The following is a 130,328-nucleotide window of genomic DNA, read 5'->3' on the forward strand; positions in this document are numbered from 1 at the left end:
CCAACAGCAGGGATTTTTCCCTCTGTGGTAACGTCACTGGAAATGTTGACACAACACCAGGCTTCTCCCGAAAATACTCTTCTAATTCCAGGATTCCAGTCTGGCCTTCCTCACCCCACATCACACTCAGCGGTGCTATTGAGATGTCGTCACAGCTAAAGCTCGGTGTTGTACGCTGGTCTGCAGGTTTGTGTCTGCAGCTGAATGGAAACAGGACTGTAGTAATTCACTGGCACAGAGAACAAGGATGTTGGCCATGCTTTAAAGAGTGGCTTAAAAATACATTGGTTTTTCTGTCCTCCGGAGTGTATGTGGGTCACGAGGGAACAGTGAAGAAGGGGAATTTATTTTTCCTAAAGGCTCACTTTGCAGGGCACTAAGAGCTGCATGGAGCTGCTGGAGTTGAACGACAAACAGAAACAGGGTTTACTTTCGCAATACGTTTCTGAGAAGTGCTGCTTTTAAACTTGGCTTTGGGCAGAATGATTTTCTCATCAGGGATTAGTGTAGGGCATAAAATCTTTCACTTAACACAGTCGGTGGCGTCGTTCCACTTGTGCTCAAATCCACGTACTGTGTGGCAGTCGAAGTTGACCTTAACAGTGGCTTTAGCTTTGGTGGATTCCAGCTTTAACCAAGAAGATTTCCACAAACAAAATCTCCATTTCAAATAGGCCTAAATGTCAGCTTTTTTTCACACATTTCACACATATGCACTCAATTATACACACTTTATGTAACCTTACCCTGTGCTGCATATGTCTGGAGGTGATACAAAGGGAGCTGAAGCTCTCTGATTTGGCATCACGTCTTTATTGCACAGCTCTGCATAGCCATGATGGATGACATGGGGATACTGTCAAACGTCATCCCGCTAAGTGCCAACAGTCGCACCTACTCACACACATGCAAACACACACCGTCCTTCACTACTTTTTTTTCTTTCTTTTTTTTTTTTATTAATAAGTGTCTTTGGATCTGCGCCTGGCTCTGGGACAAGCTTTCACAACCTTGAGAGTTCATTTACTTATGTATAAAGATGCTCTGCACACAAATTCATTATGCACACTTAACACAGGAGAATCTAGCATGACTGCAGTTTAGTTAAATTTGCAGAGAGAATTTGCTGGATTACCATGAAATTTTGTGCAGAGATTTGTTGTAAACAGAGGATGAATGCTTCTGGCTTTGTGATTCCCTGGGTTTTCCTCAAGTGGTCCAGATATTCCGTCCCCTCCTCACAGTTAATTGAAATTACTGTGGTGATTTGTTTGTTTTCTAGCTCCCTCTCTAGTGGCCCAGCCAAGAAAGACGGAGTTACTGGTAAACATTATAAAATGGATTACACCAAATATGTCACATAATCAGAATTACATGCTATTATTCATGACATATAAAGAAAAATTTCAGGCATCAACTTCTCCTGGTTTCTTGTCTTTGAATTTGGAGAAGGCTAAAAACATTTTGCAGGGGAAAAGTAGCTTGAAATTGATCAGTTTGCTGACAGATGCATCAGCGAGAAAGGCCTAGAGCATCTATTTCTGCCTCTTAGCCCAGGGGCTGGTTCGATGGACTGTCAGGTGGCATGTGAATGGTGCTTTGAGATGGCATTGAGAGCTGAGAGAGTCCTCAGCAGTGTATCCTTCAACACAAAGAGACAGCTCTTGTGTGGTGAAGCCTGGTGTTGTTATTGCACGGCTCAGGAACGCAGGAGTGCATCCCTGACCTTGAATTCATCTAGTGGAGCTGATTGCTCATACAGAGTAATGAAATCTGACTCACACTATTACCATTCAGCCACTGACAACACGTATGTCGTACTGTACGACATGGGGGAGAGCTGACATCACACTTCTGTTGGCTGTGCTTTACTGGGCAGACATAAATTACAGGATTGTTTCATTGCAGGTAGTAAAATCTGGTGAATGCTTAATTTGTTTATCAAACAGCACCGGGGTGAGCCATCATAGCAGAGATGGTTCCCCTCCTGGTGCCTGTAAAGTATCTCTGTGGAACATCATTTCTGTACACCAGAGAGAGGCCATCTCGTTAACACGTTAAATAAACCAGTCAAGTCATGTGGCCGGAGAACGTCCTGTTGCCGGAGCAGGGAATGTGTGTGTGTATACTGTGTGTGTGTATACTGTGTGTGTGTATACTGTGTGTGTGTGTGTGTGTGTGTGTGTGTGTGTGTGTGTGTGTGTGTGTGTAGGGCGGTGGTGGTGGTGGGGAGTCTTGGCGTTTCCACGGAAACAGCCTCAGTTATGTAACATCATATGGTGTGGTGTAAACAAAGCATCCAGCAATGTGTACACCCCACCTTGTTATTATCAGTGCTGTGGAGAATATATAGAAACAGACATTTTGCTCCAACAAATGCACAGCTGGTAAATTTAAACCTGCAGTCTGCTTTGTTGCAATATGATAAAAGAGAAACCCTGGAATGAGGTAAAAGTTTCACTGGATGCAGTGGACATCATGGCCGTCCACAGCCGTGCACGGGACCTGTAATTAAAAATAGAGTTTTTTAGGAAGTTTGTTAGGAAGGTAAGCAGCTGTTTGTGCTGTGATGATGTTAATGTGTGTATAAGGTAATGCTTTTCTCCACCGGACAGGCTGGGTGCCAAGACCCTTGTAGACTATTTCTATGTGGAGTTTATGGCCAGTTCCTTCTATATTTGCAGCAATAGGAAGCATATGAGGAAAAAAAGGGATGAAAGGACACCACCCTATAAATACTTCAGCAACATCAATCCTCATCCAAATGTCTGTGTGTGCCAAGAGAAATAGGACACTCAGGCATTCCCTCATGAATACTCTCTTTCTTTAGGAAGTTGTGTTTAGTAAATATCTATTTATGATGCAAAGATAGAAGGAAAAGCACAAGAACCCCTGCAAACACCGGTTACAAAAGGACAGCAGTCAATTCCCTTTACATAAGAGACTATTGTTAAGAAGGGCAGTTCTGTTGGGCAGCTGTGCTTATTTTCTGTAACCACTCCAGGATATTAATAGCCCCCGCTGCCATTCACTAACATGGCTGTGGGAGCAGTTGAGGAAGTCCCCTTCTTTTAATATCACCGAACTGTGATTATACAACTGCACGGACAAAAGGTTTAACTGACACAGCAGGGTCTTGGGAACGTCGGGGGATCATAACTGTGGTTTTCTGTGGGAAGAAAACCCTCAAGAGTGACAGGAGTCTGACAGAAAGGCAGAATATTTGATCCTTCATGGCTCTTCAAGTTGATATTCAAGCTTTTACAAATAATGTGGATCCTAAAACTACTCTAGTTGAGTTTTACAATCTATAGGCCCACAGCTGTGCTTATCCTGAAACCTTCGACTGAGCAGCAGCAGAGAGATCCCATGTCGTACAACACACAGGGCGATATTTATTACCCACTGCAGGTACAATAAACATTATTAGATAAATTCATTAACGTGACTAACACTGATGTGGCATCTTAGTCAAACACTACTATGAAGCTGGCCAGACTTTTATTACACCACATTTTCATAGTCTTGTGTATGTAGTGAAATCTTCTAGTGAAACACAACCCTGCACATGGTGTGTGGATGAAACTGAAGTGGATTAGGATCAGGCAGAAAGCAGGAAGTTTTTTCCCAGCAGCCAAGAAATCCTGTAATTTACTAGTTTCAGGTGTGATCATTTGTCTTTACCAGCACATACAGTGGAGTTTCATCAGTGCAGCAGTGGGTGTTAATTTGGTAACTGCATGTAATTTACCAAAAGGTGAATTATTAGGACGGGAGAGCAGCAAGTTAAGAACAGAGCCCCGAAGTCCACATCATCTCTCCCTCTCCTTAAAAATCTCATTACTCTAAATCTAAAAAATGTCCACGGCAATACAACATTTCTGACCAACCTTAAAGACACAAGTGACTCCAGCCACAAAAAATAAAAATTGGATTTTGGCTAACATGGTGGCAGCTGAGCGCTTAATTAATAAACAGTTGCTCTACTCTGGCATTGCATTACCTCAACCCAGACAAGCTGTCTTCTCAGGGAAAATGTGGTTATATAAAAACGGTTTTCACATCTCTCTCTCTCTCTCTCTCACACACACACACACACACACACACACACACACACACACACACACACACACACTTGCCTTTTTCATCCTGCACTGAAAACCAAAAACATCTCAGTGTGGGTGTACACACAATGAATGCAAATGTCTGAGAGAACAGTTGTCATGTCAGATGATTTTAATTAGAAAAAAGCATGTGTAGTGTTTGAGAGAGAGTAACTGAACGCCCTTTGTTCACTCAGTCATTGACGAGCCTCATTCAGACGGACAGAAAAGCTGCATCGATGTTCAGACGTTTGGCTGTGAAAAGACAACACCTCGTTCCTATTCTTGCAGAAAAAATATTCCACTATTCAAATGTGCCATTTTAAGTTGTTGCAGTTGAAACAGGTGAGTCATAAAGCTCGACTGAGCCAGGAGTCCCACTCTGCAGTCTGCAGGAAGCCTGTGATATGAGGGTGGGTGGCTGTCACACAATCACTTATTAATAGGTAAATTTGCCTCAACTGCAGCAAAGTTTCTCTCGGTGACAGTGTGTTCTCTGAGTTTTTGCAGCTTTTTGCAGCTGAAATGAAAAATTAGAAACCGTTCATGGTCATCTGCTACAAAAGAGATTTTTTTTTTTTTTAATGGAGAATGTGTGCCAATAGCGTTTTCATCATGTCGTTCGTGCTCTGCTAACACATTTCTCTTAAAAGAACTGGTTGCCAGGAAAACATGTTTGATTTGTTCACAGTTTTCTGACAACGTGGCAAAAAAAAATAGCATGACCTTTTTCGTTTGGTAATGTGTCATAGTGGGACCAACTCGCACACAATGGCAGTGGATTAGAAATAATCACACCTTGTCAGCAGTTTCTTCTGCTGCCAATGATGTGATGATTTCTGCAATATAAAAATCCAATTGAATATAATCAAATAAGATAGAAAATAATAACGAACCGGCTTCATTTTGTGATACGAGGTGGCTTTGTCAGATATTTATTGAAGGAAAGTAGTAACAGAAAGTTCTCTCTATGCTAAACGGCTTGTTAGAGATAATAAGATACAGCTTCTGTGGAAAGTGTGCGTTAAAGCTGGGGAAGCACAAATAAAAAATGTGTGTGAATGCAAAAAGGTCATTCGAAACCAAACTTAACCCACTCGACTCTGCGTTGGGCCTAACCTGCAGAACTGTATGATTTCTTAGCTGATGAAAAGACAGAACGTAGGAGGAATGGAGCCAATTCTCATATATTGTTAATGTCAGTCTTGCAAACGTGAGTGTAGTGGAGGGAACAGTGGAACAAGGTGATGCACAAAGACTCATAAAGCAGGAAAAAAATGTTTTTATGTGCAGTTTTGACTTTTTTGTGTATTTTTAGCATTTCAGTGAACTTTGAGGCATTAATGTCATAAAATCAGACAACCATGAGAGACTAGAAAGACAGAGAGGAAGGAAACAAAATTAAGTAGTCCAGTGATTAGATTATTTCCATACGGGTTTTATATTGATATCCTACATCGCTAACTGGCTAATACCAAGTTTTTACGACATTGCTACTGGGACTTCTGGGAATCTAATCCATATGAGTTTTGCAACTAAAGCGTGATCCCACTGACGTGGAGTTCAGTTGTCTTTTATTACAGAATACAGTTGTCTCTTTTTGTTTTATTCCCAGAGTATAAATAATCCAGAAATAATGTCGTCGAACCTAAAATGCTTCGTGCAGTAACTCGAGTGCACTGAGAAAAGAAAGTTAACATCTGCTGAGATTTATTATAAAACTGTACCATTAATAATCACTGCATGTGTTTATTGGGGGATTCAGGGAAGAGGCCTGTGTGAGATTGATGCTGCAAACAATTGTGTTTTGAGAAAATGGTCAAGAGGTGATTCGTGGCTGATGTTAATGTCGTTGCTTTGGAAACGTGTCCTGCTGTTTTTGCCTGAGAGAGGCCGGGCTGGTGCTTCTTTGACTGACGGCTGAGCTGGCAGGAACAGGGAAACACAATGTAAACAAACTTTCTTTGCTAACTGCGGCTCCTCGTGCCAAAGACGGATCCTGTAGGGATCCTGAAGGAGCTGTTAACACTGCCTAGCTTCAAAACGCACGGCCGTTACGCTTGGAGATCAGTTTTTAAGTTGCTCACAGAAACCGGATGCCTGCTTCATTTCAGTTTTGGTTTTAGTCTCATCCTATCAGATACAAAGGTAACAGCTCCTGCTTTATGCTAATGAGGCTTGAAATTAAATGTTTGATTGGATGTGTGCAAATGGTTTCACTCATATCACGACTGCTAGGAAATAATATATAGATTCAAAAAGAAGCATTTTAGTCTTTATTTATTATTTCACATTAATTGTGAATGTGTGAAGTAAGAAAATATTTTTTAAATTAACATAAATTACCCTGAGCTACGACCTTAAATTATTAATGCATCCATCCATTTTCTGCTGCCAGGTTATGCTTATTGATCAATAGATAATATTAGTAATTATTTGTATATATTGCATTGAAGTACAAATGTGATATTTGTCAATAAATTCTTGCCATTTGTAAATAATTCTAGGTCTTATATTCTCCACTGGTTTCCCCTGATATGTCCATGTATATATTAACAGTTTGTATTAGAAATGTCTATAATATAAATCTACAGGACATACGTTGTTTATTATTCCGTTATTAGAGGAATCCCTGCTCATTCATCCTGAGGTTTCTCTCATTTTTTTCTAAATTCAGTTTTTTGTCTGACGGTCTTTAGTTGTACCCTGGACACTCAGCAGAAACCCTGGAACTGTACAATCATGGACATGTTTTTTGGGACGACAGAGGGAGTCGTGTGTATTAGTCATGTGGGATGTTTTGCACCAGGGGGCCGTGGTTTTGTTTCACGGCCAGAAAGACCCGTTGTTGCGTCCCTGGCCCGGGTCTGTGCAAGGGAAAGCCCGGTCGGTAGTGCCGAAGGGGCACAACGTGACCTGACGACAAGGAACCTCCGGGAAAACCGTCAATCCTAAACTATGTGCAGGAGAGAGGGTCCGGCAGGGGGGAGCACGACAAACGAGCCGACCTGCGGCGCCTCACTGCTGCTTAAGAAACGAGTCTTCCTGCGGGTCTACGGCGGGAGGAGGTGCAGGAGGAGCAGCAGGAGCAGCAGGAGCAGCAGGAGTAGCAGCTTATCAAATACGGATCAACATAAGGGTGAAATGTTGGCTCCGGGGGTCGGAGTCATCGGGTCTGCGGTGGTATCGACGCGGCCGTCGGGAGCCCCCCGCTGCTCGCAGAGGACGCCCCATGGCTGGGAGGCGGAGACGGGACCCCCGCTGACGTCAGTGGGCCTGTCTGTTTCCTGCAATAGAAAGTGAGAGAGAAGGTGAAGGAGAAAACACAGAGCTGTCCCCCTCCTCCTTACACCAAAGGTGTTACAGCCCGACAGTAGCTGAACCCGCACCTGTGAGTATGAACACCGTCACATCGAGAGCGCTCGGTTTGTTTTCCAGCTGGAGCCGCTGCCGGGGCGGCTTTCTGTCACTGTGAAATAGGTCGCCCTCGGTAGCTGCAGCCTGAGAGAGTCGGACATGCTTTTTTTTTTTTTTTTAATCGCTGCACACGGTGTGTTAGCCTGCCCTGAACTTTGACGGGTCTCTAAGGTGTAGCGGCTGAGCTGGTGGCTTTTTGGCGCAGTGTTTGCGGTGAGGACTTCTGCTGCACCGCGCTCCGAGGACGCAACTTGAGCTCGGCTCTCCTGAGCAGCTCTTTGTTGCTCTCCTGCACTGTAGGTAAGCCCCGAGCTGTGTGTGTCTGTATGTGTGTGTGTGTTCGTGTGTCCACCCTCACAGTTCATGTGGTCTTAAATGTGCATGTGTGGAGGCTGAAGGTCTGGACACGGCGGGTTTTGTCGGCCAAGAGAGAAGCGTCCCGGTCGAGCGCAGTTGCAGAGACAGCGAGGGGTTTTCCCTGGCTCCTCCCTCACTTACAGGGCGTTCACGTGTTGCAACAGGCACAAAAATACGCTATTCCCACACATTGTTTTTGCTGACTTCATTACATGGAGTCAAATCCCAGATATCACGTCCGGTCTGCGGTGCTTATCCCAAGTGCACCCGATGAACCTGCCCCCCCCCCCCGAGCAGTGAGGAGAAAAATCAGCTCTCTAATATTAAAGTCTTATTAATCATGCCACACATCGGACCCCGTGCGTGACTGTGCGTGCGCTGCACCGCTGCTGCTCTGCTTTTACGTAATGTGATCCTCAGGTGTGAATGGAAATCATTAGTCACCTGCACCAAGTGCGCTCCAGCCTGAGCGGGTTTAGGACATAGCGTTACAGCGCAGAATCACCGGGATGTGTGTTTTTTTCCCCCCTCGTGTCAGTATCAGGGTGTTTCCTCAAGTATCTGTGCACACGCACACGCACGCAGACCAGCTAGACATGCTGGCAGACCGACTGACAAACACGCCGGAGAAAATGTGCACGTCCGTGTCCTCCGCGTCGTCCGCAACGTCGAACCTGTGCTGAACCCAAACTGCAGCAGGGAGGGAGCCAGGTGAGGAGCAATTCGTCTTTCTGTCGTGTGACTTCAAGCCGACCTGGATGTGTTTTGGTGCGACCTGCTGCAGGCGCCGTGCACAGTCTATACCGAAATCCACGAGATGAGGTGATGTCATTGCTGTAGCGCCACATGTACCAACTGTATGGAGAAAAACCATCATCCAGTTGTAGTAAGTGTTATGTAATGTTGGAGAGGGGAAACAAAGGCTGAATCCTGAAGCAGTGCTGCACACTGCAATGTGCATTGCTCCAGGAGGGGTAGAGGTGTGATGGGGCATGGTGGAGATGATGCAAGGGCAAGAAAGCTTCAAAATACAATCAGATTAGGTGTTTGTTTGATTTTCCATCTATGCCAAAGTGAGATTTTTCTCCTGTTGGCACATGTCAGGCAGCTCACAAGAGCATTTGTTGAACTGTGGGTTTGACATGTAACATTTGCCTTCAACACCCACCGTTTTGCCTCACGCTGTTTCTACAAAACCAGAATTTGCATGAAGCCGACGTGAAGCTTTTGGTCTTTCATTTTAAATAAGAGCATCAGAGTACAAACAGTTCCCCGGGGTGAAGGTAGTCTGCCGTCTCAGCCATGGCTCCCTCTTCATGCTGTCACTTTCTGCAGTGATCTAACTTCAACAGGGAGATTTGTCTGATAGTAACCTCTGTTTGGCCGCCCAGCAGCCTCGAGCGTTCATCACCGGTGCACCCAGGACCTTATTGTTCACATCGTTCGTCATCTGCGCTGACATTCGTCAAAGTGAAGAGCAAGCACTCCGAACCAGCCGCTGACATATCAATCAGAGGTTTCCCATAAACAACAGCCGATTCTCCAGCTCTCTGCCTTTTGTTTGAGATCAGAGTGGCAGATAGCAGCTGCTGCAGAGGTTATATTGATTTGGGGAGACCACGTTCACACCTCCTCCCACTTACAGGAGGCCAAAGCCTGAGTTGCACTGCACATTATTACAGAGCAGCACAGAAAGGGCAGGCCTGAAATGAAAAGTCCGGCCAGGGGCACCTGTGTGAGGGATAAACTCAATCAGCGGCTCTGTGCTGGGCTCAGAGACAGCTGCAGAGGAGACTACGTGATGCAAGGCCGACTTAGAGCTTTATTGATCTGCAGAGTTTGTGCTGATTCTCACTTCACGTGTGTTTTTTTTTTTTGTTTTTGTTTTTTTCCCCCTGTACATGTACCAAGACTGTGGCCCAGGAACCAGCTCAGTTCAAGGTCAAGTGTTTAGAAACCACTTTCCCCAAGATGCCGCAGTGAACTGAGGTGGAAAGATGCCGCGCACCAAACAGAACAACCCGAAAAATTTGAAAGGTGAGTCTGAACTTTTTCTGAAGCGCTGGGTGCTTCTTGTCAGCTGGTTGACTTGTTGATTTTGGATGCAAGTGGGATTTCGTCTCTTCTGACCTCAAAGCAATTCGGTGGCCACATGTTGTTGGCTTCAGATTGTTGCTGGCTGAGAAGGAGCTTTGGTGCGTCTGTCTCTGTCGTAGCGGTTGGTGATCTTGCTGTAATGACAATAAGGTGAAAACTGGAAAAAACTTGCCAGCGATTCGGCCATTTTGGTCTGTCTCGGTGCACCTTCTCTGACTGGTTGTGATTTCAGACTTGAAGTGGTGGTAAAAGAAGTTTGTTTTGTTGTTGTCAACCTCTTCCATGCCCTGTCATTGTGCTTTGTTATAACCCTGCAGCTGTTGCAGTAGTTGAACAAATGAATATATAAATATCTTATGTAACTTCAGTGTAGTGTGGATGTTTTGCCACAACCTTTTAAAAGATGGGTCGTACCGTACGAGCTGAAATGTGAAGTTTCTCCTGCTCTGAGCAGGTGTAAATGATTTATTATGGGCTGTTGTCATAGAAGATAGAAGAGATATCGACTGCAGGAGCCCACAGCCTGTGACGCTTCACATTCATCGGGACTTATCCGATGGTATACACTTGCTTTTGTGCTGGAAAGTTAACGTTACTCAGATTAGACAAAAGCAGCCGTGTGATTTGTTTGTGCTGCCTTCACTTTAGAAGAGGTCACGAGGCTTTGGTTTGAAGAGTTCACACCCAGCCAGTCTGACAATGGACACTCTTTCTTTTAGGGTGTCTTTTGTAAATTAACATACAACAGAAGCTGCGGCTGCTTGGCTGTCATGTGCTAACACAGCGTCTCACAACTAAATGCAGATGTGAATTTCAAACATTGGGCGTTTGTTATTGTTAGTCTGTTTTCTTACTGATGTTCATGTCAGATGCAGTGGATCTTTAACAATCCCTCTGCAGCTGCAGGCACTTGAATATGAACAGAAACAGCAGAACGCAGTTTAAGTGCATATTGATTATAATAGGGCTGACAGACCATATTGAAGTTACAGCATCTTTTCATGCCAACACAGAACACCAACTGGCTTGAAGGATTTTGTGTTATGTTGAGAATTGACAGATTTACGTGTCAACAGACGTTTGCAGTTCACAGATCTCTGAATTTGCAGCGTTACATGCTGGGTGTGAAAATGTGCATCACTGCCATTCCCCAGCAGTCGATCCACACAGCAGATTTCCTCATGTCTGTGAGCAGCGAGCCAGAGTCCCTCTGTTTATTTATCATATAAACACTTCCTGTGTGCTGCTTTTTTTTAAATTTCCATTGAGCTTACTTGGCCAAACAGCATAAATAATTAAGCTTTAGAACGGTACGTTGCATCGCCCAACAGAGGACGGTAGAAACGGCAGCCAAATCATACTTGTTTATATTTTTAATGGTGACTGTTCCCTTGTTCCTCATGGCTCAGACAGTGGCGCTGCAGCTGCTGCAGTGCTTTGGGACTTTTAATTTGAGGGTGAAAGACTTGGATTTGTTAAGAGTGTAAGTGGCAATAATTTGATTGGGATGTACATCCTTATTTCAATGTCTCAAGCTTTCACTTCCACATTACTTCAGTGGTAAATGCATGTATTTATAGTTATGTATCACTTTATAGTTTGGGATTTTCTTTATAGCTGTTTTGTCTGTTTACGTATGTGCATATTTTGGGTATGTTTGAGCGTTGTGGTTTTGTTTTGTCACTGTATACTTGTTTGATATCCATCTGTAGTCATGTTGCATCTCTTTGTTTGTTTGGCTCTGGTCCTATCATGTTAAGACCTGACTCTGACCTCCCCTTGGCCTTGGAAATGTACATTCTGGTCCTATTGTTTTCTTTATTTTCTCTCTTGTCTTTGTGTCTTTATCCAAAGACAGTGCACTGTTTTAAATCAAGCAGCAAATGTCATTTAAAGGCAGCAAGAGCCTCATTACTCCTGAAAACACAGCAAAGTGTGTTAGAGGTGTTAACTTGAACTTGATAGAACTTGCCCATCACCGGATCTGATGAATTTTCTCAGTATTAGACAGTTGTAGGGGGTACCCAGCTCACTTCCTCATCATTGTAAATTGTTGAGACATCTGTCTGGCTTCTTCTTGTGCCTGTTACCCAGTTCATCACCAGTTCATCTGTCCTCCCGGCATGCACTGAAGGCGTTTCCTTCATCGGGCAGGAAATGCTAATTGCACGGCACGCTATCACATGTTTAAACTGTGAAGAGTGTCTTTTCCTGGAAACTCAAAGAAACTTGTTCATACTGCCCTAGAGCCTTTACATGGTGCTTCAAAACCCTCAGCTTAAAGCTATATAGGGTTTTAAGTCTTGTCTTTGCTTAATAACTTAAGCAGCAATTAATCTGAGTACAGATGTAAAGGTGGCATTTAATCTAGTCTTGTGAGTTTTGGCTGGTTGATGAGAAGCTTCTTCTCTTTTGTCTTTTGTGCCTCAGAGGCTTGGCAGCAATCTGAGTCTAGTATAAACAAAACGGTTTTCTTCTTGATCATCTAAAATCTGACTTGGCACACTTGGTCTTGTCAGGGGACACAAAGAATAACTTGCTTTACTGACGACATCTCGACCCGGCTGCACTGCTGACGTCTATCAGGTGAATCTAAGTTCTTGCTGCTTAACGTGAAAGAGGAAGCAGAGCATGTAGGAAAGTATGAGCACAAGGCTTCTGCCTTATTGCAGAACAAAGATTGATCTTCACTTGTTCATCAGTTTACATACAACAGCTATGCAGTTAATCTCCTGAACAACCTGATCGTTTTCACATTGGCTGTTAATTCTCTATAGTAAAAATAATAATAATAAACTCTAGTTAGTGGGGGTCTTTCACTGGGCAGGAATGTCTACTGGTTCCCAAACAACTTTATTTTCCTCATTGATTTACAGATTATTAGTTTTTTAATTAATCCATTGGTCTGTGAAATGTCTATAACAACCTTGGTGTGGAAACTGGCCATCTCCAAATGTTTTTGTTCAACCCAAAGTCCAAAACCCAAAAATCTTAAATTTGCATAAATCCTGACTATTTAGCAGTGTTTTACCATTTTAGCTTGAAAAATGACTGAATTTATTATTATTCCATTTTCAAAATAGTTTCAGATTATGTTAACTGGGTTAGTTGATTAATCAGTGTTTCAGCTCCTAATGAAACTCGTAGTCTCATTTTAAGACCTGGACCATGTTAAATGAAGTTGACAGTATTTGAAAAATGTGGTTTCAGTCAGATTATCTAAAATCACATTTCAATAAAAACAAATCTTAACTGATGTTCAGTAAATGACGTAGACCTGAGGAATTTGCAGGATGATGAAGTGATCCCGTGCTTTCATCAGTGTGATCCGGCTCTAATGAAAAATACTTGCAGAAATACCTCAGATTGTACATGCGGTGAAGCTAAACTGGTGACTCACTGTGTAACGACAAAAAATGAACAGATCAAAACAAATGGCAGAGAGGAAGGAACAAGGAGACTATTTAATCTTTGTGTATTCTTGGCTGTATTTTCATTGGAATCATAATAAACCATCACATACTCTAAACAGTAACAGAGGAAATGGCTGCTGTTTTAAGCTGCATCATTTACTTTCAGATCCTTTTTTTTTTTTTTTTTTGTTTCTCTCCTGACACTTAAGGAAAGAAAACCTCCCTCTTAGGTGCCCAATGAATCATTTACCCTCGAGGGACAGTTGTGAGTTAGTTATAAAACTTGACAGCTCAACACACAGTGGCCAACAGGATGAAGTGCAAAAAAAAAAAACCCCAACAAATTTCTGCGAACATTTTATAAACTATAAAACTAAACTATAAATGCTGTTTTTGCAAGAAGCTCTGTATATTTTGTGTCCCTGCTACAAGCTTGTTGGTATACACTTAAAGTGCTCCTGTGTGTGTAATGTGTGGAATGAACCTATGACGCAGTTTGTCAGTAACAAAGCAGGAAGTCAGGAACTCCTGCCCCCCTCTCTGAGTCTTTGTTTACTTTTCTCAAACAGCTGGTCTCCAAGCAGCTCTGGAGGGCTACATGGTGGTTTCCCCTTCAGACAGACACTCAGTCCGAGGACGTCAGCAGAAATAACGCTCGCTGCTGCCAGGCAAACTGGGAAATAATGAGATGATCAAATGTGCACTCCGAACAGTATAGTTCAGAATTGATTTTCTATATGGTGCATGTTTCTTAGTGGTTAAAGTGACACTAACTTTGTGTTGCAGTCAGGGCCCTGAGCAATCAAACTCACCGACTTACTGAGTGTATATTACACCTGTGCAAGCCCACAGAGCATTACACTGACTGCTGGTCTGTGGTTCACCTCTCCTGAAAACATTTTGCACATTAATCCAAAGAAGAAATTACAGTTCCAACTGCACAAGCTCACAAGAAACAAGGTTGTGGATGGAATAGAGTAAATTATATACAAAGCTCAATAGATGATTATATTGAAGATAAACAGAATAAACCAACACAGATAAATGCATCCTTCTATTTATCACGCGTACATTTTGCTGGTTTTCATTTTATTTCCATTGAGATGCAAAAGGATGAAAGAAAAGTGCGAAGTCATGCACTAAAAGTTCAACTTTCCTGCCATCAGAGAGGCTGTGCTGCTAACACCGAGTGACTGAAGGGTAAGAGATTTGTATATTTTTGGCTTTGATACACCTGCAGCTAGGAAACGGTACATTAGGTCAAATCCACATCACTTAGTCATTTCTGAGTAGAATAAAGTGTAGCTGGACAACTTGTATAAAAGCCCACATGATGTTAATAAAAGATGATAAATAAGACTATTGTCATGAGATTTTTATTTGACTGTTTGTGCCCGTCAGGCTGCTCTCAGTAAACCGTCTAATGGAAGAAGTGGAACATGTTTGGAGTTCATTTGTGGCAACTTGAACTGAAAGCACACAATTTAAAAAGATTTGTGTTTATAGGTTCATGCTGCATTTCAGGACGACAACAACCAAGACATCAGGGACTGTTTGTACCGTTTTGTGTGAAACTGATTTTTAATGACTTTACAAAAATGTGTAACACATTTTCACTTTGCCATTATGGGTCATTGAGTGTAGATTGATGGGCACATTGATGTTCACTTAAAATCTACAGCGCAGTAACTTTGTTTGAATGCTTGTCTTTCCACTGTACATACTTAAACTGTGATTTACATCCGGTACATTATACAACTTGAACTGATTGAGACACTGAAAGATGCCAGTTTAAATACAGCCATAGATTGTGTGTAAAGTCAGTAAAGCCATTTTAACTTTACTAAGCCCATTTACTGCACATACTGAACATAAATCACATGTCACTTTTCTGAATTATAGGTGACATCTACATGCAGACAGTAGTGTGGACCAACCTCAGCGTGGGCACTGGTATTACGTGGTTCAGCCTGGGTGGTCTGGTTCCCTAGATCCGGTGAGGAGGAGCAGCCACAGATGTGGAGGGAGGTCAGGAATATTATCTTTGTCATAGTGATGAACCAAGACCTGCTGCATCTTCACCACAGTCAGTTTGTCACATAGTCACAGGCGCAGGCAGGTGTGAAAGCAAAAGGCTGGAAAAAGTGAACGGTATCAGCATTTCTACATTGTCTACAGATAAAGTGTGACACACCAGAATGATTTGGCCTGACGGAGTTTATATTTTGTATTTCAGCTTAAATCTCTTTGTAAGTTTGCAGCTCGTCTGGTGAAGGAGCTCATGTTTAGATTTTAGATCAATTGATGGATTTTCTTATGACCTATTGTACAAATAAACAGATTTGTTTATCTCTCAATCACTGTTGCTGCAGATTAGAAATTTCTAAATATTTTTCTTTTCTAAAGACCAGACAGACTTTATTAATCCCCTGCAGGAAAATTAAGCATCTTGGCAGCAAAAGTGCAAGAACAGATGTTTAGATAATACAGTTTGACTGTTTTTCAGAAAGACACAAGTCACCACAGACTTATTCAGACATTTCTATACCATTTGTAAGTTGTAATGGTCAACATGTAGACGACCTGAGCTACTGTCTGTAATTAATAAGTAACTGTAAATAATAAGACGGTACGTTGATATTTTACTTTACGAAAGTAAATCAGAAAACATGTACTAAATATTAGCTAAACCAACATAAACAGTAGCTACAAAGTGAATAAAGATAAGGAGTTTGCAATGAAAATGTTAAATTAATGCAAATACAATTGTTGACAGTAGTGGAGCCTTGGCAGACTCCCTGAGGGCTTTCCATGTTTATAAAGGTAATTCAGTTTGTGTCTTCACTTCCCCATTTTCATAAGTGTTTGTTTAATAAAGTCATTTTGGTTTATATTTGTGTGGCTTTTTATTGCAGCTAACATGAGAAACTTCAGGATCTTAAATAAATAGATAAAGGATTTGTTTTTGCTGTGGAGCATAGTAGGATCAAAAATCTTGTATTTACATGACATTTTCAAATGCTGCAGTGAAGTTAGTATGTTCATGTCTGGTTTAAATACCAGCGTCATGGTTGGTAGGTTGTGTGGCCTAGTTAGCTACAGTGGAAAACTGTGACCTGGAGTTAAAAGCCACTGGTTTAGAAATGAGTACAGTTTATTAACCTTCCTGACAATGTGCTCTGAGCTGCTCTCACTCTCTCCCTCCGTGCATTTAGAGTCCCATCCTTTTCCTTTCTCCTGCTTCTGTAAGTGGCTTCACCCAGACGACGACGCCTTCACGGGCTACGTGGTGTTTGTCATCGTCTGTGCGGCGTTTGGTTTTTCTTTCCCTTTGCTCAAGCGCCCCTGAAAATGCCCAGACTTGTTAGCAGCACCAGTGTTTAGAGAACAGACTCTGCATTCCTCTTGTCTTATAAAGGGCTCCTTGCACCAAAGCCCAATAGGTCTGGTCCCCTGTGTGAGCAGAGAGCATGCTGTGTGATAAATGAACAACTGCAGTGAAAGGAGGTACATTTAACAAGGTGGAAAATGTTTACCCTATAAAGCAGATATAAGGAGACAAAGGCGGCGTTTCCCATCCTTCACTGCCCTGAAACGGATGTTTATGTGCAGAAATAAAGTTTATTTATTTTATTACATTACCTTGATGGCACATTAATCTTTGTAAGGCTGATTCGTAAGGATGGTGGAGTTACTGTGTTGACAGCAGGTGCAAAACAGTTTTTAGGAGCTAAGACTTGAAGAGCTCAGCTCATGCTTTTCACTGCCTTAGTAATTTGCAACAAACTGACAACAGTTTCCTGTTAATGATCAACTGTGTCTCTGACCTCAGCGCTGACCGTGGTTAAATACAACACAATCAACTACACCAGTAACTTGCACTAATCAGACTTACACACTAAACAAAGCAAAGACACAACACTGGACACAGTTGTTTGTTTCTTTAAAACTGCAGCAGCAGTCAGGTTTTCTGGCCTTGGCTGACCTTGTTTTGAGGAGAACTGAGTTTCATTTACTGCTCAGAAGTGCCTCATAATGAAGGTCAGAGAGGCTGGTGATGCCTCTTGTGTCGGCTCTTTGCTCTGGCTCTTTGCTTCATGTCCGACGTGCTCTTGAAATCTTTAGTCCCACTGGTGGTGATGATCTCCTCTAACACGCCTGTGCTTCAGCCGTCATTTACCCTGAACAATAATTAATTTTAAAAAGTCAAAGACACACTAACATTGTTGTGTGGGGTGTATACTGTTGTTTTTGTGTACTTTTGTAATTACCAAAAAGATAAAACTGTAAGTTTTGTTGGTATTTTTCTTTTTTTCCATGCCACTGTGCTTCCTATTTCAGTATGTTATGCAGAGAATACCAGAATGTGTTCGTCACTACACTATTGACACCCTGCCCTGTTTGTTCTGTACATTGTGGTGTGTTCCAGTTTGAGTCAGTGACAGGACAGTTTCTGTAAGTTTCCACAGCCCTTTTTATTTTGCCAACAGTAACAGCCATGAAGAGAAGCAGCTAAATCCAGAGAGACCTCTTCCTTTAGGTGATGTGTGATGCATACTGCACAGAGAGTGCAGCAGCTGCTCAGCCACAGTTTAAAGAGAAGTAACATTGAGTCAGACCAGGGCTAATGTTAATAAGTCAGGCTAACAGAAATACGGGTGTGATCAATATGGGCACCTATGAAGCCAGATTTTTTTTTTTTTTTTAGTAGACATTGGCTTCTAACGCTGACCACGTCATAACAACACTTATCTATACATGATAAGGATTTTCTACCTAAATTAGTACATAAAAATAAGCATAATGCATAGTGTTAATCATGAGTTGATATCTCATAGTCTCCGTTCCACCAGCTCCTGTAACTCTGAATGTCTAATTCAGTATTTCTTTCATTGGTTTTTCTGAAAACATGAAGCGTGTTCCTGGGGCTCACTTTTCATGCTCCAAGACAAATGTGCATTCAGTCAGCAGCTGCAGCAGGAAAATGAAAGCTTTTTTGATTTTTAGTTCAGAACGGCAGTATGAGTACTTATATTGTCAAAACTTGGTTTTATTTGTGAAGCTCACCTGTTCTCTGAAAGGTTTGAGCTGCAACATCTGTATAAAACCTCCAGGTGTTTACTCCTCACTGACACATCTGGGCAAATCATGACCCCTTAACAAACTCAATGCAGTTTCCCCATTGTGGGACAAATAAAGGTTTTTATAAAGGTTCTTATCTTAAACTCAAGCTATGACATTTACCTAAGACTTATGGGAAATGGTGTTCAGTAAAAATCACCAAAAGCTGAATTAATAATTCACAATAACAATATTTGATCGTTTAGCAAAAAATGTATGTAGAACAGACATACAGCTGAGAAAGGCTGCTTTGGATTTTTACTTATTAGTATAGTTACATGCATAAATTATATGCGTTTACTGCAGTGTCATTTTAGTTTTTATTTCCTTACACAAAACTGGAATATAAATTGAGACAATGAACATTTTCTACTGTAATTTGGACTGTTGAAAAAAACCTTTAGCTTATGTAAAAGCCTGAGCGCTGCAGAGAAAGAGTTAACATCCTGGCCACAGTGAATGGATTTTTACATGTTGTGTCATGCTTAGGCAGCCAAACCAGTGTTTCCGTATGGTCCCTTCAAATTACAGTGTGTGAATGCAGCAGGATTCACACAAAGGGAACTTCTCTCCCTCAGGCACAAATAAACGGGGTTTTAGCAACAGTAACTACAACAGACAGGCTGAAACCAGTTCAGGGATGTCTGTTTAACTTGGTGCTAACCTCAGAGAGGCTTTCACTTTGGCAGAGCTGGCACAAGGAGGGACCATGGAGGGAGGAATTTTTATGGCCATATTTTGTGTGAATGAAATAGAATATGGTGGGAAAAACGAAGGCTCAATTTGCCATCCTGAAATGTGGGTTAATATGTATTCCTTATTTTTGTCAGAGGAATAAAAGCATATACTTTTCTGGTTTTAATGGCAGCCTCATCTGCTCAGAGTTCACTGTGCAGAATCAATTTTTGGTGATGGAAAATGTGATTATCAGAGACCAGGCACTTTTGCCCTTGTTCCATTTTCCATGAACTGTAATTATGAGGTGTATCTCACAAATGGCGATGTTTTTAATCACCTCAGGCCTTTGCTAAGTGGAAGGTGATCGCTCCCTGACTAATCAGCCTTCAGGGTAACAATGTCATGGCGGTGAAGGGGGGACCTCCCCAACACCTGGTAACATCTGGAATCCAATTTGTAATTTGGTGTATTTGTCAGGACTCCATGTGGCCATGTAATTGTTAATGGTAACGTAATTATTATTTTATTTTTACATCCATGCTCTTAAGGGCTTATCCCGGTGTGTTCAATTGGTGTTGATGTATGAAGTGTTGAGAAATTTCACTCACCTAGGAAATATAATTAAACAGTACACAAGCTTGAGATTAAAGCTGCAATGCACAAATGGAAGTTGTTTGAAACTGTAGCTGCAACTATTACAATAATTTTGAACCATTAATTTATCAAGTTTTGGATTCATCAGCTGGTCACACTATCCACAAAGAAAGATCTTTGTGTTTTAGTACTGTACAGTTCTGTGGTTGCAGCTTGGTTTGCTCTCTTTCTCATCTTAAACCATTTGCTACGTGCAGACTCTGTCTGAATGTCTGTCAAATTCCTGCCTGTTTATCAGACGTTGGTGACTAATACCAGAGCTAACACCACCCGCCTGCATGTGCAGAAAAGGTCTTGCATGTGTGTTTCAACTGTTTATTCAGTCAGTTGTGCACCTTCTTGTCTTTGCTGCAAGCTTTGCTTTGTGGAGGCAGCAATGTGTTTCCAAGTGGGACACAATGTTCTAGTAATGATCAAGTCATCATTCATTAACAGCCTGACAAAACCTTTTTTATCGTTGCTCGGACAGCCACAGCTGAGGCAGATGTGTGTTTGTGTCTTTCACTGAAAGCCCAACACCCACTCTGCCATTTACGTATGAACCCCTGAAGACAGACGACCTGACTGTTTCCAGCCTTGTGTGTGTGTGTCTTGGGCTTTATCTCGGGTCAGTAACAAGGACTGCTGCCCAATCAGTCAAATTATTGGACTTAAACTTTTCAAACTGAAGCATTAGTGAAGGGCTCAGACAGGCCGAGCTAAATTGGAGCTAACGAATGGTGACCTTCTTGCACCTTTTCCCTCCACAGGTGAGCTTTTGCGGCCTGCAGAGCCACTTCCTGGAAACTTTGTTGAGGAGCATTGATGTTGGCAACTCAGGAAGGTTAGCGTTGGCGTCTGAGCGGGAATGATGAGAGGGGAAAAACAGGGTGGGGGCCGGCAGGATTTGCCTCTGCTCACGTCAGCACAGAGACTCAAAACAGTGGAAGAAATTCTCCCTGCAGTGGAGACACAAGCCCGATGTCACATTATTTGGAGACGTGCTCATGACACATTGAGGGGGTGAAGAGCTCCTCTGCACACTGAGTATTTATGTCACCTGCAGAGAAATGCCCCAACAAAACCTTCCTCTGTTTCATGGAGGCTGCTGACTCCCTGGGGGGGCTTTTTTATGATTGTGGGGAAAATGTGACATGAGTTAAGCTGCTAAAGTTGGAGGTAAAAAAAAAAAAAAAAAAAAAAAAAGCTTTGGAAAAACTGCTTAAATTAAAAAAAGAAGCTGACGTCTGCTAGCCGGAAACCCTTAAATGGGTGGATGCGTGGGGGCGCTTTTTTGTGTGTGTGTAAGTATGTGTGCAGCTGTGTGTGTGTTTGTGTGTGTATGCAGAGCTGGCATTGCTTAATGGTTTGCACAAGCAAAGCCCAATGCTGGGGTTGCCAGGGAAACAGAGCAGCATGAGTCTCGGTCTGCAGGTGCTGTTCCTTGTGTCCTACTGCTGGAACCTCCTACGAATGTGGAGGGAGGCGAGAGCGGGGTAACAACTCGAAGGAGGGTGGAAAAGCATCCTGGGGAAAAACACTCAGGGAGAACTGGAAAAAATGGAGTAAATAGCAGGGGAGGTTAGAGTTATTTTGTCTAATGTTAGACAGAAGTGGGTAAATGCAGGCAGACTTACAGCACGGTAGAGACGTGTACCTCTGTGTGCAGTTTGACATGTTGGTCACACACTGGATACTTTACTGTAAAAGTCCCAGCAGCTGGTTAACTAGGTCAGATTCACACAAATTAATTTTTTTAAGATTGTACAAAATGTTCTGTGTCATAAGGTTTATGCTGCAGTGTGTCATGGAGCAGAAAATATCTTAAAGATAAGCCTGATGTAGCTGCCTAATAAAAATGACTCATGACAGAGAAGTCTTTGTCCAGCCACGGTCTCAGTGTGCACTTGGAATCACACTCCCAATGACAATCCCAGGTCTATTTCTTCATCCTCCATCCAAACTGAAAAGAGGATTTCCCTGACACTGGACCTGAGACAGCTACTGTCGTCTGTGAATGAGACCTGGCTGTGCACGTTCAGAAAACACCCAGTTACACTACAGGGTAAAGTCGAGAAAGACTCGGCTTTATGCAAATATCATCTGCTGCAGTGTGAGAGACACCCAGGCAGGACTCTTATGCACAAATAATCTGTTTAATAAAGAGCCAACATTAGGTTGTTGAAGAGACTTTTCCCTCTTAAGTTAAAATGAAAAGTCCTTTAATCTGTAATTAATTTTCAAAGTTATTGTTTGTCATTTTTAAGAGGAAATAGTGTGAAGATTTGCTGCTTGAACAGAATATCTTGGAGTTTTGGGTTGAACAAAAACATTTCACAAGTTTTGTCGGGAAGTTTTGTTTGTTTTATTTTTTTATATATATATATTATTATTATTTTTCATACTGACATACTGTAGACTAAATTTATTATTCAAACCTAAAAATAACAGGCAAATTGATAACTATTGATGAGTCAATAAGATGATGCAGAAAACATGAGAATATGCTGTTTGGGATGTTTTCGACCTGCTGGAATAGTTTTTGTCTGAAACAGAGGTCCTCTGCAGCCTCGCAGCAGGCGACTAGCTGAAATCGCCCCGATGCTGTGAGGAATAAAAGCTTTAGAGGGAAAAAGAAGAAATAGCTTTAAGGAGAGGAGAGGCAACATTACTGTTGATTCAGCCCAGAGGATCTGGCACAGAGCGGGGCTGTGAGGTTCGATGGAGAAACGGGACGAGGTGGCTGCGTAGCTGATTGTGTGACTGTCAGTTTAGATCTGGTGGGGAAATCCAGTTTCCCCTTCTATCCAATGAGTGACAAGCCCGGAGGTACACTCAGACATAGCTGGTTGAAAAACACACTCCACTGTGATTTCCCCTCTCATCATCATCTTTTTTTCCAGTCAGCGTTCGTCTGGCTCGGACAGGCTGCGTTCACATCATGCATTGATTCATGAGGTGGTTTGGAGCCCTGCAGACTCTCATCTCCCTCCTATACATTTATGAACACATCTACACTGCTGTTTCTATTATTGGGAGCAGTTTGCTGCAGCTTCATAGCTCATACAGAATTAATTCAATGTCACTGTCTTAATTCTGCGCACGGCATTAGACGTGCACACATCATTTTAGTGTTTTCATCAGTGATTACACATGATGGTGAATTCATGATGAATTATGTTTTTATGCAGCCTCCAGGAGGCCTTGTCCTCGACTCAGAGCGACAGGTCCTTTACTGCTGCACGCACCAGATGTTGAAGTGGAGGAATGGCTGGTGGGCAGATGGGTGAGATAGCAGAGGTTGTCTGTGGTTTTCTTAAGGTCAGGCCGTGGGCTGTATTTATCAACACTGACACTCGCTGCTCCTGCGTGGGACGTGTGCCATCATCACCGCTCCATGTCAGCCAATCAGAGTGCAGCTGTGTGGTTGGGCTTCTTGAAAGTCACATGCATCAGGCAGTGACTAACTACAAGGCCTCATGGGAACTGAGGCTGTTGCTTTGCTTATGGTGACAGACGGACCCTCACGACATGTTAGAACCCCGTCAGAGGACATGTTAGTTTGCTGTCCCTGAAATCTCCACAGAACAGTTCTCTGCTCATTACGCATTATCCCAAACCCTTCGCCTCATGGTCACAGTGATCAGTGGAGAAGGCCGTGCATTTAATAGCAGAACAAGCAGCACAAGCAATTTGAAATGATTTGAGAAAATTGCAGCGTGTCTTTTCTGCTGTTTGTCTTGATACAGCACTGCTGGTACAATAGTTAGTGTTTTGATTGAAGGTGCTCAGCTCATATGGTGATAGTGCTGATACTAAAACATCACCCTGCTTCTAAGCATGTTATGTGAATATAAGGTTAGCTCTGACATCCTGCCTCCAGTCTCTGTGCTAAGCCAGGCCAACCACGTCCTGACTTCAGCGGCGTCATTTTAAGCAAAACTTTTTCAGTAACAGCCACAAAACCTGAACATCAGTTTGCAACATGTGTGAAAACGAGTAAAGCAGCAAATCCTCACATTTACCCAGTTGAACTTTAACTGCTGAGAAATGACGATTGGCAGAGTAGCTGTTGATTTCTGTTGTCCTGTCGGATTGATTGATTAGCTGAGTAACACTGACAAAGATCAACATGTTTCCTCTCATTTAACAAATCCAGCCAAATATGAAATGTCTTAACACAAAATCATGAACTATCTCAGGAAGCAATAAGTAAACAAGCTTGATTTTCTGATGTTCTGCTCGTTTTTGTTCTTGTTTTTGCTGCAACCGTGATCTGAACCTCCTCTTCTTTATTGTTATATTTTACATACATTTATAGTCTGAGGGAAACACACATTCAGGCTTCAGTCAGCAGAAAGCAGGATGCTGAATAACAGAACTGAAAGAAATATAAATCCAGGTTGTGGGTGTTTTACAGGAATCTGGATCCTGTACATGTCAGCACACACTCTGTACCATCTCTGGCCTGGCCTCCTATCTCACTGCCTGTTCATTCATAAACTCTTCTCTTTGTTTTCATAGTTTCCTCTCTGCTTTTGTAGGCTATATGCCATCAGCAGGAAATATGTTGTTTCATCTGTGCGGTTTGTGTTTGTAAGGTATTGACCGAGCGAAGAGGAGGAGTGGGAGGAAGTGAGTGTTGTATGGCCTGAAGTGTCTGTCAGCATCAGGCGAGGGGGGAGTTCGTACTTGGCTCCCCATTGGATTCCAGCAGGTCGATGGTGAAAGATTGAAAGCCTCCAAACTGTGTGAGAGTCATGAGGAAGGTTGAGCAAGGTCAGGTCAGGTCAGTGCTTTAAATACAGACATGCAGGACAGTAATGTACATACACACACACATGCAAACATACAGGGTCGGGAGGTTGACGACCATTCTCGGCTCTGCAAGAACGTAACCCAGCAGTGGTCAACGCTGAGAACCTACCATTTAACAAGGCCACATTGATTTAATCAATAAGATTATCAGGGACTGGGATATTTTTAGATCAGGGATGTAATTAAGGATTATCTTTATCAGTTAAATCTGTCAAAAGCCCCAAATCCTAAATATATTCAATTTGCATTAATATGTAGCAGGAAGTCCTTGCGTACAGTATGAGAAGCTGGCACCTGAGAATGCTTTTGCTTGAGAAATAAAATGATTTATTATCATTAACTATAAATAGACTGATTGCTCTATTATTCACAACAGGACGGAGTAGAGAAGTGATTGTTGGCTGCTGGGTTTCCAAAGCTGCTGTGTCTCAGAAACCAGGTTGTGTGTGAATGAGGGAAATTTGTGAAGTACTTTGCTGTTTAGTAAAGCGCTGTGTAAATATAGTCCATTTACCATCATACTTTATATTTTGGCTGGTATCATAAAACCGGTGATTACTTTTATTCTATGTAGTATTAAAAAGCACTTAAAGGTTTTAAAGATAACTTGGCAAAACTCTGTTTTATGACGGGGAAACTCGTGCTTCACTCTGCAGGGTCAGGCAGTCACATCAAGCCCCCATCAAGTGATTGCGTCAACCCACTATCAGCTCAGTTGACCGTAGAATCATTTCTTTTCTCCAAATGGAAAACTGCTCACCTGTGTTTCTGCAGGCACAGCCAAAGATAAATGCCACTGAAAAAGGCTCCATGAGAGGGTGAAAAGGAAAATGAAAAGGGGCTAAAGCAGCAGTGGAGAGTGAAGCTGGGGATGGCAGAGGGCCAGAAGGTGTGAAAGAGCGTAAAAGAGGGGGAGAATGGTGAGGTTAAGAGAGTTATGGGGACAAATGTAAGGCGAGTTAATGGGGAGGCTGTGAAAATATGTGTGAGGAGGAGGAGGAGGAGGAGGAGAAAGGGGTGCCTGCCTGCTGGCAAAGCTTCATTCTCTTGCATAACAACTCTTCCTTTAGCTGCTGTTGCCATGGGGAGAGATGTTGGGAGGAGGGGGTCTCCGAGCTCCTGATTCCTCTCGGGTGGGAGAGACTCTGGGGAACTCTGAGCTGTGACGATTCCCGACTTCCCTCCTCTAACAGCACAACGCTCTCTAAGGAAAATTGGAGATGAGGTGTATTTTTAGACCTCAGGATGATTTCAGAGGCTGCTGGCCTAAGACAAAGTTTAAAATAAACATGTAGAAACTGCTGCCATGTGAAAACTGTGCAGGAGAGTCAGAAGGTGTTTGTGGGAACCTGCAGGGCGTCGATGTGTGACTCAGCCTCTGGTTCAGGTGTGCCTTGTAAAATGAAATCCAGGCATTGTTTGTAACCACAATTTTATTTTCCCATGTGCCTGGCATGACTAACAGTGAGTCTCCGCAGGCGTTTCTGCGTCGCTGAGAGTGGGGAGAGCATCCTCACCTGTGGTGCTGAAAGGAAAGTCCAAAATCTTCTTTTTTTTGAATTGTGAATTAGCACAAAATGTTTCTACTGCAAGTTTCAGTAACAATCAGGGGGAAATACATGTTTGTTGTTTTCTTTAGGACAGAAATCAGTTTATTCACTTTTATATTTACTTCTAAAATTAAATGTTGAATTGATAAAGGCATATTTGAATCCAAAATGCTCAGTCTGAGCTCATCAGACCATTTTAAGTAGTTTGCCTAATGGTCCATTGCAGCCTTACAGGCTAGAGAGTGAGTGTGGAAATACATTGGGGTCTTCATAATATCAGCAAAGATGAGACTGTTTGTCAACGTTATAAAAAGCAGCAGCAGCATTACTTCGTCACACTGAGGGTAGCCACTTCCTGACTCCAGCTCTATATATAACTTGAGACGTCAATCTTCTTTTCTTGCTTTCAAAAAAAAAAAAGTTAAGTGCATGTTTAAGGCAGAAATGCCAAACACCTGGTGGTTACAGCTTCTCAGACATGAAGATTTGAATAGTCTGGACTGATCCATAAAACCACGTCTGGTGATTTTTATAGACTTCTATTTGTATTTATTAAACAAACATATAAGGTGTAATTTAATGAGCTTTAGATGCTGGTAGGTGGGAACTTTTCAGTCCTTGTGCTAAGCTAATTAGCATTTGGGTGTAACATCATGTTCAACTATCCCATCAAATCCTTTGCTAAAATTATTATTGCAGTGTCTCTGGTTAGTCCAAGATTCAGTTTGTGGTGTTTTAGGGCAGAAACAGACAGATTATTCTGATTATTGATGAAACTGTCATGTTTTCCATTAATCAGTTTGATTGATTGATCGATCAAGGTGATATTTTTAATTTTCTTACTTTCTTAAAACAGCAAAAACCAACAAACCTTCACATTTAAGAAGCAGGAACGTTTGGCATTTATCCTGAATTGGCTTAAATGATTAATCATTTAGCTGAATTGTTATTTATGTAAGGTCAGTTCTTTATTCATTTAAATGTGATTGTCTGTTCAGCTCTGATTTATTTTGTTTGTTGGATTGAAAACAGACTTTCCAACTGTATAAAAACGAATTTTCAGTCGATGTCAATGTCCCAGTGATTTTCATGAGAGCAGATTCTGAATCACCTGCTCCTGTAAATAAACGTGGTTTGTCGTCGTAGTCAGAGGTGGAGCTGCGTTCAGGTCCAGGTTGAGGCTGTACATCACATCTTCTCTCTCTGACTTTTATCTTCATGGCTTCTTCTCTCAGCGTCTTCATTAGTCCTGGCTGCTCGCCCTGCACAGATAGGATCAATGCACAGAATGAGCAGTATTTATAGCTTCTGCAGGGCTGTGGGAGGTTTATACCACAAGTAGGTTAGCAGCTAATCTGATGTTGGTGTGTACGTGAGTGCGTATGTGGAAATGAAAGACCTGTGTTGTTTTCTGAGCCTCCATCCTGCTTTGTTTTGTTTTTTTATAGAGAGAGAGGGAGAGAGAGAGAGGGAGCGCTGCTGCTCAGCTCAGGGAAGTCAGCGCTCAAGCAGGCAGGGAGGGCTTTCCCTGATTTAGAGTAAGGATTTAAAAAAAAAAAAAAGGAGGATGAAAGGAGGAGAAGAGAGGAAGAGGAGGGGGGAGAAGTAACACGAATGCAGGGAGGAGAAAGAAGCGTGGTTGCTACACTGACAGTGGAGAAACCAGGGAGAAGTGAAAGCACAGAGACAGAGCTGTGTGTTGAGGACAGACGGCAGTCAGACGCTCAGCTTTCCGCTCTGCAGCAGCATTTCACTTTCCTGCTTTTTTGTCTTATTTAATTTTTTTGGGAGACAGGCAGAGGCACAGGAATACCAGCAGTTATGGGTTGGGAAAGTGTCTGTCTAGGTCGGGAATGTCAGGTGTTTCCCCGTAAGCGTTTCTGAGCCCACGAGGGAAAAACCAGCAGCCAGCGACTCTGAGAAAGTGTCGACTTTCTCTGGCTCACCTCTCCCTCCTGACAGGTATTGTGCAGCGCTGCGAGAGCTCGTCTTTGTGCTGATCCGTTTGTGTTTTGACTGCAGGCTTTTGTTTCGATGTGAGCTCAGTTTCAGTGTCTTTCTCCTTCTCGTTTTCTTTCTCTTATCTTACATTAGATCATATCAGTCCTCTACATTTTGCTAAAGTTTTATCCTGCGTCTTTTTGTCTGTGATTTCATTTTTACATTTCTTTACTAGTTTTCATCACAGCAACTAACATTTATTGACTTTATCAATTAACCTGCCAATTTTTTCCCTCCTGAACAGTCAGAAAATAAAACAAAAATCCTTAGTTATCACAACCTCGTAGAGCCCAAGGTGACGTCTTATTGCTTTTGTGTATCAGACCAATAGTCCAACAGATATTCAAGGCAGGTTTCACATTTCAACAAGTGCTGTTTGGAAGAAAGAGGAAGGTATTAGATATAAAGGAAACACGCTGACAGAATTACAGACAGCTTGAAATGTATTGATTTTATATTCATGTTTGCCATTAAGGCAAGTAGAAGCAAAACATCTTCACATTTGAAAAGCTGCAACCTGCAACGAAATGTGTTCAGTGTCTTTGCTTGAAGCATGACTTAAATCATTGATTTAGTGAAGAAACTGATCAGATGTGCACAAGTTTCTAAAGAGTTTTTCATCATTAAATGTAATGTTTTATCGCACATCGGCCGACATTCATCATCTTTTCTACATGCGTTTCCTCTGGTTAACAAATATGCTGGTCAAGACTTTAACAGCTGTGGTGCTCGTCAGCGCCGTCGTGTTCGCCCTCGTCGTCCAGGCAGCAGCAGCTGATGGACAGGATAAGCCTATGTGCTGCAGCCAGGGATGAGCTGGAGGTGTTATGCAACAGTTCAGTCCAGAGATAGAGCAGAGCTGAACTTAGACACTTCTTCCACACACCATGAGATCATCAGGCTCACTTAGCTCCCCTGCCTCTCCCCCGCTGGGTGGCTTCATGTAAGAATAGTTGCAGCCATTATAGCGGAGAAACATTGAGGTCAGTCGTAAGTGCTGCTACATTCAGTCCTAACTAAGAATTATTTGCAGCATCGGTTGGTTAATTGGTTTCCTTTATATTTTCTGCTTAAATTTCCTTTAAATGCATGATCTTATTAGCTGTCCTGGAAACTTCCACCTCAGCTGTGAGCTCACTTAATCCCTGATGTTGCAGCATTTCCTGTTCTTCACATTTACTCACTGTTTCCATCTGTGTTTTACGTACATTTACAATTTGCAGATTTGTAGATATGCAGACATTAAAAGAAGAATGTTAACACGCAGTGGAAACAGGCCTTGCAAATAAATCTTAACATTCATGAAACGTGACTCGAACGTCACTGAAGCTCCGGCTGCGCTGAAGAACGTGAAAACATCAGGTCTGAGACTCACAATTAAATCAAGAAAGTGACATTTTTCACATGATTTTCCGTTGTTTGATTGGTGCTCTTTAAATGATGTCGTATTCTGCTGCTACTTCTTCTGCAGTGCCTTTATAGCTTCTTACTGGACAATTAGCGCCACCAAGTGTTTAACACTTTATTTGTGTGAAGAGTAGTGGATGGAAATGTGCAACAAGAAGCAGTTGATTGTGCAAAATGATCAAAATGTGATTGTCTGTGGAGAAGCGGTGGAGAGGTGAAATGATCAGTTGATTGACTAAATTAAATCTGTCTTGATAATCACTCGTTTAAAAACCGACAGTTCCAGACTCTCAAATGTGAAAATTTGCTGCTTTTGTTTATTTCACATGAAAGTAAATTGAGTATCTTGATGTCGACTTGAGCGTCTGAAGGTTCTCTGTGTGTTTTTGATGTTTAATTGGCCGAAGAGTCAAAATCGTTAGCTGCAGTCCAAAATCACATCTGAGCACAACACACCGGTGCCAGTGTGTTTTGGTTTCATAAGGCACAGACATGAGGGTGGTTACTGTGTCCATGTACTGTTTTTAAACCGATGGAGGAGTGAGGAGTGGGCAGCAGAGAACTGGAGGCAGGGAAAGAGACAGGGAGGGATAAAATGGGAAAACGGGGGGTGTAAAAGAGGGTGGTGATGATGGAAAGAGGCAGAAAAGAGGGAGGAGAAGGGAAAACAAGGTGGGGAAATTGAGGATTGAGAAAATGGCAGAAGGGGGGAGGAGAAGGAAAACAAAACGAGAGTGAGGGAACACCGTGTCTCTCACGCTTAGTGTGGTTATGCAACGTTACCTCCTGCTTACTGCTGATGGCACAGAGTAACAGCAGCGAATAGCGTGGTAGTGGGTGGCAACAACAGCACCACAGAGGAAGAAGCAGCGGTAGTGAACCAGAACCAAATCAAAGGCCCAAAGATGCTTTTACCTCTGCAGGGTGGTTTACCTTCAATCATGTCATTTGATGAAAATTGCAATATTCAGTACTTATAGTATACAACCTTATGAGAATGCAATATTCTGGCTAATAGCTCACAAGCTTAATTTCTGACACAGGTGCAAACGCTTAACTAGTCGACATAAACAGGGCTGTCTCTTGTCGCCACTGTTGAGACTCTTCCCTCTGTGTTTACATGTCAGCCCAGTCATGTATATGCGAGTGTGTATGTGCTAAATGAGCTATAAAAGCAGATGGTTGTCTGGCAGCATCCACACAGAGAGAAACCGGAGAGAAGCTTGGAGCAGCTGCAGGAAACCCTGTGGGAGTCTGCAGAGCCGGCCACCGGTCTCTCTCCAGGCGAGCCGACGGCTCACTGACAACACACTGTATGGCAGAAACACACTGCTCTGTAGGAGAACAAAAAAAAAACTGTATTAATGTGGTTTCATCACTGTGAAAACTTCATCCATAATGAATCTTGATGACTTTTATTGAAAGCAGAGGGGACATCTTTGCACTAAATGGTTCATGCGGAAGTGGTTTCACACTGCGTTTCCCAGAGGGCTCTTGTCCATCAAACAGTGCTGTGATGCTTCCTTCTCTGATTTTTCCACTTCTAAGTTTGTTCATTGCTCATGTCGAGCAAGTTCTTCTTCAGTTATTGTAAAAAGAAAGCGGCTCTTTTGCGGCAAAGTATTTTTGTGAATGTATTCTGTAAAGATTAAAGAAAAGATGCAACTGAGCTGCATTATGGGAAATGCAGGATCTTGCTTTCTACGAGGCTGCAGCAATGTTTCATGACAAGAGTCCAGAGGAGTGTGAGATTAACGGTTGAGCTCAGACGTACTCGCTGATGTTCTCATGGATGGTGTTACTGTTGTTTTAACTTCAATAATATTAGTGGGGTAGACAGAATAATACGAACACCTGTCGTTCTTCTTTACTGTGTAATATTAACAGCACAAACTACAGCCTCTAAAATGATCACACAGATATAAAAGGAAATATTTGTCATTTTAATGCAAAAAATGAGCTGAACAATCCCAGATCCCATCAGTCAATCAACAGATTCAGCCTGAAATGGAAGCTCGCTTCATTTTGGACCCAAGAGAAGAAAACACATTTGTTTAAATTAAAGCATGACAGGTTTCATGCCTTTAACATGGCTTTATGTTTGCAAGTACAACACTTTGAGCGATTACAACAGCTCTCGTTAACGTCTCAGCTCCTCCTCTGAGAACGAGCAGTGGGAGGCGGCGGGCAGAGGAGAGATCAGTCTTGTTTTGTAAAGGAGACGAAAGGAGGGAAGGAGGACGAGAATATGTTAGAGGCAGCAAAGAATCAGGAGCTGAGCTTGAGCCGGATCCGACTGCTGTTTATGATTGACCTTGCATACCTTTAGATCCTTATTTCCTGCAAAGGCTCAGTGCCTGTTACACTCAGCTCAGCTCCAGATCTAATTAAGAGTTGTCTCTCTTCCTTGAAGGCTCGGCCATGATATTAGCCTTTCTCCCATAGAAAGGACACCACTGTGATTAGATTCTGAGAAACCACAGCAACATCTGTCAACTGGATGAAACTTACTGGCCAGAATTGCGTTAGGTGTGTCGTATTGGGCCCTGAGCTGCGTCAAAGCCTCGGAGTTATAAACTGGTCTCTGATGGTAAATGGTCATGATATAACATCAGTGGTCTGGCATTAGCAGTGCAGGAAGGCATGTTGAGATCCTTTACTTGAGTACAAGTATGAACACAATGTTAAAAGTACACCATTATTACTAAAAGTCCTGATGTCTTAATTATTGCCAGCAAAATGAAGTATGGAGTTATCTGTTGTTTTCTGAACAGATCACTTTAGTGAAGTGAAAAGTGCAGTATTTGAGTTGGAGTATGAAGTAGCATAAAGTGGAAATAGTTTAATAGTAAATGAACAGTTTCCATGTGCTGTTTGAAACTGTAGCTGGAAAGTTGCGCAAAAATCATCTGCATATCTTTTTGAACGTGCCTGCGTACATTAGACCTTTCAGATGAACCTGACTGATCACGTTGTTACCCCAAGGTGTTTCTGAACAGAGGAAAATATGTCTTAACTGCTGTTAATCAGTCTCCCTGCCTGGCTTTGGATCGCTTTCAGTTTGGTATTCAGAGTATGAGGGGTCAGCGTGGGCGGCTGGTTGTATGCAACGCAGACACTCGATTCATGACTATTTTCAAGCTGAAGGACTGTGAAGGCGTGTGTGTGTGTGTGTGTGTGTGTGTGTGTGTGTGTGTGTAATTCTGTTTATGTTTGTAGACATCTTTACCTAACGGGCACACAGAGGACAGGTATTAGGACAGGGATTACTTCATTCAGGCTGGTGTTGCATTATCCACAGCTCAGGTGTCATTAACTCTGGTGTTTCCCTCATTGCTTCGCTCACTTTCTGTACACACTCTGACCTGGGGCAGTGTTTGCAGAGTGATCCCTCTTTAAGTCATTTTTAAGAACAGCATAGATTCAGCACTAAGCTGTCTAAGTGAATCACTGCTTATTTTTGCTTTCAACCAGCCAACAGCAACTTTATGCTGTTGCTTTGGCCGGCCTAATTACAGTGTGAGATGTTGATCCTGAAGTTTTTGCCTCTGAAGTATTTATCTTCTGAGCCGCGGCAATGACACTGCAAAAAGAGCTCGGTCACGCTGTTTGCAGTTCCTGCTTGGGTAAATATTTGTCTGATATTTCTCAACCTTTTTTTGCGGCTAAACTGTAAAACCCTCAGAGTTCCAGTAATGACTAATGCAAAAATAAAGCACAGGGAGCTTCCTATTTCTCGTCACTCACAGATGCTTTGTCGTGCTAACACCCAGTTTGTGACGTTTCTGTAGCACAGCGTGCTGAGCCTTCGTCGGCCGTCAGCCCGTCTGCCCTGAGCAGGGTGAATCCTGTCCTGTAACTATCGATCCTGGTCCTCTCTAAAGCTCCCATGGAGTCCAGACACCGTGACCTGCGGCTTTATCTCGGCCCGTCAGTGTCACCATCACTCTGTCAGTCACCGTTTACCAGGTGGCTCTGCTTCAGCCCAGAGCTACAATTTAGTATTGACTTTAAAAGCTCTCACAACAAACTGTAGTTTTCACAGCCACTTCCACACTCTTGGTTTTTCACCCACACACAACCTCGGATGTCTCTTCTTTTTTTAGGCTGAAAAACAATACTGCTGCTCGAGGCACAACAAGGGAGCATTTCCATTCATTACATTAAAACAAATCAAATTCAGGTTCACTTGAACTTTTTTATACAAAGGAGATGCAACAAAAAAAAGTAAAAAATTGAATGGGTTGTGTTTATTGTTACTTCTCTGGAATGATGCATGTGCAGAGCTGAAGCCTATAAATATTCAATATTCAGCTTATTGAGGCTGCAACTATGTTTTGTTTTTTATTAATCAGTTAATCTGATTTTCTCATTAATAATGTTTTTGTTTAAGTGATAAAATGTCAAAAGTAATTAAAATAAATTTTCAGACTAAAACAAATTAAAGATTCAAGTATTTGACGTTTTAAAATATGTCTGCAGGGTCATCTGAAGGATACTGAAAGCAAACGCACAACTGCTAACATGCAGTCTCATTATTGAAAAGGAACTGAAAAAGTAGCTGTGGGCTGAGGGCTGGAGGTTTTAAAAAAAAAAACAAAAACAGTGTGCTCTGGTAAACACCTCTGAGTCGTCCTCACGCGGTGAGTGAACTGTTGGGCAACCGGCATCTGGCAGTGCCAATAAATTCCTCCCCCTCTGACACAAACAGAACGAGGGAGGATCCCCTGGAGGGTGCCCGAGCCGGTTGAAGTGACGTCACCCGGCCTGCTCTGTTTGAGCAGGCCCTCCCCTCGTCCTCCTCCTTCCTCTCCTCCCCTTGTTCTCTCTTGCGAGGCCTTACAGGAATTCCCCTCCTCGTCACATTATTCTGAGGAAACCGCTGGCTACGCCCCGTGCCTGCAGAGCCACAGCTGATAGGGTAGAAACGCAGACTTGTGACTGCTTGTGTTGACACAGGAGTGTGTGCGTGCACTTGTTGTTCTTTCTCGAGTTGCCTTTTGTTCCTGAACAAAAGGAGTCGCTGAGTGTTTGTTCCATGAAACATCAGCAGAGTCCTGGGTAAGAAGTGAATATTTTGTCCTGTAGACTGTTGTGAAACACCTACCAACAAGCACACAGCGAGCTGCTGCAGGAGTCGCTGTCTTAAAGTGACTGTTTGCCCTGAGCTGAGTGGGACTCGGAGGCCAGGGTTCAGCTCCAGTTTTGTCATTTTTGTGTCTGTCAATATCAACATCTCTGCTTTCGTCAGTGACACAAAGCAGGAAGCAGTCAGTCCGCTGTCACTCATCTGTGGGCAGTCGAGCCTGAGGGATCCTCACTGTGCTGCTGTTCTTACAGGCTGGTGCAGCACAGCTTTCAGTTTTAGTCTGACCGCGGGACACCAGGTGGCTCTATAGGGAACACACTGATGTGTAAGTCCTGAGTTTAATTTGCAGTCAAGTTTGATTTGTTAATTATTACTCAGAAGCTTAGACTCTGACCTTCTTATATAAATATATCTCCAATGTGCTTAATCTCTGTGCATAGAGCCTGTAAACCTGAGCAAAGTATTCAGGGCTGCAACCAACAGTTATTTTCATTATCTGTTATTCTGCCAAGTGTTGATTTAATTATGAAAAAAGCATCTTAGCTTAGCATAAGGACTGAAAACAGAGGGAAACAGCTAGTCTGGCTGTCTAAAGCTCACTAATTTAGTAAAGTTATATCCTGTTTGTTCAGTATGTTAAAATGTAACAATTCAATTTCTGCTCCCAAACAAAAGTTACTGTGATATGTAATTTTCCTATTTTCATAGAATCTAAATGTTGTTTTATTCTGCACCTTTAGTTTTGTTTAGTTTCTATCTTCCATGTTCATCTTCTTGTTTCATTGTCGAAGTGATCAGTGTTCTGCACAGCTGACGTCAATATTAATTATTAATAGAGCAGCCCAGTCACAATAAACAAATGCCTACGATGTACTGTATATATTCTGTCACTTTACTCTGGGTGACTCAACTATTACCATGATTATTAAATATATTCAAGTTGTGTGAGTGTGTGAGTTGGATGTGACACTCCAGCCTATCTCTACTTTGCTGACAGACATGTTTGCAAAGATGTGTTTTCACACTGAAACGAGTGAAACGTGCTTCCTGTCCCATGGGGCTCATTGAGGCGTCGTCTGACGAGCGTCAGCGTCTGAGTTAACCTTCGTTTCACAGCCTTCATGACCTTGTGATGCTGAGTGGTTGGAACTTTCTTAGCTCCAGTTTTTGTTTTTTTGTTTGTTTGTTTTTTTGTTTTTTTTAGGAAGACGTAGGCGTCTGTGTGTACGGCTGAAGGCTGGCTGCTGAATTTCAGTGACTGTTTTACATCTGATCTGTAACAGACTCAAAACACTGAAATCAACAGTGAAAAGTTAGAGCAGTTTACAGAAACGTTTAGCCAAAAATAACTTGTGTGACAGTGTGGGACCATTTTGTTTACGGCTGAGCCCAACATATTTATACAGGTCATATTTACTGGGATTTACATGTGGTTTTGCCTGTGATCACTCATAATAGGTTTCATATCGTTTGCATGACTTTTAGTTGTGACCTGTTCTATCTGTTGAACAGAAGGCCTGAAGCCATGAGTTGATTAACTGAAAAAAGGAGTCGAAATTCATTAATAATGAAAAGAATCATTAGCTGCTGATTATATTTCTGTGATTTATTTTACTACATCATGAAACAGGCTTCACACCTTCTATGATTTTCAGCTGTGAGGGACAGAAATCATCATTTACTGCTTTTCTGTTGTCGTCTTTGGGTGTTTGACTCCTTCTGGTCTGATTTGGTGCAGGCAGATTTTTTTTTTTTTTGTAATTTTTTTTTTTCTTTTCTTCAGGGTGAGGTTAAATATTTGTGTGGACTGAAAAAGATGGAAGGGGTATTATTCACATTCACCTTCATCTCTGCCTGCACCATTAAGCCCCCTACACACACACACCCTTTTCTACCCACCTAGTTGATTTCTCGTTATATCAATTTTTCACAAGAGTGCCCACGCAGTCCCAATAATCTGTGGCCTCCAGTCTGCAGCTTCTTCCACCTACAGTTTCCTGCGGGGGCAGCAGTACTGTACAGATACCAAACCACTGTCTGTGTGTGTGTGTGTGTGTGTGTGTGTGTGTGTGTGTGTGTGTGTGTGTGTGTGTGTGTGTGTGTGTGTGTGTGTGTGTGTGTGTGTGTGTGTGTGTGTGTGTGTGTGTGTGTGTGTGCGCGCGCGCGTGCGCGCACGTGTGCGTGCAGCTGGCAGTGTGATCAATATTTAATTTGTTGACTGGGTGTTTGCAGTATTGTCACAAATTATTGGGATAATTATTATTGTTATAGAAAATGAGACCAGTGACTCGGGTGAAGGCTCAGAACGACATTGTTTATCGTGTGTGTGTGTGTGTGTGTGTGTGTGTGTGTGTGTGTCCATTCAGAGCGGTACATTATTAAAAGGCTTCTGCCTGAAGCTCGACTTAACGCTGAATTCACACCTGTCCTGGCTCTGTCATTTCCATTCACTGCGCTGTTTCACGACAGACATAAACAGTTTCCCCGAGACTTTCCCAGCACAGGGTGAACAGCTCGACTGCCCTCCATCCGTCCACATCCCTCTCTCCACCTGCTTGCCCCCAGTCATGGGGTGTTTTGCAGTCAGCAGCTGATTCCCAAGCTGCAGAGTGTTTTTAAAAACACCAAACCCTCCCTGCTTTCAATGTCTGTCTGTCCACAGCTCAGACTCTTAACTGTTTGATTCTAGTGCAGACGCTGTACGAAACCTGAAGTATTTCTCAAGATCAAATCTAAACTCCCATGTAAATCTAATACACTGTGTGTGTGTGTGTGTGTGTGTGTGTGTGTGTGTGTGTGTGTGTGTGTGAGTGAGTGAGGATTGTAATCCAATCCCAGAATTTCTGCTATAAACTCAAATCTGAAAAAAATACTTATTCGATTAATTGGCTGACAGAAAATGAATAATTCATTATTCTATTAAATTACTAATTATATTATTAATTAAAATTTAATAATCAATGAATTCTTTTTAGGTTGTCTTTTAAGACCGTACACCAAACGCTTAGTTTAAATTGGATTTTTTGCTGTTTCACTAATGTCATTAAACAATGAAAGAATCATGAGATTTATCTATAATGAACAGTTTAAGTTGCAGGACTTTTTTAAAGGATTTTTAAATGTTACAGCAGATGCACTAAAGTTCATCCTGAATAAAACTATAACCTGACATTGGATTAGTACTTTAGAATATAACTCCTTTGTTTTTGCTTGTTCTTTGTCTATTAAATATTGAAAAGTCCATCACAAGTTTCCAGAATCCAAGTGATGCTCCAGACAATGGTCCAAATCCGTGATTCAGTTTGCATTGATATAAAACAGCAAACTTTTTTTCCTTTTATAAAAGATGAGTAATTATCAGAATTGTTGACCCTACTTTCTACTATGAACATATTTCAACCTTCAGCTCCATAACTACGTCTGTCTCCACCCTCTCTCTGTCTCCATCACTCATCGCCCCGTCACTCCTTTTGTCTCACTTAGGTTAGATAGATTAGATAGATGCTGCAGCTCTTAGTCAAGCTAGTGTGTGTGTGTGTGTGTGTGTGTTAATCTGGCTGATAATGATAGACTGCACTGTAACGGGATATGTGAAGGAGGATCCCTCTGTTCTACATCATCATCCATGATCCCTGAGGGGAGCACAGTGCATTTCCTGTAGCCCTGTTTTGTTAGTCCTTCAGTCCCACCTCTGCTTCTGACGGGCTCATCGCCCTCAAGACGACTGGGAGTCTCTTTGTTTGGGCGTGTCTGTCAGATAAAAAATGTGTCAGATGCTGACAGATACTCTTCTGGCTGCTTATTGCTTAGGTCAGCTGTTGAGGGTTGCAAAAACATAGCGTCTCCTCCACAGGCCACAGGAAGAAGGCTGAGATAAAATCAGAAGACTTCCTTTAAAGGTGAAAGAGAATTTTGCAAAGCTCATGTCTTGCAGCTGCTGTTCTGTTATTACAGGAGGCGATCCTTGTTTAATAATAGCATTATACTCATATGAAGCCTAATTGCCATTTTCAGTGAGTCATTTGGCTCTTCACTGTCACCGAACAAAAATATTGTCGCTGCTACATCTGTTATATAAAACTGTAATTACATGAAAGGATAAACTGGGTGTTTATCAAAGTTAACACAGCTCAGGATTCAGCTGTTTTCTTTCCTACAGCTGTGCAACTGGTAAGCTCTGGGTCCTGACAGTCCTTTAGGTCTGATTACAGTTAGCTAATAACCTAGTCAAGTAATCAGTCAATCAAAAACAAAACCAGCCCATCCCATGTTCCCACTTCCTGATGTGCTGCTGTTGTTGCTTACTTTGTCTAAGCAATAGTTTAACCCCCATGAACACAGAATTTGGCAACTTAAAGACAAATCCTCACATTTCAGAGGCAGGAACGATCAGATTTTTCATATTTTTGCATAATGTGATGAGTCTTAGCAAAAAGTTTTGCAGGACATGTTTCTGTCAATCAGCTGATAATAAGCAGTAAGTTTCAGCTCCACTCCTCATTTTATTTCTTCATTTTATTTCTTCTTTTTGAGTTAAAAATGTCCGTGCTTGTGTTTGTAACTAAAAAACAATTCCTGTATCTAATCAAAGTTCCACATGTTGTTTTACCCAGAACATTTAGCTATTATATAAGACAAACTAAAGCAGGACGTCATCACATTTCAGAGGCTGGAGCAGCACGTTTCTCACATTCTTGCTTAAAAATGATTTAATAGTTTGCAGAATAGTTTTGTTGATTTGTTGGTTTAATTTTTCATCTGCATGTACTGTCTGTCTGTTGAGTTGGAAAATGTTATTGTTAGACTGTTTTAAGAATGCATAAGCCAGTGTGAGGGTGTGTTTGATGTTGGTGTGTGTTTGCACACAGCCGGGTGGGTACAGCAGGCTGGTGGAGGTGCTCGAGTTATATAATCTCCATCTCCCTCCTGCACAGTGACAGTGAACAAGGGGGCAGCTGCCGCCTCACATCATCTTCAGTCTGCGGAGGCTTCTCTCCTCCATTCTCCTGTGTCCTTCGTCTCCTCTCGCTTCGCTGTGCAGTCCACATCCAGCTGGCAGTTCACTCCTTGTTCAGTCACCAGTCGTCAGCCTGCTGTCCAAACATCTAAACCAGTCCACCTTGCTAAGTCGTCCTTTCGCTGTCTGTAGGTCCCCAAGATCTGTCAGCGCTGACTGCGTCCTCAGGAAAACGACCAACAAAGTCGTTTGTCCTACTTCATTAAATATGGTGTGATAAAGTGACTCGCTGGCCACTTACTACAGCTTTTGCATCATCATCATCATCATCATCACCATCACCATCATCACCATCACTGCTTGGTGGATGCAAGTCTGCCCACACACTGTGGTCCTCTGGCATTGTTCAGGCATGTTGTGGGTACTCTGGCATAGTGTCACGCATACTGATGACACTACAGCTCTCACAGATGCTGTTTTTGTAAAACAAGTCGGCCCCAGCCCTCCCAAACACATATCTTTCATGCTCAAAGGAAATGCTGAAGCCAAGCCATCGGGGGCCATCTGAAGCACATGAACGCTGTGCATATGGCTGCCATGAAAAGCTGCCACTATGCTGTGGATGGCCACCATTTGGCTTGGTGAGGCCCAGCAGGGCAGGCTGTTGAGCAAAATATGAATGTGTAACAAGCTGGCAGCAAGGGAAGGAGGGGGTGTGGAGCCTGGTGCTTGTTTGTCAGCCAGCAGGCAGAGGGGACTTTCAGCATGAATCCAGTGCCAGGAAGATGCAGTTGTGCTGCTACTAGGTGTGGGCTGATGTTGCTACTTTGCTGTACTGTAATATTGTTATTGATTAACAGGCAGAGGGTGGTTCCAAACAGAAGTTTGGTTTATTAGGTTCATTTTCCAGCAGCGAGTTGGTGCCGCACCTCATTGGCAATGTGTTTGGATCTGCAGCTGTTAATGGCCACATCTTCATTAATGATTATCTGTCAGACACCTTAATGAAGCTTGGATGGACTCTTCCCCTCTTCCCTCCTTTAAGTAGCCCCCTGTCAATAGCTGATGGGTTCACATGCTTCCTGTGAGGTGACGTTATTTTGGCCCTTGGGGCACAAGTAATCACATTTCACACTCACCCTAGACTGCAGAGAGAGGAGTGGGCTGGAAGATGCTATGTGGTGGTGGTGGGGCAAATTATGGATTCATGGTTGTCATGACAGCGACCAGCAAGGAGGCTGACTCCCTCGCCCACAAATTCCCGCCTAATTGACATGCATGCACCCACTCTGGCCCCTCCTATTCATGTTCCTTGTGTATCCTTAGCATCGATCAGAGATCGCAAGTCGGCCACCTTGAGTCAGTAGTTTTTTTTTTTTTTTGTTTGTTTTTTTTTTGTTTTTTTTTTAGGGACATGACATTTTTCTAACAGCATGGAAGACATAATGCTGCTAGTACGACATGTTTAAGTTGCATTAGCAGAGCGTATTGATCCATACTTCACTAAATTAGTAATGCTAGTCAGATGCTTTATCTGCTTTTTACTTAAGAAGCTCAGTGTGTTTTTTACAACCTTGGTAATTTTTGTGTCATTTATTAGTTGGAAGGAGTTTTACCTCTGACAGACACAATTAGTTTGACTGGTCTGCAGTTTGCATGGCAAAGCCTTCTTAAGTAGGAGTTTAGACATCCAACAAATAATGTTTTCTTTCTGTTTTGTTTATGACTGCACTTGTAAACAGTTTAGTTATAACCAGGGCCAGAGCTGTTTTCTCTCCTGCTCTCTAATTTAATGGTCATGTTCCACAGTCTGCTCTGGTTTTCATCAATGGCAAAACCCAACATTTGTGTACATTCCTTCTATTGTTCTCCTGTGGTCACAGGACAATTATACAGATTTTAGATGGTATGTTGAATGTCCCAAAGCCCCATAATGAAATATGTAGAACTCGCCCAGACCACATCAGCCAGCCACAAAGAAGGAAATATGAACGAGCCTGTAATCATTCCCTGCTGTCTTAATAACTCTGGATGGAATATTTTTTGTCCTTTTTGAGGGAAACACCACCTTATCCCTTTCCACTAATTTGGGTTGGTTTTCCTGTTCTTTTCCATGTTGTGGCGCTTGACTTCATGGGTGTCGTGCATCGGGGGTCTTGTTTGTGGCTTGTTATGTAAAAAATGCAATCTGATCTATAACAGCTTTCTTTCTGGTCCCCTACCATTCACAACCACTAATAAGATAAAGGCAGTAATCATTTATGCCTCGGTTTGCCAGTGTGGTTTAATATAAGACATATGTACAGTATCAAGCTGTGCAAACAGTGAAGCATATGCTGGTGAAAATCTACCTCTAAATCTTCCAACCACTAAAATAAGCATTTATTATCTCAAATGGGTTTGCAGTCACAGCCGTTGACTTGAGGAAACAGCCGTGACTGAGGGAACGTTCAGCATCGTCTCTGTTTGGACAGATACCATGATAGTGTTGTTGTCAGCCTACCTGATTTTTTTCTTTAACGTGGTTATTGATATGCAAATAGGCCAGAGACAAAAACACACACCTCTCTCTTCCCTTTCTGTCAGACCCCAATATAAACACACTGCCCTCTCCTCATGTGCCTCAGTTGCTGTGTTTCCTCTGGCAGGGTGCCTCTGTTTTGCTCCACGGCAGCACAGGGGTGGGGTGCATTATGTAATCTGTGGCGTGTGCCTAGTATAAAGAGATGGAGAAGGGCGTGAATGTAGTACCACATGATGACATAATCTACTGACTTCTTCTGTGGCCTGCTTGTGTCCTCTGTGCTTAATGTAGGCATGTTACATGTGCAGTTAGAGATCTAAAAATGCTCATTATTTTATTTTAGTTATTTAACTTAGTGGTTTTGGGAAAGAAGCAGATTGGTTTAAACTTATTACTGTATTTTCACAGTAAATACATCTTTTTAATATAATCTCCTAAGAAGTAATTTGGTACTAATTTTAGGTAAAAGAGTGATCAGCTTTAAATGCTAAACTACCACAAACCTGAGGTGAACAGAACATGGAAATGTGAACTATGTCTACAAAAGGTTTCATTCAGTTTAATCCATCTAGCTAAAATAACAGCCTCAGAGCTTTGTTTTTACAGTAATTAGGACCAAACTACATGTTCCTTCCCAGAAAATGTTCAATAAGTGATTAGGAAATAGCAACCCTGTAACATAAAGCGTTATGAAACTGTCTTGTGGTGAGCACAGCCAGAACATTTCACATGATAGATGTGGATGAGAACAAAAAGTTGATGGATGGTGGACCAGACCCTCAAGCTAATAGGAAAAACAAGCTATGGTTTAAACTGTAAATATTATTTGCCTACTATGATTTTCATCCAGATTGTTGTATTATTGATTTATATAAACCTGCTGATTAAAGTTTAAGGTTACATTTTAAGCTAACAAATACATTCACAGTCACCTCTCCAGGGCTCATTAAAAATAATGAGTCCTGGAGAGGTGGAGTTTCCATCCAGCAGCCTGTGGTTGTGACCCTGCAGTAGCAGGAAGACAGAAGGTTTGCCTCTATTTCACTGTGTATAACCCATTCATGCCATGGTGAGCCAGTGTATATAATTAATATTGATTATAGTAGCACAGTCAGCACGGTTTCACCTCCCACACATCCATATGGTAGTTACAGAAACAAGGTCTTCACCTGCTGGATTGTAGGTGATGACTGTCATGTAAAGAAGCCCTGAGTTGTCTTCATTTGTTTAAATAGCATTTGATTATACAGATTGACTGGTAGGATAGAGATCAGTGTGTGATAATGAAAATGAACTTTTTCATTTCTGCATTTGCTGTGCGTGTACAGTTGTGTTTGGGTGTATGTGCTTGTAGAGTCGTGTTTGGGTGTATGCACACAAGCTTGCCCCTTCTGATTACAGGAGTTTCCATAATGGAAGAATATCTGTTTCTGATTTCTCATCAGTTACATTCTGTTCTGCCTGCACTGTGGAGCGTGTGTATGTGCATCTGTGTGGCGCTGGTCTTCATGCTGACCGTGGTTTCTTTTCCTGTGTTACAGATAAAATTGAAGAGGCACAGAAAGAGCTTAAAGACCCTAAAGGCCCACAGAAAGGTAAGAGATCTTTTGAATTTAATCTGTGAAGGTACATTTATTTTTAAAGAGGAAATTTAAGGAATCCTTTCACTTTCATTGTCTAGAAGAACGTTTTCCTATTCACCACCTGGTAACACAAAAATGAAGGCTTTAACTTGAAATTGGTTAATTGGTAATTAGTTAAAGAAATATTATCAAAATGTTCCCTTACTTAGCGGTAAATCCATTATAGATTTATTTATGTCTTTTAAGGAACACAATATTTACATGCAAGTGGAATTCATAAAAATATTTGGTTAAAAGTTATTACTCTAGCTGCTGTGCAACATCTGGATTTTTGCAACAGCCATTATACTTAAAGTTTCTAATTCAATCAAGCTATTTTCAGTGTAAATGTTTTAGTTGGTTTTTATGTTCCTGGGTGAATATTTAACAATATCATGGTTAGAATAGATGCTAAAATTTGGAGACAAATTAGAATGATCCAAAATACTTTGCAACACTTTCCTCGCTTTAATTACAGTATTAAACAACATACAGTAATCTGTGCATACAGAGAAATCTCTATAATACAATATTACATACACAAAGATTCTTTAATTTACTTATTTTCTTTTGTTAAGTGAGCTGTTATGTAAGTACGTTGAAATAGAAAAGCCAGTTTGGTCGAGTACAGGGCAGCGTCATGGTATTTGTTTAAGCTGTTCCTGAGCATTACTCAGCTGAGCTCAGGACAGCAACATTGTCCTTTTAAAAAAAACAACAAAAAAAACATGCAAGCTTTGATTGAATCATCTACTGTAAATGAGATTGGGTGGAGATGCTAAACATAGTCTAAGAATACCTGTCTAAGTTCCCTTCTCAAAGTACAGCAGGTTCTGATGTCCCTGCCTACAGTCAAAGGTGAAGCTCCTTTAAAAAGAAGTTAATTCAGTTGACACAGCAGCTATTTTATATTAAAAAGCCCCATGTTCATACAGACAAAGTCCCAGATTTGAAAATGTGTAATCATTTAAAGGGGTGGTAATGAGGTTCATAAAAAGGTGCTGATTGGATGAATATTCTTTTTATCCCAAGAAAAAAATGATTTTACAAACAGTACAGCTGAAAATAGATACTGACAAATGCTGGTACTTTTTATGATAGAAACTAGTGGGGAAGTAGCAGAGTCTCTTTTACAGACTTGTCCCAGAAGATATGGAAAAACAAATCTGTTTTAAATGTCTTTTGCCTGCAGTTCATGCGAATTTGTTTACTTGTGACACAACTTTTAGAACAGACTATTTTAGAATAAAAAGGCTTATTTAGGAGCATGTTATATTTTTGTGCTGCTTGAAAGACTAGTTGTTTGTGTGAAGAATGGCTTATTCTTATGTAAAGACAAGGTGTTCTTCAATCCAATTGTGCCAGAGGCTTTGAGGGAACCCTGACCTCATCCTGGGAAATACCTACACAAGCCAGGAAACTGTGACAGGGCTAATCTTATGCAACATGTCCTTAAAACACTTGCGTGACTCATTAGAAGGCCAACATGGCAAATTATAGGACACCACAATATGGGTGCGCCCTTTTAAGAACTGAAAGCATGCATAACCGGTTTCTCTATATTGTTTTAGATTTGTTTGTGATATTTTCTGATGTACCAAGCCTCCATAGGTCCACATATCTGGGAAAACAAGAAAGGGAACAATTATTATTTATTATGTAATGATCCGTGGGCCTTTGTGGTATTAGTCACACAGCAAATGAAAAAGAGTGAAGTGTCTAAATTATTGAACATACCCACATCCAACTTTTAAAAAAAACAATATACTGAAACCAATGATTTTTTTTAAAGCTTTTTTTAGAAGCTAAATGTGGTTATGCTCTTCAGAACATTTAAATAACTTGAGTACAATATTATGTAATTGTGTGGCGCTATAATTAAACATTTTGTTCTGCATGTTTCTCAGCATGGAACGTATGTCTTTTTCAGTATATGTACAGCTAAGCAACAATGTAATTACAATAGTAGTGGCAAAATGTAAAATCCTGCAGATTAGTGCAGCTTAACTGGTGAAGAATTAAATTTTCACAAAAGTGAGAAATAAAATAAAGGTAGAATAATTAGCAAGTAATAAATATGGTACATCACTATTGAAAATACTGTAATAATTGAAAATATTTACTTTTATGGTCTAAGAAAGCATTGTAAAGCAACTGTGATGAATAAGTATAGTAATCTGACTGCATAACTCTCTAGAACATGCTAATCTATGGATGCTAAATGCCCATCAAGTCACTGTCTGTATAGCTAAGTGGCAATAAGTTCCTCATTGTCTTTTTTTTCTCCACAGAGATATCTGAAAGCAGTCGAAGAAATGCAGATAACATAAAAGGCCTGAAGAGGAAAAAGGTTGTTGCAGAAAATCAGCTGAAGAAAATTCCTAAATCTCCAGTGAAGAAGCCCTTGCAGTCAAAAACATCTGAAACAGCGCTCCACAGAGCATCGTCCAAGGAAACTACACCATCTTGCTCCTCCTCCTCCAACAGTCCTTCCCACATCCATTCTGTATCACCCAATGGGAAAAGAGATCCACAATATGTCCTACCACTTGCAGCGTCCCCTGACAAGGGGTCCTCTTCTACTGATGCTGAAAGGCTGAAGCAGGAAGAAACATCCTCTAGGCCACAATCACTTGAGACCACTGATGGTAAGGAGGGCTCTCTGATTGCTGCTGAAGTGTCTCAGTCCAAAGAAAGCAACAGCCGAGACCCCAGTGTTGAGGAGGATCCTTACCACAGCAGTGCTCCACTTGATGTCCTACTTAAGGCCATGGAGCCTGACTTTAGTACACTGGCTGAGACAAAACACTTGCAGGTCACAGCCATTGGAAAACCAGCTTCCACCATCCATGCTCAGTCCAGTGGTGAATTAACAATATCGGCTCTCAATGTTGGTCTCCAGACCCAACATTCCCACATGCAGACTTATTACATTGACAAACAAGGCAACTTTATTGGCATTGCACCACCACTACAGGGAAATATGCATCCATCTACACAGGGTACCGCCATGCAGCCCTCCCCACTCACTACACCACCTTTTATGCCTGTTGTTTCAAATTCAGAAAAGCCTAGCTTGCACATGAGCTTTAATACTGGACCATCTACAATAACTCAAGCACCTGTTCCCTCAGGCTCCAATGCTTTGCCACAAAGCCAACCACCAGTTGTGCACACATGCCAGTCCCTCTCCGCAACTGTCCCCAGCACTATTCAGGTCCCCGTTACACCTGGAAGCAACCAAGTTCAGATGGCCACTATAATGAACTTTGGTTCTGAACAGGTTTCCAAGGACCAAAAGCCTAAGAAACCAGGAAAGTATGTCTGTGAATACTGCAGTCGGGCATGTGCAAAGCCCAGTGTGCTCCTAAAACACATCAGGTCTCACACAGGAGAAAGGCCATATCCCTGTGTAACTTGTGGATTCTCATTCAAAACCAAGAGCAATTTGTACAAGCACAAAAAGTCACATGCCCATGCTATAAAACTGGGTCTAATTGCACGCTCTGAATCTGGAGGTGGATCACTGTCTCAAGAATCTGACAAAGCTCTTGGGACACACTCAGAGGCAGAGGAGAGTGGAGACAGTGATGAGGAAGGTAGCACTGCAGACTTGGACCCCGACTCATCACAGAGCAGTGTGGCAGTTTTGTCTGAAAATAGTTCACAGAGTGCAGGTACAATTCAAGCAGGCCATGGTGAAGCAGACTCATTGGAGTCTGTCAAACCAGCATCTGGACAACGAGCTCATGAGCCCAAAGTGACAGCTGCACTTCCAAAAGTTGTTGTATACCCAGTGAATGTCTCCCCTTTGAGGGCAGACAGCCCAAGAGTTACAGGTGCAGCACCTGAGCAAGCTGCTGCACAACGGCAGAGAGACTTTCAGACGACCAATCTGAGATCAAGCATCACAGTCCTGTCATCTCTGAAAGAGGTAGATGGTACAAATCCCTCACTAGATACTGTGAGTGAAGATGAAGACCAACAGTGCAAGTCTCCACTTTTAAGTGGACATGCTCAGTTGCAGAGGCAACAAGCAACTGACTTTTCTCAGCAGCAACAGACTAAGTGTCTACTCAGTCCCCGCAGTTTGGGAAGTACTGATTCTGGCTACTTCTCACGCTCTGAAAGTGCTGACCAGGCCATGAGTCCACCCAGTCCTTTTGTAAAGATAACTCCGCCAGTAGATATCGACATTGCCAAGAATACTCTCCCCAGTGTCCCTCCTATGGTTGCCACAGTAATGCATGTAGCAGCAGAGCAAAAGCCAAGGGCTATAGAAGGACAGATGCGCCCACCATTAGAAGCCAAAGCACTCTCTCTGGAGGAACGAATTTCAAAGTTGATATCTGATAATGAGGCAGTAGTTGACAACAAGCAGCTGGACAGTGTAAAGCCAAGGAGGACATCTCTTTCAAGAAGAGGTAGCATAGATTCCCCTAAATCATACATATTTAAAGACTCTTTTCAGTTTGATCTTAAACCAATAGGAAGAAGGTCAAGCTCTAGCTCAGACATCCCCAAGTCCCCCTTCACTCCAACAGATAAATCAAAGCCAGTATTTCTTCTCTCGGTACCTCCTCAATACCCACCAATGGACTGTTTGCCAATTACAAGGAGTAATTCTATGCCTACTACACCAGGACATTCAGCTCTTCCTGTTAATATTGCTCCCATCCCACACCCTTTGCGAATTTGTCAGTCGTTTGATGAGAAAATTAGTTCACTGAATGATGATGTATTTTCATCAGCCCCGCCAACCCCAAATCCAGCAATACATTCTCGTACCTTAGTGAGACAAGTAGCAGTGGAGGACTTCTCCACAAGTGAGGGGCATGGCCTTCCTACTGTTCGCTCTATGGATGAGGGCTGTCACGGTCCAGCCAGTTCCACAGATCTGATGCAAAGAAGCAGATCTTTTGACCAGAGCCAGGACAGAAACCGAAAGCCTCTGCAGAATAAAGGCACAATGTATGAGTGTGAAACCTGTCGCAATCGGTACAGAAAGTTGGAGAACTTTGAAACTCACAAGAAATTCTATTGCTCTGAGCTTCATGGTCCAAAGAACAAGCCAATTACTGTAAAAGAAACTGAGCAAGATGTTTTTTATGTAAACATACAGCATACTACAGTCCCTAGAGCAACTTGTGGCTCAGGAATACTTGATCAGCAGACATCAATTAGGAAAAGGCGGAAAATGAAGAGTGTTGGGGATGAGGATGATCAGTCTCCAACCGACACCATTCCACCTTGTTCAGTTAGTTATGAACTACCAACAGCTCTGGCAAGTCAGACTTTTTCACAGCATGCTGTAATAGTAGACAAAGAGCCAAAAAACAACCACTCAAAGCTACCTCAGATTCCGCTTGTAGCAAGAGGTATTAATACCTCAGAATCTAGGCTGTCACCAATACGAGAGACTCACATCAGCACTTCCTCTAAAGGAGACATGCAAAGGCAAGGTAGTGGCACTTCAGTCATTAGACATACCAATTCTCTGAGCAGGCCCAATTCATTTGAGACAGAATCTATTGACAGGACCTCTCCTGTTGATAGTATGGAAAAGGATCCTCTGAATAAGCCCAAAACAGATGCAATAGTAAATGTCTCAGCTGAAAGCTACCATGAAAAAATGTCCAAACCTAAGAATGCTGACTATAAACAAAGGAAAGAACAATGCATTGGTAGTACAGTAACAACAGCTGGTGAAAACGTTACTCCTGTCCATCAGTCTCGTCTGGTTCGCCAAAACAACATCCAAGTTCCCGAGATTCTGGTCACAGAGGAGCCTGACAGAGAACATGAAACACAAACTACTGAGCTAGCAGACAAGACCACAGATCAGTTCAGCTGGCCTCAGAGGAGTGAGAGTTTGTCAAAACTACCAGCAGAGAAACTTCCACCTAAAAAGAAAAGAATTCGTCTTGCTCAAATGGACCACTCGTCAGGTGAATCCAGTTTTGAGTCCAGCCTCTCACGAAGCCTCAGCAGAGACAGTAGTCTTTCTCGTTGCTCCAGTATCTCAGCCTCTTTTGACAGAGATGAGCCATCTAGGTCAGACAGTCCTTCTAGAGGAGAGCTTCAAGGTTTGCCAACAGCCTTCAACACCCTCGGTGTGCCTGGAATGATGAGGCGTGCTGCATCTGAACAGATCACCTGTACTCAACCCTCTGTGGAGATTTCATGTGATTACCGTAGCAAGTCCTTTGACTGTGGCAATGTATCGCCCAGCAGATCTCTGTCACCTGTTGGCCAGCCAAAAAGTGGACATATTTCCCAAAATGCCCAGGTGTCACTTATTGAAAGAAGACGGGGGCCATTAGTTCGACAAATGTCTTTAAAAATAGGCCCGGAGAGTCAGCAACCTGTTCGGAAAGTTCTAGATAAACCACCTGTTACAAATGTTAGCTCTTTAACTCAGAATAGATCCCAGCAGATCCACATTGCCAACAGACACACTATGGCTAAGCCCTTTATCCTGCATAGTGGAGAACTACCCTTGCAAAAAAACGAGCAAATGGTGCAAAGCATCAATCTGGGTAGTCCAACTCAGCAGCCTCAAGTCCATGGCCTTCCACACCCTTGGCATCAAACATCAAGGGTTCAAATATGCCAAAAGATACAACAACCACTGAACCAGATCTTAGTTTGTCATGAGAATGTCCAAAAGAAATCAGCTGACTCTGAAGAAAATAAATGTTTTGTGCCCAAATACCAACTGCAGTGTCCTGCTCTAAGAGCAAGCCAAACCTTTTCATTCTCCAACACACAGGGAACTCAAATAGCCTTGCCAGTTTTAACAATACCTATTGTCACTCCACTTTTGAGTATTTCAAAATCATCAGATGTAATTCATAATGTATATGTTGCTCAACCCAGGCAGCAGACCTCTGAAATTAAGACACAAACTGTCATTTTGTCAGGAGAACAACAAAGGGACCAGTTGGATCAGACCCAAGTAGGTACTGTACCATTGCCCCAGATCCTGATAACTCATGAGCAGATGCACCCTGCTCTTTCTGGGCCCAATAAAAATAGCCTCTCATCCGCTCACAGTGTAGATAGCGATGCTCATGTTGCACCAAATGCAAAGAAAGACAGCACTCATAACCATATGGGAGAACGAGCAACTTCTCTTGGGTCTTTACACTGCACACAGAAACTGGCATCAGTAACTCTATGCCCACAGCAGGAACCCACTGCCTCAAGTAAACGAATGCTATCACCTGCCAACAGCTTGGACATCTACATGGAAAAGCACCAGAAACGGGCTAAGGATGAGCATGGTGTGGCCTGTCTAACTGATGGTAGATCAGTGAATTATCTTAATTCCAAGATGTCTGAGGTGACCCGGCAGCGGAAGCTAACACTTGTAAGGCAGGTTTGCACAACTGAACCAGCAGACAGCCCAATTGAAACTGAGGCGCCACCTCTGCCCCAAGTTAAAACAAATGGAGAGAAGGACTCAGAGGCTACTGATGACATTAAGCCTATGTCACCCGACAGTGTGGGGCTCGAAAAAGACACAAGCACTGTTACTCATGAAGAGGGAGCCCAAGCTCGAAATATTATACCTAGTAGTCAAAATATCTCTATGCCAGTAAATAATAGTCTGAGGCCCCAAGAGAAAGCTGAGGAACAGAGGTGGACACCTGCCAAATCTCCTATAAGACCCTGCAGTTTCCAAGGTGGTCAGGTGAAACTGACCACATCTGTGTCTGTGGTTAACACAAAAGACAGTCACCGCCTGTCTTTCCCCAGCCTGAAGACTGCCACCACTTTTACATGGTGTTTCTTGATGAAGAGGAAACCTCTTCATGGTCCACAGACTGACTTTAAGACTTCTGCATATGCTGCCTGGACAGTCAGCCCCAACAACCCAAACCCACTTGGGTTGCCCACCAAAGTGGTCATGTCTCTGTTTGACTCGAAACAAAGCTCCAAGAAAATACACTACACCTCAGCTATTAAAACTGGTGAAAAATCTGATATCTTGTCCTATTCCAGCAACCTGAAAGATGTCATGCCCAGGGTAAGGATATTCTGAAAAATCTTACTGTCTCTTGTACTTTTGTTTCTTCACTCAGTATTATAATAAATTACAACAATTCCTTCCAATCTTTGCAGGCGCCAGTTGCTCAGAAGTCTGTATCGGTTGAAACCAGAAGTAAACTACAACCAGAAAGTCAGGCCAGCAATGATTCAGACAAGGACCTGGTTTCTAAAACAGAACCAAGACGGGTCAAAATATTTGATGGGGGGTATGATTCCAAATAAAGATTTAATGAATTCATTTTATATTATAATGTAATTCAAAATCTTATTTGTGCGTTCTCATCTCATGTGCCTCTTACATTACAACCCAATAGATACAAATCCAATGAAGAGTATGTTTACGTACGTGGGCGTGGACGTGGTAAATACATCTGTGAGGAGTGTGGGATCCGCTGTAAGAAGCCCAGCATGCTGCGCAAACACATCCGGACCCACTCTGATGTCCGGCCATACCACTGTGTCCACTGCAACTTCTCCTTCAAAACAAAAGGTTAGAGATCAGCAGTTAAGCAGTATTAACACCCCCATGTCTTCTGTACATATGTCATAATACAATAGTAATGCTTTATCAGTGCGGTAATTTTCCATCAGCCACTGACAGAAAAAAAAATTCAATTTACTGATTACTTTTCTTCCTTTAAGCAGAGCAGAGTTTTTCCCACTAATTGATTATACAAATCAAATCATACCAAAATCAAATTCCAATTTTTTCTTCAACAACCTCAATATATTGCAAGGTACATGGCTCAAAATTACTGAATACATATACAGTATACAATAAAGAAAGTACTACTGTTTTTTTTTTTTATTTTAATAGATTTGAACTGCAAACTGCAAAATGTTTACTTGGTCCTTTTAGAAGCTATGAAATTAAAGATTTCTTTCACCATCTCTTAAACCAAGACAGTATGATTCACCATTCTTTATCGAACTTGCCTTCCCACGCGACACTGCAGAACAGTACTTGGTGTCAGCAACCCACGTTCATTTAAAAAATGTCTTTATCAGTTACTCACCCTTTACATACAGCTTGCCCAAACACCACATTCTCTTACATAAACTCTTTGTGTTATTGTTCAAACTCTACCCACATGTAAGACCTTACTGTTTTTTTGTTTTGTTTTGTTTTTTTTTTTGCAGGAAATCTCACCAAGCACATGAAATCCAAGGCGCACAGTAAAAAATGCATGGAGATGGGGGTGCCTGAGGGTCTCTTTGAGGATCATGATGCAGAGGACTCTGGTACAGTGCTTCACTGCTCAACCTTTGCACAGAGGGAAACACAAAAAAATAACTGTGTGGTTCAAAGCCTTAGCTTTTCATATTCAATTTTTGTCTAAATTCAGGAGTTTGTTTGGAATATATTGTTACATATGTAAACAATGCTCTGTTGCTATGTGTGATCAATAACTTTGCCATGGTCTAATTAGAAATTCTAAATGCAGCTTCTTCCTCTGTTAACTGAAAGCTCATGTGGGTGGCATGCACAGCGTTTAGAAAGAGGAAATTGCTGTGTCTAATTTTAGAGAAAAAAAAAAAGAGAAGCGGTCTGAAAGCATTCTTTGGTTGCAGTTTCTAAGTGCATGTTTGTTTTATCTTCTCTGCCTATGCTGGAACTCTGGAGCATATGGTGGTCTAGGTTGTAAAACTGCTACTCCAGAAGCATAAACCTTAAATTCTTAATTGTTAAAGCTCTAAAGAAGAGCTTTAATGAATGAAGGGGTTGCATACTACTGAGGAGCCTCTGATTTTCATTCAAACACTGACTCATGTTCTGCAGAATATCAAGAATAGAATTCCTTCTAACATATTCCCTCATCTACAGGAGACCGCAGTCAGGTGAGCAGTGCTGATCGTCAAGATTCAGATGGTGATGACTCAGATGGCCCTGATGATGAGGAAAATGATGACAATGAGGAGGAAGAGGAGGACAGCCAGGCAGAGTCTGGCCTGTCTACCAATCCTTCTGTCTCTGCCAGCCCACAGCATATCTCTTTAAAAGAAGCTGAAGTCCCTCCTAGCGCCCTCCTAGCCCAGATGTCAATCAGCTCAGTCTCCCTCCCTCTCTCCCACCATCCAGCTCCTGATTCCTACACATCAGACTCAGAATCTGTCCCCATGATGAGCCCAGTGTCCCTGAGTAAGCAGATATCCATCTCTGGATCATTCTGCAGTCAAATGCCCCTCCCTCACTCTCCTCCACCTGTTGCCACCACATCAGATTCCCATACCTCAGACACAGAGTCAGTGCACATGATGAGCCCAGTGTCACCATGCAGGCAGATGTCCATCGACTACCCTGACTTTGATGTGCCCCCTAGCCCCCCAGTGCCAGGCAAAGGCTCCAAGCTAGGCCAGGTGAGACGCATGTATTCTCATTGTGTGTCTCCCCACCCCTCCCTGTCTGCCTCCCTTCTTTCCTATCCATACCCATACTTTGAATCCTGCATGCAAGGCACTTCCACAAAGCTCCTGTGAATGCCCTAAAACAAGGTGAATAGTCATATTATATTTGCTTAGACTTGGTGGATTGATCTGAATACCACTTCACCTTAACCTATTTTCCTCTAAGACTGCCACAATTCAAGAAAAAAGACTGAATATTGAATTTCTCTCTTGTCATAGGACACACACTCTTCTACTCCTGCTCTGGCGACCAGTGAATCAGGCATACCGGTGGACCGAAGCACTCAGACTTCCTCCTATGCTTCTCAAAGCCCCACACACTTTCCCCTACATGGCCTATCCCAAACATCAGGCAGAGAGAATCAGACCCACCTGTTCAGCCACCTGCCCCTGCACTCCCAGCAGCCTTCTCGCTCTTCTTACAGCATGGTCCCAGTTGGGGGTATCCAGCTGGTGCCTGCTGGTCTGGCAGCTTATTCTACGTTTGTACCAATCCAGGCTGGCCCTGTCCAGCTAACCATCCCAGCAGTGAGTGTCATTCACAGAAACACGAGCCCATTACCAGCTCCAAACACTCCACCACAACCAGAGGGCTTGCAGACCCAGCCACTTGTGGTCCAGGAACCAATCAGTAATGTTGTTCCCTGCTTCCCCATAGGGCAGGTCACTGGTCTGCAGGCTCAAACAATACAGCCAGTGGGTCTGGAGACACTTAATCTCATGGGGCTGGCCAACACAGGCCTGGCATCCACCCAGCTGCTGCCCCAGCAAGGGCTTGCCCTCAATGCCACCCTCGGGCTGCAAGTTTTAGCAGCCAACCCCACCTCTCAAAGCAGCACCGACCCCCAGACACATGTCCCAGGTCTGCAGATAGTTAACATTGCTCTGCCAGCTATTATTCCTTCTCTCAGTCCTCTCACCGCACTTAGTCCTCTCCCTGGATCCTCTGACAGGCAGAGCAGCTCTGAAGCTCTGGGCGGACAGGCATCTGAAAATGAAAATGGGCTTGGTTTTTCACAGGGCTGCGTACCAGTTTCCCCACCAACCCCTTTAAAGGTCTGCAGCTCTCAAGAACTGACCTCAGGCAGTGGTGCAGAACCCACACGGACTGTTGAGAGGGAAAGGGATAAATCCCCACAGCAACATCCATCACCAGCTCCTGAGAGCCAAACAGCCAGTGCTAAGGAGTCACCAGCTGAGGGAGCTAGTGATCCTGCACTGCCAAGACCACCGCCAGTGACCAGCTGGCAGAAGGTAATTGATGACTACAATGAGGTATCCAGTGATGATGAAGACAGACTGGTCATTGCCACCTGAAAACCCCAATGGAACGCTCTTCCTGTTCTCTTTTTGTAATTCTTGTCACTTTGTAAGACTGAAAACACTTTCTGGGGTTTGTTTCTTTGCAAATCACCATTCAAAGCACAGATGTTGACATTCATCTTGTATGTGCAATCACATAATGATTATAATGATGACCAATCATTTTATTTTTACTTTTTTGTCTGCTTCCTGACAATTTCTTTTTTGTACATGTTGTATAGACAATTGTGCCTTTTATGGAGTTTCCTTGTTTAGAACCTGTACATAATTCCTTATAAATCAATAGTTGCTTGTGTTAATTAGAAGTAAAGAGATGCATAACAATGGAGGACATCAGTCTTATTTTGGAGGAGTTGTCATTCGTAAATTTATGGAATTATAAATGTTGTACTGGTATATGTACATTTCTATGGATTACAGGGCAATGTTTCTGTGTACAGATGTTGTTTTCAACTATTTATTATAATCCATCTACTGCCCATTACGATTCATAAGTCCATAGGTATGTGCATTATGGTAGCTATACATTGCTGTATCAATATTCTTAACTGTATCAGTAAAAATTTGTTTACATTAAATTGGTGTCACTGTATTTTGTCAGTTAAACACTAGAAATAAATACTACATATTCTGAGGTGGGAAAGATCACAAATTGCATCTACTCATTCGTTTGCTAATGTTCACACAATTAGAAACAAATAGGCCCATATAACTATTTTAACCACAGTGAGTATTAAAGGTGACTGGTGTGAAATTTGTTCTAATTAGCATATTTTTAGAATCTACTTTCCTCTTAATTTTAATATTGTAGGTAGCAAATTTTTCTTTTGACAGAATTAGACTTGCAATGATCTAGTTGACATTTGAGAGGTTATGATTAGATAAAGGACAATTTGAATAATGAAGTTTTTCCACACTGAAACTGAAAATAGATTAAAGTTTTGGACTATTTGACCAAGACATTTGAAAACCGTTACGGGCATTTTTTTTTTATAATTTGCTAATATTTTACAAACCAGAAAACGAATTTGTTAAATGAGAAACTATTTAGTAAATGAATCAATAATAAACATAACTGTTAGTTATAGACCTGACAAGAGTTGCAAATACAAAAGTCAAGAATTTAGACCACAATAAGTTTTGAAGTACAGTAAGTGATTCTGTATGGCAAGTCAATTATAGCTAATTAAATTAATATCACATAGAAAATAGGTACGTCATTAATGGTCAGTATGTCCAAACAACCAGAGCTGAGTGTAGAAAAATACAATTAAGTAGATGTAGATGGTCCAGTTCTTATAATAAATGGTCACTTGTGGGATTATGTCAATTGGTAGGACTTCAGCTCCTTTACTATTACTATGATTATATAATGTCTGCTTTTGCCGTGCTATCCTCCTTTTGATGGAGTATTTTATACAGTCAAACAATTCAATCTCATCCAACATCTCACTTGGGCGACATTAACTATACAGTGAAGATAATTTAAATTCAATTCTCAGGAGACAATCTTCTGATCCTCTAATCATCACAATTATACTATGTAATTAAAAATCACCATTTGTCCATCACACAAGTGGCACTTAATTAACATGTTGTTTTCTTTTACACCTACAAGAAACAGTAAAGAGCTCTCAAAGGACCAGGGCCAAATATAGCAAACAGGCCTCAACAAGGGAAACTTCTTTCTCATCTCAAGAGGCTTTACAATGATTGTTCCACCCCATTCAGAAGGTGACTCATCCATTTACAGTACAGACTGCATCATCCTGCTCCCTCCTCTCCCAGGCCTGACCAGAGCCTGAAGGGAAAGCAATAGCAAAGCAAACAGAGACCCCTAGAGGTCAATTTGTGCTAATGCAGAAAAGACAAATTCAGGTTGATAACAGCAAGTGTCCACAGGATTAATTCAAGTATGTTCAGCACAAATATCAACTTTTACACTATGTAACAGTAACTGCATGGTGTCACTAGTTAAACATGAATTTAAAACAGAGAGGTGTCACTAACACTGTCACTTGACTCTTCCTGTCCTGAAAGATCAACAGCCACATATACAGTACAGTTCTCCTGCAAGGAGCAGAAACTGTTCCCCCTGCCAGTGGAAACTCTTTACACCAGGCTCTGATTAGGGGCCTCAGAACTACAGCATGTCAGGATCCTTCATCTAAGACTTTTCCACTTTGAGCATGCATGCACACACAAACAAGGTCAATTTTCCACCACTGTTGACATCCCAGACTGTCTCTCTATACGTGACTTGGGAAAAAGAAGTAGCCCTTGGTTTCCACTGTTTATTACAACTGATAGTGAACAGAAAGCAACTCCTTTAGAGCCAGTTGGTACTTTTGCTATTCATTCATACTATAATAAAACACTCCAGCTGCAAAGAGGGTCACAACCATCTTACATTTATTTCAAGGAGATGATGTAAAACTGAACCCCAAAGATACTACATTTGGATTTTAAATAGACATTTCTATTTCAGGCTAACTTCATGATCTGTTAATCATCATACATCTCATACTTCTCACGTATTTGTTGAAACCTTTTGCTAATGTTCTTTGCTCAGAAAAGACAAAGATATCTGCACTGGTTATGTAATGCTGGGTGTATTACTCAGTTTTAGCTCAATACAACAGCATCCTTAGAACTAGAACTATGAATTATTAAACAATTACACAAAATGAGAGTCACATCAGCTGTAAAGCAATTAAAAAAAAGAGCTTTCAAGGAAAAGGACACCATCCCTATTGTCACAAATGGAGGACAAAAGACGAGTTATGTTATGGGGTTGCTTGCTGTGTCTGGTACAGGATGGCTTTGTACAATGAAATCAAAAGATTATCAAGACATTCTAGAGCGAACATAATGCCCAGTGTCAGAGAGCACTGTCAAAGATGCAGGTCATGGCTCCTCTAAGAGGATAACAACCAACCACATACATCTAAATGCACCAAGAATGGATGACCCTGAACGCCTAATATTAATCCCATTTAACATCTATATAGAGACAGAACTCACAGTTGGGAGAAGCCCCCATCAAACCTGAAAGAACTGGAGCCATTCCCTCAAGAAGGGTGGCAACAACCAGCTGAGACTGGTACAAGTCTCATTAGGAGCCACAAAACACATTTAATTTCATTGATTGCCTAGTAATGGTTTGAAACAAAACTTTAGGTTATGGGTCCCATTTGGTCAAATAATATGCAATAGAGAAGAGTGGTTTACTTTTTCAGTTTCAAATTATTTCAGAGGAAAAAGTTTGTTTTTTTTAAAAGATGCATGCATGTATATACACAGGCATCACATTATTTATGTATAAACTTCAGGGATTAATTAAGTTTATCTCATTTCAATAAGGCATAAAACTGCTGCTCTGGAAAAGGGTGGAATATCTAGAAGTACTTTCCTTGTGATTACACAGTTAAAATTTATTGTATTTTTCCACATTTTATTCTACATGTACATGGGTCTCTGCTGTAAAACAAAGGTTTCCTGCCTTATACTTATGTAACTGGAATGCTTTAAAGGTGCAGTTTTATCATTTGGGAGTAATAAAATTACTCTATCAACCCATCCAATTTGGACTTTTTAAAACTCATCACTATTTAGGGAACAATACAATACTACACCTCTTCTTCACAACATGCTCAATTTCAAATCCTTAAATATCCCAGTAATATTTCTGCATGTAAACTCACCATGACTGTAAAATCCTGCCGTTTGACTGCCATCTGCTGTATGATATGTGCAACCCACAAACAAAAAATCCTGCCTAAGAATGACACAAGGTGTATGCAATCACTCGGCGTCTCTCACATCTCATCTCAACTCTGAAACAAGGTATCTCGAAGTCGTCAACTTGGCCTGTACTACTGCTTATCAGGGACCGACTTTTCACAAATACCATTGTCTGGGTACAAGTCAAAGGACAAAACTGTATGGGCGCTGCGGGAGGAGGAGGGGAGGTGAGAAGCACTTGTATAAAGTCAAAGGCTGCACATGTGGGACCACATTGACAAAGAGACTGCAGACTGACGCTTCTACGCTCCTGAGGACGATCACTTAACATTTTGCGAAGGAGGGATATACTGGATATTATTTTTCCACTTCTGGAGGATTATTAATTATTACCTTGAGCAATGTTTTGTCTTAGAAGAGTCTGGAAAATGGATTTATACATTTTGATTTCCGTGTTATCAGTTATGTACTCCTGGATTTTGTGCACAGGTAACTTTTTGCATAGGAGCAATTAAACACATTAAGAATAAATCCTAGCTTTGGGTTAAATATAGACGTAATGACTTATTTAAAAAAGATAGGTTAACGGCTGGTATGCAGTGTTTTGATAACTTTGATTTAATTACAGCCCTGTCTGCTGCAGAGACACCCACTGCCTTCACCGTCACCCAGGGGCGCCATGTGCGGACCAAACGTTGCTCTTGTGCCACTTTCCTGGACAAGGAGTGCGTCTACTTCTGCCACCTGGACATCATTTGGGTCAACACACCTGAGTAAGGACTGAATTAAGATATTAACAGTGACTTCTTCCAGCAGCTACTGGAAAGAGTTACGACTAAATTTAGGCAGTAAAAAAAAAATTAATTCATTAACTCATCGGTTACTAAATGACAAAGTAAGGTTAAGCTAGCGTGAACGGTGGGGGTGTAACTTTCACTGCCTGAAAGAAAAAAATACAATTCCTTATATATTATTACCTTAATGTTGGATAGATTTTAGTTTTTAAAGTGAAAGAGGCTAATTTAAACATGTTTATCCGTCTTAAACGACACTTTTCAACAACTGTTGTTACTTATTTTTGCGTTAAATTTACGTTAACCGTTTCTAACTGTCACCGTTCCATCCAGGCGCGTGGTCTCCTACGGACTGGGCAACGCTCCCAGGACGAGGCGCGCGGTCGCGGACTCCATGGCAACCAGGAGCGGACCTCGCTGTCGGTGTCTCCGTGAAAACGACAACACCTGCAGGAACTTCTGCCGCCCTGAAAACTACCGCAGGTATGTTTTTTTTTTATCCAGCCATTAACAATAACAGGACAAAACATTTACCGTATTTACTTTCAGCGATAAATCGCCCGAGTCTCTCGTTTTTTGTCCTTGTTTTCATCGCATGCGAGAACAAGTTTCGATTCTTAAATGGATCTAAATGCGTCGAAACTGCGGGGTGAATACCTGAAAGGTAATCCTACTCCCATCTTGTCCGTTCTCACTTACAGGTATGAGACATCGCCAGGCTCTGCCGAGGGCGATGGTTGCGCTGAGACACAGTGTAAACACAAGCTGGCAGCGGAAAGCGACAGGATTAAAAGGTAAAGCAGACCGCTCACAAAGAGCCTGAATACCTCAAAATCTATTTGCAGAATAAATGGACATAGTAATTATACCCGCACGCAACACTGAGGTCTTTTGTGGAACAAAACATCCCAGGGCACATCCTTCTGCATGCAAAAATATGAGTGTGTCTGGGATATAAAAAAAAAAACAATCAGCAGGTGTTTTAGAGGCTGAAATTTAGATTTTAACCCTCAAGCAAGAAATTCCTTATAAATTATAAGGACTGAGCACCACTATGAATTCCATAAAAGCCTCTAAGATGAGTTTTCCTAAAGTGTGCAACATCACTTTGCCTCACTTCACTATGAGGGTCATATGGGTAACTGAGATCCCCTTTAACACAGCTGCACTCATGTACCATCATGTTTCAAATTCAAAACTCTCAGGGTTTGCGGCGCCACACGTCTGCACTTTGACACATTAATAATTGGAAGCATAAACTTCATTTTTCATACTGCTCTAAAGAGTGTTCTCTATGACACATAGTGGTGTGAAAATGAGTGACTGACAGCTTAAACCCACATAGATATAAGTTTACCTTTTACTCTACCTGGGAGATTGATGGTTCAGATATCTGACTGCTTTCTGACTTTTGTCAACAGGGTGAAGGCCAGCAACAAGAAACTGGTGCCACCTCTAGTGCTCAAAGCAGCACTGAAAACCCGCCTGCTGCTTAAGAACTGGAGGGTGAGACAGCACCACCGGACGAGAGCATGGGGGGGCGAGAGCACGGCCTCCTAAAGACGAGATAACCTTGGCACCTTGTCATACAGGGGGGAAATGGTTTATAACCATCGGTCCTTCTTTGGAGCCATCTACCAGTGGGGGGCCCTGTGCAGCAGGCCCTCAGGAAGGCACTGGAGAGCAAACACAGGGCCAGCAAACTAACTCCATGTTGACTCAATGTCTGCATCAAAGCAGAGAGTTTACAACTCAACTTGGATGCACTTCATCACACAGATGAACAAGGACAGAGACAATACTGGGAGTTCAGATGAAAGGACATAAGCTAAACAGAGGACTTGGCTCTGGTCTGCAAAGTCAAGAACATTCACTGATCTTTTCAGACTGAGTCACTCCTTTAGTTAAAAAACACCATGCAGCATTTCAAAAACTTGATTGTACTAAAAGGAATTCATAGAAATTCTTCAGAAAATAAAAACCACTGCCATATATGGAAGAGGCAGTTCTACTTATATTTCAGCCCTATTATTCTCTCACACAGTTGCAAAACAGACTGTCATTGCTTATACAGAAGGGATTGCATGGCCTGTGTCATTGGCTTTGACACATTTTTACACTGACTGAAACTAACTGCTGCATTTTGATCTCCTATATGTCAGGACACAGGTCATAGTTATGCAGAACAGTATCTGTTGGGAGCTTTTTATTATTGTTTTTTTCTTTTATCATAATTTATGATTTCACTAAATATGTTATATATATATATATATATATTATTCCTATGTTTTGTTTATTTATTCTTTTTACACAATATAACTCAATGGCCATATTGGTCCGTCATGTTTGGTTTGTCATTTCTATGAAATGTTTAGTCACCAAGGTGCCAAACTGTGGCCAAAATAATACATTTTATAAATCTATTTAAAACTAATAAATCCGCTTCTTGTTTCATATAGTGTGCTGTATTCTGTGTGCAATCATTCAGAGGTGGAAACAGATGACTGATGAAATGTAGTGTCTCACCACCTCAAGTGGGAGAAAATTACAAGAGACAACAAACCAAAACATACACATTTTCTAGGAACATTCAGATTTTGTAAGTCAGAGGCTTCCAAAAGCAGTCTGCACTCAGAGGGTCTAAAGTTGGTAAATGAAATACAAAAAGCAAAAGTGAAAGAAAAAGAAGTGAAACCAAGTCTTAAAGACAGGGATGTAGACAAAGACAGATTCAGATGTGCTAACAGAAAGTGTTGATGTGGAAGACAAGGCAAAGAGCAAGAAAACCTTGCTAAGCCTTCCCTTTCATCTCTGTGCCAAACCAGTGTATATATACTGCAATTTCTGAATCGGCTCAATGTGGATTTAAGGTTTCTTTCAAACAGTTTTGATTTCAAAGACACATCCAACTGTGTTTGTTTTCAGCCCTATAATGATTGTCTTTGCTTTAAAATACTTAAAGATTGTCTATCGCTTTTCAGCTTCTGAGTTTTGCTGACACGTGACTTAGCTGAATTCAACAAAGCCTGAATCAGGCTTATGTTTTTTTCTTAACTACTTGTCCTGGCCTCTCCACACTCCCTCTGATGATTATTGCAGGTAAAGGTCATTATTTACAGCTGGTGTCCCTTTACCACCCAGCTTTAAAAGTTCTTGCAGCAGTTTTTCTCGCTAGATGAACCCAAACCTCTTCATGTGTTTGTGAATAGCTTTGAATGGCTCCTGCTGCTCATAAATCAAGTTCTCATCATTTCAGCAAATCACACATGAACATCATGTTTGTCGAAAGAAAACTCTGTATTAAAAACTAAAATTGGAAGAAATAAATCAGGCACATTTCTCAGATAAATCTGTTTTAAGCTAAGTTTGAGCCCAAAATGGAGCATTATCTTAAGATGAATGACATACAAGTTATTCTTGGGTTCAGTTCAAACGCTGGCATGTCTAAAACCTGCTCCTATCACTCATCATAGAGCTGCTTGAACTGGCAATGGAAAACAATCCGATGCAAATTGGCTGAGAAGTCTCATCTATCCAGCCCATTTAGCAAACAAATCTGTGGTGGATTCTGTGCCTCAGGCTTATTGTAAGAAACGCTGCCGTGTCGCCCTGCATGCAGAGTCCAATAATAGCAATACTGATGTCATATTTTCCAGACAGTCCTCCTTTTGTTTGCAAAACAATTAAGACATGTCTGCTGCAGGAGTGTCAGGACTGCAGATAGAGAATAAAGATAATAGTGAAAAAGGATAGATGACACATAGGAAAGCTAGGTTTAATCCTAAAATACAGGTGTACATTAATGTAGTCAGTCTACATAGCCAAACAAAGCTCCTGTCACTGGTGGAGGATATGCTGATATCTTGTTATTTTAAAGAGGAAAAGTCATGAAGTCCACAAAACCAACTGAGAGTGCTTAATACAACTATTTGTCCATACTATAGTAATTACAGATTATTCTACATACTGTTGCTAACATGCGCCAACAGCATGAAAGTGTGCTCAATTTCACAATATCTATAACCGTATGCACTAGGCAAAACTGCAGGAACACTGTTCTGAGCTGACACACTAGACTAAATACAGTCTGCACCGCATAACCATGACATCTATAAGTGCTTTTTCTTCCTTATGGTTTACAATTATCTCACATATATTTCTTTCTAAGGTTTATGAATGCGATTCATGACATTGTGATGCACAACATGTTCTAAACCAATTTTTTAGCAATGGAAGAAGCATTCAGTTATTTACTAGAGTAAAAATGGTAATACTACAGTGTAAAAACTACATTTAAGCCACAGTTTAACTCTGTCTTAATTAAACAGCTCTGTAATCTATGTGTCAGAGGTTAAACTGCCCTTTTGTTAAAATGTGCTATGCAAAATAAACCTGTTTGTGTAGTTCATGGCCGATCTATGACACAGGCAAACTAGGTGGCTCCACCGGGGCCCCTGCCATCCCACTGTATTCCTTGTTTATTCCATCCAACTTTGCTTAGTGCAGTCTGTGCACCAACTAGTTGTTTGTGGCACATAGGGACACATAAGGTATTTGACTGATAAGAAAAACAAAGGCAACAGACAAATTTGTTGTCCTGTGAGATTCCAAACAAAACTATCAATCAGGAGCATAGAAAACACAAAGGAAGAAAGGAAGAGAAGAACTCTCACAGTAGAGGTACGTATTGTTGACTGTGCATATACTTTTATTACAAAGTTCTGTGAGCTTGCTCATTTAGTTAGCAATCCATCTATCACCTGGTAATCCCATTAAAAACAGATCTTTACATTTACAGCAGTGTCCCCTAAGCAGGAGTCAGTCTGCCAAGAAGCTCTGATATGTGTCAGAGTCAGGGGCCCACCCTGACAGAGCTCAGCTCTGCCCTTCAGTACTGCAACACTGTTTCTCTAAACAGAGAGCGGATATGCACAATTTATTCATGTGGCACTGAAAAAGTAACCAGATCAATTAAAATCTTCTGTACCTACAATAGGAATACTTTCCTGCAGAGCACACAGGTGGCCCTTACAAACATAATTCAAGTCTATGCAGTGGAATTCAACTTAGGATGATTCCAGCACCATCAAAGCTGTTGCTCAGTTTTATTTTCAGGAAAAGCCCAAATATGAAGAATCATAATATTCATATTCAATATTTCCTGGCACATCAAACAGATTAATTCATGAGTATGATATCTTCAACCTCAAATGCATTAGAGCAGGAGAAGTAAAAGCGTTAGTAAAAAGCAATACTCGAATAAAGGACAAGATAGAGCTTGAGTATTGCTTGAGAGACAATTTCAACCACTGACAATATTAACAACCTCACTTGTACTGAAAATCCACATCCCTGCAGCCCTTTTAACAAGCCGACTCCATAACCGACCCTTTTATCTCATTACCTTAGTCAAAATGAATGCTGCATGTTTGCATTGTGACTTGACTCTTTCGCTCTGATCTTTGATCAGTCATTCAATCAATCATAGTCATTACATGTCCTCTATGTCATGTGTCAGCCACAGCTTTATTAACTGTTATTAGTTCTGCAGAAGCCTTGCTATAAAGGACATACCACTGTGTACCTGCACACTGAAGAGGTTAACAGCATACCAACAGGCCTGGACCCAACACAATGGTGCTTACCCTCTGAGCTATGCAGCTCTAGGCTAGGAACTCCCCTGAGACATTAGCTTTTGGCATAAGTCATTAGGCTATTGAATAGAGCAAGCCCTAAAATAATAGCCCATTACACAGCAAAGAATCTCCTGGACTCCACAGGAATTCTCCAGCTCAGGAGTTGAACAATAGGACTCTGTACAAGGAACATCTGGGCGGGGCGGACTGACCTCGACTGCTGACGTCTGGCCAACGCCCAACTCCACCTCCACACGCCCCTGTTTTCCAACTAACACTCCCAGCTGTGCCAAAGCATCTCACGAAACCCTGATGCAGCGGGGATTAATTACCCTGGCTGGAAAAGTCAGAGTCGCAGGATCTGGGTCCTGAGGAGTCAGTTGGACGACTGAATATCATGGTCAGGAGGGTTGGTGGAGGAGGTGCAATTTTAGTGTTTACTTTGCAAAAGAAAATGAGAATGTCAACCAGCGCCCTTGAGTGGTTTTCTTCTGTGGTTAAATTTGATTTGTCATCATATCTGGGCGAGCAGGGATGACATACTTCTCAGAGAGCTGAGTATGTGAATCTGTGCAGGTGTCTCTCAGCACTCTGTCTGACTCTAATCCCACTCTCAGTCCTACCCAGCCTGGCTAGTCCCTCCCTCCCAGCCAGGAGCACAACAAATACATAAGCGCATTACAGGAATATCTCTGAGATACTTAAAAAATACTTTGCTGACAGACATGAATGTTGGGATGAGTCGTGTCTACAGTCATGCCTCGTCTCTTCCCTGGCTTTATTTAACTCTGCTGTAGTTTGAATTAAGTGTCAGGCCCCGTCACCCCATCCTCATCAGCACGTGTGGAGGAATGTTCAGAATGCAAAGAATTATACAACAACTTTCAGGAACCAGTCACAGTGTGAACCTTGTCCAAAATTAACTAAAGCCATGAAAAGATTTACATTTAAACTACACTTAAAATAATTGTTTGCATTTTTGTTGGAGCGGCTAAAATGTTTGTTTTAGAGCATTCCAGATAGAACAAATCAGCCTGTGAAACATTCATCAATGTCTGACATGAAAATGCCTGAGGGTGTGCTATCTCGTAGTACAGTTTAACCTCTGAAAAGTTTTAAATAACAGAACTAACTTCAAAGGGTCATGTTTTCATCTATTTTTAGTCAATTTCACTGCATGGCTATTGGAATGGCAATGCCAGTCTATCGGTCAGTCCACAAATCTGCTCCAAAACAAAAATCAGATGGCCTGGAACGATATTGTAATGAATTTTGGGATAACCTGAGCTTTCCTCTTGCATAAACGATCAAGTCAGAATTTGTACTCATTCAAGAAAATATCTCAACAGCTGCTCCATAGATTTGCATAAAATTTGGTGCATGCATTCATGTGTGTCAATAGATTTATCCTACTAACTTTGGTGATCCCCTGATCTTTCTTTAACACCACCATCAGGTTCACTAAATTGTAATAAATTTGGTAGGAATAAATTTTCCCTCACCTTTGATCAAGTGCTGATTTTAGGTGTCCAAAGATGATTATAAAAAAACATGTCAAGAATTGGGGACACTCACTCACAGTAGAGCTCATGACCACTAACATGTTTTATTCATAGTGTCGGTTTGTCTAGATTGAGTCATTAACAATAAATTCACACTGCTAATGTGGCTCCACACTAACCCTGAACAAACCTGCCATAGTCTGTTATGAGAAGTGAATCACTTGAGCAAGTTCTTAGACAGCTTCTGTGACAGGACACCAGCACCAAGAGTCCAAGTTGTTGTTTTGACAGGACGTCTGCCAAATGACAAACTTCTGGGTTACACTCATTGTGTCAGGTCTTTTTATATACTCCATTATCATCTAGTTTAGCTCAGATTTTCATTGTATATGGACCTGTCAAGAGGACTGCTCATGTCAGGGTGTGGACTTCAGTATTCCTGTCTATTGTCAACAAAAAAAAAGATTTGTGGTTGGATCCGACAGCCGCCTCAGCCAAAACAATAACATATGTCACTGCACATTATGACTTAACGCTGCTCTATTCTTCCTAATAGCCTGGGTGATATTTTTGTAACCTTATAAATTTACTTGCATTTTTGGACAGTTTTGTTGCTGCAATCTCCTAAAAAAATCATTAAAAACAAAACGATCATTCAATCATTTTTTTCAAAAAGTGACCTATAAAACTGGTCTTGTTAGATCATATAACATTTTCACATTTCTTAATTAATGGCTTCTGAAAAACTTGTTAAAACAGGCAGCATAACATCATCTTGTCACATCTGTCATGCAACTGCAGGTTGGTTGTAATGTTTAAATCAGAATTAATAGAACAAATTAGCTTGTTGCTGTAGCCTTCAACATATAATCGATATCTTTGACATGTTAAGTTGGATTGATGTAGTTCAGTTGCAGTTCAAAGATTTAATCCCATCCTGGGGCAGGATATAAGGGAGTAACAACAATACGGGACAAGCTGCAGAATGTGCTCTATAAATAAGGGATCTTGCAGGAATGGAAGACTGTTGACATGTGTGCACTGGTAAAATGTGGATGCAACCCAGGCTGTAAACACCTAAATTCTTTGAAGTGAACAATGCAGGCCAACAGTTCTTTACAAAGTGCACTCACCTGAATGAGTCAGGAGACCTAAGGGCGAACCCTCATTGACAGAGCCAACCATTGGTCCGTCAGCGAGTCTGTCCCCCTGGTCTTTGGGTTGTCTCGGGACTAGTCTGAACACCATCAGCTGCTTTTCAGCCAATTCAACATGTATCAGCAGCAGATCCATCGGTTAAAGACACCTCTGATTAACTGTTCTGCTTAGTGATCACTATAGTAGCTAACTAGTTAGATCAGTTTACTGTTTATTATTATTGTCTGCAGTTAAAAAACTATAATGATAAAAAAAAATAAGGCAAGAGATACAAACAACGACTGGATGTTTCTTATGGTAATAAAACCAAATATTTCCATATAACCATGACCAAAATCAGCTTAAATATATTGCTACTAAACTGATGTACATTTTGTAGAGGTCATATCCACAGATGTCACACATTCCAGCCATATTTTCTGCAAGAAGTTGTCTTACTTCCCCAAAGCGTCTGTCTGCACTGTGACACTGCTTTTCCCCAGGCAACACCGTATACTGTAATCCCAGCACCAGCAGAAATATAAACAGTACAGATGGTGCAGCTGCACGAGAGGCTAGTGGCCTGATGGGTTCTGTGGTCCCATTATGTGAGAGACTGGATCACAGAGATGTGAAATTACAGTAAACAAGAAAATAAAAGCCCATTTCAAGCAAACACTTGGATTAAATTTAGAGAAAACCAAACAAAATCTAAAATACTGTAAAGTGACTACAAATGAAATTTCAGACTAGTTACTCATACTATGAAGTGCATTGGAAATTCACTGCACAAGAATTTCCCTCAGTCATGGTCTGAAGCAAAACCGGAAAAACAACAACTGTTAAAAGTTGCAGCACTGAAGAAATGCCTGAAGTGCTCATCCAAAAATCAAACATTTTACCATTTATGTTTTGCATTTTTTCCACAACAGCCGTTAAGTGTATTTACTTCTCAGTAGACTGGTCCCTGCTGTTAGTTGAGGGGTCTGTCATGTTAGCTGCCTACAGTATCTACATTAGTGAGTAACAGTAAACAAGACAATTTATACTTGATTCTCTGAGCAAGAAACCCAACACTTGCTAGTGCTGCTAAATGTGTAAAACACATTTACAAAAAAATTGACAACTATGGTAAATTTCAGCATGTTTTGAAAGAGGATCGCTGTAAAATATTACAGGGGATGAAAGAAGAAGCAGCAGCCATGCTGAATTATTGGATGAAAAGCTGTAGGCCAAAGGCTGCAAACTCTTCAGCAACGCAACCAATCCCTTTTACCAGCACCAGGCTGCTTTTATGTGGAAAACTACCTATGCTGTGTGGAGAAAGAAATCCAATAGAGGTTGCCCATGGCATAATGGAAAAATGCCAAATACCGACTAACTTCTTTATTAAAAATATCATTAGTTTCTTTGGACACGCTGTAAACAAACCCCTGATAACAAACCACACTTGCTGTTACAACCTGTAATAACAGGTGTGGCGCAATAAACCACAACTAAAATATCAAGAATTATAACTCTAGGTGAGGCTTAATTTCTGGTAGTATGCACATTCACATCAACCAATTATCAAACATTGTTATTTTTGACTAAATTAATCTGGAGTTCAAATTCACTGCTCAACAATGTCCCTGAATGTAATAGAAAGTAAGAAAAAAAAAAAGCTGTCAAATCTGCAATAGTGGATCCTTTCCTGAAATGAAAACTAAAAACACAAAGCAGCATTTAGAAATGCAGTTATCCCAGTATTTATTTAGACCATAACAGTCCAGGACTTTGATGATAACCTTTTCAATTCATACATTCAAGCTCTTCACTAGTGTTTGTGAAGTGTGTGCCATGTCAATAAGTCTCACCTAGGAAGCACAATGCTGAAATCTGTGTACAAGACAAGGCAGATGAAGGCCATGTAAATGGGCATGTTTTGGATTTGCAGAGCTAGATTTTGATGAAATGTGGGTAAAAACCACAGGTCAAAACATAAAGTGTGGTGTAGGTATTCATTTTGTGCTGTTGTGAAAAAGCTGCACCTTTTGCAGCTTTGTGGTCTGAGGTACTGAGCAGCTTCTTCTGTTACTCAACTGCGAGTAGCCTACTTTTGAGTAAACATGAATTACACTCAGATAACTTGATTATGTGACTGCCTGCACTGGTCCAAGTTTTCAGAGTGCAGTGCATAACACACTGCAAGCACATGTGCTAGTTCAAATGCCTGTGTGTCTCAGTGTAAACGTAAAACCCTACATTCATGTCTGTCATTAAAGCAAGACCCGGCAGACAAACACACACATAAACTGAGTGACAGATACAAAAAGAGAGTGTTTACACATTCTGCTATCACTCTGACATCCCTATCACACAGCTATAACTGAGCTACTACAACCTACAATATGTGCAGCCCTGATCATGTTTTGCCATGTCGGTGAATATACCCTCTCCCTCACTGTTTTGGTGCTATCTCCTAAGAAATGAACAAGATTGTGTGCACCTGCAGCACGCCGAGGGAGCCGTTCCCAAACAAAAGTCAAACTCTGTCACCAGGAGGTGCATAAGCTGACAAGCAACACACTCACAGACACCTCTAACCCAAACAACAGGAAGTTATCACAACCTAGAGTGAAATTCTGGGCATTCTGATGATTGTAGCAGAAAGATGTGCCATTTAGAAAAACAGCAGTAGATCATGGCATCCTCACTGACAGACAACAAAAGCTGATTTGCCTCACTGAGGACCTGTTTTTTTAATCTTATTTGTCAAACAGATTTCGATGATGTAGTCTTGAGTTATAGAGTGCCTCAAGGGTCAGCTCTTGGCTCTATTTTATTCTCTGTTGATATGCTATGGTTTGGTCTTTGTTGTTCTTATATAAGATTTCATTTTTATGCTGATATATTTCCAATTGAAACATGACACCCCAGCAAACTGTCTGACCTAAAGGGCTGCCTGGACTCTATGAAAAGCTGAATACAAACTTACTCCATTTTAATAGGGACTAAACAGAGGTACTAAATTCTGCAGTAGTAACTGGGATCTTTCCTCTTTAACAAATAATGGCTCACAATTGACTTTTAACTACTGTTTTTGTGTCTGGACTTTCATAATTCTTTATACTTCTGTCTCATGGAGCTGTGGCTTGTCTGCATGTGTCCTAATGGTGTGACTTTTGGAGGGTCAGATCCCACCGTCCTCGCCCATCAACCTTTCATCTATTGATGTAGCAACCTTGTCTGAAGTACCCTGATTAACTACCTGATCCCAAAGGTTTCCTGCAGCAACCAGGCCTTTAAGAGGGCTATTTGGGGACACCATTGACGCCTTAATAACCTCCCCTGTGGGGATATGGCCCTGGGCCAGAGAAGCAGGGGCAGAGGATCAATGGGTCAACCTAAGCCTCTTTTGTGCCGAATGACTTCTATTTGACCAACCTTCAAAAGCTGCAGAGGCCAACCCACTGTGAACAGACACATAAGGGCAACTGTGCCATCACACCTTATAAAATGGTTAGAAACCACATGTTGTGCTTTTTGGTTACATATATTAAAACCATATCATATCTAACAGGGTCAACTAGACCACACTAGTCTCACTATCCGTTCTATTCTGTAAGGTCAGTATAAAGTCAGGACAGTGAGCATCTTGCAGGTGGTACATCACCTGACAGTGGCTACATACAGAAACCTTTAAGGTACCACCTGAGAATTTGCAGGTGGTACAGTAGTTGTTTGCAAATGTGACCCTAAAAACCGTATCATCTGACATTAAAACAGACTAAAGGTAATGCAACAAGAAATAGTTATCTGTCTGGAGGTTTATGTTTTGGTCTGGAATAAAAGAAAGATGTACGTCATTCTTGTTTGGGTACAGTAATAAAGTTAAGTATTCAAACAATGCACTACTTTGTAGTAATCGCCTGACATCACATACTGTCCCAAAACACAACTGTTTTTGATGGCAATTCAAAATAAAACGTGTTCCTTGTCAGCTTGTAAACACTAAGCAACATGTTCCATAATACTGAACTTGTTTCTCTGACTGTAGTACATGAAGTCTCAAGCAAGTTATCAATTGTAAACCCTGTACAGTAGACAGCTGCTAAATATTAGCCTAAATAAGAAAATTTAAAGTCTAGTGCTGCAATAGCATCACCATGAGGTTGCAATATTGTGTTCCAGTTTCATATCATATATAATGCAGTAAAACTATACTGCTTTAGTAGGTTGCTAAGGCTAGAACTACTTTCTCAGCAAGAGAGAGTAGAAAAAAAGAGAGATAAAACCAAAAAAATAAATCAACAAAGAAAGAGGACCTCATTTAATTATCTTTCTTTTCCTGAAGGTAAATCAAACATGAAAGCCATTAATGTTTATATAAAATAGATTTAGACAGTCTGGCCAGTGTGTGCTACAATAAAATATAAAATAGAGAAAAAATAACTACTGAATATGACTTTTACAGCCTTGAAAAGGCAGTATAACAAGACAAAATAGGGCCCAAAATGGTAAATTGGTGAATCTTGACCTGTTTACACAGAGATCTGTGTATCAGACAGTTTATTTAGTGATGTTTGGCTCAGCTCTGTCTTCCTTTCACTCCCTGTACTTCAACTGTAGCTCAGCTAATGATCATTAACAATACTTAGTTCTCAGTGAGATAGGAAAGAACTGTCATCCCAGTGCCAAAGTTTGCTGTCCTACTTTAGGTTTATTGTGTGCTTTACAGCATGGTGCTTTCGCTTGCATATGTATAAAAGACTAACTTAAAATAATTAGTCTGGCATGAAGATGCTTGCGACTAACCCAGCATCAAAGTAATTGAAGCACAATGCCCACACACTTCTCATAAAAACAAGTTGCCATGCCTGCTTAGCTGGTTAGAAATCAGGTTCACCAGATGTGTTTCACATTATCTACTCCACTTGGTTGTGCAATAAAGACGCTGATATTATATCACTGTCTGTAACTAAATTACATATTTAATTGTGTTGTTTTGCTTTAAGAGGACTAACACATGAAATACTGGCAACATAAAATCAGGTTTTCTCAATCTCGTGTGATTCACTGAACCCCTTTTTTCCGGGCTACTATGGGCTCCTGGCTGAGCTGTATAAAGACTTTATGGTTTTCCCTGACCTTGGCATCCTCGTTTCAGACCCATAGGTCATCAACAGCAACCTCAGACCACCAGCAAAGTGAGAGCGCAGCATTTTTTGATCTTTGATCATAGTTTGATGAAGAAGATAAACATTATCTACTCGTGCCTACACTCCTTCCTTACAGCAGTCTAGTAAATAAAGTGTATTCCAGAGTGATATGATAAGGAGTGTAATAAAAACAGCAAATTAAAGATCATAACATAACATTGTGTTGTTGTGGCCCATAGTTGCCAGGTTTGAAGACGCTGGGCACAGGTGCAGATGGATGCAGGTTATATTGGAGGTCAAATGAAGACGATTACTAATCTAATGAAAAGACGACAAGGTAAGCCTGCACTTATCTCTGCTGCAACAACCCAGTTCATTATTTAAGCTTTCAATCAAACACTAAGAACATCTCCACATAAGGGAATATGTTATGTAATCCAAAATATTGTTTAGTATATACATTAAATATGGCTCTGGTCTCATTTCATTAAAACTAATATACATTTTAGTCAGAAGATTAAAGCTAAATCAGAATCAGGAAGCAAAATAAACACATCAGTAATGTACATTTTTCACAAGGATGCAAACAACCTGTGTGAAGAAAATAAGGTCAAAAGACAGATCACTTTCTTCACTCTTTTAGTGTTTTGCCCAACTCTCTGCCTAAGCAGCTGCACAGCATGGATGACAGCAGCATGATAAAATGGCAGCATGTAGCACTGGCAGTGAAAAACATGGCATGATTTATTTTGGCAGCTTGTCTGTTATTCTTAACAAGACATTTAGGGACCACAAGATGCCCCTTTGTTGATATTTGAATGCTGATGAATTTCACAACCAGAATCAAAACAGCCACTTTTCAAAAGGGACTGCTGGGAGAAATGCAGCAGCGCACCTGAGTGACTGGTGGCGTTTTTAAAAAACTTACACCATGACAACTTGAGTGCAGTAGAAATCCCTGCACCTCGCCACTGTATCTGTCTGCTTCCCAGAGAGAAGCCTTTTAAAATATTTGCCCCCTGGACTGACTTTCACTCAAACTAAAATCTTTGATCTTCTTATGTAACTTATTGCAAAAGGGAGACCTAAATAATAAGTAGCCAGTGATCTATTAGCACCATTGTCATTTTTAATTCCACAAGGAAGCAGAAAAGTGCAGATTTAATAACTTTTATACTTTATTCTGGCCAGAGGTCTAAATTCTTTGCATTTTAAATGCAACTTTCTGACAAAGACATAAACGGCTCCTTTACTGACTATTGTCAGCACAGCTTCATTAAGAAAACAATGTCTGTATTTTCTGCCATTTACAAACTGGAAAGAACTGGATTTCTCTACACAGGAACCAAGCTGAACCCAATTTCTCAGACTCAAACTATTGTGTTAGATGCTTGCTGGTCACTGAACCTGAAATGAGCGTGCACTCCTGAAAGGCCAGAGGAAGACAAGAGTCAGGAACAAAAGGCTGAAAGAAAGAGGAATGAAGTGAACAGGAGAAGAAAAACTTGTGCAGGAAGGTTAGAGTGCAAAGTGCCAGCATGGGGTAGAGCAGAATCAAGTGGGTTCAAAGCAGGACTACAGGAGATCTGCATTAATGTATATTTACACCTATACATTGCTAATAATGAGTTATTTACAGTGAGACCATGTTGTGGTGTGATTTTAACACTCCTGCACACTTCACTTTCTAATTGCCTGGACTACTTTCTGGCTGTGGCGAGATCACACCAGTATCATCACATTTCACCGTGGTGATGCCATCACTTCCTTACGATAAACCAGGGTGAGGTCTCCCCTGATCTCGAGATTAACACCTACAATACCTGTAATCCTCAGTATTTATTTCAATCAAGTGAACAGACAAATAGAGGCGAGAGAAAAATAAAGATAAAGACAGGGAGAGACATGAAATTACAGGATGAAGCTGTTATCCTGAATTTTGTCTTTATCCAAACACGCCCACAGAAGACACATTAAAAAAAAACAAAAACACAATGGTCTTTCTGTTCAAACCAAATTGCAATCATCTGCACTTTAATATATAAACCCACAATAAAGCGAGCATGTTTTATTAACTGAGTTTCATTTTTTTTCTTCCAGCTCATTTGATGTGGTGACTAGAAACTGATGCAGTTTTTTCTATATTGTTCACTAGCAAATAGTGAGATTAGTTTTGCTAATAACATGTTTTGCTTAGTTAGATACCTGATAGTTTTACACTGAACAAATGTGTAAAAGCTCAGCATGTTGCGAAATGCCATCGTCATAGCTATAGTGTAGATATAGATCTGATGTCAGTAAGTTAAGCTTATTTTACACACTGACAACATGGGGAGAATCCTGTATGGCTCTGTAAAGTCTGCTGGAAGCTCTAAAATCTACAAATTAACATCATGGATCATTGTTTTTGTTTCCTCATAGCTCTTTGCTATAATAACAGAGATAAACAGGAATACATGCAGGTGTAAAAAATACAGATGTTTAGAGATACAGTGTTTTCATAGCACAGCGTCACTCTGTCTGGTTGTTGTTATTGTTGGATGACAGAAAACATCAGCATCTCCCTACTAACAGCTGTTGACAGATTTTATAATGCCAGAAAACTCCATTTGGACTTTTGTTATTTTTAATATTTATGCAGGCAGATTCTTACAAACAGCGTTATCCACATTCTTCATCTCAACTTGATGCTGGTGTCACCAGCAGCTCTCCCTGCTCCTCCCCTCCGTAAGGTAATGAACTCCAGGAAAGCCTGGTTAAGCATGAAAAATTTTGGCAAAGCACTTGTGTCACCGCCTGTTTGTAGAAGGAGCCTAACTCTCTTAATTCCTGACCTGTTCCTCAGAGATCTGTGGCTTAAATATAAGGAAATAAGACTTTTTTCCTCTGTTGTCACACTAATCCCAAACCCATGAGCCTGCAGGACCCTGTGCTGCCTGACAGATACACAACTCAAAATGCTCTTAACTGCTCCATTACCTCGCCGCCACAGGCCACTGGTGTCGACAGACAGCTTCTTTCTGGGGTAATCCTGCAGCTAGCAGGGGGTTCAGGGAGATGAGGGAGTAAATGAGTCAAGGGGAGTTAGGGTGAAAGAAGAAGGCAGCACCAGTGGTGCCCAGAGGGAGCAGGAAAGCCATGTTTAACCCTTGTACCCTTATACAATAATAGTTGTAATTTATAAAGCGAAGAAGAACAGATATACATTACACCATGATTCATAAAGTGTAAAAACATTTTATCTCATTCAAGAAATGTAAACAGAAACTTTGACAAAGCTGAAAGCAAAACTGAAGCTCCATGTTTACTGATGAGTTATCTCTCTATAGAAGCAACTTATCACACAAGTATGAATGATAGTAAAATGCCTGTTCTGACATAAGGGTGGACAAAACCCTGAATACACCAGCTACACTATAAATAAATGTGTGTAGGTAAAAGTTACAGACTTGAGATGTGAAGACACGTAAGAAGGAGAAGGCCAGTCATACTCTGTTTTCTTTTTGTAAAAACTAATTAATGAAGAGACCAAACACCTGCTCTGCAAACAAGTATTGTCTGCATATTGAAATCATGGTACATGAACTCCATTGTTGTCCAAAAACTATTAAAAACCTATTATAAAGCCACACGGGGTGACATGTTCCTTCACTACAATGAACATACACTGTCCTGCTGACATAAAGACCCACTAGACACCAAACGTTCATATTAATCCTCAGCCGTTTTTACGGAGCTATATATATCGATATATTGATCGATATATTTGGGAAGGGTTTATAAAGATCTGTGTCTTTCAAAAACTGTTTTCTGGTCAAATTTTGTAAGTTTCTATCAATTTGGATTAGGAAGCTGAGTTCAGTCGACTCCTCTGTCTGCTGCCTAACAGGTAAGACTCTAAGCCTCTCACAGCAGCGCCGCTAACTCACAAGACACAGATACACACTGATTAAGGGTCGTAAACATGTGAGGTGTCTCCAGACTGCTTGTCTCTCCAGTGGAGAAAATGAAAGTCAGACTGCTGCCTCTCATGGACGGTTAGCTCTGACTCGGACCATCCTACACGTCTGCGTCACACACTACATCATTTAGACTTGACTCACTTATTGACTTCTCTCACAGAGTTGACTCTGTCTTGGTCTCAAAGATATAAATTGAGAGACCTAAGACATGATACGGACTTGGCCAAGTGCAGATTAAGGCTGGGGATCAAATACTCAAACACATTTTTGGTGCTGCTGAAACGTGTCTGTAACAAGGACCGAATACATGGTCAGAGCTGTAAAGAGTGTTTTTTTAATCCAACATTTACTGGCTCAGATGAGAGTTTTGACCAAGGCTCAACTACAGTCCACCTCCCATTTGTCAGCCAGGGAAAAGAGGAAGACAAACGGGAAGGAGGAAGACGAGAGAGAGATGGCACTGATCAATAGAAACCTTGGCAGCAGTACCCAGTAATTCCTGGCCTGCTGACAGGAACTCAGTTACATAAAGAGGCTGAATGTGAGGACAGAAATGCTGGGAAACAGCTCTTAAGTGGATGTGATGCAGCTTGTGGGGTCTGTCCAGTGCAGGTGGCACCTGGCATCATTCATTCACCACCATACTGTGAACAGCATCCCCTTCCACACCCTGCCGCCACTCTCCACATCGTCCGAGTTAGTTCACTCTGTTACAGCCGACAGACCTCCTTTCAGTCCTGCTACCTTTCCATGAGCTGAAGCTTTCATGTGAATTCAGGTGAAAAACATGGATACAATCACTTGCATAACTCTCAATTTTCATTTTATGCTTTAGCTACTGTCGGAACATTTCCTACAAGCTGCCTTTAAATATTTTAGAGTGCAACTTCCCAGGTGGCATCTGTGCTGAACATAACACAGCATTGTATAAGATATCCTGACTGCTAACTCTGGTTTAATGTTTTGCACACAAACACAGAGAGCACAGTCAAAGCAGATGAATAATGATATGACAAAGATGTTATACAGAGACATGCGTGATATGTGGGGTGTCAGGGTCCCCCATAGGGAATATTACATGTACCATAAGTGTGCTCACGGACACCTGCTACGGATTTCAGAAAAAGAAATTCCACGCATTCATGTTCAGTGTGCTATGCAGTGACCCCTCAGTTCACACACCAACATTCCTGAGGTGCTGTAGGAAGGAATGATAATTTCTTTCCAGCTTCACTAATGCAACAAGCCCCAGCCTTGGTCCTGCACACATTCCTCCGACACATGGAGCAGATTTTGGGTTAACGATGGCCTGACAAAAGATCTTTACCTGATGATGTTTCAAGCCACATTGCATGAGGCTTGCTGATGTACTGTCAACATCCGCCCTCACAAGCAGCACAGTTTGTGATGGAAAGAAATTAAATCAACTAAATCATCATGCAAAACTGATCAGTGCCTTTGTAATTTAAGTGACAAATGAGCTGCCAGGCGGCACACGTACTGCAACAAGGTTGTCAGCTGCAGGTTTAGCATGTTCTCCATCTCTGTGCAACTTTTCTTCCAACAGTCCAAAGCCATGTAGACTAAGTAAACAAGGAAATCTAAATTTCCTAACTGCAAATGCCAGTTTTACATATATGTTTTTTTTTGTGGATTGTATAAGTTTGATAGCCTGGCAATCTATGCAGGATACACGCTTGCAGCACAAAGCATGCTGGGATAGGGAGTGAATGGATGAAAGGACTACCAAAATGATCATGATTTATAAAACATCCAATTGGTTTTTTTAGGTTTAAGTCATTGTTTAGTAAATAGTAATTAGTTCCAGGAAAGCACAGTTAAGTTGTCACTACACTTGGGGAACAAATGAACAGTCGTGGTAAAAGCCTCTGTCAAAACTGTTAAGGTAAAGAATGTTCATCTTTAGCAGTAGCATCTAATTTGACCAGAGTGTATTACAACAATCTTTAGCACAAATAAAACAGCCTCTTGTTTACCATGGTGGTTCTGGTTTTCCAGCAGGTCAGTTTTCTGAATGACCGAGCTGGCATGTTCAGAGAAATCACACAACATTTCTGAGCAGTCGGATCACTGTTTGTTTAGGGTTGGAGTGTCTGTGTGTAGCTGCAGGAGGTCTCCGCTCAGGGTCGGGGTGAGACCAGAGAGGCTCCACCTGGAAGTACTTCTGCAGGGTCAAAGGTCAATGCTATTGAACCTGAGTGAAAACATCAATAGGTAAACAAAAAACTCTGCGTAATGAGCGAAACGCTTATTTCACTAGAACAAAAGAAAATGCCATCATCTCTTCACTGTTAGATTTGTTTGAACTTCTTATAACTTTGATTTATTCAATACTTTCACATAAACCTGCCATAGAAGTTTGATTATACGTAATACAGCATATTATTTAACCAAATGAACAAAGATAACTGCAGCAGGGGTACAACACTCGTCAGTAACGATATAGTTAGTCCAGAGCTTAAACACTTAGTTCATTAATTGTTAACAACTTTATCCAGCTTCTTAAATATGAATATTTGATATATTATATATTTTTGTCTTTTATGACAGTAAATTATTCATTTAAAGAATTGCTTCATGTATCAATACATTTCTTTTATTCAGTTTTGTGAGATGGCATCTGTAGTATTAGGGTTTGTTTGGTCGCCAGGTATATTATGTATAAGAAATATAAATAGTATTTTCTCATTAAAGTAACAATGAGACTTCCCATTGGGCTGAAATTTCAATTTAAATATTGTGACACTGAAAACAAAAACTTTGATAGATGATTTTACATCAACTGAAACAATCAATGTATCCATTACAGGCCAAACCTCATTTTTCACTCTGTGGCTTTGACCACAACACAACCGAATTGTTTCACACAATAATAGGAAGCATTAAAAAGCTTTAATATCAGCAGAGGCATCTCTCCTGACATTGTTTATCATGAAGGTAGGAGCAGAAAACTGACAGCTACAGGAAGGCATCTGCTGGGGAGGTTCTCAGGCATGAACTGAGAAGAATAGGTGTCACTTGGTTTGCCGGCTAATCTAAGCAGTACAAAATCCCTGGTTAACACACATGCTGCTAAAGAGCGCCAAAATAATATGGTACCCAAGGAAGTGAAAGAAAACCACACCTGACTAGAAAAAAAAACATTGCCAGGCCAGATTTAATTTAAAAACAACAACAAAGTCCATGCCCGCACACCAAATCTCTCTTTCGGATTGTCTGTTTTGCCTGTAACAGGTGATAAGATATTTTCCAAGAAGTCTGCTCTTTGCTTTTGCGCAAGTCTCCCCCCCCCCCCCCCCCCCCCCCCCCCAAACCACACACACACACACACACACACACACACACACCCACACACACACACACAAAAAAGGAGGATGCACTAAAAAAAAAAAAAAAAGCAGATAAAACTCTGGCCTCTGAATGAGGTTTACAGTGAATTAAGGAGGTCATGATGCTTTTTGAACTTAGCCAAAATCATGATGACAAGCGTCAACAGCACTTTGACCCACATAGAACACGAGTCCAGATTCGACCAAGGTCACCGAACCATCTCTTTGAGTATTTAGTCTATTCAGCAGTCGCTCCTCATAACATCCAAGGGGGGTTCACAATCTTCGTGTCTCTGCTTATCAAGGCATGACAGACATTCCCTCTGCTGTGTGTGAAATGTGTGTGTGTGTTAGTGTTTGCAAGCTCTGACCTGAGCACAGACATGAACATAACATGTGAATTCACCTCCTCGAAATTCCAAACACTTGTAGCGACCACGAGCCAAAACAAGGAGATGGTTTCCTGTTTTGTTCTCGGCCCTTTTGAAAGAAGAGACTCCCACCTTAACACCACCCACCATCTGACCACAACCCCACTCCATCTCTCACACACACAACACACACAACACACACACACATTTCTTTCCCTTTTCAAATTCATAAGAAGAGGATGGAAAGTCTGGAGAGGAAAGCTGAATATCCTGCAGTCTCCATCAGTAAATATTTGTGCATTTCATTTGGTTTGTCTGCAGAGCAATTAATTCACAGCTTGTGTGTCTCACTCACAAAAAGTTGAGTTCCTATCTACAAGCTACCTGTTCCATAAACATGCAGCGTTGCTTCCTGTTGTTCATTCCAAACTTTCCTAAGACCAAGTGGTACAAACCACAATGAAACAGCTTGTTTTTAAAGGTACAGTACATCAGGATGTATTATATGATTTTTCTGTCCATGCATTTGAAGCCCAGCCAAACCATTTTCTCAGACATACACAATCCACAGACTGAATTATCACATTATTACAGCTGAATTCTTTCTTCATCATCTTTCAGACTTTTCTTTCTTGAAGATGACTTCAGTTCTCAAACACTTCTAAACTCAAACACTTTCTAGTTTATTAGGTAGGGTGGATTAGCCTTTGACCCACTTTAATTAATGCAGTCTAATACAAGAAAACTTAAGCCTCCAAATTACACAGTTTTGTACCAACACCACTCTAAAACAGTAAACACTATACCAGTCATGAAGGTCAGACTTACTGCAGGACTGTGAAACCCACTGCTCTCCACAGCTTTCTGACATCAAATTGAGGTCTTGGGGCCTGTGTCAACTATTTGTGTATTCCCCACCACAAACAAAACAACCCAATATTCACACCAACCTCGCACCGTTACTGGACAACTGTGCAGAGGTGAGAAAGAACTCGGGCATTGTCTCCAGCTGAGTTTCTGAGGCTCTGCTGATTTTCTTTACATGATTAATGAATAAAGATATTTGCTTTATGGCATGTTTTGCATGAACAAAGAACATTTAATGGCCTCATTTTCCAGATTTAATGCTCAATGAAGTTGTGAGTTGCTGTACTACCTGTGATCTTAGTGGAGTGTCAGAGGTTGGATTAGCAGGTTCTTGGTCAAGGTGAAAAGAAAAAAAATGCTGAAAACAGCTGAAAAAGCCTTTGACTAGAAGTATACAATAGAAAAGCTAAAAAGCTCAAGTTTACAAAACAGTTCACATTGATATCTACAGCAATGAATTCATAGATAACTGTTTTCTACCATTTTTTCAATCTTACACAATACATCTTTAAATAATTATCAGATTAATTCACACCTGAAATCTTAACACAGATTCTTTTCTTGGGTGTGACTAAAATCCCTCCCTTGTTCACCCAGACTGCTCCCTATATAATTGACACCCGGTAATTCACTCTATAGTGAAAAGTAAATTCAGATTATGGACATGTATGAATCATAGCCGTTTTGTGTCATCAGTGACAGTCACACAACTGCAATTTCTACCTGGCTTTGATGGCACATTTGACGGCAGAAAGTACATCCCACAAGGACACTATATACTGTGGAAGGTAAATTTCACATATTTCAAGTGGAGAGCAAACACGGTGCATTATGGGGAGTGATTTTGAACACAGCTACTTTCCAACCAACTCACAGAGTTAATGTAGCAAGAAAAAGTATGTGAACCACTTGGAATTAACTGGTTTTCTGCATAAATTTTCCATTACATGTGATCTGGTCATCTATAAGTCACAACAGACAAAAACTACGTGTTTAAACCGTTTTTAGTTCGCTGTTCATAAGAAGCATCCGCTGATGTGAACCACGTCTTGCAAAAAGGAGATCTGAAATACATATGCTGAGGTGTAGTTGGTCTGCATAAGGCTGGACAGGAACAGTGTTTATCCATCAGTCGACAGTTAGACAAACTGTCTATATGGAAATGGTTTAGTACCATGTCTACTCTTCCTAGAAGGGGCGCCCAGCCAAGATGACTCCAAAGGCACAACACATAATCCTCATTGAGGTCAAGAAGAACCCACAAGTAACAGCCAATATCTGTTTATGAGTCTAGCATATGTAAGTCCTCCAACAGGCAGGCTGTCCACAGCAGGACACTATGGAGGAAGTCGCTTCTCTCCAAAAGAAAAAAAAAAAAAAAAATACATTGCTGCGGTCCTTATGTTTTCGAAAGAACACCTTGGCACTCAACAAATTGCTTTGTGGACTGATGAAACAAGTTCAATTGTTTGGGAAAATAAATTCTCAAGTTTACAAAAATATCATACAGGATAATGTTAGAGTGGCTGGTCCACAGGCTGCAACTTATTAGGACTTGGACGATGCAGCAGGACAATGACCTTCAGCATCAACGTCACACCACACACCCTACAAATGTGTCTGAGTCATAGCAGTTCTCTAAAGAGGAGGTTTTCCTAGCTATTAAAAAATTAATGCAGAAAAACAGTTCATTCTTTTTCTTGCCACTGTAGTTACATTTGTCAGTAACAGTTGTCTTTCCAGCAAATCAACAGCCTCTGATGAGAAACGAGAAGTTCATCCAAGACTCACTATTTCAAGAAGTGCTATGAATCTTCATAGTAATTCAGCCAATTATTAGTGCAAATCTCATGTTCTGTGGTTGAATACAAACATTTCCAGCCTGTCAGGGAGATTCCCCAGGTGCTGCAGGTTTAAAAAGTACGCGCTCGATTGCACTTAATGTGGAGAATGTAGAATCAACTACAATTATAACAAATATGAGCTGTTCTAATTATGTGAGATATGTTAAGACTCCTGTCAGCATTGGACTGATTTACAAGATGTTTCATTGTTTGTATTGTGGTTTTATGATGCCCTCATTCCAGTTGTAACAACTTTTAATCATCAAATTATCTGGTCTACTGGTGATAGCTGTCAACACAACATGAAATCGCTTCTTTGTTGAGGTGTTTCCCCTGTTCTAGCAAAAGTGAAGAACGAGGATCAGATGCTGACATTTTTAGAAAAATCCTTGTTGTAAATAAACAGGGAAGGGAAGGGGGTTAGAGGGGAGGAGGTGAGCTGTGCAGGGAGGGAGGCTCTTATATTGCAACAGTTGATTGTTCTCAGAGTCAAAACAACACACGCTCAAGCCACTGTGAACTGGCATTGTAATAACAAACAATCCTTATTTTCTGCCAGCGAGGTTTATACAATCTGAATTGTCAGGCAGTGGAAAAGACGAGAGCCTGGCCACAGCCAAAGTAGGTGCAAGTATCTGCCTGCACACCGAGGGATCGCAATAACAGGAACAGCAGAGTGGCTCCTGCAGCGCTGCAGATAAGAGCCATGCTGAATGAGGACCTGAGGCATTTAAGCTGCCTCATAAAGAGTTCCAGTAATGAATAATGCCAATAATATTCAGCTATTCAAGACAATACACTGCCTGGAATCTGAGAAGACAAAGCCTAAATGTTTGGTATATGAAACATCAAAACGCCAGCCTGTACCACCATCCTGTTTGCATCACGGAATCACTTCTCATTCTTTAACAGACAATGTCTCGGCCGATGATGACATGTTGATGAGGTGCGTTTCTCTTCCCTATATGTCCTTCAGACACCTCTGATGTAATGGAAAACATAAAAATGACAACAACTCCTGGAATGCTACTTGCTTTAAAATCTTTTCATGCATACACCCTCTCAAACCATAAACTCAACATACAAGTTACTATGAATGTAAAGGTGGAATAAACTGAATACACCACAGCGATTTAGCTGTATTTCTGTCCACTGTTTCATACAACAGTCCACCGAGAAGTCCAATTCATGCCAAATCTCTTGGCTGTTGGTCTCTCTGAGTGAAAATATTATGAAAATACTAACCAGTATTTCAAAAACAAACAACCTTATCATCTTTTATCATCAGTGAACAGAGGAGACCTGAGGAAAAGGCAGTGCACTGTTATGTAATTCTAATAAAAATCCATTTCTGCAGTAAAACTGGGTCACGTGTTGCATTTATTTAATTTGTTTACTGTAAAATACAAGTTGGTATGTTCTGGGCGTGCTCCTGCTGACAAACTTCAGCACCGAGAGACACCACACGGTGATTATAAGAAGCTAAATGAATCTGTTCGTGCGAAAGATATACTTGTCATAAACAAACCTGCGGTTTGCACCAACTTGCATTTCAAGGACTTGTAATCATCATCAAACCAAGATTAATCATTTTAAATACAGATACTGGCTCTTGCATAAAAGCCTTTTCATAGCTGAGGCTTGCAGACATAATATCACAGAATGTGGATATAGCAGGTATATCTAACAACTGCTGAAATTGGACTGTAAATATCAATTATAATATAATTTCAGTAAAGTCTGAGATTTATGTTCTAAATGCTAAAATTGAAGGGATATGGACTAAATAACCCTGTCTTCAAGAAGCTCCAAGAAAATGTAAATACTGCTAAATGGTTCTGCCAAATACATTCTGAAATGTAAGTGCTCCCTGTATTATCCAGATCAGCAAGTGCAATGTTGCTATAACACAAAAGTCAGCGAAGTGGCCTGGGTCCAGGACTTTGACACCAGAAACTGGGGTTTGCATCCTAAGTCCACTGTAAGGTTGGTTTAAGGCAATAAGGTTGGTTAAGGTAAAAAAAACAAAAAAAACACTATCATTTATTTACATTACATTTCAACTAAATGCTAAGTTCAGCATGTCAACATGCTTATAATGACAACGCTAACACACTGATGTTAAGTGAGTATAAAATCTAGGACCCTTTTTCCTTTAGTGCTTAATTGCTAATATTTGCTCAGTAGCAATAAATACCACAAACAGCTGAAGCTGACAGGAAGGCTTTTAATTTTGGAGAAATTCATTACAAACCCAACTCAATTAACATTTTAAATCTGACCTAAATATCACCCGAGAACAAAAGTCAGGTGTTCACCAAAGCCATTAGAATCCATCCTCTGGGAACCATGAATGCCAGTACAATGTCTTGCTCCCATCAGATGTTAGTAGATTTTAGATTTTTGAAGACATTTTAGTCACAAACAGGGGACAAAGGTGTGACAGTTGTAATTTCAGGAGGCTTTCAAGAAGTTACGATGGAGCATCTATTTAATCCTGAACAAAGCCACTCAACCATTAAGTTGGTGAGAATTCAGTGTCTGAACTATGGATGCCCTGAGTCACATTCTCACCACTCCTCATGAGGAGTTCCCAAATAATCAAAACAACTAATAACAGGAACAGGATGGAGGGTTTCAAATCAAGAGCCTTCAATGAAATTTGGTCAAAAGTACTAAAGGGAACGAATGTCCCAACAGCCTGGTAACTCAAAGCAACACCAAGACTTTAAAAACAATGAGCATTTCCACCACTTCCCTGCTCCCTCACTCTCACTCTTTGGCTCTGCTGGTGTTTTGCTGTTTGCCTGTTATTCAGGTTGAACTGGAACACACTTGTGTTACTCTTTATCATGGACTCTGCTGCTTGCACAAGGAAACTCGCCAGGTTATTGTGACTGGCAGTCAGGTTCACTTGTGTTTGAGGTTTGTGGTTATACTAACTGTGATCTGAGTACTTCTCATTTGGATTGAAGTTGTGAGGAAAAAATGTTGCTATGGGCAAAAAAAGTTTTCACAACAAAACACTCCCTCTACGTGTTGTAGCTGAGTCACTATAGTTTCAGTACAAGTTCAGTCTCAGCCCTGAATATTTAATCTAATGGTAGTTCAACTCAAAGATGCCAAGTCACGTCTTATTTCTACAGGCTGAAGTTCATGTGAGATTCAACAATTAATTCCTTGAATAAAATCAACCTCAAAGCAAGAATGTAGACTGATCAGTTTATCCTAAAGGCTTTGGATCTGCACATCCCAACATTATCACATTGCTCTGGCAGGCAATACTGTGTTTACTGTGCAGCACAAATGCCTCTGTAAAAATAAAATACTGTGTGTAAATGTGTATGATACTGAATGAAACTTTACAGAAACTGCACAGAGCTACAAATAAGTGGGGAAGGACTAAGACACCCTTTATAAGAAGATCACACATGGGAATCAGAGAGACCTAGTACTTTTGGTGTCAACAGATCTATAAAGCTTTAAACTCAGATGAATCTCTTATGTTTTTTAAAACATAAGGTAGGTTTTTAGTTAAATTAATAATAGCCCTGTTTCTGTGTTATTTAAGCTAAACCTCAATAGATCACACAAAAACAAACAAAACCCAAACAAAGTGCAGAAAGGACAGGATATTAATATATTATGGACAAACTGTATGAACACAACACACACAGACTGAGTTCCTTTGACACAGAATCAAATGTGTGTGGCTGTGAAGTAACTGCTGATAGCTCAACTTAATCCTGGAACTTCCGATCTATAAGCAGCTCTTTATTCAGTAGAATAAAGAAATCATGAAGATGTTTAAATTTCCTCTTTTCTAATAAGTCAAAGGACTTCTCATTCCTCTTTTCTAATAAGTCAAAGGACTTCTCATTCTTCTTCTCTAATAAGTCAAAGGACTTCTCATTCATGCTGATTAAGAAATTCTGAAGTTATTTCTTCAGAAACAGCAAGTCAATTAATGATCCAAGGTTTAGCGACCATGTGGTTACATAATTTCCAAAGTCAAGAATGAATTTTGAATCTCACCGACTTTCTTTAAGATCATTCAGACACAAACCAAAAGAAAAAGACAAATTCACTCAAGGGGCTAAATTTAAAAACTCCTATAACACCCACTTAGGGCGTACTGTATGCAACAAGTCAAGACTCCTTCATGAGCTCTTACATAAGGTTCTTAGACCGCACTGATCTCCAAGACTTCTAATAAAATACCTTTGGGGGCTTGGAAAGGACAAATCTCTTCCATACAATGGCTGTTTCTCATGTTTTTGCACGGGCTGCGCTCGCACATTACTCTATTAATAAGATTGTGTGCCGGTTGTTTTACTTTCATTTCTCACGCCATGACATCACAGGGTTTAATTTATTGACAGTATTACAGAGTGGCTCACATAAATTGGTCTGACAGCCGGTGACATGAAGCTGCATTCCTACCATGCTGCCCTGTTCGGGAAAACAGTTAGAAGATCTTGACGTATTTGAGTAAAGTCTGATGAGCGTGCGGAGCTGAGGCTTAAAGTGGATTTTGCTAATTGTGTTAGATTCAATAAACGGTGTCGCTCAACACAGTACAGAGTGGACCTCCTAAAAATACACCGGAGGATAAAAATGCTTATAGATGCAATTTGTTTAAACATGTCAAATGTTAAGACTGGAATCTGATGTTCAGTTCTTTGTGTTCCTCAGAATATCTATCTAACACATTCTCAGGTGTGTTGGCCAAAGGCAAAACAGTCAAGAACGCCCAACATCATCTTCATCAGGTAGCGTTAAGCATGTGCTCAAGATGGTCCATGTATGGACTGCACCTAATCGAACATAGGTATGAATCTCAGGTTGGACTAATATAGTTCACACATCAAATAATTTACAATATTTACAGCATGAAAAAATATTTGTAAATGATTATTTCTGAAGTTAGCTTTTCATTGTGTAATTTCAATCATTCGTTTTTTGCACCCAGTAAAGACCCCTACAAAGAAATCCAGTTTACCGTCTACCCAGACAATGCAAACAGCAGCCTGAGAGTGCACAGTTAAACATAGTCTGCAAAAACTGATGTACAGCACGAACAATACGTTCTGGTAGAACAAAGTTATAACTGTTCCACGCAATATACAAAATGTAGAGTCTAAACAAATGCAGCTGTGATGCATCAGTAACATAAATTGAGCTACAATTAGATGATATTGATGTACCAAAACCTGAATTTTACATAGTCGAAGTCAATATTATTGGAGATGGCAAAGAGATTTCAGCACCATCTCAGATAAGAGATTACCTCCAATGATTGTCTACCTGCATAACTTCATCTGAAACGACTGGAGGATTTGATACATCATGATGATGCATTGAGAGAGGATAGTTTACTCCATTATTTGGTACTTGAAACCATAAAAATGTTACCTTGACCACATGCAGGGTGTCTGTACATTCCTGTCACTACATTCAAATGTTGTTTGTATATGTTTGGGACTGGTTGTGTAGGGGCTGCATTCGATAACAACCTGAACTAAGGAATATGTGCGGATAACTAAGCCTCGTCGAGACGCATGTATCCGGTATGCCATCTGATACGCCTCATCCAAAAGGTGTGAAAACGCCTCTGCATGACAAAATACAGGACAAATCATGAGGAAAAGTCATGAACAGTCACGAATACCCCGATTCTCGCTTTAGCGTTACAGCTTCGTCCACAAAATGTCAAAATTCGTTCTACTCAACTGTCAGCACTACTGCGATGAAATCTGAGAATTAACTGGGTGATTAAGGGACAAACGGGGGGGGGGGGGGTCAAGCTGTTTGAAGGACAAATCAAAGACTTGGACAGCCAGACAGAGGCGTGGTGTTCAGGCTGTTGGTATATGCAGTATCACCTTCCTGAAGCATGATGTCATAGACTGCCAGCTCTGCCTGCTGCATATGTTCATACCAAACTGCTGCTCATCCTAATCCCATCAGGGCATGAGGGCCTGAAACATCCCTACTCTACTTTCAAAGCCAGCGTTAAGTGATGGGAGATTTGCAGGTGGGGTCCACAGAGTGTGATAAACCAAAAAAAATTATTTTCATATTTGCGTAAGAAAAAAAAAAAAATTCCACCTTGCAACAAATCCTTTAACCTGCGAAACATCTATTTCAACGGGCCGATTGCCAGTCTGATTTCCTCTGGCTCGTGGACTCTTGGAAAGAGGCAGCAGAGCAGGAAACAGAACTGAATGAATCCCACCAGGATTAGTCTATACCCAGGGGAGCCTGCTTGCTTTCCTTTTTTCTCTCTTGCTAACAAAATAGGATGAACGTTTGGCCAGGACTGCCGTGCTGGAAGCTGACAAACGAACGTTTTACTGGCAGCAAGAATGTGGTTGTGAAACAAACCCAACTTAATATCCAAAACATTAAATCCAAAAATTAAATATACAATATGAAGCTATTATAAGCTTCATAAAAGTGAGCAATAACTCATAATTAGGTCATCATGTCTCAGCGTTATTGCAGGCATGAAGGATCCAGTACAAATTATCAGCTACACTCGGCCTCTCCAAACAGCCATTCCTCCTCCAAGTTCACTTTGTCCAGCTCCACATACACACTTCAACTTGCATTGTTCATACCACAAACAAACACTGTGAAAATGTAATCTAGTGATTGTAATATGGTCCACAAATACAAAACCCCATAATATGCCGTATCCACAGGGATCCCAGATGTTTTCACACAGCAAGAGCTGCTGAAGTTTGTTTTATATTGAAATTTTTTATAAAAATATATTTTCCAAATACTAAAGGGTATCAAGTCATCATGATGCACCACTTATGTATTTTCCTGCATCGAAGCAAATCAACTCTGCAGAAAATCATAAGCTACTTTGACTGCTCCCTATCTGTCGGGTGTTCTGTAGTTTTGTAACTACCAAAAAGGACCACTGAGATTAGCAAAATCATTTTGTACAATATTTGGTCCATTCAGCATTAACACATGAACGATCTGGACATCTCCATACACTGAACCTTCTTAGCACTCTTGGTCTCAAGTTATTTTCTAAATAAAACATCGATCAAACAGCAAACCTGCCCTCCAGCAACTATCAACGATAAATGAAAAAGCCTCACACACCATAATGAGAAGACAGTTACTCTTCCAACCTCGGTCACTGCAAGTTACTACAAATATAGTCAGTGCAGATATACAGATGTCACAAAACTTAATTTTATATTAAACTCAACAATGCATACATTATGCATGTCTAAAATATCTCAAGGCAACATGCAAAACCTGCACCCACCTAAACCTAAAAGAGAAACTAAGTTTGAATAAATGGCATAGAAACCCAAGTCACAGCTGGGGTTCAGAGCCACATTAACCAAGACTGTAAATCTTATGCATATATGCAACATGCACCATATTGTAGATGGAGGTTTTGAAATCACTCAGACTACAAAGCCAATTGCGACATAACCTAAGTATTAGCCTTCTGCCAGATCTCTTCACCCTCAGCTCCATAATCATCCAGGCGTTACCTGTTAAGCATGAGTACAGTGTTTTTCGGTTACCGTGGCAACCAGGACGACTGATTGAGCCGCATAAGCAGGAAGTGCTGCAAGGACAACAGGATGTGCCCTGGCTCCGCCGTCGAGGGTCGAAGAATTCAAGGAAGTTATTGTACTTTGTGGAATGGGCTCAGGAATGCTAGATGTCTGCCATTTTTCTCTCTTTTTTTTTTAAAAAGTCTGAGTTGTATCACATGTTGGGGCGACAGGCTTTGAAGATAATGTGACCCTGTTTGATGCATGTGTGGCACTGTGCTGGCACACGGATGTTTGCGGTCACCCACCTCCACATTCCTCTCTGACAGTCTGAAGGATTCACAGATGAGAATAAAACTACGCTCAGCAGTTATTCAGCCGATGGATGCAGTTGCTTGGTCACGTCAGCGGGGTACATTGGAAACATGTCACCTGAAAAATAGATGGCAAAAATGCACCTTTTAACCTCACTGGAAAGCAGCTATCAGCAGAAACAGTGACAACTTCAGCAAGCCATTAAAAATTGATGGATGCACACTTCTTGATAAAATAAACAGCAAAGTAAAAGCAGGAAACTTGATCACTTGAACCCTGACGTACCTCTTAAGCTTCCCTTTAAGTAACATGAGCTTTGTCTTAAACATTCTTTCCAGACCATAAAACAATATATACATTCACCTCATGTCTCAAACATAGAATAACCCTGTGGCAAGTTAAATATTTCAAAGTAAAAAAATAACAGTTTGGATCACTGAGATGGGAAACTGATTGATTACACAGTTTGCAAACTTTTTTTTAGAACAAACAACCGAAAAAATTTAAAAAACATAATGAAATAAAGCCTAAAAATAAGTCGCAGATCTTGCACATTTCAGCTTCTGAAATGTGTTGATTTCCTACTTTGTTCTGTTTAATATAATCAAACTGCACATCTGACGGTCAGTCGAACAACCTAAAGATGTCAATGTGATGTATATTTCTATTTTTATAAAGTACGCAACTATTCCAGTCATTGAGAAGATAAATGATGGTGATGCTTTTGTCTTTCTGCTTCACATCAACTGCTGGATTTTAATTTCTGTCTATAAGTACTGATTCTATTATAAATCATCTAAAAATAAATGTTGTAGTTTCCGTATTATAAAAAACGAAGCACCTGACCCACTGAAAATTAGTGCATATGACTTTCTTTGCAAACTTAATCCTTTTCTTTAACAAAGCCTGGCTTTAAATCCTGCAGCTCCTCTGCAGCCTGGAGCATCTACTCACTTTTCCTGCAGACAGATTATGTATCCGGTAGCCTGACACTCTTAACTCTTAAGGTGTTTTTGATCTTGTGTTAGCCACACCAACCCTAATTATCCCTCCCTCCTTCCTCAGCGTCTCTTTTCTGGAAGGTTTCCGTTGTGACAGCCCTTCTCCCTGACGCGTGGATGGAGTTGTCGTCCCGAGGGTCAAAGGGCAGCAAGGTCATGGGTTAACACCACAAGCTGCTCTCCACCAACAAACAAGTTGTCCCCAAATCCCAAAACACGACCTGAAAGGCTTCACTTTCGGGTCCTATAAATCCCATAACACCCAAAATACAGAGCTAATGCCTCTCTCTTTTCAAGCTGCTTGGTGAGGAAATTGTGGCTGTTTATATGTCATCTTTCTCCATGTTGCATCCATTCAACCTGTGCACCATAAAAAACAAGCAACAGACTGAAAAAAAAAGTCAAGCTAATGGGGGATCAGGGTTATTGTGCTGATCCTCAGTCGGCTCAAATGTTTGCTCGGTGCTGAAAGCTACGTTCTGCCTGTGGGATCAGGGTGTCTGTTTGTGTGCCTGAAGGTGCACTGAACAGCACATCACCCCCTTGATGATGTGTTCGTCAGTTCAGGGGTTAACAGGTTTGACACCACCACCCACGCTCCAGGCACAATGGTCAAAGACAGACAGGTAATTGAACACACTGACAAAACGGACACACACACATACAGGAAACCAGGTAATTTAAAAACCGCAAGTATTTTTAGATGGCAAACAAGTGTCTTATTTGTTAGTGGGATGAGAAGATCAATACCACCCTTTTGTTTGCAGGGCTAACATGAGACCACAATAAATTAGCTTAGCACAAAGCAGAAACAACTAGAATGGCTCTGCCCAAAGCTAAAAACATCTGCAGAGGACAATCATGTGCACATCTGTTTGCTCATTCATCTACCAGGCCCCTAAACCAGAGCAATAATAATCACAGTGCACACTGTTGCACGAGAGGTAACAAGCGAGCCTGAAGAAGCTACAAGGTGAAACATGCTATTCGCTTGCTGCGTGCCAATTGTTCTATTAACTGATTAATGATTTGTCAATAAAATGCCAGGAGCCACTTATACAGACTGCATGTTCAGTCAGACCAATGATCCAAACACAAACATTTTTAATTGAATATCACTAAGAAAAGCAGCACATTTACATATTTAACAGGCTGAAACAGAATTTAGGGAAGTTTGGCTTAAAAATAATCTAAATGACTAACCAGGTTACTCTTGTAAACTCTAGTAATGACCAACATCTTATAAAACTGTTGAGTCATGATTTAATTAGAAAACCATTTACACTACAAACAGAGATTAAGGATAATAGAGTATAGGATGGGTCCAAACTAAACTGGCATCCAAATGCTTCAATTACAGTCAGTTACAGAGAAGCAAAGGCATGCAGCTATAACAATACAAAATCATATGTATCTACTGCCCTCTACTGGAAAAGCAGTGTCAAGAACTTTAGATGCAACTTGTGGGAATAAGGTAGAACCAAAACCCTGCACTTCAACTTTTATCATTTCAGCATAAGTGAATCGTATTCACCACCATCAATTGAACATATCGGATATAAAGCCAATTCTTCATATTACATATAAAGAGGAATATATTCCTGTGCTGTGGCTGCTGAGGATGAGAGGAAGGAAACAGTGAAAGGGTTTTAAAATTCTGTGTGGGGGAAACACCTGTTTTGTACTTTATAGCGAATGTGCAGTTGTCATCTTCATATCAGTGAGGTTTTACCAACAGCTTCGCACCTTCTACACAAATGAGTGCAACAAACATTTCGGAATTAATGGGAAGCTTCAGACTCTGCTAATTAGCCTTTGGGGGGAGGGGTGCCACCTGTGGATGATTAGCTTCCTTTTGTCTTCTGTTCTTTCTTTGCTTTATTTGCCCTGAGAAGATTAAATATTTCTGCTTGAGAAAATCTCTGACTGCCTTCCTGCTCTCATCTGTCACTGCCCGAGCTCACATTGGGAGAAAGGAAGGAAACAGTGAAAGAGTTTTAAAGAGGTTGTGCAGTTAATACTGCAGACACCTCTTCACTGGGCAGATGCCAAATGTTCCTCCAGCTGTACATCGCAGACAGATGACGATACACTCTGGTAGCTCCAGGACCACAGTGTTAAGGTTGTGTCCAAAACTGGATCCTGTCATATCAGTCACAGAGAGGGTCTGAAATCGCAAGACAGTACAACACAACACAAATAAGCAGAACACACAGGTGTGGTTAAAGTGTGACCAGAGCCCAGCGACCTAATTCTGATGCTGATCAGATTGAGACCTGATTTAAATTGTCCCTCTGAAAACATTTGTGGTTTGGAGACTATGTGCTATTTTCCAACATCCTTGCTCCTTCCACACAAATGAGTGCGACAAACATTTCAGAGTTAATTGGAAGCTTCAAGCTTTGCACCTTAGCCGCCTTGGATGTGGAACAACAGTGGAAAATTAGCTTCTTTTGTCTTCTGTTTATCTCCACGCTATTGTCTCTGACAAGATTAAATATTTCTGCTTGAGAAAACCTTTTTAAGCTGCCACAGACTGCTGTCACTTCCTGAGCTCACAGAAAATAGATGGCCACATACACACATTTGAAAACTAAAGTAACAAATAATTATAAACAAAAATGTCTGCTCAGAAAACAATTTCACTCAGCCTCTTTTCAAACCACCTATAGAGTCATAACTGATATGAAAATAAACTGAGGAGACAGCACCAAAACAACAAACTACCGGAGGTAGCAACAGTTAGTTAAAACAAGTGAAGTTACCTGGAAGACCTCCTGCTGCTGGGAACAGGTGAACTAGTCATGAATGGACTGGATATTATTTGGGCAGCTCTTGAAGCTCTTTGTTTGTTTATATTTGACTTGTTTTGTACAGAACTTTCGCCGCAAAGTTTATGTTTCCACTCGCTTAAGTTAAGCTGAAGTTGTTTGTTTGCATGATATTGTCAACTCTACAGGCCACGCCCACCGACACCTGACGATACATATTCCGGCATTTTAATTTTTCAATAAGCATTTTTAACAAAATATCAATATATTTGTTAAAGAACCGAAAAAAACGGACTAGACTAAAACCCTTCAGGCGCGGACAGGCACAAACAAATCCAACAGGTGTGAAAATTATTTTCTTCTTCGTTAGATTTTAGGGGCGTTGGCATCTAGAGTTTGTTGGGTTGGCGCCCTCTTCTGTGTGGTTAATAAATTATGCATCAATATGTTTAAACAGTCTTCTAATGCTTTTATGATTGATTTTCCTTCTCTAAACATTTTGCAGACTGTTTTTATACCATTGCAGTCAAATAAAACCTGATGTGGGCTACTGCCTCTGGTTTTGGTCACAGGTGGATGTTTATTCATTAGAATTTGAGACTATTATTTGTGTTGCTTTTTAGTTGTTCTCTGCTCTTTTGTATATAAATTTCTTCCTTTTTTCAGATTGTTCATCACTTGCATGTCTGCATGCAGCTATAGTTGCTACTTTGATTTTACCTATAAACCTTAAAATAAGTTTATAATAAGTGATAAATAGAGTTAATAGGGTTAAACTAGCCAATTAAAAACTATTGTCTTTAGTTACATTAGCTTTAATACTAGTTTAACCAGCCACAGTAAAACACTTCTCACATGTGAATGCACCACTAACAATAATCTAATGATATAGTCAATATAATTACTCTGATAACATGAGTAGAATCATTTTAGTTTGGTCTTTACTATGTGATATATGTTTTTTAATGAACTTAAAATTAATTCCCTCACTGTTACAAGACCTATAACTGGATCAGACTGGATATTTTTGAAACTGACATAAACTCTCCACTAGAGGTCAGCATTACTACATGACCGTGAAGCCATCCCTTAACTTCAAACTAAAATAGCTTTATGTCCAGTAGCATATCACTCATATGTTTGGGCTTGAAGATAATGTTTAGGTGTAATCTCTTTTCTGTGAGTACATTTTAGTCTTAACCTGTGAACTTTGTGTTTAAATTGTGCATAAATGAGTCCTCATCACCATGACTCACAGTGATCAGACAGTGGTGCAGGGTTTGGCATCAAGGTGAAAAAGCTGCAATACCACATTAAAATTCTCCTTTTACAAGGAAAAGGTTTTTAATTAAAATGTTACTAAAAATATTTACATATTTTTAGTGACAACTGAACTAGTGGAACTGACCTGTCCAGGGTGGACCCCTGCCTTTCACCCAAAGAGAGCTGGGATAGGCTCCAGCTGATCCCTGTGACCCTGGTTAAGGAATAAGCAGGTATAGATGATGGATTGGATGCTGGAACAATCACAAGTAGTCAATGTAGAACAATGCTGCTTATGCATGCTGCAGTCTGCTGTTGCTGATGCTTTCATATGTATGCAGCATTATAATGACGTAAATAATTAAAATGTCAGCACTGGACAACACTGAGGCCAGAGTTTGATAAAAGCCTGAAACTGGACCAAAACATCATGTAATCCCACTATGGCATGTGATGTCTTTCCCTGTGTGTTGTCTATTGCTCCATGTGGGTCTTTAAGGAGGAGATTAGACAGTCTGGGTGAGTCAGACCGACAGATGTGTCATCAGGTGAACCTGTCTGACTCCAACAGCAAGCACAGCTCAGCTTATTGTCCCTGTCTGCCCAACTGTGCCCTTGTTCTCCAGCCCTGTTATTGTCTCTTCCCACTCTTGTTCTCCTTTACTTTCCCTTTTTTCTCTTCTACACCTTTCACCTACTCCTTTTCTGTTAAGTCTTTGCTCTCATTTCGGTGCTTTGCTTTTGTGATGCACTATTTTGCTGCCTGTTTTCTTTCTTTAAAGAGCAGTGAATAGTTTCGTTTCCAATCTGAAGTGCCCCTGCTGTAGTTGTGCATAAACTTACTGAACCCCCCCAAAAAAATTACCTGAAAGGTGTCAGGTGAGGCTGCAGCACACAGGGAAGCTGTCAGGTTCTAAAGAAGTCAGTACCGCATAGTCAGAAAAATACGTCTAAAGAATAGAAGCAGTAAGAGCCATAATTACACCAGGAAAAACTCAAATGAAACATCAGAGGAAACAATAGCTGCTGCTGCTGCTACAGAAAACTCATTTTATGTTTCATTTCAGTGCATTTGGTCTGTTAAAATAAAATTAAATCAGTGAGTGTGTGACAGAAAAGGAAGATGGATCTACAATGCATTTGGACCTGAATGAAAGTGTCTGTGAAGCAGAAAACAATGCAGTTATAACAAAGCCTTGGTACAAGAAAAAGAAAACGAATATAAAAGAAAAGAAAAATTTGACCAAAATTGGGATTTACAAGGAGAACAAGCGAAAGACATCAAAATACATTTTTAAAAGCTAACATGGATGATGTGTATAGTACGTTTTATAGCAGCTGAAGCCATATAAGAAATGTGTGAACATCATAGCTTCATGTCATTCAGTCACAGTTAATCTCAGGATTTAAAAAAAATAAAATGTCATCAACATCAATTACAGGTCTGTGCTCATGTTTCATTCCTCCTGTCTGGTGCTGTAAAACTGTGATGCTCATGAGTGTGTGTGTGTGTGTGTGTGTGTGTGTGTGTGTGTGTGTGTGTGTGCGTGTGTGTGCTGCAGGAAGAGAGGTGATAAGGGTCATGAGTGGACAACAATAGCTCTTTCATAGCCGCCAGTGCATCCGGGTCAGCTGTGCAGGAGATGCTGAGAGTCCTGCAGCTGTCGGAGGGAGCAAGAGTGAAGAACAGCACAGAAAATGTGGACGGAGAAAGAATAGTAGTGTGCATGTTTGTGTGTGTGTTTGTGTGTGTGTGTTGAATGAGGAGATCTCCCCTATACAAGCTCAACCAGCCAATCAGCCAGCTCATACTGAACCTACAGGAGAAAACAAAGATGGGTCTATGCCCAAAGAGCACTGCCTCTACATGCTTTATCTGCATCTCATCGACCCAGGATAGAACTAGCCCCCTGTCTATGTGCTACACCCACTTCTCCACTATGTCACAGGGCTGACACTCATAGAGACAGACAAACAATTTAGAGTCACCAATCAACCCACATGTATTTGGACTGAGAAAGCTGGAGTACTCAGGGAAAACCCAAACTGACATGAGGATAACATGCACAGAAAGGCCCCATGTTGAGCGGGCTTCAAACCTGAAACCTTCTTGCTGTGAGACAACAATGCTACCCACTGCAACACCGCACCTACTCCCTAAAATGAGCCATTTTGTGTTTTCATTTTGTTTAAGCAAAACAGATGTTTTAAACACATTTGCATGTCAGTTCAGTAGCCCACACATACAACAGCTAATGGGTAAATATGTATTGTACTGATAAGACAGTGATATCGCAGTGTCGTCCTGTTTATGGGGATAAATGTGGTTTCTCTGTGGAGAGAGGAAACAAGGATGATGAAAATGATGGAAAAAGTTTGTTTTTCTTTCTGGGAGCTCAAACTGGAGGATGACTCAGTGATAATTGCGGCGGACAGCTGCTGGTTTGACAGCTTGTTTGAGAAGCTGCCAAACAAGCTTTTAGACACATTCTCCAATGTTTTCCAAGTAATTCACGATCAATCAGGTGAGTAGTTTTAAGCAACAAAAAAAACTCTTCAGAGTTGCTTTGTTGTTACTGTCTTATCTACCGTCATACTCAGTATGTTGTAATGTTGGAAATGAGTAGCTAATGCTTTAGAGTTCAATATGGTCTCTTTGAGCTCTGCTCTTGTTGATGGAGCAGCTGAGTAAAGATTTCTGTTGAAACACTGGCAGGTGTCTGGTCTTTATGAGTGCTGCACAGAGATATCAAGAACCCCATTTTGTCAGGCTGATGGGATTCTGTGTGCCTTTGTGTCCACCACAAGAACACACCTGTTTCAAAGAGTCAAACTTTTACTGCTGTGTATGTCAGATTTGAAGGCATCAAAATGGTCTTACCATCAGACTAGTAAACTGCAGAATAGACCTTACATACATACAAAGTAGTGTAGGGCTGTTTAGGTGCTCTGATTAACTTGGGTTGAGAGTTTAGTGTCTGTTGACCCATGAATCAGTTGCATTGTTTGCTGCCTTCAACTAGAATTGTATTATTTTGAACAGATTAACAGCTGAGGAGTTTTTATTAATACATTGCACTTTTATTAAACAGGTTCTGCTCTGTGTTTGAGGTGATTGGTTGGTTTTGATTATTGCTGCTTGTAGTGGGTTTATGAATAGTTGTGTAATGTACAGTTCCCGGTGGAAACAGAGCCAAAGCTGCAATAGAGGAAGTGATTGTTTTGTTGATATTTTATTGCTCATCGCTCTAGGTGATGTGTCTGATCCTCTTATGCTTGACAGCTCAGGCAGCTCCATGACCTACTGCACAACACAGGTTGGACTCATGAAGACAGTTGTATAATAAGAGCTCACCTGCCAACACGTGATGGAGGGTTACACACTCCAGCCCACAGTAAACAACACCCAGGTGTGGCTTACAAACTATAATTTAATCATCATCTAATATTTCTGTGAAATTTGAGTTGCTTTATTTGTCTCTCAGGGGGGTACTGAGTTGATGGACATGGACTCAGGCAAATTGAGGGCAGAGAGGCCATGACACAGGAGGATTATTGCAACAACAAAGAGACAGAGCTTTGCAGGAAGATAAAATAAAACAGGAGAGATTTCAGGGAGGAGTCATGTGGCTCTTAATCATTTGTGCTTTAATGTTCCTAAAAATCAACCTATAATTTTACCTCCCCGTGGTTGGCACTTATATTTGCAGGCTTCAATGGGACTATTGTATAGCATTTTTCAAGTCATTAGACTTTATTGGCTGACATGCTTTCTGCACCATTTGCAGTTTATGTAGCTGAGAGTGTTTATTAGACAACATCATTCTTCAGCAGATAAAGTGCTTCTATGTGCAGAACTGGCACAAAGATTTGTGCAAATTTTACTTATTAAAAAACTTCTGCTGCTACTGTACCTGTACTACTAAAACCAGTACTACTAGTATTACTTACTCCGCTGTGTTCCTGCTCCACTTCAGTTGCTTTTTATTTATTTATCACAAGCTTTATTTATTTTCTTTTAGTTTAAGGTTCAAATTTCACTGTTGAACAGCAGGACCATATTCATTGAAAACCTGTTCTGTGTTCTGTGTTTGTGTTAAATCACATATGCTTCTTTAACTTCATTTTACATTATGATTACACTTTTATGAATCTAATTATACAATACTTAGCATTTTATTTGATTTTGACTTAAATGTATAAAATACTAAGGTTACCTTAAAGACCTAAGTTTAAAATGACTAATACTACTTTTACTGTTACTGCATATCACTAACCCTGATGCTGTACCGTCACTGTGTTAACGAGATGACATAAATAATAAATTGTTGTTGCTGCTGCTGTTGATGATTGATGCAATTTACGGGCAATGTCTTGTTTATCGTTCACTCGCGTGTGTGTGTGTGTGTGTGCCAGGCAGCAGCTGAGCCCCGTTAGGAGGAGTCCTCCTCGGTGGGCGGCGGTGTGATGAGCTGCTCTGCGCGCTCACTGGTTGCTCAGCCTTCAGTGTGAGCGCCCGTTCGCAGGTCCGACAGCCGGTGTAGCGAGTGGGGTGCGCTACGTAGAAGCGTGCACTTTTACGCACAGACTCCTCACGCATCTTAAATCACTACAGTGCGTGGAAATTACGCATAGTCGTAGAACACACGACGTTTGATGTTGCAAACAGAAAACGCTCCTGTCACCGGTGGGTGCTCAGTTTGAGACCAAAGCATCGAGGCGACTTACAGCCCGGTGGTTGTTTTCTGGGTCATTCCAACCTGTTGTCTCCGTTTCGAGCACGACCGAGCGTCAACTTGCATCAAGTAGCAAAACCCACGACACAGAAACCTCCCTCTGTCTCTCTGTACTGCAGCAGGCAGCTCCTCCACAGCGCAACTACAGTTCAAGTGACATCTGCTGGAGAGGAGGACCAAACCGACCACAGACACTACATCCTGCTTCTGTGGCGCAGCTGCTCCACCTCTGTAGCACAGGTTGGAGTGTTCTCTTTTCATACCACGTTGTACTTCTACTCCATTACACTTACAAATGGAAAACAAAAACTTTTTACTCATTATTTTATAACTCCAGTTACTAATCATCTCTCAGATTAGGATTTCACATAAAAAACATGATTGTTGCAAAGGTGAGCCTCAGCCAGTTATGACATTACAGTACCATGTTATTCATCACATGCAATGATTCAATAATTGAATAGTAATAGAACAAGGACCAGTCTACAAAATAAGTACTTTTGACTTTAAACTATGATGTGAATTCACACTATTTCTGTTGCTTTTTAATATCTTTAATATCTTTTTATAGAAAATTACAGAAATTAGATGTTAAATCACAAAAGCTAATGACCAAACTGAAATATTTGTGGCTAATATCAATAAATGTTGCAGCTGGTAACATTGGAGCTAATATGCTCATAATTTGAACAATAGTAACAGTAACTCTCATTTTAAACCATAACCAGAAACTAAACTAAGCAGATAAATGCAGTGCAGGGAATATTTGCCTTTCAATCTTTAAAGTGGTAGGCGGTATATGACACTAGTACGTGGTATACATTATATTGTACATATACTAAATATATGACACTATACACTTGAATAGTAGTATACTATGGTATAACACAATATTACATATATGGTACATGTATATAAGTACGTAATTAGCGTCTATACCATATATTATATATTGTATTATATGATATATAGTACTGTACTATATCATATAGTAATATGATGACATATATATATATATATATATATATTATAACTTATAATACATATACAATATACATTATAATGATAGCTATAGGTTGTATTATACATAGATATACACTATGATATTACATGTATCATAATATTATATTATTATATTATTATAATATACATATATGTATATTTATACATATTATATATATATGTATACATGTATATATGTCCTATGTATATAATATATAATATGGTTTATTATTATTACATACACATATTAAGATAATATAGATTATTTATTAAGTAATGTTAGGTATGGTTATGTAATGGATAGTATAATATTATACTATATATGCGCATATATATGTACACATAATAGGTATTATGATATATACCGTGTACATATATGTACACCTATATATATATATATAATATATTATATTATATATATGCATATATATATGAGATTTACATATACCATCTGTATATGTACATATAATGTAAATATATAATACATATAATATATATACACACACACACACACACACACACACACATATATATATATATATATATATATACAGTGGGTACGGAAAGTATTCAGACCCCTTTAAATTTTTCACTCTTTGTGTCATTGCAGCCATTTGCCAAAATCAAAAAAGTTCATTTTATTTCTCATTAATGTACACTCAGCACCCCATCTTGACAGAAAAAAACAGAAATGTAGAAATTTTTGCAAATTTATTAAAAAAGAAAAACTGAAATATCACATGGTCATAAATATTCAGACCCTTTGCAGTGACACTCATATTTAACTCACATGCTGTCCATTTCTTCTGATCCTCCTTGAGATGGTTCTGCGCCTTCATTGGAGTCCAGCTGTGTTTAATTAAACTGATTGGACTTGATTAGGAAAGGCACACACCTGTCTATATAAGACCTTATAGCTCACAGTGCATGTCAGAGCAAATGAGAATCATGAGGTCGAAGGAACTGCCCAAGGAGCTCAGAGACAGAACTGTGGCAAGGCACAGATCTGGCCAAGGTTACAAAAGAATTTCTGCAGCACTCAAGGTTCCTAAGAGCACAGTGGCCTCCATAATCCTCAAATGGAAAAAGTTTGGGACGACCAGAACTCTTCCTAGACCTGGCCGTCCAGCCAAACTGAGCAATCGTTGGAGAAGAGCCTTGGTGAGAGAGGTAAAGAAGAACCCAAAGATCACTGTGGCTGAGCTCCAGAGATGCAGTAGGGAGATGGGAGAAAGTTCCACAAAGTCAACTATCACTGCAGCCCTCCACCAGTCGGGGCTTTATGGCAGAGGGGCCCGACGGAAGCCTCTCCTCAGTGCAAGACACATGAAAGCCTGCATAGAGTTTGCCAAAAGACACATGAAGGACTCCCAGACCATGAGAAATAAGATTCTCTGGTCTGATGAGACCAAGATTGAACTTTTTGGCGTTAATTCTAAGCGGTATGTGTGGAGAAAACCAGGCACTGCTCATCACCTGTCCAATTCAATCCCTACAGTGAAACATGGTGGTGGGAGCATCATGTTATGGGGGTGTTTTTCAGCTGCAGGGACAGGACGACTGGTTGCAATTGAAGGAAAGATGAATGCGGCCAAGTACAGAGATATCCTGGAAGAAAACCTCTTCCAGAGGGCTCAGGACCTCAGACTGGGCCGAAGGTTCACCTTTCAACAGGACAATGACCCTAAGCACACAGCTAAAATAACAAAGGAGTGGCTTCGGAACAACTCTGTGACCGTTCTTGACTGGCCCAGCCAGAGCCCTGACCTAAAGCCAATTGAGCATCTCTGGAGAGACCTGAAAATGGCTGTCCACCAACGTTCACCATCCAACCTGACAGAATTGGAGAGGATCTGCAAGGAAGAATGGCAGAGGATCCCCAAATCCAGATGTGAAAAACTTGTTGCATCATTCCCAAGAAGACTCATGGCTGCACTAGCTCAAAAGGGTGTTTCTACTCAATACTGAGCACAGGGTCTGAATACTTATGACCATGTGATATTTCAGTTTTTCTTTTTTAATAAATTTGCAAAAATTTCTACATTTCTGGTTTTTTCTGTCAAGATGGGGTGCTGAGTGTACATTGATGAGAAATAAAATGAACTTTTTTGATTTTGGCAATTGCCTGCAATGACACAAAGAGTGAAAAATTTAAAGGGGTCTGAATACTTTCCGTACCCACTGTATATAATATACGCTAAAGCAGTTAAATACAACATATATATATATACGATTATTCTGCAGTGTCATGGTATCCCGTGTCAGGTTAACTCGGTGCAGAGGATATTATGTGTGTAGGGTTGTGTAAATGCCAGTAAGTAGCAGAGAATAACTAAAGGATAATATAACTGCAGGAACTAGTACAATTTGAGCATTTATTGAGTAGATATTTCGCAGGATTGAAAACAGAAATGTGCAGGGAGTGCTTAAAGTATTAATGCGCATGCTCTTGGAAGTGGATAATGATTCAACAAAAGAGAAGAATTGTTACCATTGGTGTAATGTGACATAAAACAATTTCAGGCCATTCACAGATTTAGGTTGATTTTCTATTTAAAATAACTTAGAGTGATTTTAAAACTGGTTTTCACCTTTGATTTTATGTTAGCATGCACATAAAAAATTGTATTATTTCTGCTGCAAAAAGACCACACAAGTCATAAAATTTCCATTAATTTAAAGTGAAGAATCAAAAGAGGACAAGTTATATATCGTAGTCCATATAATATTTTTTTGTTTAAATGTTTATGTTTTGACTTTAAACTATATTTTTTTACAACTTTTAAATAAATATCCATATATTTCCAGATATTGTGTTTATATAATTTACAGCCCTATTAATAGATATATTTTGTTTATATTATCTTAGCTTTTCTTTATGCTTTGATATTGAATACAAAAAATATCAGCATCCTTTTCTTTCAGGTGGCTACCTCACTGTGCATCACTGTTTGACATCTTCAAGGACTTTTGGTTGCCCCTCATACCAAAGAGTGAGCAAGTTGCTCCTGTTGGCGTGCAGTTCTTCAACTGTGCGGCTGCTCTCATGTCACTGCACCTTCGAAGCCTGGTCACAGAATCATTACAGGACCTGCTACATTTCTTTACTATACATGAGGTTTGGACACATTTTTTTTTGTTTAGTTTTTCTTACTACGTTATAATGGTCTTGGGAATTATGCAAGGGGGACACCTGAACACTGTTGTGTTTCAAAATTCAGACTTACATAGTGTATCTATGGTACAGTATATACATAATATATTATGTATCCAAGGTGCACACACTCTATATCTACTATATCTATAAGACATTGTATGGAACAAATCGGCCATTTTTTTAGCGATGGTGCATGGAAAATGGTTTTCCCTTTGTTGCATGCCCCTCTACCCATGGTTTTGTTTTTTCTCCAGTTATTACTGTAGAGGAATTTGGCATTTAGCACTATCAAAACGTATGTGCGGGTATTACCCCGTGCCACGAAGGGCTCGGCAACAGAGCAGTGTTCAGTCACCCACTCACTAAGCGTTTTCTGAGGGGAAAGTGTAGGCAGTGCCCTATGGCACGTCCCCTAAGTCCACGATGGGTCCTTCCTGTGGTCTTACATACACTCATGGCTGCTCCATTCAAACTGTTACAATAGGTCACGCTTCGTTTTCTGCTGCTTCTGAAAAGAGCGTGCGCTTTCTCAGTATCCCCAGCTTGTCTTCAGATTAGGGAGGAACCCAGCATACATGCCTAAATGCGTCACTAACTTGGTCAGATCTAGTGTGATCTAGTGTGATTACACTTTTCCTCCTCGCTATGCGTCCGCCGAGTCCAAAGCGCCTTTTTGTTCACTACAGAGAGTATTTGCTGGGCTATCCCCTCTCTGCGGAATGTCCGTCTCACTGGCTACATGACACTATTATGCAGGCTTACTCTGCGCCGGCTATCACTTTTATTAGCGATATCCCAGAGGGCTGCATTTAAATGTGACAAATATGCAAAAAGGTAAAAAAATCAGAGGGGCAAATACTTTTTCACAGCACTTTAACTCTAGAATATGACTTGGGAACATATACACATTTGCATAATGTTCACTTTTGTATGTTCCTCAGTCCTTTGGGGCAAGCATAAAATATAGTTAAGAAAGCTTCATGAAAGCAGATGAAAACTGAGAAAGTGAGTACAGACAGGATGCAATAGAGAAAGAATAGTTAATTTAAAAATAATGGTTTGTTGTTGGTCACCAGTTTCAACATTCAGGAATAAAACCTGGAACCCTCGACTGACTGGACAAGATTAAAAGATGTTATAATAACCCTAAAATCCTCAGTAGCAGCGGGATGAACGTTTTCGCAACCCACCGTCAACATTTCCTGCAACTTTCTCTTCCTCTTCTTCATCATCCATGTCTCCAGTTTGGCAGTGATAGCCCTTCTTCTTGAGCAGGTGGCAGATGAAGAAGCCCAGCAGTCCCATCAGGAAGAAAAAGAAGGCCACCAGATAGATCATGTAGGGAGGGGGATGCTCAGTCATACTGCAATGTGGGTTTAACCTGAGATTAGGAGAGAGATCCAAGAATCAATATTTCATTGCCGTATCTAGAAGGGAATTCGATTGGAATTTGTTTCGGTAGCTCCACACAGAATTAAACAATGCACTCAATGTCATATTACAATAAAATAAACCCATAAGATAATTAAAAACAAAAATTCTTCTAGAAAAAATATTAAAACTTCCAGTTTCCAAAGTACGTATTTAATATACCCTAAACAAATAAATAATTCAATTCAATTCAATTCAATTCAATTTTATTTGTATAGCGCCAAATCACAATACAAATCATCTCAAGGCACTTTACAAAAACTAAAACTAAAAACCCAACAATTCCCTTATGAGCAAGCACTTGGCGACAGTGGAGAGGAAAAAACTCCCTTTAACGGAAGAAAAAACCTCCAGCAGAACCGGGCTCAGTTTGGGCGGCCATCTGCCTCGACCGGTTGGGGTGAGTGGATAGAGCAGAGAGAAAAGAACAGCAACAATAAACAACAAATAGACACTGCAGGTTGGTGGGACCAGTAACTGCACATCAGCGATATACAGCTCCAGGACCAGGGACACCTGCAGAAGGTACAGAGAGAATAGAGAGAGAGGGAGAGAGCACAAACTAGGGGAGAGAGAGAACACAAGGTTAGTAAGATTCAATGGTGGAATATACATGAGGTGGGAGGAGAGAAGAGAGGGGAGGGGAAGGGAAAGGGGGGGGGTTAGGGTAGGGGAGCTCAGTGCACCGATGGTCCTCGGGCAGTCTAGGCCTATAGCAGCATAACTAAGGGATGGTTCAGGGTTGCCTGAAGCCAGCCCTAACTATACGCTTTGTCAAAGAGGAAGGTTTTAAGTCTAGCCTTAAAAGTATAGAGAGTGTCTGCCTCCTGAACCCAGGCTGGGAGCTGGTTCCATAGGAGAGGAGCTTGATAACTAAAGGCTCTGCCTCCCATTCTGCTTTTGGAAACTCTGGGAACCACAAGTAGACGTGCACTCTGAGAACGAAGTGGTCTATTGGGATAATATGGTACTATGAGGTCTTTGAGGTATGAAGGAGCTTGATTATGAAGGGATTTGTATGTGAGAAGAAGGATTTTAAATTCTATTCTATATTTTACAGGGAGCCAATGAAGAGAAGCCAATATAGGAGAAATATGATCTCTCCTGCTAGTTCCTGTCAGGACTCTGGCTGCGGCATTCTGGATTAATTGGAGGCGTTTTATGGAGATATTGAGACATCCAGATAGTAATGAGTTACAGTAATCTAGCCTTGAGGTAACAAATGCATGGGCTAGGTTTTCTGCATCATTTTGAGACAGGATGTTCCTAATTTTGGAAATGTTGAGCAGGTGAAAGAATGCAGTTCTAGAGATTTGTTTTATGTGTGAGTTAAAGGACATGTCCTGGTCAAAAATAACTCCAAGGTTTTTTACAGTAGTGCTAGAGGCCAGGGTTATGCCATCTAGAGTAGCTATTATTTGAGAAAAGTTATTTCTGAGATTTTTTGGCCCAAATATAATGACTTCTGTTTTCTCCGAGTTTAAAAGTAAAAAGTTACTGGTCATCCAGGCCTTTATGTCAGTTAGACAGGCTTGAAGTCTGGTTAACTGGTTTGTGTTAACAGGTTTAATAGATAGATATAACTGAGTGTCATCTGCATAGCAGTGGTAATTAATAGAGTGCTTCCTAATGACATATCCTAAAGGAAGCATGTACAGGGTGAACAGAATCGGTCCTAGCACGGAGCCTTGTGGAACTCCATAACTAACTTTTGTTCGTGTGGAAGGTTCATCATGGACATGAACAAACTGGAATCTGTCCGATAAATAGGATTGGAACCACTTTAACGCTGTTCCTCTGATACCAATCACATGCTCCAGTCTCTGTAATAAGATGTTGTGGTCAATGGTGTCGAATGCTGCACTAAGGTCTAGGAGGACAAGTATTGAAACAAGTCCATTATCTGAGGCTAAGAGAAGATCGTTGGTAACTTTCAACAGTGCTGTTTCTGTACTATGATGTGCTCTAAATCCTGATTGAAAATCTTCAAATAGTTCATTCCTGTGTAAGTGGTCTGATAGCTGCTTAGCAACAGCTTTTTCTAGGATTTTAGAAATAAATGGCAGGTTGGATATTGGTCTATAATTAGCCAAGACTCCTGGATCAAGACTAGGCTTTTTGAGTAAAGGTTTGATTACTGCAGTAATGATACATTAAACAATGTATCGGTCTCCTGGTCCAGTACACAGCTTGTGGATATGTACTTTTCAGGAATTTGGTTGTTCTTGACTTTTTTTCAATTGCTTAAACACATTTGTCCATTCTGACATCACATTTTAAACTATTAACACACAGGCTGAAACTGAAGCTCACTGGCCAAAATGACTCATTTTGTCTGCAAAAAACACAAAACTTTAAACATATGCAACAAAATCAAATATCCACCAGACACTACAACTTGTGGTCAAATTGATATATTTATTCAATCAATCACTACATATCGGACAACCAAACACAAAACACAGCTCTCAATATGAAATTACACTGTTCCATATTTTAATACTATATATTTTCATGGTATTGCTATAGAAAAATGTTCTAAAAGCCACCCCAAAGGAAACCTATGGGTGGAAATATCTATACCAAAAACAAAGCTTAATCTCCTTCCATGCCTTTCACCTCTTTGAATCCATGCTTGCAAATAGCATCACAGAGTCTTTTATAGATGGAAGAGGACTGATTGCTGATTGAAGAGTTGTGTAAACAAGTTTCACACAGCTGCATTAGATATTCATAATTATGCAAGTTCTTTCTATTAGCTTTTATTAAACACATTTAATCCAACAGAGTTTGGGGTCTTTCAATGAGATCTGTGGTAAAAATGTGTGAAAATGTGGGAAACAAATGAAAAACTGTTAAGACAGTTGCAAGAGAAGACTTATGCTGTGCTAAGAAGGTGATGATAAAGATCAAGTGGATCCCAGTTTCATTAAGCAAATTGTTTTGTCTCATTTGTTTTAGCAAATGAGAATAACTGTAATAAATCTCAGACGAAGCTTTGAAGGAAGAAATGTAAAAAGGCAATCACTTCTTCAAGAAGTTGTTTAGGGGGTACATATTAATACTATTAAATAAATAGGCTATTTGTTTTTTTATGAAGACGACAGTGAAACTCCTATATGGTGTAATAATCTGTGACATTAGAATGAAACAGAAAAGGGAAGAAATTTGTGGCATGTTTTTATCTACATGTGACTTCCAGTTTGCACAAAAAAGATTGCTTAAATGTACTTTAACATCTCCCACTCCCCACCTCAATCAAAAGAGACAGAAATATAAATATGGTGTATAACAAAGATACTGTATGTACAGACCTGTGCTTGACTCAGAACATCTTCAAGGCTTCTGTAGCGGCCTTATTAAGCTGACATCAAAGGTAATGTTATAAACATTACAATTCGATCCAGCTATACAGCAATGTTGTTCTGTCCATTACAGAACCTTAAAGACATCAAAACCATAACAGATATCAAAAAGCTTGATACAGGACTAATAGATTAATGCCTTCTGACCCGTTTAAAGGTCGAATGGTGTTTCTAGCTGAAAGTATGCTGACACAGTTAAAGCTGAAAGAGGACAAAGTTGAAGAGGATTGGAACATTCTCTCCATTCATTTCAATGGGCCAAAAAATTTGAAAAAAGCTGAATATCTTAAAAAATATGAAAGATATCAAAAAGTTGAATACAAGCAGGAATGTCCTTAAAAAGCTGAACGTTTTGATACCTGAACGGTCTTTCTAGCACAAAGTATGCGGAACGAGTTAGCGACCGAAAAATGTACGGAATAATAAAGATTAGGATAACAATAGTGTGAATGCTGAAGCACCCTCAAGCCCACTTGCCCCTGCATCTTCCCCCCACTCTCATCCTTCTCCTGCTACCCATCCCCTAACATTCTGTGTTTCCGCCCACCAGCAGACCACCGTCCCCCCTCCTCCACCTCCCTCATCTAATCCCTACCTGACCCATCCCTTGGTAGCATCAGGCAGGATATCGGCAGACCTGGCCCACCTCCTGGCTGAAATCAATTATGCCCGCAACACCGGCAGAGTCAGGAGGAACACCAGCAAGGCCCGAGTGCTGACAGCTCAGGAGATGTCTGGTGTCATTGAGGAGGCAGAGCACCGTGCTTGCAAGGGCAGAGGCCCAAGCTCTGGCCAGAAGAGATCGGGAGCAGCAGCGGGCTGAAGACATCAGCCTGGCAGCCACTTCCTGGCCGCATTTGAGGAGATCCACATCAACGGGCTGCTGCACATCCTCGTGTTCGGGGAGTCACTATTGAACGACGCCGTCACTGTGGTGAGTCAGGGAGTTTACACACTGTGCTGTGTTTATTTTAGTGGTTTCCCATGTCTTTGTAGTTGTCTATTTTTTTTTTTTTTTGTCATTTTGTTGTCGTGGAGGTTATTTTCTGTTTCTTTTTAGTGGTTTTGTATTTCATTGTAGTTGTTCTAGGATGGAAGATGTGCATCCAGGAGCAGGCAGCACTGTAAACCTGACACCGAAAAGTGTTTTCACTGCTTTTGTTTCCTGCAGGGGGAGTTGTAAAGTTTACTTCCTCTGTTCCTTCAGGTTGATAGCTTGTGGCGTGACAATGAGGCCATACGTGGAAGCCAACATCTCCCACAAGTCCTACACCACCATCAAATATTTCCTGAAAATGTGGAGCAGCGTGAGCGAGACTCTTTTTTGGTTTCCAAGAAAGAGTTTTCAAGGGTCCTGAGAAACTCTTATCAGAGGCTTAAGGATCGCAGGGTTGTAGTGGCTGGGTTCAGGAGGTGTGGCCTTTACCCTCTGGACCCATTGGCCATTGACTGGTCACGGGTCATGCCGTCTGGGCCACGTCGTGGGACCTCACCACCTCTGCAAGCCCCATCAGCATCTCCCTGGGCCGCGCCTGATGCTACCCACCCATGTACCGTTTCCCCCCTTAGTGTGGCCCCACCCTCAAGCCCACTTGCCCCTGCATCTTCACCCCACTCTCATCCTTCTCCTGCTGCCCATCCCCTAACATTCTGTGTTTCCGCCCACCAGCAGACCACTGTCCCCCCTCCTCCACCTCCCTCATCTAATCCCTACCTGACCCATCCCTTGGTAGCATCAGGCAGGATATCGGCAGACCTGGCCCACCTCCTGGCTGAAATCAATTATGCCCGCAACACTGGCAGAGTCAGGAGGAACACCAGCAAGGCCCGGGTGCTGACAGCTCAGGAGATGTCTGGTGTCATTGAGGAGGCAGAGGACCGTGCTTGCAAGGGCAGAGGCCCAAGCTCTGGCCAGAAGAGATCGGGAGCAGCAGCGGGCTGAAGACATCAGCCTGGCAGCCACTTCCTGGCCGTATTTGAGGAGATCAACATCAACGGGCTGCTGCACATCCTTGTGTTCGGGGAGTCACTATTGAACGACGCCGTCACTGTGGTGAGTCAGGGAGTTTACACACTGTGCTGTGTTTATTTTAGTGGTTTCCCATGTCTTTGTAGTTGTCTATTTTTTTTTTTTTGTCATTTTGTTGTCGTGGAGGTTATTTTCTGTTTCTTTTTAGTGGTTTTGTATTTCATTGTAGTTGTTCTAGGATGGAAGATGTGCATCCAGGAGCAGGCAGCACTGTAAACCTGACACCGAAAAGTGTTTTCACTGCTTTTGTTTCCTGCAGGGGGAGTTGTAAAGTTTACTTCCTCTGTTCCTTCAGGTTGATAGCTTGTGGCGTGATGATGAGGCCATACGTGGAAGCCAACATCTCCCACAAGTCCTACACCACCATCAAATATTTCCAAAAAATGTGGAGCAGCGTGAGCGAGACTCTCATCTTCATCTTCCTCGGTGTCTCCACGATGGCCGGTCCTCACGTCTGGAACTGGACATTTGTCATCTTCACCATCATCCTCTGTTTAGTGTCAAGAGTGCTGGGTCAGTACAAAATATTATTATGCTTTATTATTATGCCCCTTGTGCTTGACGTTCGTTGCAAACTCTCCCGTTGTTCGTGTTTCAGGAGTTATTGGTCTCACCTACACCATCAATAAGTTCCGTATTGTGAAGCTCACCAAAAAGGACCAGTTCATCGTGGCCTACGGTGGCCTGCGAGGCGCCATTGCCTTCTCCCCGGGGTTCCTGCTGACCGAAAGTAAAATGAAGAACATGTTCCTCACTGCCATCATCACCGTCATCTTCTTCACAGTCTTTGTGCAGGTGAGAGGAGTAAAGATATTTCGGCCCATATTTCAGCTGTATATGTTTAATCATGGACACAGTCTGTGGAAAAGGTGAACACAATCTCAATAAAGCTGCTTGTTAAAATAAAGAATTACATGAAAATTGTTTTCTGTAGAAAAAGAATCAAAAATCTTGACAGTTATTTGGAAATCAATAAATAGCACGGTGGATTTGATTATTTTGGAAAATATTGAAATCTGAAAGCAGAAACATAATTTGCATTTCATTAGTGTGTTTTTCCTTAGTTTGGTCCTCTTTCAAATAATGATAAATGATAAAGAGGACATAGAAAGTGCTGCAGTTTAAAGGTGACTCTAAACAAACAGAAGTCAGACACAGAAACAGCTTGTTTTTGTTTTGTGCATGATGCATTGGGATTTGCACTCAAGCCAATGAATACTGAGTCTGCCAAATGGAGGGAGTATGTGATGCACTAGCTAATCTGATATATAAGAATGTGGTCGTGGAACTCAATAACCTTGAGTTACCTTGAATTTGAAATTAGATCATTTCAGATTACTGTGTTACTAGTCCACTTGTTGCAAAATCACGCAGGTCCTATTGGAACTCAATGTAATTTTCTACAGCTAGTGCTGTAACTATGTTACAGACGTCTATATGTCATTCCTATATCTAGGAATATATAGATATAGATTGGTATGAGACTATAGACTACACTACACTTCATGTTTCTGAATGTTCCTGCCTACCATTATATCCAGTTTATATCTGAGCTGTATGGTAGACTTGTATGATGTATGGACTATAAGTTATAAAGTTTTGTAATAATGGACACCCTTATAATATCTAAAGTGTCCAATTTTAGATATACCCACATGTATAAGGGTAAATACGCTATACTACACTATACAGTGTACCGTATACATACGGTATAGTGTTATATATACTGTAGATATATAATACATATATCTACATACTATACTTATAAATCTATATGGTTATATATATATACATATATATCACGTATATACATGGTTATATATACATATACATGTATATATCATATATACATATATTATTGATATATGCTATTGTATACATAATAGATAATAAACTTGTATAATAATATTAATAATAATATATACTATTTTATATTATGTATAATCAGTATAATAAGGTAGCATGTTATCAGCACATAATATATGTGCTGTATCTAGGATAACCTAACATTAATAGATAATTAATATTACATAACCATTACATATATATAATACTATTATAATATTACATTATATTTGTTCATTTTATATACATATGTATATAAAATGATACATATTGTTCATATACATATTGTGTTATGTTGTATGAGGTTATATATATATAACATTACTATACTGCATATGTACCAAGGTGTGTGTGTATATATATATATATATATATATACCATCATTATACTATATACAATACTATATGCATGTATTTATAACTATCAAACAGTGATGCACAGTGAGGTAGCCACCTGAAAGAAAAGGATGCTGATATTTTTTGTATTCAATATCAAAGCATAAAGAAAAGCTAAGATAATATAAACAAAATATACAGTATCTATTAATAAGGCTGTAAATTATATAAACATAACAATATCTGGAAATATATGGATATTTATTTAAAAACCTTCCTCCAAAGTTGTAAAAAAATATATTTTAAAGTCATAACACAAACATTTAAACAAAAAAATACTATATATGAATATATATATATATATATGTTGTAGATATACTTGGACCCAATGTATTGGTATATGTGGTATATCTTCCACATGTTTATATACACATATATGTATATATAGAGCCTATACATATACATAATATGTATAGGTACCCTCAAGGGTATTGTATATACACTATCTATGATTTATATAGTATATATACTATATACAACTATCTATGATAGTAATATACGTCACATATGTATATTATATATATACTATGATATGATTGATATATATATATATATATATATATATATATATATTACAACTTGAGATTATATATATATCCACTATATATATATATACTATATTATAGTATGTATTATATTTGTATATATATGCTGCTTTACCGTATATTATATATATATAAATATATATATATACAAATATGTATTATATTATGTACATATACAGATGGTTACATCTGTATACAGTTACATCTCATATATATATATGCATATATATATATATATATATATATATATATATATATATATAGGTGTACATATATTTACACGGTATATATCATAATACCTATTATGTATTATACATACGTATATGTACATATATATACGCATATACCTGTCTGCAATCAACATCTAAAATATGATTCACTATAATATATGCATATACATCATATATTATATAAGTAATAAGTATTAACTTATATATTATTATTAACTGTATATACATACATAATAGCCAGCGCTGTATTTAACTTTACTGACCTACAACCCTTCAGCTCTCACAATTGTTTATCATGTCAAATATTTACATGTTTACAAGAAAGTTTAAATAACACTTACCATAATATATAATATATGTATATACATCATATATTATATAAGTAATAAGTATTAACTTATTTTATGTTAACCAGAATATATATATCATTATTATCATATGTATGATTACATATAACATTACATATGCATACATGTATTAGTATAGAACATAACATTTTATTATACTTATACGTATATGTGTACATATACACATAACACCGTAATATGTACATATGTACGTATTGTATCTATTATATACATGTTACTATGTGATGTAGACTATAGGATTATATATAATACAGACGTCAAACCAAGATATACGAGGTATATCTAAATATATACTTATATATCCAGGACCATAATGTTATACATAACTGTATGTATATAATCAACGTATGTAACTACATATTACATAGTTGTTTATTATTATATGTACGTAATAAACAATATATAACCAGTACATATGTACTGGTTATGTATATAATATACATATGGTTGTACATATTCTACGTATACATATATTATAGTATACTCAATTATATATATATATATATACACTTATGTAGTATATATATAATGTACATACCGTTATATTATATATATATATATATATACCAATTATAACTATACGTAAGCTATATACAGGTATCAAGTGTATAGAGGGTATAATATATGTATTGTGTATGTATACATATATATGTATACCCAATTATATTATAATGGTCATAGTATAGTATAATATTATAATATCCATTACGTAACCATACCTAACATTACTTAATAAATAATCTATAATAATCTATATTGTATATGTATTATAAGTTATAATATAAATATATATATATATGTCATCATATTACTATATGATATAGTACAGTACAGTATTATATATCATATAATACAATATATAATATATGGTATAGACGCTAATTATGTCCTTATATACATGTACCATATATGTAATATTGTGTTATACGATAGTATCCTACTATTCAAGTGTATAGTGTCATATATTTACTATATGTGCAATATAATGTATACCACGTACTAGTGTCATATACCGCCGCCATACACTTGATGTATGGTATGGTGAGTACCATAATATACTGTCATATGAAGTATAGTACATTCTGACATAATATGGCATATTATCTACCTATATAGTCTTAGAAACCAAGCCCTAAATGTATATACTATTATATATAATACAGTAATACAATCCAATATATAGCCTGTATATATATATAAGGAAGAACCTATATATGTATATACCTGCCTTGTAGACGTCTGTAAAGACTTTACCTTCAATAGTATAGAGATAGTATAGAGATACCACATATACAGTGGGTACGGAAAGTATTCAGACCCCTTTAAATTTTTCACTCTTTGTGTCATTGCAGCCATTTGCCAAAATCAAAAAAGTTCATTTTATTTCTCATTAATGTACACTCAGCACCCCATCTTGACAGAAAAAAACAGAAATGTAGAAATTTTTGCAAACTTATTAAAAAAGAAAAACTGAAATATCACATGGTCATAAGTATTCAGACCCTTTGCCGTGACACTCATATTTAACTCACATGCTGTCCATTTCTTCTGATCCGCCTTGAGATGGTTCTGCTCCTTCATTGGAGTCCAGCTGTGTTTAATTAAACTGATTGAACTTGATTAGGAAAGGCACACACCTGTCTATATAAGACCTTATAACTCACAGTGCATGTCAGAGCAAATGAGAATCATGAGGTCGAAGGAACCGCCCAAGGAGCTCAGAGACAGAATTGTGGCAAGGCACAGATCTGGCCAAGGTTACAAAAGAATTTCTGCAGCACTCATGGTTCCTAAGAGCACAGTGGCCTCCATAATCCTCAAATGGAAAAAGTTTGGGACGACCAGAACTCTTCCTAGACCTGGCCGTCCAGCCAAACTGAGCAATCGTGGGAGAAGAGCCTTGGTGAGAGAGGTAAAGAAGAACCCAAAGATCACTGTGGCTGAGCTCCAGAGATGCAGTAGGGAGATGGGAGAAAGTTCCACAAAGTCAAGTATCACTGCAGCCCTCCACCAGTCGGGGCTTTATGGCAGAGTGGCCCGACGGAAGCCTCTCCTCAGTGCAAGACACATGAAAGCCCGCATAGAGTTTGCCAAAAAACACATGAAGGACTCCCAGACTATGAGAAATAAGATTCTCTGGTCTGATGAGACCAAGATTGAACTTTTTGGCGTTAATTCTAAGCAGTATGTGTGGAGAAAACCAGGCACTTCTCATCACCTGCCCAATACAATCCCTACAGTGAAACATGGTGGTGGGAGCATCATGTTGTGGGGGTGTTTTTCAGCTGCAGGGACAGGACGACTGGTTGCAATTGAAGGAAAGATGAATGCGGCCAAGTACAGAGATATCCTGGAAGAAAACCTCTTCCAGAGTGCTCAGGACCTCAGACTGGGCCGAAGGTTCACCTTTCAACAGGACAATGACCCTAAGCACACAGCTAAAATAACAAAGGAGTGGCTTCGGAACAACTCTGTGACCGTTCTTGACTGGCCCAGCCAGAGCCCTGACCTAAACCCAATTGAGCATCTCTGGAGAGACCTGAAAATGGCTGTCCACCAACGTTCACCATCCAACCTGACAGAACTGGAGAGGATCTGCAAGGAAGAATGGCAGAGGATCCCCAAATCCAGGTGTGAAAAACTTGTTGCATCATTCCCAAGAAGACTCATGGCTGTACTAGCTCAAAAGGGTGCTTCTACTCAATACTGAGCACAGGGTCTGAATACTTATGACCATGTGATATTTCAGTTTTTCTTTTTTAATAAATTTGCAAAAATTTCTACATTTCTGTTTTTTTCTGTCAAGATGGGGTGCTGAGTGTACATTAATGAGAAATAAAATGAACTTTTTTGATTTTGGCAAATGGCTGCAATGACACAAAGAGTGAAAAATTTAAAGGGGTCTGAATACTTTCCGTACCCACTGTATATAGTTCTGTATCACAATAGTGCACCACACACAATTAAACCACACAAGTGGACCGTCTTGACCAAACCAAAGCTCAAAACAAACCAGCCAAATTGGCTGAATGACCTCACTTAGAGACATGGAGCATCAAAAGTTATCCATATTTTGATAACTTTTATGATTTTCCTGTACCTCACCCAGGGACTTGGCCTCCGCTTTGTGCCTCGCTTATGGACAATTTGTATTGAGATGACAACATTTGCACTTTTACTATGTCTCACATAATAGCTCACATAATAGCCAGCGCTGTATTTAACTTTACTGACCTACATCCCTTCAGCTCTCACAATTGTTTATCATGTCAAATATTTACATGTTTACAAGAAAGTTTAAATAACACTTACCACCAGCCAAAATCTTTGCAAAATGAGTTTCCACAGAAAGGTAGCATGGATTTATAGGCATGGAAAAGCCGAACCAGATATCTACTTTGCGACTCGCAAAGTAGCATACCTTGGTAGGTAGTGTGTTCCGACGGGACACCAGCTCAACAGTAACTCTCATTTTAAACCATAACCAGAAACTAAACTATGCAGATAAATGCAGTGCAGTGAATATTTGCCTTTAAATCTTTAATCTTGTGACACTGGGTGATTAGCTTCAGTCTGTTTAGCACTACAGACCAGGATAAACAGGTCCCCTGGGGCTTGCAGGTGTGGGTTTGCATGGTTGGTGATCCAGCCCTGATCAATATCATGTGTCGTACGTTTAGACCAAAACAGCTGATAACTGACTGATTTATCATTTCAGCAGCAGGAAAATCTCCCAACCAGGGCTGTGTTGAAGCAGCATCACTCACAGGGAACAGCAGCTTAGAGGAAAATCCAGTCAACATGCTGTTAATGCTGAAACTTGATTGTATGAATGTTTAGGGGCAGAGCCTCTAAACCAGTGGTATTCAACTAAAATTTAAAGAGGTCCAGTTAGAGAAAATTTCTTGAAGCAAAGGTCCGGAAGATTATATTGTCTAACTAGTTAGTGCGATATATATTTAAGTAGCCTAGTAGTTTTATCAACATTTGCATGTAATCAATACTGTCAAATCAAATGAATTCAGTACAATTCAAAAACTTTCTGACAATATTTATTGTCATGTAACATACAACTGAACATGTAGATGACTGTAGATATGTATAATGTTCTCTCATTAGTAGGGCTGCATTTCATAATAAGAGAAAATAAAAGGTGAAAATTGTGTATGTTAAAATAAAGTGCTTAACTTCAGAAAAATAAAGGAAGGAAAAGCTTGAGTTTCCCCTTGTCTGTTTTACATCTTTACTCAAAAGTCTCAACCAATTCTACAAATAATAAATCTTAGCACATTTTAACAAATGAACTGTTTTAGAATACCACTTTATTCTCCTGTTATATCCCACTCCCCCACCTTTTTGCTCAGTGAGAGAATTGAGCTCTAGCTTGTCTTGTCAGGATTTTAAACCTGGGCTTGAATGGAGTCAAGGCAATTCGCATACACATGTGGAGGTGCTCATTGGTGAGCCTGGAACGATATTTAGTTTTGATTATGTTCATTGTGGAGAAAGCTGCCTCGCAGTTGTATGTGGAGCCAAACATGGTCAGGATGTATAGGGCTACTTTCCACTGACCTGGGAAAGCTGTCCGAGGGACCATTTGGAGCCAGAATGTGGAAGGGTCAGTTCTTACAAACTGCTCTTTCAGGGCTACATCTGCTTGGAGATCAACCAATTGCATCTGGAGAGGCCCAGCATTTACCCATTTAAAGTGCTGTGTGACTTCTTTTGAGAACCCCCTGACATCTGTGATGAGAAATGGGTTCTGAATAAACAGGGTGAGCTGCTGTCCAAAGCTGAAGCTCTCAAAACGGTTGCTGAAGTTTACAATCAGCTTATCAATAAAGTCAACAAAAGAAGACACATCTCTCTGTCCCTGAATTTGTTCCTGAACTGCTGGGAAGTGTGCACAGTCTCCCTGCAGGTCTTCCTTGAACACCTCAAGTTTCCTCTGAAAGGAGCGGACAGCTGTCATCAGTTCACTAATTGAATTGTCTTTGCCTTGTAGTCTCAAATTCAGTTCATTCAGATGTGAAGTGATATCAACCAAAAAGGCCACATTATCCATCTGTTTCTCATTTTCTAAAAAGAGAGAAAACTGTGTTGCTTTCTGACTTATTAGCCCTGTCAAAAAAGATGCTACTTCCCTCCTGATGGACCAAAATCGTGATAACACCCTGCCTTTGCTGAGCCATCTCACATTGTTGTGCAGCAAAAGATCATCAGCATTGGCATCAACTTCTCTGAGGAAATCCCTGAGCATGCGATGCTGGTAGGAAGAGGATGCCCTGAGAAAATTGATCATTTTCATCATTGTATTCATCACCTCAGCATGCTCATCTGACAGGGAGGCACAGAGCACTGACTGATGAATGATGCAATGGTAAGCTATGAGCTCAGGATTGTCCTCTTTCAGTCTTGCTACAGCTCCTTTCTCTCTTCCTATCATAGCAGGGGATCCATCTGTGGTTATTGAAACTACTTGTTTTGGCTTTATTCCTCTCTCTGTTAACATCTCCTTAATGGCCAGGTAGATGTCTTCTCCTCTTGTACTGGTCTGAAGGGGAGTGACACCTAACAGGTCTTCACAGAATGCTTTCTGGTTTGTGTTGAAAAACCTGACATATACTAACAGCTGAGCATTGTCACATATGTCAGTGGACTCATCCACAGCGAAGCCTACACATGATACCTTATACACAGCTTCATCTAACTGAGTTAGCACATCTTGAGCTAATATTTCACTTTTCTTTGTGGCAGACGATGCTGACATGGGAATTTGCTTTATTTTATCACAAAGCTCTTGTTTTTGTTTTCCCTCAAGTAGTGTTTCAGCTACTGCACTCATGCATTCTTTGACAACCCCTCCATCAGTAAATGGCTTTCTGTGTTGACCCAAAATCCAAGCAACTCTGAGAGAACACTCAAGAGCACGTTGTTGGGCAGTGAATGTTTGGCTAAGGATCCTGGTGGACTGGTCATATTGGGCTCTGAGACTACTTATTTTCTGTGATCTGACTTCAGATTTGAGTGGGTATGTTTGTTCATAATCTTTATGTTTTGTCTCATAATGGCGTTTCACATTGGCACTTTTAATAAGTGCCACGGTTTCTGAGCATATGAGACACACTGGTTTTGTGTTCCCAGTTGGAAGTATGAACAGAAATGAGTCTGTCCATTCCGGATTAAATGCTCTGTTTTCGCTGTCCACTTTTCTTTTTTTGGAGAGCGTCATTTGTTCCTTATTTCTCTCACTTTCTCCGTCTCACTCGCCTGTTTCTCTCTTTCTCCGTCTCACTCGCCTGTTTCTCTCACTTTCTCCTTCTCTTTCTCCGTCTCACTCGCCTGTTTCTCTCACTTTCTCCGTCTCACTCGCCTGTTTCTCTCTCTTTCTCCTTCTCTCGTTCTTCACTTGCCTCTAGCTCTGTTTAGACTGTAGAGTCGTAATTTTTCCCGCCTGGAATGCACAGACTTGATTGGCTGAGGGGTATCACGTGGGATGGCTCAACTCGCATGCAATTGGTCTGTGCGTTTCCACTACCATAAAGTCTACAAAAGCTGCACCGGTGAAAATAGAAGCGCCCCATTAGGTTTTAAATCATAACCTTCTGTTTTGGCTGTAGGTCCGGGTCCGTATGGGGCGGCTTCTGGGTCCGCATCCGGACCGCGGTCCGCCTGTTAGTGACCCCTGCTCTAAACTGTATATATCAATAAATACAGTTAGTCTGCTGCTGTGAGACTTTTCCACAGAATAACTGGGTTAGTTTCAGTGACTGTTTACAAAGACGTAAATTATCTGGGGCTGCAGGGGAAAACAGAGCGCTAAGATCCTATGTGGTGTATTTATTTCTGTCTGCAGGTTTCAGTTCTTCTGTGCTGGTGTCATTTTGCTCTACAAACACTTTTTTAGAAACTTTCTTAGAAACTGTACAGTTCCTGTTCGGGTGGGGGAGTCCTTCAGCCCAGACGACCAGGACCTCTAATTTAGAAAACCCCAGCCCCTCGCTGGTGGCACATCTGTGGCACTTACCGAGTTTCATCAGCAGGGCCAGGAGGATCCACAGAGAGATCTCAAAGGGCTGCTTGACATGGGAGTAGTTGAAGGACAGGACGGGGAACGCCTTTTCGTGAGACGTGGAGCTAGTTTGGTGGTGGTCCTCCTGTGTCAGACTGGCGGAGACAAAAACGAGCAATAAAAGACACAGGAACCCGGTCAGACGCGGACTGGGGCTGCTCCGGGACACGAACATTTTCAGATGGTACGAGGACTGGGCAGCTGTTCCCGTTCCTGTTCAGTACCTGCCGAGGTATGCTACTTTGCGACTGTTAGGTAAATTCTTTAACAAATAGACTCAGAGGACGAACTTTTTTTACTTGCAAGGAGTAACAGTCACACAGCACCTTGGTACAGCATGAGGGTCACTGGCTGCTTGCAGCCTAACACATCAGTTTTCAAGGAAACAAAAGGGAGGGGATTTGTCACAGAAAGACATTTGGGCCCTTATCAAATAGTCAAGGTTAGAGCAAACTGTGCTCACAATTGCAACAATTATATTTCTAGGCCCTATTAAGAAGTGTTTCAGTTATACTAAAGTCAGGTGGACCAGGTCACAGGAGGGTAAACATTTTAATTTATCTCTGCGCACCGAGGTATGCTACTTTGCGAGTCTGCGCATGTGTCGATATCTGGTTCGGCTTTTCCATGCCTATAAATCCATGCTACCTTGCTGTGGAAACTCATTTCGCAAAGATTTTGGCTGGTGGTAAGTATGATTTAAACTTTCTTATTCCTCATTTTGACCTGTAAACATGTAAATATCTGTATGTACATACTGGCTTTTCAGCAATAAAGACAACTAGCTGATATTAGCGTGCAGCGAGTGTTATCTTTAAACAAGCGTCTCTCGTAATAAATGCGTATGTTGCTGCACCTTTTAAGACCATTTTTAATTTAAAAGTTAAACACGTCATTAAAAATGATGATTTGACAGTGCATTTTACCCCACCGAATTATGCTCCCAGTACAAATTTCACTTCGTATTTAACTAACACTCACTCCATCTGAACTGTAAGAATTTTGGGAGCATGTTTTAAATATTCACTACTTAATAAAACCTGTCTAATAGTCTTTGAAAATTATTTATAGGAAATATGTCAATCAATAGCAGAACAGCAGACCAGCTTTGGACACAAAAGCAAACAATTTTGAAGACAGTCTGTATTTGGCACAACTGTACATTTATTTATATATATATATATATATATATATATATATATATATATATATATATATATATATATATATATTATATACACATTTATTTTTTACATTTTTTACAAAGATATGGTGCACTACTGTCTTTGTGATATTGGGCACATTCAAAATGTGTCCAACCATTACAGGAATCACACTGCAATTTGTCCCACCTGTTCTCCATAGCTATGCACAGAGACGGGATAACTTTATGACACAGCAGTGTGTTTATTGTTATTACACGATACATATCTCGTTATAACAAGAAAAGTATTTACAAGGCAAATTGCTTAAATAGCTGACATGACGATAACAAGAAAAGAACCTACAGAGGAAATAGCTTAAATATACTGAGGAGTTAAGTTTTTCTCCTCATTTAATAGTAACAAATATGATCGGCTTAATCAAGAAAAAGCAAGGAGCAAATAGCTGCATTGGCTAAAGAATGAAGAGCACACAATTTTTAATGACGTGTTTAACTTTTAAATTAAAAATGGTCTTAAAAGGTGCAGCAACATACGCATTTATTACGAGAGACGCTTGTTTAAAGATAACACTCGCTGCACGCTAATATCAGCTAGTTGTCTTTATTGCTGAAAAGCCAGTATGTACATACAAATATTTACATGTTTACAGGTCAAAATGAGGAATAAGAAAGTTTAAATCATACTTACCACCAGCCAAAATCTTTGCGAAATGAGTTTCCACAGCAAGGTAGCATGGATTTATAGGCATGGAAAAGCCGAACCAGATATCGACTCTGCGCATGTGCGCGCATGCGCAGACTCGCAAAGTAGCATACCTCGGTAGGTAGTGTGTTCCGACAGGACACCGGCCACTAGGCGACTGCACCTCTCTGCGCGGAGATAACAACACCGGCACCGGGAGAAGTCAGAGGAGGCTTTTACGCACGGGCGCGTGTTGGTGAAGAGATGGAGTGCATTGAAAGGACTCAGACACTGTGAAAAGTTGCATTTTGTGTCCGATCTCAGACATGGAGACACAAATGAAAAGACATTTAACCAGAATAAAGTCGCTCCCCACTCTCGTATGAGTCTGAGGCACAGCGGAGCATAACACCTGCAACCTGCCTGGCGAGGACCGACGCGTTGTTCCAGACTTGGCATCATTGAAGACTCGGTCAAAGCTTCTGCTGGAGTGACTTTCAGCGTATATCTCTGCAGACAGACCCCCGTCCTGCTCTCTTGCATCGCCAGTAACTGACTGGCTGCAGAAACAGTGTGTTAGTTGCGCTCCTATGTATCTGCACCACTGAGGTCTGCGGCAAAAACAACAGTCGACTCGTACCTGAACATCTCGTACGCACAGGTAAGCGTCAAAGCTGCTGATGCAGATTACCTGTTAAAAGTTAATACCTTTTGTGATTCATTATTTTCTTGTTCTGAAGGAAAATGATGTTTAAAGCAGTAACGTAATTACATTGTCTATTGTCTATTGTATATTTGTGTATTTGATATTTGTGTGCGCACTGTGCAACATATTCTCCATGATGGCTCAAGCGTTAGTTCGTTAAGATAAATACAGGAGTCTGAATTGTTTTAGATATATGAATCATCACAGGGGTCACAGAACATAACAGTCTGAACAAACCAGTCTGAGCAAACCAGTCTGAACAAACCACAGTCTGAACAAACCAGACTGCTCCCTATCAGTTTGTTCTTTCTCTTCACTGACGCGTTATGATGTTCACAGTGAAATCTTCAAACCCAAGAGGTTTTTATAGCTGCAAATATTTAGGACGTCTGAAGCATCATTTTACTTACATGACCGCAAGATCAGCCTAATATTTTTAGGCATCTTTGGAAAAGTTAGGATTTCCAATTGAATTTAAAATAGAGCTTCATGGATTTCAACAAAGTTTGGCTGCACAATAAGATATTGTAGTGACTGGCTCCTGGTGATGCAGTAAAGAGGTTCATCTCAAATACAAAATGCATTTAAAAGTACATGACTTCTGTGTGTTTAAATGGGATTAGTTTATTTTACTATTTGTTCCAAAGATCTGTTCCTCTGTGTGTTGATCTTGCAGGTAAAATCACTGCAGCCACAGTGATTTAAACTGTGCCCACCATTCAGCTCATCTTGATATGCTGGCAGTGCTCACGTCTTCATGCTGTTTCCCTCCAGAGAGTTCACGTCTTCTGGATATTGAGAAATAAAAGAGAACAACAGTCTCACCAGCCACAGTTAGACAGTCTAATCTCCGGATCACTGACTCACCATGGGCACTGTACTATCACTGTCCCCCAGCTCTCGCAAATCAGGCTACTATGACAACCGACCAGGCTCCCTCAGCCACTATCCGAGCCTCAGCAGCCGCTCTCTCAACAGCCAGAAAGACCGCGGGCTGAAGAGGGGCCAGTCCATCTTCCTCCCAGCGCTCACATGGAAGCGACTTGTGGCCTCTACAAAGAAGAAGGGCAACTCTAAGAAAGGCTCTGGTGGTCCGGTAGCCCTTGGGGACCCCCTGAACAACAATAACATCAACATCTACCAAAAGGACCCCGTGCTGCACCTCAACCGTGAGAATGTGAAGAAGTCATTGTCATGTGCCAACCTGTCCAGCTACGAGGGCCCAGCAGGACTGGGCCTGGGGCTCAGCTATGGGCTGGGGATGGCTCAGGGGCATGGATATGGCTACAGCAAATCCCAGCCGCTGTCATCTGTGAAAAAAGCCCCCCAGGGCATGGTGGCTTCCTCTCCAAAGCGTGTCATCGTCCAGGCCTCCACCAGCGAGCTCCTGCGCTGTTTGGGGGAGTTCCTGTGTTGTCGCTGCTACCGCCTGAAACATCTGTCTCCAGCCGACCCAGTGCTCTGGCTGCGGGCTGTGGACCGCTCACTGCTGTTGCAGGGCTGGCAGGATCAGGCCTTCGTCACGCCAGCCAACGTGGTGTTTGTCTACATGTTGTGCCGGGACGTAGTGGACGGTGACCTGGTGGCATCAGAGCACGAGCTGCAGGCCATCCTGCTCACCTGCCTCTATCTGTCCTACTCCTACATGGGCAACGAGATCTCATACCCGCTTAAGCCCTTTCTGGTGGAGGCGGGTAAGGAGGCCTTCTGGGACCGGTGCCTCGCCATCATTGACACCACCAGCTCCAAGATGCTGCGTATCAATGCCGACCCGCACTTTTTCACACAAGTATTTGCTGAACTCAAGAGTGAAGGCGGCTGTGGCCCTCAGGACTATAGTCGAGTGCTGGATCGGTGAGAGGAGGTTTGAGCACCTACCCTTACTGGCCACATGCCTTTTTGTACACCCATGCACACATTTACCTGCACACATTTGTCTCGTACAGATTCCTCTCCACTCTTCCTGCTTCTGCTGTCCTGCAGGAGCAATGAAGGCCTGTCTTCATATGGTAGATTTATTTATTCATCCCATCTGTGTTTGTTGCCATTGTCTCTTCCATCCACAGACTCCAGATCCACAGTAATTCAAAGTTTTTGCCCCAGATATTTTCTCTGATAATTGGCACATAAACAGAGACTCACATTTGCTTTTTTTCCCTGGAATATCCAGCTGAGTTTACAGGGAGCATCCATTTGGTCCACCTGTCCCATCTGAGTCCATGTGTCTAGTCTCAGTTGTTCCAGCTGCCCCCCTGGACCTGCACAGCCAGACATCTCCACATCCTTGCTTACCCATGTGAAAATCACCCAGTGTCCACCAGATATAAAAATCCCCTCATTCGTGAGGCGCCATGAAGGATTTTTCCTTGGTCATTTTCTAAACAACAACTGGATACAACATTTGTCAGGAACAAACTGATTCACCTAGACCGAGTCCTTTTCCTGGACAATAGAAGGAGACATCTTGACATCCACTGCTGACTCAGCTTAGAGTGCCAGCAGTGAAAAGTGACTCAGACTGATGGGAACAGCTGAGAGGTCCATGTTAGGTCCTGCTGGACCTGCTGTGCCCTGTGTGTTCAGTAAACCAAAACGAACAGACAGTGTCTTGTGAAGCCTTTTAAGGGTCATGTGGTCTGAAAGCTGCCTGAGTTTGCCTGAAACACTCCTGTGTTTGTCTTTTCTCAGGAGACTTTCCTGGTGGAAGCAGAACATGCAATTTAGATTGAAATGTTGTATGAGAGCGCATGCAGGACTGTGCACGTGTTTATTTTTGTGTAGGCGTTGCTCAGTGGACGGCAGCCAGGGTCATCAGGTGTTTACCTCTTCTTTTGTTCTCCGGGTCTTGTTGGCAGGGCTCCAGCAGCCGTGATATAAATGAGATTAACAGATTACTTCAGCCCCTCCCTGCTATCAGCCTCTGCCCCCCTCATGTCCACTCAGCAGCCCTGCAGTGTTTCAGTGGCTAATCCAGGCCAGACTGGACCGGGCTGGACTTTATACACATACACGAGCCATTTAAATGTCCTGTTTTATTCCTCTTGGTGCATCAATAAAACACATGTTTGCAGATCAGGGTTTGGGTTGGCGAGAATGATCCAGGCACGAATAACATAAATGCTGTTGTGGTGGAAAAGGCTGTGTTGGTTTTTGCCTCTGAATTTGTCTCACTTTCTGATCAGTCATCTGTGCATCCTCGTCGCTTTTAGGGACCTGGGGTTGTTTTCATCTTGTCCTTATCTCAGCTCATGTCTAAATTATTTCCTAGAATGAACCACTGGCATTTGAGCTTCATTGGCTTTAATTTCTTAATTTCTCATGTGGTTTTATGTTAGAGGTGGGTCAAAGGTTTATTGTTATTACACTGAAAAACATGTGGATGGCTGAAGACAGATCAGATCAAATTTATATTCATCTATTTTTATATCCCTAGCATCCAAACATTGTTTTGTTTCCTGCTGCAAGAGGTCACAGATCACCAAAGTTTATTGTACAATTTTCAGTCCCACTGCTTAGAAAATACTTCTGGAGATAGAAAGTAAGTAACAGAATTCTAGGTTTTACCCTGAATGTTTGCAGTATGCATTGGGTTTCCTGTGTTCTGCATCTGTTTTCCAGTTCCCAGTTTAACCAGAGTGAATTTGTTTTGTTTTGCTTTTCCAGAAAAAGTAGCATTTCAGAGCAATTTTCACACACAGTTAATCTCCTGAAGTCAAATCTGAAATGTATCTTGCAACTCATTTTGTCTGTCCTGGCCCTCATGTTGGAAGAGCTGGTTTTGGATGCTGTTGGTGTAGGAGGATGCTTCATGTCTAAAAACATAGATGCATTGCTCAGAATAGCATGTAGCAGAGTCCTACATGTTTGGTGCTCCACCTCCCTCTGCCATGCAACAGTCTCTCGTACATTTTGCCTTGACTCTTCAGTATATTCTCACCCACAAGGTCAAGCATCCCATAACAGTTGACCTTTAAACACGTGCAAACAAACACACTGGTACACATACTCTCTGTGTGTAATCCAGTCCTAATCCTCCAACCCAATCAAAAGGAGAGAGGAACCACAGCATGAAAACATGAGGATCCGATGAGATTCTGTGTCACACTTCTTGCACAGTTTTGGCTCTGAAATCCTCTGACACACTGGAGGAACCAGACACTGAGAGTCCGACCCTGCTGCCTATTTCAGCTCAACCACCCTCCTGCCCGCCTGTGGGTCTCACATGAGGTCACACCAGTCAACCAGAGCGGAGAGATGGCAGTGATTCACGCTCAGAGTCCTGAACTGAAACACAGCTGCTGCCTCTTTTTCTTGAGCTTTGACTGGTTTAGTTTTGGCCTCGTTGTTGCTGTCAGAGCCGCTCTCTCTCACTAAGGCCTGGCTGTTTGACAAGGACACTTGTGTCTTGACTGAACCGTCCTCCCTCCCCTCCCCCCCTCCAAACCCCTTTCCACACACTCAGCTGTTGTTCCCTCCCTGTTTCATTAGATTTGACACCCCACACCCACCAGCCATTGTCAAGACGAGGAGGGGCAGAATGGGACTGTTTGTTGGCATCAGGTTGGTTGTGTATTTGTGCGAATGTGGGTCAAAGTTAAGGGCAACATCTGCTTCCACCATCCGTCGCCTGTAGACCTGGATATTATTGAGTCCGAAGATGCAGCACAACGTGCACAAGTGACAAACAGCGGATAATCTGCTGCAGGTTTCCTTTAGTGAAAAACAACTTTTGCTCACTGAGCATCTTTTCAGTTTCTCAAATTGTGACATAATTTGTTCTTGACCAAAGAGGCAA

The 130,328-nt window shown here is 40.8% G+C and overlaps 5 protein-coding genes across 8 annotated transcripts in view; all 5 read left to right on the plus strand.

The window, feature by feature from the left end:
* Window positions 1-7,382: 7,382 nt before the first annotated feature.
* On the plus strand, window positions 7,383-56,149 carry hivep1 (HIVEP zinc finger 1). Of its 4 annotated transcripts, none has more exons than XM_026300810.1 (9): window positions 7,383-7,494; window positions 9,789-9,914; window positions 43,707-43,760; window positions 46,079-51,819; window positions 51,915-52,048; window positions 52,157-52,332; window positions 52,983-53,084; window positions 53,668-54,200; window positions 54,468-55,565. In XM_026300810.1, the coding sequence occupies exons 2-9, from the start codon at window positions 9,875-9,877 to the stop codon at window positions 55,563-55,565; spliced, it is 7,878 nt and encodes a 2,625-aa protein (XP_026156595.1). In that variant the 5' UTR covers window positions 7,383-7,494; window positions 9,789-9,874. The 4 variants fall into 4 exon arrangements, with proteins under 4 accessions (XP_026156595.1, XP_026156596.1, XP_026156594.1 ...); XM_026300811.1 differs by having other exon boundaries at window positions 7,409-7,820; window positions 54,468-56,149; XM_026300809.1 differs by having other exon boundaries at window positions 7,409-7,816.
* A 3,323-nt stretch (window positions 56,150-59,472) lies between these two features.
* On the plus strand, window positions 59,473-62,567 carry edn1 (endothelin 1). The gene is made up of 5 exons (XM_026300813.2): window positions 59,473-59,804; window positions 59,944-60,088; window positions 60,443-60,592; window positions 60,811-60,903; window positions 61,531-62,567. The coding sequence occupies exons 1-5, from the start codon at window positions 59,717-59,719 to the stop codon at window positions 61,667-61,669; spliced, it is 615 nt and encodes a 204-aa protein (XP_026156598.1). The 5' UTR covers window positions 59,473-59,716; the 3' UTR covers window positions 61,670-62,567.
* Window positions 62,568-111,810: 49,243 nt separating this feature from the next.
* LOC113126040 (merozoite surface protein CMZ-8-like) lies at window positions 111,811-112,885 on the plus strand. Its single transcript, XM_026299795.1, has 2 exons — window positions 111,811-112,548; window positions 112,820-112,885. Exon 1 carries the CDS (start codon window positions 111,958-111,960, stop codon window positions 112,435-112,437), a length of 480 nt encoding a protein of 159 aa, XP_026155580.1. The 5' UTR covers window positions 111,811-111,957; the 3' UTR covers window positions 112,438-112,548; window positions 112,820-112,885.
* Window positions 112,704-113,397, plus strand: LOC113126290 (Na(+)/H(+) exchanger beta-like). Its single transcript, XM_026300258.1, has 2 exons — window positions 112,704-113,037; window positions 113,123-113,397. Exons 1-2 carry the CDS (start codon window positions 112,704-112,706, stop codon window positions 113,395-113,397), a joined length of 609 nt encoding a protein of 202 aa, XP_026156043.1.
* An 11,614-nt stretch (window positions 113,398-125,011) lies between these two features.
* LOC113126039 (cyclin-dependent kinase 5 activator 1) overlaps window positions 125,012-130,328 on the plus strand; it is a 6,503-nt gene continuing 1,186 nt past the window's right edge. Inside the window, exons 1-2 of the mRNA XM_026299794.1 lie at window positions 125,012-125,488; window positions 126,210-130,328. The exon at window positions 126,210-130,328 is cut by the window's right edge and continues 1,186 nt beyond it. Coding sequence (XP_026155579.1) covers window positions 126,402-127,391 — 990 coding nt within the window. The 5' untranslated portion in view covers window positions 125,012-125,488; window positions 126,210-126,401 and the 3' untranslated portion in view covers window positions 127,392-130,328. The remainder of the gene's footprint in view (window positions 125,489-126,209) is intronic.

This window comes from Mastacembelus armatus, chromosome 11, assembly GCF_900324485.2.
Source record: "Mastacembelus armatus chromosome 11, fMasArm1.2, whole genome shotgun sequence".
Taxonomy (NCBI): Eukaryota; Metazoa; Chordata; class Actinopteri; order Synbranchiformes; family Mastacembelidae; genus Mastacembelus; species Mastacembelus armatus.

Bases quoted from the DNA above. Each gene is read 5' to 3' on its own strand.
- LOC113126040 (XM_026299795.1), top strand. From the start codon at position 111,958: ATGCCGTCTGGGCCACGTCGTGGGACCTCACCACCTCTGCAAGCCCCA.
- hivep1 (XM_026300810.1), top strand. From the start codon at position 9,875: ATGCCGCGCACCAAACAGAACAACCCGAAAAATTTGAAAG. The intron at 43,761-46,078 runs GTAAGAGATCTT...TTTTCTCCACAG, and splicing joins CCCTAAAGGCCCACAGAAAG to AGATATCTGAAAGCAGTCGA. The intron at 52,333-52,982 runs GTTAGAGATCAG...TTTTTTTTGCAG, and splicing joins CTTCTCCTTCAAAACAAAAG to GAAATCTCACCAAGCACATG.
- LOC113126290 (XM_026300258.1), top strand. From the start codon at position 112,704: ATGGAAGATGTGCATCCAGGAGCAGGCAGCACTGTAAACCTGACACCG. The intron at 113,038-113,122 runs GTCAGTACAAAA...TTCGTGTTTCAG, and splicing joins TTTAGTGTCAAGAGTGCTGG to GAGTTATTGGTCTCACCTAC.
- edn1 (XM_026300813.2), top strand. From the start codon at position 59,717: ATGTTTTGTCTTAGAAGAGTCTGGAAAATGGATTTATACATTTTGATT. The intron at 60,089-60,442 runs GTAAGGACTGAA...CGTTCCATCCAG, and splicing joins ATTTGGGTCAACACACCTGA to GCGCGTGGTCTCCTACGGAC. The intron at 60,593-60,810 runs GTATGTTTTTTT...TCTCACTTACAG, and splicing joins CGCCCTGAAAACTACCGCAG to GTATGAGACATCGCCAGGCT.